General features: G+C 34.2%; 4 protein-coding genes and 1 pseudogene across 53 annotated transcripts; 1 reads left to right on the forward strand and 4 right to left on the reverse strand.

The window, feature by feature from the left end:
- Positions 1 to 8,375: 8,375 nt before the first annotated feature.
- Positions 8,376 to 16,458, forward strand: LOC145048632 (Protein kinase superfamily protein). 3 transcript variants are annotated; one of them, XM_078997179.1, is made up of 7 exons: positions 8,376 to 8,505; positions 9,168 to 9,268; positions 9,370 to 9,483; positions 9,563 to 9,841; positions 9,929 to 10,042; positions 10,426 to 10,498; positions 16,209 to 16,458. In XM_078997179.1, exons 2-7 carry the CDS (start codon positions 9,209 to 9,211, stop codon positions 16,244 to 16,246), a joined length of 678 nt encoding a protein of 225 aa, XP_078853305.1. In that variant the 5' UTR covers positions 8,376 to 8,505; positions 9,168 to 9,208; the 3' UTR covers positions 16,247 to 16,458. The 3 variants fall into 3 exon arrangements, with proteins under 3 accessions (XP_078853305.1, XP_078853303.1, XP_078853304.1); XM_078997177.1 differs by lacking the exon at positions 16,209 to 16,458 and adding an exon at positions 13,238 to 16,088; XM_078997178.1 differs by lacking the exon at positions 16,209 to 16,458 and adding an exon at positions 13,238 to 16,089 and having other exon boundaries at positions 8,391 to 8,505; positions 9,176 to 9,268.
- Positions 16,459 to 24,663: 8,205 nt separating this feature from the next.
- LOC145047074 (secreted RxLR effector protein 161 pseudogene) lies at positions 24,664 to 25,383 on the reverse strand (annotated as a pseudogene).
- A 2,138-nt stretch (positions 25,384 to 27,521) lies between these two features.
- LOC145047075 (uncharacterized) lies at positions 27,522 to 27,899 on the reverse strand. The gene has a single exon (XM_078995321.1). The coding sequence runs from the start codon at positions 27,897 to 27,899 to the stop codon at positions 27,522 to 27,524; it is 378 nt and encodes a 125-aa protein (XP_078851447.1).
- A 6,000-nt stretch (positions 27,900 to 33,899) lies between these two features.
- Positions 33,900 to 64,208, reverse strand: LOC145048633 (uncharacterized). Of its 47 annotated transcripts, none has more exons than XR_013682965.1 (46): positions 63,936 to 64,198; positions 63,580 to 63,690; positions 63,442 to 63,480; positions 63,156 to 63,379; positions 62,962 to 63,090; positions 62,852 to 62,884; positions 62,375 to 62,449; positions 62,165 to 62,232; positions 61,885 to 61,977; positions 61,711 to 61,760; positions 61,241 to 61,317; positions 61,128 to 61,150; positions 60,920 to 61,043; positions 60,604 to 60,830; positions 58,950 to 59,043; positions 57,421 to 57,513; positions 57,224 to 57,273; positions 56,750 to 56,802; positions 56,643 to 56,678; positions 56,474 to 56,523; positions 55,867 to 55,964; positions 55,573 to 55,696; positions 55,273 to 55,481; positions 54,036 to 54,581; positions 53,616 to 53,696; positions 53,152 to 53,340; positions 52,285 to 52,396; positions 51,447 to 52,214; positions 51,075 to 51,347; positions 50,454 to 50,879; positions 49,777 to 49,882; positions 49,545 to 49,672; positions 49,390 to 49,466; positions 48,580 to 48,714; positions 47,708 to 47,797; positions 46,399 to 46,470; positions 46,202 to 46,251; positions 45,823 to 45,903; positions 45,672 to 45,749; positions 45,533 to 45,597; positions 45,198 to 45,423; positions 44,306 to 44,602; positions 38,067 to 38,120; positions 37,888 to 37,989; positions 36,165 to 36,301; positions 33,900 to 34,106 (listed from the first exon to the last, which is right to left on the reverse strand). XR_013682965.1 is itself a non-coding variant. In XM_078997181.1 (33 exons), the coding sequence occupies exons 30-33, from the start codon at positions 49,661 to 49,663 to the stop codon at positions 47,914 to 47,916; spliced, it is 354 nt and encodes a 117-aa protein (XP_078853307.1). In that variant the 5' UTR covers positions 49,664 to 49,672; positions 49,777 to 49,882; positions 50,454 to 50,879; positions 51,075 to 51,347; positions 51,447 to 52,214; positions 52,285 to 52,396; positions 53,152 to 53,340; positions 53,616 to 53,696; positions 54,036 to 54,581; positions 55,273 to 55,481; positions 55,573 to 55,696; positions 55,867 to 55,964; positions 56,474 to 56,523; positions 56,643 to 56,678; positions 56,750 to 56,802; positions 57,224 to 57,273; positions 57,421 to 57,513; positions 58,950 to 59,043; positions 60,604 to 60,830; positions 60,920 to 61,043; positions 61,128 to 61,760; positions 61,885 to 61,977; positions 62,165 to 62,232; positions 62,375 to 62,449; positions 62,852 to 62,884; positions 62,962 to 63,090; positions 63,156 to 63,379; positions 63,442 to 63,480; positions 63,580 to 63,690; positions 63,936 to 64,208; the 3' UTR covers positions 47,815 to 47,913. The 47 variants fall into 47 exon arrangements, 1 of the variants encoding a protein (XP_078853307.1); XR_013682979.1 differs by adding an exon at positions 50,178 to 50,284 and having other exon boundaries at positions 50,454 to 50,521; positions 50,831 to 50,879; positions 61,128 to 61,760; XR_013682952.1 differs by adding an exon at positions 50,178 to 50,284 and having other exon boundaries at positions 50,454 to 50,521; positions 50,771 to 50,879; positions 61,128 to 61,760.
- Positions 64,209 to 81,964: 17,756 nt separating this feature from the next.
- LOC145048635 (uncharacterized) lies at positions 81,965 to 85,584 on the reverse strand. 2 transcript variants are annotated; one of them, XM_078997182.1, is made up of 12 exons: positions 85,473 to 85,584; positions 84,649 to 84,706; positions 84,243 to 84,320; positions 84,042 to 84,161; positions 83,665 to 83,799; positions 83,195 to 83,272; positions 82,978 to 83,058; positions 82,828 to 82,893; positions 82,618 to 82,749; positions 82,395 to 82,529; positions 82,251 to 82,316; positions 81,965 to 82,168 (listed from the first exon to the last, which is right to left on the reverse strand). In XM_078997182.1, exons 4-10 carry the CDS (start codon positions 84,111 to 84,113, stop codon positions 82,494 to 82,496), a joined length of 600 nt encoding a protein of 199 aa, XP_078853308.1. In that variant the 5' UTR covers positions 84,114 to 84,161; positions 84,243 to 84,320; positions 84,649 to 84,706; positions 85,473 to 85,584; the 3' UTR covers positions 81,965 to 82,168; positions 82,251 to 82,316; positions 82,395 to 82,493. The 2 variants fall into 2 exon arrangements, with proteins under 2 accessions (XP_078853308.1, XP_078853309.1); XM_078997183.1 differs by lacking the exon at positions 84,649 to 84,706 and having other exon boundaries at positions 85,473 to 85,580.
- Between the last annotated feature and the right edge of the window lie 58,595 nt (positions 85,585 to 144,179).

Genomic DNA, 144,179 nt, shown 5'->3' on the forward strand with positions numbered 1-144,179 from the left:
AAACAAATTTATATCACCAAGATTTGTTGTGTCACACGTATATCTAATAGGCATACTCATACAATCTAATAGTTGAAATCAACATAAAATTTGTACCCTAATCATCAATAGTTGCATCAAAATGAAATTGATTTAAACATTTTTACATGCACCTTGTACATTACCCTAGAATACAAGTAAAATATTATATCAAGAGGCCAACGAAATAAAAAAAAAAAAAGATTTGTATATAAGTCTAATGCCTTTTGGAATTATGTTGTTTTTCTACACACCAAAGATGTTATGTAAATAGTTTAGATACATTAGATAATGTGAAATAACTTTTAAAATTATATATTTGGCCTTCCTTTACTAAGCGTTCATGGAGGGTAAGTATAAAAAGTTTTTCCAAATTTTGGTTCAAATATTGTTGTTGTTGTTGTTTTTTTTTTTTTTTTTTTTTTTTTTTTCTAATTCATTTTTTTATGCACGAGCTTTGTAGAAAAACCAAATGATAGTGCAAGAAATCCGTTGATTAAGAAAATAAATAGAGAAAAACCCTTAGATGGGGAAAACCTATGTTGATGAGAGGGTAGTTTGAGATTACCACTTAATACTAACTTCTAATTTGTAGCTTAACCCACTAGGGAATTTTCTTTATACTGCGTAAAAGAACACCTTGATATATCTTTCTATGTTAAGTCCTCTATTTAGTAAGTCTACCAAGTCAAAAGGAAACACCATCTTAAACTATAAAATGTATCTTTAGTTTATCTTATACAAGAAGAAGGAGAATTTCATATATATTCTTATTAAACATCAAAATATCATATTTGACCAATTTGATTTCTGACTATCATATTTAACCTTTTATAAAATTTAAAATATTGTATTGTTATTCTTCAACATCAAGATATCATATTTGCCCAACTTAATTTTTGAATATCATATTTACCCTTCATAAAATTTAAAATATCGTATTGTCATTCTTAAACATCAAAATATCATATATGTCCCTTTTAAAAATCAAAATATCATATATGTCGTTCTTTAACATCATAATATCAATGATAATATATAAAATATCCTCCATTTACAACAATTAGTGATCTATTATGTTGGAGTGACCCCTTCTCTCCACAAGGACTCTTTTGGAGAGATAATCTTAGGTTCCACATATATTCATGTTACTTTGTTGTTTTCTAAATTTGTCTATCAATAATAATCTTTTGGCTTTTAAAGTTTGTAAAGGAAACAATGTATCAACTAGGGGTAGGGGTGTTTACGTACATGGGGAATTTATATGGATACAAGGGGCTTATGAACGTATTTGTACAAAAATTCAATAATAAATGTAACAAAAAGAAAAGGATAATGAAGTTTAGGTTTGAGAATGTTCTTCGGTCACATTTATCAAGTCTTCAATTGGGTTTTGATTTTAGCTTTTATAGTTTAGGCTTTCAATTATTCATATTGGGTATTTGCATGAAGCAAGACAAAGACATAGAACAAATTGCAAGACAAGTTGGACAATTTACCTGGTAAGGGTAAGAAAAGCTGGGAGGTAAATAGGCAGTAACAACAACAACAATTCGTCTAGGGATATGTTTGGCAAAACTAAGTGGTAGCAGGTAGCGGGTGACTATTGTTTTTATTTGTTATATAAGTGTTTAACAAAAATAATTGAAAACATTTAAAACATGTAAAATTACATAAAATGGCATCTTGTACAATATAAAATAGAAACATAATAATGAAAAAATGATTGTCTAAATTGTTCTTTTTCAAAACTAGAAAATATTCGATAACTAGGTACTATTACAAAATCTAAAATCATATAACAACATAAAAAATCTAGTAATAAAATCATCAATGTCGAACATTTCATAGTAGCAATATCATTACAAATGTGCTTCATATTATTAGATCATTCGCAAAAGTCGTCATTACTCGTGTCAATAACAACTTACTCGTGTCAATAACAACAAAGACCAAAAATAGCAGTTATAGAATTGGTTTTGATTGTTTCCCATAGATGGTGCAAATATGTGAGGTACTGTTGTAGAAATTGACAAACAAGAATAATGCATCCATGAAGTTATTAGGGGGTAGCAATGGAAGGGAATCTGGAAATATTAGTTTATGTGACAAGGGTAGTATTTATAAGTTTATTTTGAAAAGGGTAGTAATAATGAGATGAGCATATCATCAGCCGTATCCAAAGAAGAATCTGATAATTTACATAACTTGGTCAAGAGAGAAGATAAATTATGCTAAAGTGTCATGATTATTGCTAACATCATTGAATAAGTTTGAGAACTAAATGATGGATACGGTCAATAAAAGATATCTACAATAATCATTTTTCTTAACAACCAAATTACATTAAATAAATATAACCTAATTAAAAGGTTATTACGCATCAATGGAAAGTTTGAATCTATTGTTTCTGTGAAAGTAAAACCTATCTTGGTAGTACTTTGAACTCTCTACAATCCTAACAGAAAAATTTAACTATTCTCATTATAACCTTACAATCGCATGCATGTATTAATACTAGAAAGCTGGAAAAAAAAAAAAAAAAAGGAATAAACTTTTTCATTAAAACCTTATGATCGCAAGCATGAATTCATACAAGAAAGCTGAAAAAAAAAAAGGCAAAAACTTTTTCACGTTGTGATTTTTCTATTCCTTTTTGTTAAACATGATTATAAAATTTCATTCAAAACTTATTTCACTAGGAACCAAAGTGAATAATCACACAGTATCTTCATTAGATCGATAAAAAAATAATGAATTAAAATTATGATGAAGATGAAAAAATCCGAATTCTGTAACAAAATATACACATGAATTGAAAAAAATACCTGTTGGATTCACTGCGTGGGAGAAGAACATGTACGGGAGTTGTGAGGCACTTTTCAATCGGCAGTAAATAAAACCTTCAAATTAATCCGACAGAATCAAATCCTAAAAAATCATGAATCAACCTAATCTCAATAAATCACGATTGCAATCCTTTCCAAATTTGAATGCCTTGATGTTCGCAGGTACATTTTTTTCACTATTGAATGGTGATCCTACGACTCCAAGTCAATATAAACAAGGTATAATCGACTTCAATTTGATGACTAAATGGTTTCTAAGGAATAGGAATTAAATTGGAAAATAGACACATTTTAATCAAATTTCATGTGAACTTATAACTACTATGTTTAATATGTTATAAAGATGATGTAGGTGGTGTTATAACTAGCCCATGTCAGAAATAGCAATTTAGTTTTGTTTATTATGCATGTGATTGCATATTTTTTTATTTAGTTGTTTTTGGTCTCTCGGTCGACGAATTTAATAGCCCAACTATTAATTTTGTCAATTTTTGATTGTGTCCTTTTCATCTTCTTCATCTATTTAAACATTGTGTAAATGCATATTGCAAACAATGGCTTTTGTTAATTATTTTGGCAGGTTACTACAGGTGGCATGTTCAATATGCAATTGTGGGAAACTTTGGGTCGTCTTCTAAGTACAAGAACATGTTTTTATTTGATGTAATTAAGTTTATTTGTATTGATATAACACCATTATTGGCATGTGTATGCTTTACACTTTTTGGTGCATATAGAAACATAAGAGTCGGGGCTTAAACCAATGACTTGTCAATGACATTGCTTAGTATTTGATTATATAGTCGATCTTATAGGGGATAGTCTCAGCTCGTGCTCTTAGATCTTACTGTTTAAATTAAATTCTTGGTTCATGATTTGGGTTTCTTTTGTAATTTTTTCAACGAATGACATGGTTTTGGTGAAAATCAATTAACATTATGTAATATTATTAATCTTCGTTTCCTAATTCATCAACAATTTCACCCGGTTATGAGATTTATTCGTATTCACTTCTCAAAACTTCCTCTTCGCCTTGCTGATTTTTGAGTTATCCGACAAAATGAAGCCATTTGTGCATTTGACGGGGTCAAGCCATGCCTGAAGATTTTAGCAAGTATGTTTAGCTTTTTGTTGATTATAATTTCTCTAATTCTAAGTTATGATTATAATTTCCTTGATTTTATTAACATAACTCTTATGTTTTTTTTTTTATTCTTTTTACTTATATTTAGGAATAGGATACCTTAAAGTTATTTGCTTTTGCATGCGAGCAACAACTACATACAACAAGGGAAAAACTTTGTCATTGTTTAATCCATGAATTGGGTGGTCGTGATTAATTCATCACGCTTATGCGAAATACTCATGTGCTACTGTAGCTAAAGCATATGGCACAGTTTCAATCACACTTCTCTTTTATGTTTCTGTTTTAATCTATATTTATCGTATGGTGATATAATTCAATGCTTGTTAAAAAAAAGTTATGTTTATTATTTCAATATTTTCAGCGGAAACGACCCAACATTTATCTTTTTGGGAAGAGAAGCTTTGGCGAATGCTTCTGCAGTTACACTCTAACTTGAACTTTATTTTAGCCTCTCAAATTGTAAGTTTATGCAGTAACCTTTTGACCACGCCGTGTTCTGCAAACAATTCTACAGGCGGAAAAACTTCAGCCAACACGCCATGTTCGCCAGTTTCCCAACAACTTAAGATATTCAGTTGCTTTTTCGACCCCAAGAGCTCCGAGGCTCAAATATGGACTGGGAATGCGGTTAGGAAGGATAAGTTTCCAACTTTATCATTTGGGACATGAAAAACGTCCAAAGAGCTTGTCTACGGTTCTTATTTGCTACAATGTTATTATCTAAAAGTTTGTCTACACTGTGTGGGAAAATACATGAAAATACTTGTCTGATTGAATTCTTTACACTCAACAACAAATATTAAAATCTCCGGGTATTATATTATTGTCTATTTATTTTAAAATACATATTTTTGTTTGGTATATATATTAGTTAATAATATATACAAATGTATTTTTAAATTTATTCTAATTATTATACCATTTTCGTTACAGCTTTATCACTTAATGAAGATCAAATTAAGAACCTGACTTTGTTTGAGACTAAACAAATTTTACTTTGTAACAATTCAACTCTCAAAGATTACACATGGATGCCTTTTCCTGATGCTGATTCTGTAACTTCTTCAAATCATCGTCTCATCACTGAGGAGCTAGATTATGACATCTTATTTAAAGAACGAGTTTGATTAGCTTTCAGTTGCATTAATGCATGAGCAACGAAACATTTTTGATGACATCATGATTGCAAATCATAAAAATAGAGGTGTTTTCATTGTATAGGGTTATGGTGGAACAGGTATAACCTATCTTTGGAAAACATTATCTACCGCAGTTAGATGTAAATCTCAAATTGTTTTAAATGTTGCTTCGAGTGGGATTGTTTATTTATTATTAACCGGAGGCATGACAATGCACTCCCGGTTTATAATTCCATTGGTTCTTACTGAGGATTTTGTTTGTTCCATATCACAAAACACTAAACTCGCCAGTTTATTACAAAAAATCTCATTGATCATATGGGATGAAGCACCTATGATTCACAAGCACGACTTTGAAGCTTTAGATCGAACTTTGAAAGTTGTATTAAAGTGTCGTAATCCTAGAAACTCAAAATTGCCATTTGGAGGGAAAGTGATTGTGTTCAGAGGAGATTTAAGACAAATTCTGCCTATTATCTTAGGTGGTAGCAGACAATACACTGTTAATACATCATTAAGTTCTTCATATTTATGACAACAATGCAAAGTCCATAAATTAGCCAAAAATATGAGGTTACCTGTTGGAAGCGATACATCTACTATTCAACAAACAATGAATTTTGCAAAATGACTCTTGGATATAGGAGAAGGAAAAGCTGGTGGTCCTAACGATAGAGAAGCGATTATTGATATTCCACAGGATCTTCTCATTAATGATCTGTGTGATCCTATAAGTTCATTAATTGACTTTGTGTATCCATCAATTCTTGAAGATTCCAACAATCCGGGATATTTTCAAGAAAGATTAATATTTGCTCTAAAAAATGAAGTTGTTGGAAAAATAAATGATTGGTTGCTATCATTGTTTCAAGGAGATAAAGTCAAATATTTAAGTTAAGATAAACTATGTCTATCAAAGTTTGTTCATGATCAGTTGGATGCTAATTTATACTCACTTGATGTTTTAAATGATCTTAAAGTCTCAGGTCTACTTAATCATAAGTTAGTTTTGAAAGTCGAGGTTCCAGTTATGTTGTTGAGAAACACTGATCAGGAAAATGGCTTGTGTAATGACACTAGACTATACGTGATATATTTGGGCAAATATGTTATTGAGGCAGTTATCATATCCGGAAGTAATATTGGAAATCGGACCTTTATTCCAATAATGTTGTTAACGCCATCTGAAAAAAAAATCTCATTCAAATTTCAAAGAAGACAATTTCCATTATCCGTTTGTTTTGCAATGACAATTAACAAGCGCCAATGACAATCCTTATCTAAGGGGTTGTTTGGTAGCCTATTAATTGAAAGTTTAAAAGACAACCTCTTAATTATTCAGATTTATAGTGTTTTTTAGTATCTTAATTTATGCCTCTTAATATGTCATGTGCCTTTTAATTTTTCAGATATAATGACAAGTTTGAACTAAAAAGACACGCTCTTATCCAAGTTTCCCCTTGATGTTTCAGCCCCACTTTCCCAGCTCCCTCTTCTCTTTCAACACACACGACACTGCATCCCCCCCTTCATCTCCGATCTGCAACCAGGTGACCGACCCTTCCACCATCAGCCGACCACCCCTCCTCCAGCGACCTTGCCTCCGCCTTCGCCTCCATCGGTGACGTTGTCTCCGCTACTACCGCCATCGCCGAATCGAAGCCCTCCAGGTCCCTCGTCGACAACACATATCTTGGTAATTTTTTTCTTTCCCTAAAACTTGATTATTTTCGTTGGAATATTTGTGATGTTGGTAGAAATCATATTCTTTGCTTGAAATCATATGCTTTGCCCTAATGTTTATAAAATTTCTTACCTAGCTGTTTTATTTCATTGTATATGTTAACGACTTTACTGTTTAATTGAGATGAAGAATCTACTGAAGATGATTATGAGGATGTGAAATCGGACCTTAAAATTGGGTCAATCGTGAATTTTGCTGATAAATTTAACTTCAAAATTTCCTATTTTTTTGTCTTTACTTCAGGTTTTTGATTATGTGCAACTTTTGTAACATTTAAATGTGTTTATTACCTATTGGTATACTCTTGAAGGAATTTGGAAACTATGATCTGATTATGTAACATTTTGTTCCTCATTTAATATTTCAATTTTCTTTCCAAAAGCTCTTAAAATACTCACGTGACTTTTCAAATCCTAATTGCAGATTCAATCACTAAACAACAAGCTGAAGTTAATGGAAAGGCATGTGCAGATGTTGGACAAAATGGAAAGGGGTTCTATCACACTTTCATCCCACGAAATCAACTCAAGTAATCAATTCAAGTGCAACTATTACATTTAGCAGCTTACATTTTGTCACGATTTTTGTTTCAGTTAAACCTGAAATTACTATATTTATGTTTGATTTGGATCTTTGTTTAATTTTGTTTTATATTTGGTTTAGATTTTTCAAAGTGTTTATATTTTACTTGTAATTATTAAAGGAGATGGTTTGGTTATTTTTTAAAATAGAAATATTGAATTTAGCACTAGATAATACAAAAGGGTAAAATTGACATTTTTATTATTCAACATAGCAGTTAAGAGGATTCAACCAAACAACATGTTGAAAATTCAGACCCTCTTAGAAATTCAGACCTCTCAAAAATTCAGATCTTAAAAATTCAGATCATGCCAAACAGCCTCTATAGTTGGTTTGTTTCTCAAAGATTCGATTTTTACACATAGTCAACTGTATGTTACCTTATCTAGAGTTAAAAGTAGATAATGATTAAAATTGTTAATTTTAGATAATGACTATAAAATCATAAATAAAACTTGTATTTTGGTTTTTAAAAACACTTTATTATTAATTTTTATTTGTAATTTGTTACATTTTTCATATATTTTTGTTTCAACAACTTAACTTTCCTATTTTGTATATATCTATTATAAATTCCATTTTTTGTTGCTGTTGTTTTATTTTTTTATAATTAAAATATAATTAATCTAATATTTAATCATACAATATTATTATTGTCATTACTTCACAAATAAAATATAACTTTGAAAATAATGTTACATATTTATTTAAATAGATGATTATAATTTTAAATAAATAAAAAAACATAACTATTCTAATTAAATTTTTATTTAAAATGATTGATCGACAATTATAAAATTTTATTAAAAAAATCACCGGTGATTTCCAAAGGGCAAGACCCTAATTGCAAAATATTAGAGTTAGATATAATTATGTGTCTAACATACATAATGAATATGTTTCCCGTCCACTCTATGCGAATTTACTAAATTATCCCCAACAATCCTATACCAAAAATAACAATAAACCCCTAGAAACCCTCAGCCCCTCCGCCGTCGTGCCTGTTTCCATTCCCGCCATCACAAGGTAATCTGGTTTTCTAGGGTTTTGATTTTGTTGACTGCAAGTTTTGTGCTTTGGGATTAGTAAGACCCGTTACATGGAGCATACATGGGATAACCGATGGGAATTTCGTATTTTGTTGATTCACACACTTCAAATTTGTAGTGTGTACCAATTGTTCGGGGATGTTTCCTGGCTAAAGTCGACTAATTCATCACAATTTCTAGATTTAAAAAGCCTGTTGAAGTGTGAACTCATATTTTTCATACAACTTCTTGTGAAAACCAAATACCACTAGCTTTGATGGTAACGTATTTACCCGATTTCTGTTCGATACTTTTTTTTTTTTTTCCTTAACCGCTTTTCGAGGCTTTTGTTGACTGCAAGTTTTTTGCTTTCGGATTAGTAAAAACGTTTACATGACTATGATGTAGATTTCATATTTTGTTGATTCACATACTTCAAATTTTCAGTGCGTAGCAACTGCTAGATAAAATTTTCAGGCTGAAATCTGTTGAAATTATTAATTCCACCACAATTTCTAAGCTTATGAGGCTACATGTTAGATTATTCATTGGCTTTAAGTAGAGTTAGTGAAACGAATGAAGCAGTTTTATGAAATTTGAGAGTCTATGAAATTTTCTTTGATATGTAATTGTTTGTCTTGTTTATCTTCTTGACTTTAGGACTGCAGAAAGCCAAAGGAAAACACTAGTGCTTTAGAGATATGGATACTGAAACAAATGGAGGTGGCTCTTTGGTTCTGATAAAGCAAGGAGCAGAAGCTGTGAGATAAATGTTTTTTTTACATTGTTTATGTAACTGAAATTCCAAAATGGAATCCATGTATAATAATATGGTTAATTTTTTTTGATTGATGCTTCTTAGAGAGTCTTTGAGTCAACATTTGGAGGAAGGAAGTCAATTGTTAAGGAACGATTCTCAAAGAAGTACAGACATCCAACTTTAGATTCAAAGCTCACACTCAAGCGCTTAAATGCGGTTTGTTGACAAATATTTGATTTTAAGATTTGGCTTTTGTTTCCTATAGTATAATATTAATGATTGATTTATTTTATAGGAGGCTAGGTGTATGACAAAAGCTAGAAGGCTTGGAGTTTCTACTCCTGTGCTTTATGCAGTAGACCCTGTATCACATACCCTAACTTTTGAGTATGTGGAAGGTCCATCCATCAAAGACATATTCCTTGAATTTGGATTAAAAGGAGTTGTTGAAGAAAAGATGGATGACATTGCCTTACAGATTGGGGATACAATTGGGAAATTACATGATGGTGGAGTCATTCATGGGGACTTAACCACATCCAATATGTTATGGCGTAGTGACACAAACCAGCTGGTATTATTTAATACCTTTTTTTTTTTTTTTTTTTTTTATAAATTTTATACGATTATTTGTGTATCAACTTTGTTTATCTTTTGTCAGGTATTAATCGATTTTGGTCTGAGCTTTGTGTCCACACTTCCAGAAGACAAAGGTGTTGATTTATATGTTCTGGAACGTGCTTTGCTTTCTATGCATTCATCATGTGGAAATGTGGTAAGATAATTGGAAATTTTGTATCCAAAATTCAAATTAGACATTTTTTTTTTTCCTTCCCATTATATGGGTAAAGTGGATGAATGGGTAATAAAGTCTGAATACATAGGGTCTGTTTCTTCTAGACTGAATAAATGACCATTTTGCCCTTACATTCACCAAAAAGCAAATTTCACAACATTCATCAATTTTGGGAGGAAAAATAAAATAGGTAAAGGGTTAGTGTGTGTAACTACATTAGGCTATGCTTCTGTGGCTTAGCCCAGTAAGTCATTATGTCTGGATTGAGTAGAAAAGAAACAGTCATGTATGGGTTTACAGATTAAGTGCTTAACTCATTAAGTAAAAAAGAAACATAACCATGGTTTGGCATTCTTGAGCAGATGGATAAGATACTTTCAGCATATAGGAAGTCTACAAAGCAATGGTCATCCACATTTAACAAACTTGGTCAAGGTAATATAATCTTCTCTACTTTCTTTTATGTAAAAAAATGATCAGCTTGAGTAATCCTTTATTGCTAATAGATCAAAAGGGTATTGATAGAGAATTGAGATTGATAGAATACTAGCTTATGTAAGAAAGTTTTGTAAAAAAACTGAAATGAATGGAAAGGGAGATAGTTTCTATTGATAAAACGTAATCAAAACCAATCATACGATTGTCCAGGGAGTGGTCCCTCTCTCACAGAGCATGAATACTCCTGAGCCAATACAAATATCACAAAATAACCAGATGATCAAAACAAAATATTCTCCTCCCTTTTATTCTCTTCTCACGCCCTAACCAATTTAGCCACTTTCCGGATTTGCCCTTTTTCCCCTTCTAGAATATACTCTTAGTGGTCCCAATGTGCTCCCTTTACTGATTGTTAGACGTGTATCTGTATCATTACTCCCCCCATCAATTAAAGTCTTGACCTCAAGACTTGTATTTGGAAACTGTTCTTGGATAGTGAGAGCATCCTCCCATGTAGCTTCTTCCAGCGCTTGTCCTTTCCAATGCACCAACCATTGTTCCACCTTGTCGGGAGGATCCCCGACGACACGAGTAGCCAAAACTGCTGCAGGAGTTAAAATATCCCCAGTATCCACCTCCAAATCCGGAGGAAGAGTTGGATCCACTGGAGCTTGCACCGCTTTTTTGAGCAACGACACATGAAAAACAGGATGAACTTTGGATGTAGGAGGTAACTGAAGCTTGTAAGCCACCGGGCCTACTTTTTCTAGAATCTGAAATGGACCAAAAAATTTTGCAGCCAATTTATGATGTATCCTGCTAGAGACAGACATCTGCCGATATGGTTTGAGTTTGACATACACCCATTCACCCTCCTGAAAGTGAACATCTCTACGTTTTTTGTCAGCTTGAGTCTTCATATTACTCTGTGCTTGAGCTAAATGGATCTTCAATTGTCGAATTGCTTCATCACGGTCTTGCAACTCTTGAGATACAGCCTGCACGCGCACTTCGCCTGGAACATACTGAAAAATGGTAGGTGGTTTGCGCCCATAAACCACCTCAAAAGGAGAGATGCCCGTGGATCCATGGAAGGTGGAATTGTACCAAAACTCAGCCCAGGGGATCCACTGAGCCCACAAACGTGGTTGATCTACTGCAAAACATCGAAGATATGCTTCTAAGCATCTATTAATTACTTCTGTCTGGCCATCAGATTCCGGGTGGTAAGCCGAACTCATATGCAAGTGGGTGCCTTGAGATTTGAAAATTTCCTGCCAAAACTTACTAATAAACAAGGGATCACGATCACTCACAATGGATTTTGGGATGCCATGGTGGCGGACCACCTCACGAACAAAGACTTCAGCCACCATCTTGGCGGTGTACGGGTGTTTCAAAAGTATAAAATGGGCGTATTTAGACAATCGGTCAACAACAACGAAAATCACATCAAACCCTTTGGACTTGGGAAGTCCAAGTATGAAATCCATGGAGAGATCTTCCCAAATTGCCCTTGGAATCTCTAATGGCTGCAACAGGCCCCCAGGAGTCAACGAACTCGCTTTGCACCGCTGACAAACATCACAAGCGCGCACAAAGTGCTTAATACAAGCAATCATACCATGCCAATATAAATTAGCTGCCAGCCGTCGATAGGTACGATAATACCCCGAGTGTCCTCCAGTTGCTGACGTGTGGAACTCATAGAGGAGGTCAGGAATAAACTTAGACTGGCGAGAGATCACCAATCGATCCTTGTAGTACAAAACTCCATTGCGAACTGAATAGCTTGGATGGCGAGTAGGATGTGTTTGGCATGCTTGAATTAATCGTTGAATATCCACATCTTCCTGTGCTTCTTTGATCAATTCTGCCCCTTGAACCCATAGTGGAGTAGATTGTAATTGAGTCAACTCCCCTGCTTCGACTCGACGCGAAAGAGCATCCGCTGCCCTGTTTTCCCGGCCCGGTTTATATTGAATGTCAAAATTGTAGCCTAACAGTTTTGCAACCCAATTTTGTTGATCCGGGGATGTAATACGTTGTTGCAATAAAAACTTAAGGCTTTTTTGGTCTGTGTACACCACAAATCTTGTTCCCAATAAATAAGATCGCCAGTGTTGAACTGCAAGGACCAATGCCATAATCTCGCGTTCGTAAGCTGATTTGGACAGATTCTGATCACTCAGGGCTTTACTGAAATAAGCAAGTGGTTTATTATGTTGCATCAGAACCGCTCCAATGCCTCTCCCAGAAGCATCACATTCAACGACGAATGGTTGTGAGAAATCCGGCAGTGCCAGAACAGGGGCTGTGACTAACGCTGTTTTCAAATTCTCAAAAGCCAATTGAGCCTCCGAATTCCATTTAAAAGCATCTTTTTTTTTGTTAATTCTGTTAGCGGTCGTGCTATGCTCCCATAATTTTTAACGAATTTGCGATAGTATCCTGTTAATCCGAGGAATCCCCGGAGCCCTTTTAACTGTTTGGGAACTGGCCACTGCACCACCGCCTCTACTTTTGTTGGTTCCATTGCAACACCCTGACCATCAATGATGTGGCCCAAATATTCAATAGATTTTTTGCCAAATGAACATTTTTTTTGATTGACCACGAAGTGGTTATGCTCCAAAATGTACATCACGTCCTCCAAATCTCTTAAATGCTCATTCCAAGAAGCACTGTATACCAATATATCATCAAAAAAAATAACCACTTTTTTTCGTAACATAGGCCGAAAAACATCATTCATCACCGCTTGGAATGTGGCCGGAGCATTCATCAATCCAAAAGGCATCACCAAGTATTCATAGTGACCATCATGGGTACGAAAAGCTGTCCTCTCAATGCTGTCTTTATGCATTTTGATCTGATTATAACCCGATTTTAAGTCTAGTTTGGAAAAATAACACGCCCCAAATAATTCATCTAATAATTCTTCCACCACCGGAATCGGAAACTTGTCGGGAATAGTTGCTTTGTTTAATGCTCTATAATCAACACACATTCTCCAAGTGTTATCTTTCTTGCGAACTAAAATCACCGGGCTTGAATAAGCACCTTTACTGGGTCGGATCATCCCCAAATCTAGCAGCTCCTGAACTTGCCTTTCAATTTCGGACTTTTGAGCATGCGGATAACGATAAGGCCTGACACACACCGGATCATGAGGATTGGCCAAGTTGATCATATGATCATGTGATCGAGAAGGGGGCAGGCCCTTGGGAGGTTGAAAAACTGCACCAAATTTGTTAAGCATTGAATGCAACTCAGCTAACTGATCAATTGCTAAAGGCATATTTTCCATAGAGGTAATCAACCCACTGGAAGTACGAGGGATGCATTGGTCGTGTGTGGTGGATGGGTTCTCGTGTAACCATTTGTGTAAGGAAGCTTGAGAATGTTGGCCCGGAGCTAAACCTTGAAGCTGAACAATCTTGCCTTGATAAGAAAACCGCATCCATGACTTATCCCAACTGTGTGTCACTTCACCCAAAGTCTTCAACCATTCCATGCCCAAGATGATATCAGTACTCCCCATGTCAAATACTAACGTATTCACTTCAAAAGAACAACCTCCCATCAAGAAGCGCAGGTGGAGACATTTCTCAGTCACCCGAACCACATGACCATCTCCCAACTTAATGTTGATCCCACGAAATTGGACAGAATGAATGCCTAAAGCCAATACCAATTGACGTGACACAAAATTGTGGGTGGCTCCACTATCAACAAGGACCACAACAGGAATCCCTAAGAGTTCACCATCAAATTTAAGGGTTTTACCTCCACTACACTCGGTTGATGAACCAGTGAACTCTAACGCTCGATTGGAAGAGAAGAAGTATCCTCTGAAATGGGTGACTCAGTCAGGATAAATTGGCTTCCCTCATCTGCTTCATCATCGCCCAGTATCAACACACGTAATTTCCCGTTTGGACATTTGTGAGTTGGGCCAAACTGCTGACCACATCGGAAACATAAGCCTTTTTTCCGACGTTCTTCCCATTCGGTGCGTGTCAAGGATCGAACTCCTCTGTCACGATGAAGGTTAGGAGGATCGAGTGGGGACGTACACGAAGAACGAGAGGCTAAGAAAGAACGATGGCCATCAATACGTTGCATCGGGATACGCTCCGTCTGTTTAGGGTTAGTAAATCCTTTTGGGTCGACCCGACTTCCACTAAAAGATTTAATATCCGACCCAAAATCCAAACCCGATCCAGGAGCTGATTGATAACGAAAACGGGTTTGGGAAATATTACCGGTGGTCGGACGGAGGATTTCTTCGACGTCTTTGGCGGAGTACATCGCATCTAAACGCGAGTGAAGACGTTGCAGTCGAACCCACCGTCGCACTTCATCTTGCAATCCAGCCATAAAATACCCCATAGCTTGCATTTCAGGCATCTTGGGCACGAGGGCCATCAAATACTCAAAATCATCGATGTAATCATTGATGGAGGATAGTTGTTGAATCGAAGCGAGTTGTTCATAGGGATTTTGGATCTCCAAACCACTGAAATGCTGAAGTAATTCCTCTTGGAATTGCTCCCACGTGAGAGATTCATGAACCTGACGCACAATAGAGAACCAATGTTGGGCGACACCCGTCATGCTGAGTTGCGCCAATCGGAGACGAAGAGAAGGATCGGTGCCATTGATCTCGAAGAAGAGATTAGCCTTTTGGATCCATCCTTGAGGATCGAATCCATAGAACTCCGGCAATTTCACTTTCTTGACAGCCCAGGGTAACCCACCAGTCACAGATCCCGTTGCTCCCGAGGATGGAATCGAACCACTCCCAGATCCAGGAATGTGAATCAAAGGAGTCTGGACAAATGGAGAACCGCTTCCCATACCAGAAACGCCACCAGAAGAGCCATCGGCACCTGCTTCCACGGATTTATCTTGCTTCTTAATCCAGTTCATCATATACTTTCTAAATTCCACCATTTCTTCCCGTTCGCTGTCCATCTTAGATTGTATCACCGTCAAATCAGCTTGCAATTGGGAAATCTGCTCGTCATGGTGATCTAGACGAGATGCCTGAGATCGAGTTTCAACTGTAGCCTGAACCATTCCTTACTCAGGGCAGAGCGTAGCAGGTCGGACCAGTGATAGAGAATTGAGATTGATAGAATACTAGCTTATGTAAGAAAGTTTTGTAAAAAAACTGAAATGAATGGAAAGGGAGATAGTTTCTATTGATAAAACGTAATCAAAACCAATCATACGATTGTCCAGGGAGTGGTCCCTCTCTCACAGAGCATGAATACTCCTGAGCCAATACAAATATCACAAAATAACCAGATGATCAAAACAAAATATTCTCCTCCCTTTTATTCTCTTCTCACGCCCTAACCAATTTAGCCACTTTCCGGATTTGCCCTTTTTCCCCTTCTAGAATACACTCTTAGTGGTCCCAGTGTGCTCCCTTTACTGATTGTTAGACGTGTATCTGTATCAGGTATGCTTTATGATAAGTAAATAAAAAGGCTTGGCTAAAAAGGGAATGGTAAAAGTTATCAAAAAATCAAAGCTTTTACAACCTTGTAAACCATTTTATTAGACTAGTAGAATCGTTATATTAATAAAAGTAATAATATCTTATATATATATATATATATATATATATATATATATATATATATATATTAATTGTTTATATGATATAATATTGTTGCATGTTAACTTGTGACAGTGAGGCTAAGAGGCAGAAAGCGAACCATGGTTGGATGAAACTAACTCACCATGGTTTGACATTGACATGTCTGTTCACATAATAGGTTTCATTTGGTATGTGTGTGCTAATTTTTCTTTGAAGTTGTATATTTAGACCTAATTTGAAAGATTTGAAATGATGTTTTTGTTTTCTTTCAAAAACATCATTTTTGGGAATTTGTGTGTTAGTTACTTGTAATCATATTATCAGAATTGTTGAAAAGCTTAAATAGTTTATTTAATTATTGCAATTTCAAAACGGTGGAATTAAAAAAAGCTTTCATGAAGCTTTAAGGATAGTTAAGAAATTGGCTATTGACCTTGTGTATTATCGCTATAAATTTTTAAAACACATATCCAAATATTTTTCATTTCTGAAAATGTTCTGATTTAAATTTACATGGTTGCTATCGTTATTAAAATTGATAGGTTGATTTCATTCTCCGGTCTTCTTTTTATTTCGATTTTTACCTTCTGAGAGATTATGAATGAAGAATCACGCTTTGATTTTGGGGAACTTTAATGAATTTAATTTAGGGTCTAATAAACGAAATACAGTATATGTCATTTTGAAACATCAAAATATGTTTGATGTTTTAATAGTGAAAATCAGATTTTTGTTAAATATTGTTTAAGCGAAACTTCAAAATTATCTTGTGGTCATACATAAACAGGAGATCGATATGCTTGAAATAATAAATGTTATAACTTTAACCTTTGAAATAAATGTGGGTGTTTCTAGCATCTCTTTTGTAAATGAATTACAAAGCATCTTCATAACTTTGGAGGAGAAACCACAATTTCATAGCTTGGAGAATTCACCCTATTTTTTGTGTGGGTTTTATGGGTTACATTTTCATGCAGTTTTTTTTTTTTGACTGATGTGTTAGCTATCACTCGTATGGTGTTTTAACATTATCACTATGTTTTTTTATTGCATGATTTTTATTTGGGCATAGCGCACCCAAATGCTCACGATTACCTTGAAATGACCTCAAGCCGTAGGATTATTTTTAGGATTGTTCAGCCAAAATTGAGGTTCTTTAATTTTAGCTCAATCTCAACTAACTATTACTACTACAACCACTTGTTGGTTCTAGATTGTAAATATTTTTGTCAAGTTTCTTATCTATCTACCTCTATTTATGATAGATTTGAAAAGTTATGACCGATCTATTTCTTAAGAGGACCTATCACCTATGCCACTCTTATGTGGCCTATGAGAGGGCAGCTTCACGATAGGAGATAGTAATTTCTTTTATGATAAAAAAATTGTCGATATATTTATTATATATCATTGAAGATTGTGTTCAACTTGAAGTAACTATAAACATTGTTGATGGATAAACTAAAGCCAGTGATGGGAGAATCTCATGACATTTCTTTATGAGAAAACCAGGCCTAAGAACGTTGGAGGGATGGTTCCAACGACCTATTTTGGTTGACATCACAAAGATCCTTTTTAGATGCTTTTAATACTTTATTTTTATTTTTTATTTTTAATTTGAACTAGTGAACAAGTGCTTAGATAGTAGATTATCGAAACACTTCCACGGGTTCAACTAAAAAAGAAAAAATATTACACTGGTATTAAAAACATCTAAAAAGGAATTTAGTGATGTCAACCAAAATAGGCCTGATTGTAACAGTCTCTCTAACATTCTTAGGTATGGTTTTCTCAAAAATAAAGTTTGTGAGATTCTTTCGTCCCGTTTTGTGGCATGCTCTTAGTTTATCCACCTACATGGTTTATAGTTACTTGAAGTTAAAAATCTTCGATGATAAATATACCTACAATTTAGTTTTATTTACATAAAAGTAATTACTTACTCCTATTTCATGAAGCTGACAAAGGTCGTTCTTGTGGGTAACATGTTGCACAAGAGTGGCATACATGATACATCCTTTTAGGAAGGACATCAGTGATAGCTTTTGGAATCTATCAGGTAAGTAGATAAAAGAATGACAACATTATATACAAATCTAAAACCAACAACCGGTAGTAGTAGTTAGTTGAGAATATGTGTGACATATACCTGTATAGAAATCCCACAATAAAAATCATGGTGATAAAGTTAAAAACACCATAAGAGGGAGCTGCCAATGGATGAGTAAAAAAACATCATGAGTGTACCCTTAAATGCTAGATACATAGAAATTGGAAGAATTCTCAAAGCTTTGACACTGCTCCAAAGTTATAAAGATCTTCTGTAATTGCGGTTGCAAAAGAGAGGCTAGCAATACCCACATTCTCAATGCAAGCTCCCATCTAATAGAAGAATACGTAAACGGTACAAGATGAAGTAAAAAAACTAAGTCGGTGAGGTAAATAAAAACCTGACTTGGTTATATATTAGCACACCGAATAACAGTACAACTAAAGAGAACATATGTATGTCCTGTAGTCTCTATAAAATGAAACATAAAAGATGTGAAAAAAAAAAGTTTAAATAAATTTATTAAACATTTCAATAAAAAGTATAAGTAGAAATAATGGTTTATAACAAGAAACCTAACCATCATATGGTTACCAAACGTAACGCCTTCATTGTCCATAAGCAAAATAGTGCATCTAAAGCTACTCTCTTCGGTTTTTGTCTTTGGATTATTCCACACCCAATAGCTTCATTGTCCAACACTCTTTCCACGTAACTATAAAGATAAAAATGTAAATCATTATAAATAAAACAACCTCGGTTTCTCAAACTTGCTTTGCACAAATGAACTTTATTTATAAAGGGAACCTCACAGATAAACTTGCATAAAAATGTCATATTTCAATAGGATCTTTTTATACCTTAAGTAATATTTGTTACACTTGGCTTATGAAATTCCGGTTACTTTCTAATTAGTTGCCACACCTCTGTAATTCTACACAATGCATAATCTATAATTTTTGTATGGCCATTCTCGATTCTATTCACAATTTGACATATATGCTTTGTATCCTCCCATCTTGAATGGTGTTGTATATTTCATGCAATTACACGAGTATTAAGCATTTAATGATTTGGATTGACAACCAAACCCATAAACTCCTTTTAATAAACTTTAAGTGAAGAAGAGATAAATGTGATTTTTTTGATTAAGCTATTTATCCATTAAGTTGTTCTTATTACATTATTTTATATAGATGTTAAGAATTAGGGATGAACTTTTTAACTGAAAAACTGAATTGCAACCGCAATCGGTTTAAACCTATTAGTGGTATTTGGTTCGTTTCCCGATTCCCCTAATTTATCATTTTCGGTTTTCGGTTCTTTTGATTCCGGTTCGGGGTCGGGTACCGAAGACCTTCTTAGATAGAAACTTCCTAGTAGAACCGAACCGGAACCGGTTAATGGTATTCGATCCGGTTCTCCCTAATCGGTTTTCGACTCTTTGGTTCCGGTCTGATTCGATCCAAAACTAGTATTTAGCTGAAATACATAAATGCTCTTATTCAACGAAACTCATCTCCATAAATTAACTTGGAGAGTGGGCGCCAAGCAACAAACTCTACAAGAGGTCTTTAGGTGAGAATTTGATTAATTCGAAAACTTCAGTTCCATTCGTTATAGGGGGTTAAAAGGGTGTTGAAAATAAGAATTCTAAGGATATAAAAGAAGGTTATGGTGACTCTCACTCATCATTAGGCGATTCCATTAAAATATTGAGGAAGAGACGATGTTTTTCCCTTATTGATGAATTGAATGCTTTTATTGATTTTGGGCAAGCGAGGGTTAAGCAATGGAAGGATTTACTCAAAATATTCAGGATCTTATTAATAATCATGGAGGAGTTGAAGATTTCTCATGAATTTACTCTTTATTAATGTTCAAGGATTGTGGAAGGAGGGGAAGAACGCGTGGGTGAAAACCTTTTGTAGTAAACATCAAATTTCTTTTATAACTTTATAGGAATTTAAGATGAGGCGTGTATATATATATATATATATATATATATATATATATATATATATATATATATATATATATATATATATATATATATATATATATATATATATAGGGTTAGGTTATTTTGTTTTTACTAACTATTGTGTGCCAGAATGCACAGATCTGGACCATCGGATGAAATATAATCAAATGTCATGATTTGAGGGTCTATGATAGTAGAATAGGATAGCATGTACTATATAATCACACAAATTTTAGAATAAGGGCATTTTAGTCAATTAACCTATATTAAAAAAGGAAATTTTCGGATTTTTAGGGATGATTAATTCCTTTATTTTTTAAAAATCTGAATATTTTAAATTAATTCAAATTTAAAAATCCGATTTTATTCTGTCAGAATGATAAAGTGTCAATCATAAACTAGTGAATATATTTTTCGATTTTATTCTGGCAGAATGGCAGAATGACAAACATAAACTAGTAAATACATTCTGAAAGAATACACAAAATCGATTCTTGAACTAATAATATATCAAAAAATTACATTGTATGATTGTGATTCATTGAATAATAACAAACATTCTGAAAGAATAAACAAGTATAATTATTAAAAAATAACAACATTCTTAAAAAATGAGTGTGATCATTCTTTAATTCATTCTTCAACCCTTTCCCATCAGGTCTTCAAGCCATTCTTGAAGCCTTTTCTACCAGAAATTCATTGCCAAGTAATATGTAGTGATACACTTGTAAAACCTGCACATTAAACATACAAATAATTAACTACAATTTTATCAGAATGCAACAAATAATATTCTTACAAAATAAACTATTCTGCAAGAATATTATTTAAGAATTTGTATTATCAAGAATATATCCAACAAACAAAATAAGGAACTAGCATCAACCTATTCTGATAGAATAAGGAACTAACATTCTTCGGGTTCCATGTGTTTCTTCTCGATATGTTCAATATATTAAACTACAAATTCTGACAGAATAAGGAACTAGCATCAACCTATTGTTATGAAAATGGCATCCAACCCAATCTAAATTGAGTTATATAGTTCTGAAATGAATAAGGAACAAAGTGAAGTAAAAACATTAATGATTTTTAACTATTTTTTCGTTGAGACATTTTATCAAACACGTGGTGTGCTTCTTCAGTTTCTTCAAAAAAATTAGTGATAGTCTTACCAATTTTGGCAATCAAAATTGGGTTTTGTAATCTGGAAAACATAATTCACAATCAAAAGTTAAGTACTACCACGATGCATATGGCGTTCACAGTATTTGGAGTCTGGATACGCGTCTTTTGAGCATCTCCATTTCTTTCCATCGGTCCTCCTACATCTCCCTGGCTCTGGATCAAACTTCTTCCCGTAGTATGAACAGTAGCTCAATGCTTCAAAAAGTATAAGATTAGTCAGAAATTACACGACAAGAAACTGAAATCAGATTTTGGATGATTGTATTGCGTATATATTGGAGATTTGGAGTATGGTTGGTGTTGTAGAATCAAATCGAACATATACATAAGAAAGTTATGAGAAGATTTTGAAACTTCAACCTAATTGAAGATCAGGAAAAAGAGAAATGTATTAGAAAACATGTATTAGGAAAAAGAGAAATGTATTATGTCTCACGGTTGGCTTCTTCTACTGCTTCGCTTCTTCAGAAGACGTGTATTAGAAAAGATGATGAGTTAGATTTAAGGCTAGGGTTAAGTAGTTGGTCAAAGAGATTTTTATGGTAAATCTCATTAATTAAGGGATTTTATTTTGATTATCATTCTAAAGTTACATAATTACCCTTATTCAATTTTTTAATTATTTAATTACTCCTCAATTCCTATTGGTGCATTCAGTCACACAATAATTGTCAAAAACATTTGAACCTAACTCTATATATATATATATATATATATATATATATATATATATATATATATATATATATATATATATATATATATATATATAGTTAGGTTCAAATGTTTTTCTCAAGTATTGTGTGCCTAAATGCACCAATGAGAATTCAAGAAATAATAAACAATTAAATAAATCATTTAAGGGTATTTTGGACCTTTTATACTTTTAATTAAGGAAATCATTTAATTAAATCTTGCAATTAAGGAAATAGAATAAGTATATTTGACCTAGCCTCTCTCTTAAATCGTGTCTAATAAAACCTCCAGAATCCTCAAACCTTTTTCACTCCTAGTTCACCAACCGGAAGATGCGATTGAAAAATTCTTCAATGGCGGAAGATGCGAAGGAAGGCACTCAACGGTTCTTCGTTCCTCTCCCGTCGTCGGCAGCAAAGAAGATCAAGGGGAAGATCCCCCTGTGCTCATCTTCGTCGGATTAAGGAGGAGAAGCACGATTGGAATCAGAAATCGGGAAGCACTTCCATTGATTCACCGATTCGAAGGAGGAGGATGAGGAAAATATTGATTCCATGAAATCGTTTATCGCTAATCGAGTCATCTGTCATCAAAATCGATTCTAATCTTATTAATTGATTTTGTGTTTGAACTAAATCAATCTGTTGAACAGAAATCGGGGAAAAGCAACGGCAGCAGATGGCAGTGAAGAGGTTCTCGGTGCCTGTTGTGGAGTCTACAAAAGGAGGTGAAAACAAAGGCAACAATGGATTTTAGGTCGTCAACGACACCACCAAGAAACTAAATTGGTATGCTCTTGTACTAATCATAACATGTTTTTTTAGTTGTATCTCGAGTTCTTGACCACCAAGAAACTGAATTGATAAGACTCTCACTAATTTTTTTTGAAGAAATTGAAGAAGCACATCAAGTGTTCGATAAAATGCATAGTTGAAATCTAGGTTTTTTTACTGGTTCTGATCATGTTATTTGGTGTAAAAATAAACCATTTGTTAATTGTTAGTAAGAATTTCAATTGGAATTCAGATACTTGTGTAAATGAATTTCAATGTCTGCCACATTCTATTAGAATTGTTAATTGTTTATATGCATTATGATAGAATTTTGGTTAATTGTTTATATGTATTTTGATAGAATTTCAATGTCTGCGACATTCTATTATAATGGTTGTATTGTGTACTTCAGAATTTATAGTATGTTTTTTTAGTTACAGCTTAAATCAATCATTCTTGCAGAATGTCTTTTAGAATGATGTTAGTAATAATCATCAATTTGATGCCTATTATTCACAAAAGATTTTTAAAAGAATGTTATTTAAGTGCATTTTGTAATGTTTTCTGTCAGAATTTATTTATATAAATGTATTCTATTAGAATGTTTTTACGAATGTTTGTTAACTAGTATATTTGTTTAACGGGTAATACTAACGAGTAATGTATCTTATTCTTTCAGAATTGCATAGAGAAGGAATTTAATATTGATTATACAAGAAAAATATTTGGAATCGAGTTCAACAACAAGTATATATGCGAAGATCAAGTGGATTATACGGACCACTGAAGAAGATCAAGTGTATTTGTTCAATAATTGTATATTCAAGAATGCTATTTTTTAAGAATTTTATTCATCTTTGATGATATTCTTTTAGAATATGTATAACTATTTTAAATGTATAAGGATATTAGTTTGTAAGAATATGAATGAATTTGTTTTTTATGTCTCAAATCAAATATTTGCATTGGAAATATATTCTGCAAAAATAAAATCGAAAATATATTTACTAGTTTATGGTTTGCATTCTATCATTCTAACAAAATAATATTCCATTAGAATAAAATTCTGAAAGAACATCATTCTAACAAAAAATATTCTGACAAAATAAAATTGGTAAAAAATTGAAATTGAATTAATTAAAAAATTCAGATTTTTTTTTTAAAATTAGGATAATTAATCATCCCTAAAAATCCGAAAATTTACTTTTATAAATGTACCTAATTGTCCAAAATACCCTTTTGCTTAAAAATGTGTGATTATATGCTACATGTTACCCCATTGTAATATCATACACTCTCAAATCATATCCATTGATTAATTTCATTCATTAGTCCAGATCTGTGCATTCTAGCACACAATACTTAGTAAAAACAAAATAACCTAACCCTATATATATATATATATATATATATATATATATATATATATATATTGATGTTGTAGGGGTAATCTTCAATTTGATTATGCTTACTCCTCTTCTAAAGGTCTTTCAGGTGGAATTCTATTGGTGATCAAGGTAATGGAACAGTAAAGCACAAGAAATAACAAGGGATAACAACTTGAATAAGGCAGTTGAATGATATTATTATTATTATTATTAAATGAAGAATAGCAACCTAATGATTACAGTTGTTGTACAGGGAATTTTCGACTGATTACTTGTGAACTCAAAGCTAAGCTATTTAAACTAATAAAAACTAACAGATAAGAGAAAAACTAGGAACAATCCTCTTCCAACGGTTATTACTCCCATGTGCCCTATTTTCTTCCCGGTTACCAGGTCAACCTTTGACCAACATTTCTCCCCCGTCAAGGTTGACGTTTCTTCTTCAGATCTTCTATGCCAATAAGTACCCTCATTTTAGCAACTTTATCCTTAGCATTGCCTTTGTTAGAACATTAGCCTTCTGTTGATCTCTACTCACATGTTCCACCTGAATCTGTTCCCTTTCGACACACATACGAATAAAGTGGAACCTTGTATCTATGTGTTTGCTTCTACCATGGAACACTGGATTCTTTATGAGGGTTATATTTGATTGGTTATCAATCAATAGCTTCACCTTCTGTGCCTTCCTTCCCATCAGCTCACTGAACAAGTTTCTTAACCACGAACTTTGGCACGCAGTTGTGGTTGTAGCCATATACTCAACCTCGCATGAGCTGAGAGCCACAGTTTTCTGCTTCTTTGATGCCCATGTTATGAGGTTTCCTGAGTAGTAATAGGCTACACTTGTGGTTCCTCTCCCATCTTCACGGTCACTGTTGTAGTTACTGTCACTGTAACCCACGATTTTTCCATCACCACCCCTACGATACATTAGCCCAAACTCAGTTGTCCCTTTTACATACATCAGGATATGTTTTATAGCAGCATAATGGCTTTGTTTGGGGTTTTTCATAAACTTGTTCACCACTCCAATACTGTAGTTTAGGTCTGGTCTTGTGTGGACCAGGTATCTTAAAATCCCAACAAGCTTTTTGTACATTGTTGCATTCATGGGTTCACCATTTTCATTTTTGGTTAAGTGGAGTTTTGGCTCCATTGGATACCGTGAGCTATTGCAGTCTTCCATCCCTGATACCTTTAAGATCTTTTCAACATATCCCTTTTGTGTGAGCCTTATGCCATCCTTGCCCTATGATACTTCACTTCCCAGGTAATAGGATAGTAATCCCAGATCACTCATGTCAAACATTTGTTTTATTCTATACATGAATTCTTGGATTCCTTTCTCATTCGAGCCAATAACTATAAGATCATCCACATATACACCAACTATGAGAATCAAGTTAGGTTTGTGCACCTTGTAGACGGCCTGCTCTTGAGTACATCTGGTGAATCCAAGTGAATTGAGTGACTGGTCGAGCTTCACATTCCATGCCCTTGGTGCCTGTCGCAATCCATACAGGGCCTTATGGAGCCGGTACACCCAACTTTCCTTTCCTTTGACCGTGAACCTAGTTGGTTGAGTTACGTAGATTTCTTCCTTAAGATCGCCATGTAAGAATGCTAACTTGACATCCAAGTGATGTATAAGCCAATGTTCTTTAGTTGCTAATGAGAGAATCAACCTTATTGTCTCCAACCTGGCGAATGGTGCAAAAGTTTCGTTAAAGTCGATACCCCTTTCTTGAACGTACCCCTTAACGACCAGTCGGGCCTTGTGTTTGATTACTTCTCTAGCTACATTCCTTTTTAGCTTGAATACCCACTTCAACCCGATCGCCTTGCGATTTGGGGGTAATTTGGTTAAGGACCAGGTGTTGTTTCTTTCAATCAACTTCAACTCCAATTCCATGGCTCGTTTCCAACCTTCTTCAACCGATGCTTCTTCGTAGGTCATGGGTTCGCCATCAACCAGTAGTAATTCTTGATTCCTTTTGTATAGATCTTGTATCTCTTCTTCCCCCATTTTTTTTGTATTTTCATAGATGTCATTGATTGAGTGAAAACCTTTTGCTGGTGTATCATCATATAAAGCTACAAACCCGTTTCCTTCTTGAACTACCAACGTTTGACTTGGAGGTGTTAATCACGAGCTGGTTCCAGGTGTACATGATTGCAATGAGTCTTCAAGTCTTGAGTTATCTGATACATAACCACCGTAGGAGTCGTTTAACGGAGTCAAGGGTTCTTCGTTGATGTCATCTATTTGATCGAGTTCTTGCGCCGGTTGAGATTGGGTTGTTACATTGACCATAAAGTTGATCCAGTAAGGTATGGTAAAGGGCTTCCCCGTAGTTTCTTCCTTCTAGGCCCATCTCCTTGCTTCGTCGAATATAACATCCCTTGCGATTACAATACACTGATTAGTAGGATTGTACACACGACACCCCTTCGTCCCTTCCTCTATTCCTAAATACACCATCGCTTTGCTTCGATCACTTAACTTGCTTAGACCTCACATCTTCTTCACAAAACTCACACATCCGAAAAATCTTCAAGTGTGCAATCGAGGGCTTGGAACCCTTCCACGATTCGTGTGATGTTAACGTCTTTAAGCGCTTTTGTACTAGTTCCATTCAGCAGGCACATCGAATGACTCACCACCCCACCCCAGAATTTATCTGGTACATCCATCGCCTTGAGTAGTGCCCTCGTCATCTCTACAATAGTTCTATTGCGACGTTCCACAACCCCATTTTGCTGTGGGGTGTGTGGTGTTGTCAATTGGCTCTTGACTCCCATCTGCTCACAAAATGCTTGGAACTGGTTCGAATTGAACTCACATCCATGGTCAGTTCCCAATATCTTGACTTTATGGCTGCTTTCCTTCTCAACTTGTAATTTGAACTTCTGGAACATGTCGAACGCTTCATCTTTAATCTTGATCAGGTACACCCACATATATCGTGAGTAGTCATCCATGATTAAGAGGAAATATTGGTTCCCTCTCTTGGTTGCCGGTGTAATGGGTCCGCACAAATATACGTGTAGTAACTGAAGTGGTTCCTTAGCTCTCCATTGGGCCTCTTGTGGGAAACTTCGTCTTGATTGCTTGGATATCATACATCCCTCACATACTTGGGATGGGTGTGCAACTCGAGGCATACCTATCACCATTTCCTTACGTGCCATCTCTTCAAGTGTTCTGAAGTTAGTGTGACCCATACGTGCATGCCACCGCCATGAGTCATCATCTATGCTCATGTTCAAGCATACAAGTCTTCCAGATGTGAGCTTTATCTTATAAAGCCTGTTTTTCGACCTCTATACTTTCATAATCAAGCATCCTTCTTCATCATACATCCGTAAGAATTCTCTTTTCATACCTATGTCATAACCTTCCTCTATCATCTGACCCAAGCTTATTATGTTGTTATGAAGGGCTGGAATGTAATAAACGTCCGGGATGATGAATTGATCACCATTTTTGCAGTCAAACAACAATGTGCCCTTTCCTTTGATTGGGACCTTGGAACCATCTCCAAATCGTACTTGTCCCATTACGTTCTCATTGAGTTCTGCAAATAAAGCTTTGGAGCCAGTCATGTGATTACTAGCCCCATTGTCTAGATACCACATGTTCTCATCTTCACTTTCGTTTAACTGGCTTGGGTACACCTTTTCTTCATTCATGAGGACCATGCTTGATATCTGTAACGACACAATTTTCACACCCAAAAATTTCATTTAAAATAAGTGGTTTGTAAAACATTTGTAGTAAAACATCATCCGATCATATCATTTCATAAAACATATCTCGTGTCTGAAAACCCAAAACATGAAAATAATAATAATGTCAGAGTACAATCCCATAACATCTCATAATGCGGAAAACCAATGTGTGTGTATGGTGTGCTGTTATCGCGCCAGCTCCTTCCCCTTCGCTGAAGAGGTACCTGAAACCAAAACTGGAAACTGTAAGCACGAAGCTTAGTGAGTTCCCTCATCGTACCACATACCATACAATCATATCACATACATACTGCCAGGCATTTCTGGAGTGCCCGACCTACTCGGTACGACCATTTTGGGGTGCCGACCTACCCATGCGGCCATTCTGGGGTGCCGTCCTTCCTGTGTCAAGCCATTCTGGGGAACTGACCTACCCATGTCGAGCCATTATGGGGTGCTGACTACCCTTCGGTCCTAACAACCGAACCTCAGGGACTATTTCACCCCCTACTACTACTATCACATATAACATAACATAAACATATTACCAGACATAGCTGGGGTGCCTGAGCTACCCTTCGATCCTAACACCTGAACTCGGGGACTAGTCCCCTCCTACTACCTCTATCGCATATAACATAACAAGCCAGCATGCAAACATATCACCACATACTGTCAGACGTACCTGGGGTGTCTGACTACCCTTCGGTCCTAACAACCGAACTCTACTACTATCACATACAACATATCATGTTAGCATATAACATATCAGGTAGTAACAAACCTAGATGACATCACAAAGACAATCATATATCATACGTCTCCTGCTAGTGGGCCGGCATTGTGGCCTTAGACCCACAGCTATTGGAAGGTAACTCACCTCGTAGTAGCTGCTGAAATGTGCGGGAATCCTCTGACTGCTGCCGTTGCTGCTCCGAAAATCCTCCGGCTATAATTCCCACAAAACACTTAGTTAGAAACTGACATCTACTCTTAGGGTAAAATGACCACGTCAAAGTCAAAGTCAACTTCTAGTTGACCTGACTCGCCGAGTTGGCTCGCCAACTCGCCGAGTCCCTATCCTTCCATTAGACCTTAAACCCGTCTCTACTCGTCGAGTTAGGCGATGACTCGACGAGTTTTCCTTCTAAATGAACATCGACTGAATCCTCATCCGACTCGCCGAGTTGTATGAACAACTCGTCGAGTTCATCATCATCTAATACTCAGGTCCTGCCCTTAACTCGCCGAGTTGTATGAACAACTCGTCGAGTCCATCTTCATCCTGAAGAAGATTGCCTTGGACTCCCCGAGTCTATTCATGCACTCACCGAGTCCCATGAATTTCCACAACAATGGCTTAGTCTAGGACGTTGGGTCACTTCTTGGGACCCCTTAAAACCTTTCCATACTCAACTGGGTCCTTATGACCCTCAACTGATATGGGACAAAACCTTGGACTCGCCGAGTCCAAGAACGGACTTGCGGAGTTGGTCACAACCACTCACTGAATCTTCTCTTTCTGATGTACAACACTTGATCAAAATGTAGATCTATGCTTCTACAATCGATCTAGCACGCAAAGTTACAACCTTTACGTGCTTGCATGGGACATTAAGCTCAAAAGGTCCTAAAACAAGCTCTCACAATGCATGCGGCCTTCCTTGTGTGCAAAAGCCACTCCTTTCTGCCTTGTAACCCCTCAATGGACCTAGATCCGAAACATCAACCTCAAACCATGCTTGTAATCATGGTTGGTGACCAAAATGGCTTAGAAAAGCCCTAACACTCCACAAAATGGGATCTATCAAAAGAGCAAGCAATGTATAGACTTTATACCTTCTGAAGTCAGCAAATGATGCTCAAAACCGAATCCTTCTAGCATCATCTTGATCCTTCAAGTTTTTCCTTCCTTCCTTGGATCACAAAAGCACCAAAATCACTCCAAAATCCTTAGATTGCTTCAATAACGGCTAGGTTTGCTATGGGGGTCTTCTGGGAGCAAATGGGACTAAGGAGGCCAAGTTAAGGTGTTTAAATAGGGTGCAAACCCTCGGATTAGGGTTTTTGCCCAAACAGGGTCTACTCGCCGAGTCCGGGACTTGATTCGCCGAGTCCACAACTTAAACTTCGCGCCTCATCCCGCTTCTACTCGGCGAGTTGGTCCTTCAACTCGCCGAGTCCAAGACCAAATGCAAAATATTTGAAGATTTAATAAAAAGAACACGTACCAAGAACTAGGTGCTACAAATCTCCCCCACTTATTTTAGACTTTGTCCTCGGATTAGGGTTTTTGCCCACCCACATCCCCCAACACACATACACACAAACAAACAAACAAACAAATATACCCCTATAAGACACACACACACACACCCAACATCACTACCACAATCACCGTCCTACCATCACCACCACCACTACCCCATCACCAACACCACTGCTGCCACCGCAATCAACACCACCACCACCACTGCGTGTCATCACCACCGCCACCACCACTGCATGTCATCACCACCGCCACCACCACCACCACCACTGTCGCCGTCATCGACACCACCCCCGCCCTACCACCGCTACCATTTTCTAAAAATGAAAATTGATAGAAATATACACATCTAAATACGTTTCCTAATTTTGTAAAACTGAGAATGAATAAGTTTTAACTAAACGCGTTTTCTAAATTTTCCAATGAAAACTAAAAACAAAAAACGGAAAATGAAAGTATTTTTCCGTAACTAAACACAACCTTAATTACTTATTAAAGTTGAATGATTCTCAGCTCACTTAATAATATTTCATTATGTTTGGTTCAAAAAAAGAATCCCACTCTAAATACCATATATGAGTTCTAAGGCATGTACCAAATACGACCAATGAAGGAGAATTAGTGTTTTTTTTCCAAAATAAGGTAAAATTTCAAACGATGGATATAAGCTATATCTTGAGCATCATTTGTTAAGATAACGGATAATATTGCAATTTACTATTTCATTTTTCATTAAGGAATGAAAACAAACAACCCTCGGACTAAGCAATGAAAAAAAACTGATCGAATTACATTCTTTCAAGAACTGTCCATTCCATTCCATTAGATAACACAATCATTTTTTTTTCAATTCAATGGAATATGCTATTCCATTCTTTCCCCGATTCCATCATTACCAAAACACCTACTATTAGTAATACCAAAGTTGATAGAATCCAACCTTAAGTCTGATTTTCTATCACTATTTGTGCACCCTTCTTTTTTGTTCCATAAGCAAGTGTTTTCCCCGCACCACCAACATCAATAACCTCAAATAGTGTACCATCGAAAGGTCAAACCCTTGCACCAGTTTAAACTCCTGAACCAGTATACAATTAGTAGAGTTTATATATTTTCATTAAATAATTTAGAATTATAGAGTATCAGGAAACGTCATTAGACCATGCACCAACATAGTTTGTATTACAATGATATAAATTCCCATCACTTTGTCTTCTAGCAATGCATTTCACTGCTCCTATTGGCCGGAAAAAGCATACCTCATTATCAGTCATTTAGAATTTTCATTTATCTCTTATTTATTTAATACTTTCCTAATTATTTAGTAATCTTAGTCTAGTTATTTATTGTTATTTTTGTCTTATAAATAGGACAATAGTTAAACGTTTATTAGAAAAGCGTCAATCTATTACTCGCAGTGTGAGGAATTACAAAGAAGTTACCATTTCTATTGTATAAAGAATGATTTTCAATTGCCAATGAGACTTGTTTTTCTTTCTCATTTTAAGCGGACCAAATAAAGTTTTGTCAAGATAAATGAATTGCTAATAATACCTGAGAAAATAGAAAGAAAAAATACCCATAAACCCTCAAAATTATTTATAACAGGCTTTTGCTTTCTAAAAATCTATTTAGTGCTTCCCACTTTATAATTTTACTTAATCCTTTTAATGTTTCCGGTTTACATTCACAAAAATTTTGCATTGACTGCTTGTTTGTTGTTGCCATCGGCAGTAATAGACCACTAGGTGACTTGAGTCATGCGTGAAGGGTTATACAAATATATTAATTTATATTTTATGTACAATGGAACAGTTCTAATTTTCTCATGTTTATTCAAGAGCTTTTTAAAGCTACTTGTTAAACTAGAAAAACACAGTGGAACTAATTGGATTGAAAGTGAAACTGATTAATATTTTAATGATGGACAAACTAAAGAGAACATCAACGTACTTTAGCATGAAACTTGTGCCTAAAAAGATGAAAATTTTCTATTAAAAATGACGTAAAGATTAAGAAACCATGCTAAATGAAGAAATTCTAGGGGATGGGAAAACAAACCAATGCATACTTGAAGGGACATACATTGGTTGTTTTACCAATGGAGGACCTGAAATTAAAAACCCCAATAAAACTTAAACAAATGATGTTATTGTTCTTTTAATTCAGTCACTATATTAAATTGCAAAGAAAGAGAAATGACAAACACATATCTCCAATAACTAATCCATTCTCCTAAATACTGTTAGTGACACCACTTTCTATCCTCAAGTTTCCATAATTTAAAATATAAATTAATACAACTCCCACCTCAATTCAACACTCCTACAACCATACTTTCCATAATTTTAAATATTAATTAATACAACTCCCACCTCAATCCAACACCCTTACAACCATACTGATAAAAAAAAAAGCTTAGATCAGAACTTAAGTGAAACCTAAAAACAATAGAAAGACAATATATACCTGCATGATTAAACTACTTACAAATTTCTGTGAAATGCTATTCCTAATTAAAGATCAAGATGCCATAAGGTTAAAAAAAAAACCCATTGCTAGAAATCTGAAGAGCACATGCTATCTTCAACAAAGGTAGGGATTAGTGAGATAGGTAAAAACAATACAAATGACACTAACCGTTTTCTTCGATCAATTAATATGGGACAGAAATCAAGTTCCCGCAATTCAGAAAACCAACAAAACAATTAGTTCGAAGGAGGGGGAGAAGAAATAAACACAATAAACAATCATGGCAAGACGGAGATTAATTCTTTTAGAGGAAGCCATGACTCAGCCTAACTATTGCCAAAAAGAAATCCGATAAAACGAACTAATAAGGGCTCATTTCAATCAATAAATTGTGCAAAAAATCAATAAATTCTTTTTGGAAAATAAAAAAATTGATTATGATGATGTACGAAAACAAACAAATCATTATAAATTATTGAGGCTTGTGTTTAACACGATGTACTTAAAACAAATCCGATAAAACGAGTAGGTGTCTTACATATAATTGTGCAAAAAATCAATAAATTCAAGTGGTACAAAAGAAACAAACCAAAAATACAGTGCAAATGTAGGAAATAGATGTGTAAATGGAAGCTCGAGCTCGTTTAATAAACTCGAGTTGAGCTTTTAACGAGTTGATCTCGAGCAACTCACGAGTAGTTTGGCTCGTTTGCACCCTAGTTAACCGACAGCATCTTAAGAATTAAACAAACATATGGAATAAATTTATAATTTACTCACAGAACGTTAATATAAAGGATGCATAATCATAAATTTAAGTTTCTTTATTATAAATAGAAGACATACTACAAAAATGGTCCATTTGGTATGCATTTTTTCCGAGTTTTGGTCCAAACTACGAATTTTGTGTATTGGTAGTCATTTTCAACTAGTTTCATTGTTGAATTGGTCTCTGTTAAACTTGAAAAAGACTAATACACCCTTTTAATTTGTTTTTTCCATTTATTTAACCATTTTTTATTTTATTTAAATATAAATGTTAAATCAAATAAAGAAGGGGACTCACCTCTCTCTCTCTCTCTCTCTCTCTCTCTCTCTCTCTCTCTCTCTCTCTCCAAAACATACACAAACACAACAAACACACATTCTCAAGAATATACACCCATATGCAGGAGCATACACCTCATCTTCGCCCATATCTATTCTACCACTTTCATTTCCGCTAGAAATAGTTCCAAATATCCTCTGCAACCACCATGATTTCACATATTGTAACATCCCTCAAATATAATCACATAATCACTTAATCAGCATAGCAAAACATTGTTCCAAAATATAATCACAGAATCAGAGTAGCAAATATCTCTCAAATCATAAAAATCCATAGGATGATGTGTACGATCAAGCCTTTGCCTTCTCCCAATCATCCAAAGTACCTGAAACATGGAAATTCACAACTATCAGCCAAGACTTAGTAAGTTCCCCCAAAATATTTCACACAACACAATAACAATTACATTATATGCATATAATGTTTGTTGGTTTGTGGCCTCAACACAACTACCCAGGGTGTGTTGACATGTCTCAACCCAACCATCCTGGGTTTGTTGGTCTACCACATGAAGCAATACCACCTCAACTAACCATCCAGGGTTTGTTGGCCTCCCACCTCAACCTAACCACTGACATGCAACAGATTACAATAATTACCAAATACATGTAAACATATCGATCTACCAAACTAACATATGTGTGTATAACACACCTTAATGGGTTGACATTGATGGTGGAAGGAATTTGGTTTCATGTGAGAATTTTTTTGTTGATTACAAATAACTTAACAATCAGATTTAGTTTTGTTGTCTGACACTATCCCTGATGGTATAAAAAAATGTTCAAAAAACTGACTTTTTACAATTAAAAATGGCTTTGTTGATTACAAATAAAAATGGATTTTTTTCCTTATCTTCAGCTTCTCATTCTCCTTCGTCTTAAATCATAAAATCCATAAAAATAAAAAATCTAATCTAATAATCTTTTTAGTTTGATGTTCATGATTATTTTTTCCAATTTGTTACCCAGGATCTTAATTTTGTTTTAGTTGTAGTTCATTTTTTGGGTTTTGGTTTTGATTATAGTTTGAGATGGTTTCAGGAAATTTAGGGTTAGAGGATGAAAGAGAAAAAGCTGAGGGCGAAACAATCATTTTACAGACATTTGTAACACCGTCAGTATCTGGACAAACCTTGCAACAAAACTATACTTTATCGACCACTTGTACAACAAATGAAATATCTAGATGAAAACCATAACTTTGAAATATCACAAGGATAAAACTGTAAATTACTCTGCAAATAATGGTGGCATGTTACTTGGCAATAACCAAGATCAAAGTTATAGAACGACTAAGTCAACAATATATCATGCAAAAAGGCAAGTGGTCAATGCAAGGTTTAGGGGCTTAAGGGTAGTTCAGTCATTATACTTGTAGTTTAGGTGGGAAAGTTAGTTGCATGAGAGTAATAGAGGTTATCTTTACGTGTTAATCAGTTTTAGTCTACTTTTGGAGAGACACATCTCTCGAATATAGGAATTCATTCAATGCATATCCTGCTTTCATTCTATATTTCTTGATTTTCTATCAAACTTGTATCACACTCCTTACTTTATGAACAAAAATAAAATACTTAAACAAAATATTGTGTTTTATTCTTTATCCATAATAGTAGCATACTTATACTTTTCTATCCATAATAGCGATGTACTTATATTTTTTTACCCATAATAACATTGCAGTTATATTTCTACCCATAATAGCAACTTACTTACATGTCTTTACCAATAGAAGCAATGTACTTTGTTCTTTATCCATCCATAATAGCAACAAACTTATACTTTTGCCTGTAATAGCAACATATTTTCATTTCCTTACTAATATGGTCAAAATTTTATTTGTTAAATATTGGCATATTGCTATTATTGGTAAGAGATCTAAGTATTTTGCCATAATGAGTAAGATGTTTGTTTTTTCAAACCGAAAATGTTTGAAGTCTGCAGACCACCTATGCAACCCTCTGTATCATAAGACATGGACCAAACGACTGCAGCATGTAATAAAAAGTATGTTTGTTTTTTAACGTCTGCAGACTGCTGCAATAAGTTAAAGTAAGGTGTGAAGAGGTTTGAAGCAGATGGTCTAGTGTTGCGCCACACAACACACACGCATCAATTTTTAAGTTAGAAGTCTTCAGAAAAACAAACAACTACGAATGGCCAAGTAAATAAATGCAAGTATGTTGCAATTATGGGTTACACATTGCTAATGTGGGTAAAAAAAAGGAAGTATACTGCCCTACTATGGTAAAAAGAATGAAGTATGTTGCTATTTCCTGAAATTTATCCTATAGAAATTAAAAACAAACATATGAGAGCAAAGCCAAATTGTTTTGGTACAAAAGCAGCTTTTCTTAATTTATTTTCTTTATATGAATTACCTCGAGAGGGTTGGTGGGTAAAGGGACTTTTTTGGGCGCTATCATTTTGACCATGACCATCAACAAGGCTGTCACAGAAGAGTTGGGAAGTTGTTTCCTGGGCAAACATTTTCACAAATAATACGTTCACATCTTATCTGAAACAAAAAAAAAAAAAAAAAAAAAAAAACATATTATAAGCAACAATAATTTTAACGCATATATCAGATATCAAACGCAAGGTGAACTTTGTTGGAGTTCTAATTACGCAGCTAGAACATGGAAATTGAAGAGATGAAGACATTGCCAAAATGATCATTTTCATAAATTTAACATATAGGCTGTTAAAGTTGTGACCTAGAGACCAAATGCATTATGAAACCTTGAAATGAGTACCATATTTTCAAACAGATTCTATTTTTAATGATTTAGGGTTTAATTATGCTGCTTCAACATACATGACAAAAGTTTTTAACAAAAGAGATAAACTCCATAGAAATTTCATCATGCTCCTAAAAAATGGAAATAAAACTGATAAGCCCCAACTTTACTGGTTTATAGCATAGGGGAATTTCTGTCTTTTATCTATTTATTTTCCTTTTAGTGAGTCTTCAGCCAATCATGGGTGGAAACAATTGTTAGTGGGGACAACACCTGATTATATTGGTTGTTATTTCCATTTGTCTTGTCTCTAGTGGTAGTATAAATAGACCTTATGTTTTAGGAAGTAGGACAAATAATTAATTTGTAAGAGAACATTGTTCTTCTTTTGGAGAGACTCTCACCTCTAGAGTTGTAAGAAACTATCTTTATAAATATTATCAAGAATTTCTGTTAGTTTGAGCTTTACGATGCCTGGGATATACGATAGATTCAGCAAGAGTCTATCAGAAACAGCTGAAAGTACAATACTGTAATAGAAAGAAAGGAAAGTTGAATGCATAAGACAAAAACGAATGAAAGATATAAGTGGAAAGAAAAGCTTCAACTTTAGTAGACTTAAAAAGAGAAAAAAAAAAAAAAAAAAAGCACAAGTGAATAAGAAATAGAATCCACTTTTATAACATATTGTAGCAACATCATCTGGACGTGTTCAAGTCTGTTTTCATGATAACAAGACACGAAAGTCAATCACTAAATTGTGATTAAACAAAAGGATTTGAAGTTACACTCAATTGTAATAAGTGTTGAAAAGGATACAGCCTTAACCAAGGTTGGTGAAGGAAGAGATGGCATTAGCTCATCAATCAACATTCAGTAAAGAATGTTATCAATGCAATTGATAAAAAGGGATAAAACCATCACACCATACCACTATCAGAAGAAACCTTCAACAAAAAGGAGAAATTAAACAAAAGTGACATTCCTTGCGTTGCTAACCCAGAACCAATAGCTGACCAAGCTGTGGCTACATATTTTAAGCTTTTAAAACATATGCAGATGATAAATTAAATAAAGTAATTGTACCCAATCCCAATCTACCTTAAAAAATAACAATAAACTACTTAACATACTCTCCAATAGCTCCATCAGATACTTGTAATCTCGGAAGGTTTCAGATGCATTCATATAGTGGAAGCAAATTGCCGTGTTATTTTTCCAGTGTTTGCATAATTTATACAATTTCAGTAAATAGAGAGAGTATAATACAGTGAACTTAGGCATGTAGAATTTTTTTTACCAATGATAGAGTTATTGATATTTGATATAAGTACTAATAATAGTAAAATGATAAGCCCCAGACCTTATTGATTCATAGCTGGAGGGCAAAATAGGCAAACTGGTAAGCAAATTGATTACGAAAGACCACATCATGTAGCATTTCCTTTCCCTGATGTCCCAATTCCTTAAATAAAAAGTAGACTTTTTTAATAAATAAATAAAAAATCGACTAAATAACAAATATCTTTTGTAAAGAATTACCAGGCAGGCATACTAAATAAGTGCTCAAGGCGTTTTCCATGCAGTATTCAGCATCTATAAAAAATAAAGCACATCATTTCCTGAAGAAAATAAATAAGCACAAGTTCTTAAATAGAGGGGTATTTGATAGCTCCTTGACTACTCCTGAACCAATTAAGTGAGAAAAACTCCAAAACAAATCAATGGAATAGTGACAAATGAATGAAAACTCTGAATATTCAAATAGATTGCCCCATATTCGAGAGAGGGGAACAAAGGACCACCTATAAATAACCACTAACAGAGGAAACAAACAAAAGATCCTTCATGACAAAAGGATATTGCTCCCCCATTCAAAAAGCTAAACGCACAGAGATAATGGCACGAACAACTAACTAATAAAAGTAAAAGACAGAATTACCCTCCTGCTCCCCACTACAAACAAAAATCATTTCTTTGGGATATTCTTCCGTTTGTTCCTTTGGTAAACTTTCAAGGGTTGGGTGTTATCAGTATTTATGGAAATTCACAAACAGGAATGATTCAAAATTGCTCATTGTAAGTTTTGGTTGATTTTCACACCATATCTTTATCTCTAACCAGTTCAGACACACTTAAAAGCATTAAGAGGTAAAATTCAGCTTTTGTAATAACAATCCTTTATGAGAAATAACATTGACTTAAGAGTGCTATAAGTTGTTAAAACTTGAAACAGCAAAAACCTTCATAGACCATCAAATCCTTATAAATTTATATGTTCCTTGTAATAGATGCCAACAAAAATCAAAGTCAACATTTGGACCAGTTATCAGAATTTTAACAATCTTTCACATTTTAAGACGACAATGTTATAATCCTAAAATGTTGAATATATAATAACTATTAAACTCTTCAACTAGTATTTAAATCTTGCAACTTCACATAAAAAATACACTATAAATTAGTAGTCAGACTACCTGTGCAATCAAACTATTAGGGTACACATGAATTTTATTAATTCATGGTTTTACCAGTTATGAGAACATAAATTGAGATTTTTTGCATCAAGAACACGATGGAACAAAGGATCCAGATCTTTTTATGCAATTACAAGTCTTGCTGCAATAATCATTTTCAGAATAGAGAGTAAAAAACCCTTTAAACAAACATGTAGGAAAACTAAGAGAAAATGTATTAGTAGGTTACATTTATAAAGTACTATGTTATAACTGTTTAGATTTTCAAAGTATAACGTCCAATTATGTTAACTTTTCCAAGTGTAATTAACTAATTCCTTATACACAATTTTTACTATAAAAGAATTTACATTTTTATAGGAAAAAGTTAAAACAATAATATCTTAATAGGTGAAACTATAACAATGTCATTTAAAGAATATGATAGATGATTATATTTTCAAAATATAATGTCTTATTAAGGAAAAAAATTAAAAATATAATGTTATAATTGGCAACGATGGTTAAATGAGTTTAGATTTTAAAAGTAGAACGCATTAAAAGTATAATATATTGGGTTAGATTTTGAAAATATAAATATAATGTTACAGTTTGGAGTATAATCAACTGGTCAGATTTTGCATTGAAAATTAAAAAAAAAAAAAAAAAAAAACATTAATTACAATAATTGCATTTCTTGTACATATCACCAGAAAGAAATGCAGGCTGCTCTTCAGGTGAAATCCATACTTTCTTAACTTAATTGGTTTGACTAAAATAAAAGGTAACACAATAAGATGCGTGTTCAAGCATCACAGCTGAATGAAGACATTCCTGCAAAAATATTAAATTTTTTAACAAAACTTTCATATATGTAAATAATATTTTTATTCACAAGAAGAGAACTGATTACTATTACCTACCAAGTAGCATTTCCTTTCCCTGATGTCCCAATTCGGTTAAATAAAAAGTAGAGTTTTTAAATAAATAAAAGAATCGACTAAATAACAAATATCATTTGTAAAGAAGTACCAGGCATACTAAATAAGTGCTCAAGGTGTATTCCATGCAGCATTTAGCATCTTTTTATAAAAACAAGCACATCATTTCCTGAAGATAATAAATAAACACAAGTTTTAAAACCAGAGGGGTATTTAAGGAAATACACAAATGGTCGGCTGTGGAACAGACGGGCACCGCCGAGGAGTACGTGAAGCGATTCATTGAGCTATCGGCGCTGCTAGATGAGGTAACGGAGCGAGTTGTCTTGGGAAACTTTTGGGATGGGTTGAAACCCCACATCAAGACTGAGTTGCGTATGTGAGCTCCTCGTGATATGGGCCGTGCCATAGATTTAGCCCTGCAAATTGATGAGAAGAATAGGGCCCTGATTCAAAGTGGGTTCAGAACACTGGCAACCCGAATCCCTAATAACCAACCACAAACGACGATACGACAAATTGGGGGAAATTCGAAGGGATACACTAGTGGAACCTGGCTTCGTTCAGACGCATCGCCCCAACCAAATCGAGCCTTCGACAACCGTCGCCTAACGGAAACTCAGATCAACGATAAGCGAGCACAGGGATTATGCTACAGATGTGATGCTAAATGGCATAAAGGGCATGTGTGCAAATCCCAAGTGAATGTGATTCTCGTGGAGGATGGCGAGGAGTCAGGAGAAGACCCGGAACAACGGCGACGCAACAGGTAAGAATCCGACCACCTTAGACTTGGTAAAGGTGGCACCTGTTATCGAAGTCTCGTTAAGCTCGGTAGCAGAACTTTCTTCTCCTAAAACTATGAAGTTGAAGGGGGTGGTCTGGGACCAACCCGTGGTTACTCTAATAGACCCAGGGGCTACTCATAATTTCATATCATCAGCTTTGGCGTCTCAATTGAAGCTTCCAATAAATGAAACGGAACCGTATGGGGTACAGATGGGTACAGGAGACAAAGAAACAGGCAAAGGCATTTGCGAAGGGGTTTTACTGCAACTGGAAGGTATTGATGTTGTGGAGGAATTCCTTCCTCTTCGGCTGGGAAGTTCAGATATTATTCTCGGGGTTAAGTGGTTGGAGACACTGGGAACTACTCAACCGAATTGGAAGACCCAAACAATGGCATTTGAAGTTGGCGGAGAGTCGGTATGTCTTAAGGGGGATCCGTCCTTGGGAAAATCATTGTTCACTCTCAAGGCTATGTCACGGGAACTAAAAAGGGAAAAGTGCGGTGTCTTAATTGAACTTAGCAATTCGGAATTGGAGAAGTACGAGGTGTAACCCCCTGAACTTCTAAGAAAGCTTATAGCCAGCTTTGAAGATGTTTTCCAAGACCCAAAGGGACTACCACCCAAGAGGCTGCAGGAGCATCAGATTGTTTTAAAAGAAGGAACCCCACCGGTGAGTGTACAACCGTACCGGTACCCACATTTTCAAAAAAATGAAATCGAGAGGATGGTCCAAGAGATGTTGGCAGCAAAGATCATTCAACCTAGCAATAGTCCCTATTGTAGCCCTGTCGTCTTGGTTAAAAAGAATAACGGTTCTTGGAGATTTTGCGTGGATTACCGGGCTTTAAACCGAGCAACAGTCCCAGACAAATACCCCATTTCTGTCATCGACGAGTTATTGGACGAATTGCACGGATCAAGGGTGTTCAGCAAATTGGATCTCCGATCCGGATATCACCAAATTCGGGTACGCTCGGAGGATTTTCGCACACATGATGGTCGTTTTGAATTCAGGGTGATGCCCTTCGGCCTCACTAACGCACCAGCCACATTCCAAGGTCTGATGAACTAAGTGTTTCACCCCTTCCTGAGAAAATTCATCTTGGTGTTTTTTGATGATATACTGATTTACAGTAGAGACGAGCTCAACCATTATGACCATGTGAAGACCACTATAGAGAAACTCCGGGAACATCAATTATATGTGAACTACAAGAAGTGCGAATTTAGGAGGGCACGACTATCCTATTTGGGACATGAAGTATCGAAGGAAGGTGTATCGGCGGAGGCAACAAAGATTCAAGCAATAGTGGAGTGGTCCTCTCCCCGCAACATAAAAGAGTTAAGGGGTTTTTTGGGGCTTACCGGATACTACAGGAAATTTGTGAAAGGCTATGCCTGCATCGCCACCCCACTAACGGATCAGTTGAAAAAAGACAGCTTTCGGTGGAATGAAGAGGCTGAAAAGGCTTTTCAGGAGTTGAAGCTAGCTATGACCACTGTTCCAGTCTTAGCAATGCCTGACTTCACCAAGACTTTCATTGTCGAGACCGATGCGGGCTTGGGGCGGTGCTAATTCAAGAAGGAAGACCAATTGCATACTATAGTTGTGCCCTGGGAGCTCAAGCCCGACTAAAATCAATTTATGAAAAAGAACTAATGGCGATAGTCAAGGCAGTCATCAAATGGAGGCCATATCTTATTGGACGGAGATTCATAGTTCGGAATGACCAATTATATTCTGGAACAAAGAGTGGTGGGAAGTGGGTATCGAAGCTCATGGGGTTCAAATTTGAAGTGCAGTATCGTACGGAAGCAAGCAATAAGGTGGCGGATGCCTTGTCTAGAAAGCATTCTGATAGGCCCAAGGACGTCCATGTCTACAAAAGGGGAAGGAACAAACCACATCAGCCCACTCCATCTTAGTCCTTTTCTGCAGCCCAGGCTTGTTTATTATTTCATCTTGTTTTTTGTCTTATAGTTTGTGGCCCCCTTCGTTGTTATGCTCCTTCCACCACGTTTTTGTCTGTGGGGAGCAGGGTCTGTGGTTTATTCTGTTTTGTCTCCGGCTTGTCTTATATATAGTCCTCGAGGATCTTTTGTTTTTCTCTATGTTGAAATCAATGAAACAGTTCTTATGAACTTGGGAGAGCACCCACCTCTAGAATTGTGGGAATCTATCATTTACGTTTGATTTATTTTCTGTTGTGAATTGCAAGTCTAAGCTATCACATTCCTCTATTGAGTGCAATGAAATAGCCGTGGGACAAACTGAAAGCAGAATTGTCAGAAGATGCATTCATCAACAGAATTCTCCCAAGTCACCCCTCATTCCAGAAGTCATCAAAGCCTTCCATGATTCACCGGTAGGAGGTCACTCAGGCACAAAGAAAACTTATCAAAGGGCTGCAGCAGAGCTTTTCTGGCATTGAATATGTAAGCGATGCGCAGTTTGTCAGCAACAGAAGTATAGCACCGTCAGGGCTGATACAACCCATTACTCTACCTGCACAAACATGGGATGAAATCACGATGGATTTCATCGGATGAGCAAATATGCCCATTTCATTCCCCTCCAACACCCGTTTACTGCAGCCACCGTGGCTGATAAATTTATGAAGGAAGTGGTGAGACTTCATGGATTACCCTTATCAATTATTAGCGATCGTGACAGGATTTTCCTCAGCCAATTCTGGATGGAGTTATTTTGTCTACATGGGGTGGAGCTAAAAAGAAGCACCTCCTACCACCCCCAAACGGATGGGCAATCAGAGGTGGTGAACCGCTGTCTCGAAACATACTTAAGATGTTTCTCTTCCGGTAATCCGAAGACATGGGCTAAATGGCTAGCTTGGGCAGAATTTTGGTATAATACCACTTATCACACGTCCTTGAAGAGTACCCCCTTCAAGGCTCTCTATGGTCGGGATCCTCCACCCCTCATCCGCTTTGAAGGCCAAAATACCCCTATGGATGCCTTGGAGCAGCTTCTAGAAGACAGAGATGCAATGTTGGATGAATTTAATCCGAGCCCAACAAAAGATGAGGGATCAGGCCAACAAAAACAGGTCTACCTCAAACTCAAGCCTTATAGGCAGCAAGACGAAGGTATGAAAAGTTAGCTGCTCGATTTTATGGGCCCTATAAGATCCTTCAACGAGTGGGGAAAGTGGCATATAAACCAGACTTGCCACCAACAGCTACTATACACCCACAGTTGAATGCTTAAATGGAATTGGTGGTACAACCCGCATCAATCAAAGGAGTTCGGGAGAAAAAGAGGAATACCCATGACAAGTTAGAGGGCACACAAGTCTTGGTACAGTGGCAAGATTTATCTGAGCATGAAGCAACCTGGGAAGATTTTGAGAAGCTGGACAAGCAATTCCTAGAATTTCACCTTGGGGACAAGGTCAAACTTTGGGCCGCCGCTAATGATAACTCCCCACCCCTGAAGGTTTACCAGAGAAGAGAAACAGGCGCAAGGCCCAAATGAAGAATAGTCCAATTGAGTGATGTTTTCAGAATTATGGGAAGAAGGGTAATTCGGTCTTTTATTTTATATTAATCAGTTATTGTTATCGTGCCACTACCTTTAGGCGTTTATCTTTTGCAGTGGGGGACCATTTTGTTTTGTCCTCTGCTGAGGGTATTTATATGCTGTCTTTAGTCATTTAGGGTATGCAGAAAATCATTGTAAAGTTCTTCTAGAACATGGAGAATTCCCCTCTCTCGAATATGGGGCTATCTATTTGAATATTCAGTGTTTTTCATTCATCCGTCACTGTTCCATTGATTTGTTTTGGAGTTCTTATTTAATTGATGCAACATCTGCTTCTTTTGATTCATCTCCCCTAAATGTAAGTGCCTCACCAACCCATAGCCTCAATCTGAAAGAAATCGCCACTTCAATTATATATATGCAGGCACAATTTATTAGAAGAGAAACTATATATTGATATGTGGACAATATTCACCTCGTTACAAACCTGTTCTGTTTTCTTAGACGAGCTTGCAAAAATAGCCAAAACCTTAATTGTTACTTTTTTGAAAAAAAATGAAAGTAGCATGTTCTTTTTGTTTAAAAAACAAAAGTAGCATGCTTAGTTTGTCATAAACCACCACCACAATACAGCAACAGAACAACATCACTAACCACTCACAAGTCACAACCATCATTTACAACTAATTTGCCACTAATCTGTTTTTTTTTTGTTAATTTAAGACAGCTAAATGATGTTTATAACAATCATTAGAAAAAAAATATATAAAAATGGTTCCCTTGCTTTCTGATTTTAGCCGCAAGGCATAAATCTTTAATCTTTATCAATTTTGGTCCTTATTTTAAAATTTCATATTGATTTTTCGCTCTTATATAAATGTTTTAAGGACCAAAATCAATACGAAACCTTGAAATAAAGAAAGGTTTCAATTTTGGACGCATGGTAAAAATCAGAGAGCAGAGGGACCATTTTTGTAACTTACTTAAAATATTGGTTAACTGAGAGTGTGAAGTGCATCTTCTGCATAGGATAATCGAATTGGACTCTTGTTGCTTCCATGAAGCACATTTCCCTTTTTGCCCCCGGTTGGGGACTTCTTTGATTGGTTCATGGGCCATGCCACCACACTGATACCGGTTGGAAGTATAGGCAACAGACCTGCATACCTAAAACTCACTGTTACCTTGCTGCAACATAAAGCTCCACACCTGTTAAAAGACCAAAATACCCTCAGTATACGCATTGAAAATTAAAAAAAAAAAATAAAAAAAAAATAAAAATAACATTAATTACAATAATTGCATTTCTTGTGCATACCACCAGAAAGAAATGCAGGCTGCCCTTCAGGTGAAATCCATACTTTCTTAACTTAATTGGTTTGGCTAAAATAAAAGGTAAACTTTTTAAATATATAAAAGAATTGACTAAATAACAAATATCATTTGTAAAGAACTACCAGGCAAACTTAATAAGTGCTCAAGGTGTTTTCCATGCAGTATTTAGCATCTTTTTATAAAGATTAGCACATCATTTCCTGAAGATAATGAATAAGCACAAGTTTTTAAACCAGAGGGGTATTTAAGGAAATACACAAACAAGAATCATACAAGATTGGTCATTTGGCCTTCCTTGTCGGATTATCCATTGTAAGTTTTGGTTGATTTTCACACCATATCTTTATCTCTAACCTGTTCAGACACATTTAAAAGCATTAAGAGGTAAATTCAGCTTTCATAATAACAATCTTTGCATAAGTTGTTAAAACAGCAAAGCCTTCATAGACCATCAAATCCCTATAAGTTTATATTTTCTTTTTTATGATGACAATGTTATAATCCTAAAATGTTGCATATAGTGGTTCCATGGTGCATATTTTCTCCAAAAATCCGGGTTGTTATGTACATAATAACAACTAAACTCTTCAACTTGTAAGCAAATGTTGCAATTTCACATCAAAAATACACTACAAACTAGTATTTCGACTACCTGTGCATTATCAGCATTAAATCAGTTTCATCACCTTGCTCCATCTTAAGCTGCATACACAAAAAAAAAAATACACATCTCATGAAGGAATTGTAATTACAAAAGTCTGTACATAATACCATAAGCTTTTTTTTTTTTTTAAAAGAGATAATTAAACAATGAAAAAAGAGTACTTACACATTGTTAATTTTTTTTACCTCATCAAGAGTTTGCTCCTTTTATCATTGTATGCCTTCATAAAATTCTTCAATTGGGTGCAGTGCATATTCCTGAAGAACACCTCATTGACAAGCGGTAATCAAAATCAAACATGAAACATGTAGGAAAAAAAATAAAAGAAAATTTTTTAATAGGTTATATTTTCTAAGTATAATGTCTAAGTATTTTAATTTTCAAAGTGTAATGCCTTAAAAAAAAATAAAAGAAAATATAATCTGTTTGTATAATCATGGAACACGGTAGGTCTTGATTTTGGCATGTCATCCAACAATTTCATGTTGTCCTACACGAATGAAGATACAGTGTAAAGTTTAATCCCCCAGAAGGGAAAAGTGCTCAAAAAGTACTTTTGTAGAATAACAAACGAGGCCTAAGTAATTTAATTTTCAAAGTGTAATGCCTTAAAAGAAAAAGCTAAAAGGCAGAATGTTTTCAAAGTGCATTGTCTAAATAAGGGGAAAAGTTAAAAGTGCAACATTCAGACATTTTGATAGGTTAATATGAAATTTATAATGCTTAAATTAGTGTAATTTCTCAATATGGGTAAAAAATAGAAGTATGGTGCCTTGGTAGGTTAAATTTCAATGCACAATTTTTACTATAAAAGAATTAACATTTTTATAGGAAAAAGTTAAACCAATAAAATAATATCTTAATAGGTGAAACTATAACAATGTATGTCATTTAAAGGTTAATACTATGGATGATTATATTTTCAAAATATAATGTCTTACTTAGAAATTAAATTTGAAAGCATCATGTTATAATTAGTAATTAACCATGGTTAAACAAGTTTAGAAATTGGAAGTATAATGTCTTAATAAATGGTTTTATACCTTAGCATCTATATAGTAATCAAATACATCAACCTAATTTCCTTTCATCTTATTACAACATTCTACTTTCAGAAATCTACCCGGTTTTAGCAAATGTATTACAAAAACAAAGTGACTTCACTGCTTAATTAGGTAAAAAAATTTAGAGTATAATGTCCTAATAAGCAAAACAATTGAAAGTAGAATACTGCAGTAGAAAGAAATGAAACTAGGAAGCCATGAACAAAAGTAATTTGTTATTGGTTTCAGTTAATCCTAAAAATAACTTTACACTTTAGGAAAATCCATGACATCAGGAGACAAGGGTGACAGCCTTGTTAGTCTTTCATTTTATTAAAGACTAATTTGTCCCACATAGCATATAGGAGATGCAAGATATGATATCAGACATATTATATTCTTTAAAGTATGGAAAACTAAAAGTGCTGAAGGAAAGTTTGTACATTGTTACCTTAATTAAGTGATGCTTCACTCTTTGCATTACATACACACCTAACTGAGTATCATCAACACTGAATTAAGTACACACCAGATGACTTCACTGCATTCATACCAACACTGAATTAGGTACACACCTAGCTGAGTATCATCAATAAGCCTTACTGATTAAAAAAAATACATAAATGAAGATAGTAGGTCTTGATTTTGGCATATATGTCATCCAACAATTTCAAGTTGTCCTACACGAATGAAGATACAGTGTAAAGTTTTGTCCCGCATTAAGTTGAAAAGAAACAATAGTTTTGTCATGATGTGATTAAGTACAATAAAGGAAGATAAGAATATAATATATATGACTGAAAAAAAGCATGCACGGTATTAGAACAAAATAATGGTGTGAAACAAAGGGATTTTACTTACACATTCAATGGTAAGAAAATGTAGGAAAAGGAATAAGTTCCAGTTATGGTAACAAAAGATTCAACTTTGGTAGGCTGTAGCAATAACATAATATTGTAGGGTGTAGCAACATCATCTGGTTTTGGTGGACTAAAAGGGTGATGGTTGGGTTGTTACTTCCCAAAAAAGCATCAATTCATATGGCAAAGAAGTCAGTAATCAAATGGATAAAATTATGAAATATCAACTCAAATCAAAGAAATTCATGATATTGGGAGATGTTTAGGTCAGTCATTATTCTTCCCTGAAAATACATACGAATAAAATACTAAAATACACTTAATGGGAGAAATATAACAATACTCAACAAATATTTGAGAATAATCAAGAATCATACCTATGTATCATACTTTCAAGTAGAATGTCAAATGTTTTACTCGGTTCAAAAAAGAAACAGATTTAACATAAAAATGAAAATTTGACCTGTGTCAACGGTCAATGTTGCATTGTTATTTCCCTCAAAAGATGCATCTTTTTCATCTACTTCATTTACCTCTGCCATGATTAATTTAGTTCCAGGTTTCTCTTCTTTTGATGATACCTCATTCTGAATAAAACCTCAATAACAATAATAAAAAAGATTTTACTACTAAAAAGCCATCACCATACACCTGGAAATTAGAATGAACACCAGAAAGAAAAGAAATTTAGCTAACTACAGAGTAATCATTGATGAAATATATGTCTTATGATTATAAAAAACGAAGCATTTAGCTAATTACTTCGAACAATATGTGTAGAAAATGAATGTTATAAATAATTTTTTTTTTTTGTTTCTTCAAAAATCTTTAGTAGCCCTTGAAAATTATTTATCATCTAAAAAAATGGCCATGTGGGTGTTCTTAAGAAAATATGGTTATATTGTTACAGCGGTTTGCAAAATATAGCTATTTTGATAAATATCTAAAACAAATCAAATAGAAATTAAACTCATCGATGAAATCTATGTCTTATAGTGGTTTGACATCTGATGGCAAGTCAACGTTTTCAAAATCAACACCCTTAGCGCCACTCTATCATGTCAAACCAAATTTTGAAAAGGGAAACCAACAAAACTTTGCAACCTCATGAAAACTGAAATTGGTCAAATATAAATTAAACTCAAACCGAGAACCATAATGTTTATTATATTTGGAATCAATATATGCAATAGAATTGTAACTCCAATTTTAAAGATAGAAACATCATATCAAAATAACCTGTGATTTTATGAATGAAATTCAACTTTCTCACCAGTAGAATTATTGATAGAAGAGTTTCTCATCTGAGTCCAATCATTCAGATTAATCTGTTGGTCCTCATCCAGGTGCCTTTCTCCTAACAATTATGGAGTCATCATACATAACATTTATGCCAAAAATAATTGTCATTTGTGATATGAGATATACCTGATGTATCTATGCGGTATTAACCTTGTTAAGCTCCTCATAAAGCTTCTCAAAAAATGAAACCCCGATCTTTGTTGGTGACATGAGAAAATTTGTGTTGTATACTTCTCTAGTATCATGTTGCCTTACTGTTTCAATAGTTATAACATGTTGTGGTTTTATCGTCAAAGTTAAACAGTACAAACATTACAACAATCACTACAAAAAACCTAAAACTTATATCTTTATTCACCTAAAAATTGGCTTCTAATCCCATTTGTTTTCTGTCCTAATACATCTACCTGGTCCACCACATCCACTTCTTGAATCAACCAAGGATCTCCCTATCGATACATCATCTGCAGCAAAAAAAATAGATGAAAAAAAAAAAAAAAAAAAAAAAAAAACTGCAAGGTCAAACATACAATGAAACAACCAAAAAAAATGACATGAAACAGATTAAGAACTGAATAAAGCTCACTGACAATCTCACATAACCAGAATCAAACATTTTAGGTAATCAGTTTACCTATTGGTTTTCTGCAGAAGTTTAATCACTTTAGGTCTTTTTAAAATTGATTCAATTGTGAAAAAAAATATTATATTGTAACTTTTATTCCATTCAAAAAAAAAAGTGGAATATGGTATATATACCCATCAGGCTATCCATTGCCTATGCTTTCCTTCTAATATTAGATGACACAAGAACTGGATCAGAATCTTTCAGAAGTGAGTCATGCTGCTCAATCAATTCTCTACTTCTGAACATTCATTCCACACGTAGAGAGGGTGAATAAGTCAGATTTTTAAAAAAATAATAATAATATATTTTTATATATGTTACAGACATATAGACATTTTACGATTATAACCTTTTGTTTATTACTTATGTTGATGTGTTATTATTAGAATTATAAAAACTTTTCTTACCTTGAAAACCTTAGGAGCATAATATTTAGATCGGTAATATTCTTCTCTTCTCTTGTTTAGATGGCAGCCTCCAGCAATATAAAAAAGTTAATGTTTGAACATGTCAAATATAAGCTGACCATACCATTTGGAAACACGTAAAAAAAATGTTAATTTTTACAATTTTGAGGTATCGTACTGAAAAATCAACAATGTTTTTGGATAAAAATAATAACTTTTTACAATTTTAATGTATATAATGAAAAATGAACCATTTTTTTGCTTTAAAATTTGAACTTTTTATAACTTTGAGGTATTAAAATGTAACTCAAACCAACCAACGCTTTGATGTGTGAGTGGGACGTGTCATCTAATGATTGGCAGAAATAGGCTTTTACTTTGGTCAAGTTGAAAAGGCCAAAAAGCATGCTTCAAGTCTCTCAAAATCTGCATAAAAGATTAATAAATTATGTGAATAATAGATATACCATGGCTGACTTCTCAAATCAACAAAAAGACTGTTGTATTAATACTCTAAAAGACTGTTGTACTAATACTCTAATATGCATAAATTCAATAATATATTTACAGATTTTCTTCTACTTAATGATAAATAAGCTTAGAACAACAAAAAAGACAGACCTTCAGTAACAGTGATTCAGTTGTCATGATATGTTGATGATCAGACTCTGTACTTCTCTGTTTAAGATAGCCTCCACATTCAAAGCATCTTGAAGATCTCAGAATATACCAATGAAAGCATACACATTGAACCCACACGATGAGTCAAAACCTGATCATACAATAATACTTTAGTCTTTCTGTAGATATAAATAGTAAAAAGTTTCATACAAGTCTACGAAGATAAACTGCTAGTTGCTCCAATTGATTCCTTGAGTTGCTCCTACGAAAGCCCTAAATAAAAATCAAAATTTGAAGGAACCATATTGTACTCTAAGTTGAATTTATAAAGAAAAAATATAATTTACTTTCAGCAAGAATTGAGAGATATACCTTGTCAACATACATGTATCTCTCTAGGCACTCGAGGAAAATATCAGGAGATGATATAAATGATGAACTGTAGCGTGAGCAGTAATCCAAAGAAAGATCATCTAATCTGTCAATAAAAGCATCCACAGGAAGTGGTACAGAAGAGTGACAGATGATCATTTTCAGGATTACATGAAGGTGCACCCAATTGATTGTTGGTGTAAAGGAAGATCACCTCGAGTAAGCATGAGGCATTAGAAAGGGAAAAGTCAAAGCAAGAGGTGGAAAGGAAGCAGAAATAAATCATATAATCACTCTAAAATATCAAATTACATCCTGCAAATTACTTAACGAAACCGATTGATTATCAGATGTTAATTTACACCAACAACAATATTCCCTTCGTGGTAGGTCTTTTTTTTTTTTTCTTAAGAAGACTGTGAAGCCATATCAATTTTGAAGTGAAAAACATGTCAAAAGCAACAATTATGATTAGGATATCAGTAATCCCAAAGCGAAGTAAAGATCTTCCATAGGAATAAGCTACGATTATAGCATATTCAATACCACACACACTACAAATACCGGACACCTAATTACCTAAACCGTATGCTTATCATTTGTAATGGCATAAAACATGGAAAGAGGAAAACTTACAGCAGGGAAACGCATATCGAGCTTCTTCTTCGTGGCGTTGATACACCAACAAATACAATTTGAAGAATTAACTTAAGAGGAGAGTAGGGTAGGAAGTGGAGAAGATAAAGCTGACCCAATTTTGAAGGCGGTCTGAATAAAAATAATATAACCTTTTAAAACAAATCCGTCTGTTGTGAAAGCACGCAGATTAACCAAAGACCTGAAATTATAAGTCTTCTTTGACTCCTCGTCCTGGAGTTAAAGGAAAATCATCGTCTTCGCTTTGTTGATCTGTCAATAGATCTTTGTCTGTGAGAAATCACAAGACGTACCTAAAGCAGAAACACAGACGGCGAAGAGCAACATCATAAGCAGGCAAATTGAAACAATTATTAGAAACAGTGAAGATGGCATGTGAGGAGCAACAATCCCAGCTAAACGGCAAGACTGTTTGGAAGACAAAATTCCCGACATGGAATAATTGTGTAAGAGGAACCATACATACCTAATGAAGAAGAAGACACGAACGCAGAATCGTAAGAGAATTCCAAAAAAAACAAAAGAGAAAGAGATTTACAGAAGAAGGGTAGCGAAAAGATGTGAAAAATAGAAGATAAGCATAACATAAGTTTTAAGTCGGCAACCGGCATAAATTAAAAATTAAAGCAAACCTACCAGTGTGGCAAATCTAGAAAAGCAATGAAAGTTTCGTGGCCCAAATGGAATTGGCAAAACATCACTGTTACACCGACCTCTTAATGGAGGGAAAAAGGGGCAACCAACGTTCAGGAGAAGAAGATAAGGACCAAGTAAACGAAAGTATTGAGTAGGTAAAACCCAAATTCCAGTGGCAAAATAAGAAAGGAGAAGACTTCTGTGGCCAAATAAGAAAGAGAGGAAAGATAACTGTAGCTAAGCTTTTAGGAATTGATAGTATATATAATGTTTTAAGGACCAAAATCAATACGAAACCTTGGAATAAGGAAAGGTTTCAATTTTAGACACATGGTAAAAATCAGAGAGCAGAGGGACCGTTTTTGTAACTTACTTAATATAATGGTTAACTAAGAGTGAATATATGTATAACCTTCTGCCAAACTAAGAGTGCGAAGTGCATCTTCCTGAATTCGACTGTTGTTGCTTCCATGAAGCACATTTCCCTTTTTGCCCCCGGTTGGGGACTTCTCTGATTGGTTCACGGGCCATGCCACCACACTGAATACCGGTTGGAAGTATAGGCAACAGACCTGCATACCTAAGACTCACTGTTACCTTGCTGCAACACAAAGCTCCAAACTTGTTAAAAGACCAAAATACCCTCAGTATACGCATTGAAGATTTAAAAAAAAAAAAAAAAAAAAAAAAAAAAAAAAAAAAAAAAAAAAAAAAACATTATTTACAAGAGTGATAGCCAAGTTTGTCTTTCATTATTGTTAAATACTAATTTGTCCCACATAGCATATAGGAGATGCAAGATATGATATCAGAAATATTATATTCTTTAAATTATGGAAAACTAAAAGTACTGAAGAAAATTTTGTACATTGTTACCTTTATTAATTGATTCTTAACTCTTTGCATTAAATGCAGCTGCATTAGACAGTCTTTCTCTTAGACCACCAGATGACTTCACTGCATTCATATCAACACTGAATTAAGTACCCACCTAACTGAGTATCATCAAAAAGCCTTACTGATTAAAAAAAATACATAAATTTATCATATACTCGGTTTGTATAATCATGGAACACAGTAGGTCTTGATTTTGGCATATATGTCATCCAACAATTTCAAGTTGTCAGAAGATACAGTGTAAAGTTTTGTCCCCCCTTAAGTTGAAAGGAAACAATAGTTTTGTCATGATGTGATTAGGTACAATAAAGGAAGATAAGGATATAAGATATATGACTGAAAAAAGCATGCAAAGTATTAGAACAAAATAATGGTGTGAAACAAAGGGATTTTACTTACACATCCGATGGTAAGAAAAGATTCCCCAGCTTTATCACCATGTAGGAAAAGGAATAAGTTCCACTTATGGTAACAAAAGATTCAACTTTGGTAGGCTGTAGCAATAACATAATATTGTAGGGTGTAGCAACATCATCTGGTTTTGGTGGACTAAAAGGGTGATGGTTGGGTTGTTACTTCCCAAAAAAGCATCAATTCATATGGCAAAGAAATCAGTAATCAAATGGCTGAAATTATGAAATGTCAACTCAAATCAAAGAAATTCATGTTATTGGGAGATGTTTAGGTCAGTTATTATTCTTCCCTGAAAATATATTTTTAACATGCATGGTAAATAGATGGAGTATACATACGAACAAAATACTAAAATACACTTAATGGGAGACATATAACAATACTCAACAAATATTTGAGAATAATCAAGAATCATACCTATGTATCATAGGAATACACCAGTGAGAATCAAAATCAACAACTTCCTGCCATTGACATGTGATTCAGGTTTTGAGTTTAGGAAGCAAGGGAAGATAGAATCATTTATTTAACCTGCATGCATCAAATGCATGTAATGATTTTAAGGTCAACGAAATTCCACAAGTTTTTTAAATGAAGAATTATGGTTTGATCAAAATGCAACATCTGCTTCTTTTGATTCATCTCCCATTAGTGTAAGTGCCTCACCAACCCATAATTATATATATGCAGGCACGATTTATTAGAAGAGAAACTATATATTGATATGCAGACAATATTCACCTCTTTACAAACTTGTTCTGTTTTCTTAGCCGAGCTTGCAAAAATAGCAAAAACCATGTTATTTTTATTTTTAAAATGAAAGTAGCATGTTATTTTTGTTTAAAAAACGAAAGTAGCATGCTTAGTTTGTCATAAACCACCACCACAATACAACAACAGAACAACATCAGTAACCACTCACAAGTCATAACCATTGTTTACAACTAATTAGCCACTTAATTTTTTTTTTGTCAATTTAAGACCTCTAAATGATGTTTAAAACAATCATAATAAAAATATTATAAAAATGGTTCCCTTGCTTTCTGAGTCCTTATTTAAAATTTTCATATTGATTTTGGCTCTTATATACCAAAATTAATACGAATTCTTGAAATAAGGAAAGGTTTCAATTTTGGACACATGGTAAAATTCAGAGAGCAAAGGGACCATTTTTGTAACTTACTTAAAATATTGGTTAACTAAGAGTGAATATATGTATAACCTTCTCCCAAACTAAGAGTGCGAAGTGCATCTTCCTGAATTCGACTCTTGTTGCTTCCATGAAGCACATTTCCCTTTTTGCCCCCGGTTGGGGACTTCTTTTATTGGTTCATGGGCCATGCCACCGCATTGATACCAGTTGGAAGTATAGGCAACAGACCTGCATACCTAAGACTCACTGTTATCTTGCTGCAACATAAAGCTCCACACCTGTTAAAAGACCAAAATACCCTCATTATATGCATTGAAGATTAAAAAAAAATTAATTAATTACAATAATTGCATTTCTTGTACAGATCACCAGAAACAAAAGCAGGCTGCCCTTCAGGTGAAATCCATACTTTCTTAACATAATTGGTTTGGCTAAAATAAAAGGTAACACAATAAGATGCCTGTTCAAGCATCACAGCTGAATGAAGACACTCCTGCAAAAAAATGAAATTTCATCTGTAAAGATCTACCAGGCATACTAAATAAGTGCTCAAGGTGTTTTCCATGCAGTATTTGGCATCTTTTTAGAAAAATAAGCACATCATTTCCTGAAGATAATAAATAAGCACAAGTTTTAAAACCAGAGGGGTATTTAAGGATATACACAAACAGGAATCATTCAAGATTGGTCATTTGGCTTTCCTTGTCGGATTCTTCATTGTAAGTTTTGGTTGATTTTCACACCATATCTTTATCGCTAACCTGTTCAGACATTCAAAAGCATTAAGAGGTAAATTCAGCTTTCATAATAACAATCTTTATAAGAAATAACATTGACTTAAGAGTACTATAAGTTGTTGAAACACCATATCTTTATTTCTAACCTGTTCAGACACATTTAAAAGCATTAAGAGGTATATTCAGCTTTCATAATAACAATCTTTATAAGAAATAACATTAACTTAAGAGTGCTATAAGTTGTTAAAACAGCAAAGCCTTCATAGTGGTAATCCCTATAAGTTTATATTTTCTTTTTGACAGATGCCAACCAAAATCAAAGTCAACATTTGGCCCAGTTATCAGAATTGCTCCGATAGCAAAGAAAACTCATTCTCATTTAAACAACGTTTCACATTTTATAATGACAATGTTATAATCCTAAAATGTTGCATATATTGGTTCTAGGTTGCATATTTTCTTCAACTTGTAAGCAAATGTTGCAATTTCCTATCAAAAATACACTATAAACTAGTATTTAGATTTTAGACTACCTGTGCATTATCAGCATTAAATCAGTTTCATCACTTTGCTCCATCTTAAGCTGCATACACAAAAAAAATACACATCTTATGAAGGAAATTTAATTACAAAAGTCTGTACATAATACCATAAGCTTTTTTTATTTTTAAAAGAAATAATTAAACAATGAAAAAAGAGTACTATAAGTTGATGAAACACCATATCTTTATCTCTAACCTGTTCAGACACATTTAAAAGCATTAAGAGGTAAATTCAGCTTTCATAATAACAATCTTTATAAGAAATACCATTGACTTAAGAGTACTATAAGTTGTTGAAACACCAAATCTTTATCTCTAACCTGTTCAGACACATTTAAAAGCATTAAGAGGTATATTCAGCTTTCATAATAACAATCTTTATAAGAAATAACATTGACTTAAGAGTGCTATAAGTTGTTAGAACAGCAAAACCTTCATAGACCATCAAAATCCCTACAAGTTTATATTTTCTTTTTTACAGATGCCAACCAAAATCAAAGTCAACATTTGGCCCAGTTATCAAAATTGCTCAAAGAAAAACTGATTCTCATTTTAACAATGTTTCACATTTTATGATGACAATGTTATAATCCTAAAATGTTGCATATATTGGTTCCAGGTTGCATATTTTCTTCAAAAATCCGGGTTGTTGTGTATATAATAACAACTAAACTCTTCAACTTGTAAGCAAATGTTGCAACTTCACATCAAAAATACACTATAAACTAGTATTTCGACTACCTGTGCATTATCAGCATTAAATCAGTTTCATCACCTTGCTCCATCTTAAGCTGCATACACAAAAAAAAAAAAAAAAAAAAAAAAAAAAAAAATACACATCTTATGAAGGAGATATAATTACAAAAGTCTGTACATGTTACCATAAGCTTTTTTTATTTTTAAAAGAGATAATTAAACAATGAAAAAAGAGTACTTACACATTGCTAAATTCTTTTTAACTCATCAGGAGTTTGCTCCTTTTATCATTGTATGCCTTCATAAAATTCTATAACTGGGTGTTGTGCATAATCCTGAAGAACACCTCATTGACAAGCGGTAATCAGAATCAAACATGTAGGAAAAAAAATAAAAGAAAATTTTTTAATAGGTTATAATCCTGAACAACATTCTACTTTCAGAAATCTACCCAGTTTTAGCAAATGTATTACAAATACAAAGTGACTTCACTGCAATAATGTCCTAATAAGCAAAACAATTGAAAGTAGAATACTGCAATATTCAATAAAGAATCTTATCAGTGCAATTGATCAGAAGAAACCTTCAACAAAAAGGAGAATTTAAATAAAAATGATTCCCAGTATTTTAATCTTTTAAAACAAGTGCAGATAAATTAAATTAAGTAATTGTACCCGGTCCCAATCCACCTTAAAAAATAACAATAAACTACTTAACATACTCTCCAATAGCTCCATCAAATATTTGTAATCTCAGAGGGTTTCAGATGCATACATATAGTGGAAGCAATATGCTGATGTTATTTTCCAGTGTTTGCATAATTTATACAATTTCAGTGAATAGAGAGAGTATAATACAGTGAACTTAGGCATGTAGACACAAAATTACCAATGTTAGAATCATTGATATTTGATATAAGTATTAATAATAGCAAAATGATTAGCCCCAAACCTTATTGATTCATAGCTGGAGGGCAAAATGGGTAAACTGATAAGCGAATTGATTGGTACCTCTTTATATTGACCACTTGTTTTTAAGTTATAACATTTCAACCCACGAAAGACCACATCATGTGGCAGTTCCTTTCCCTGATGTCCCAATTCGTTAAATAAAAAGTAGACTTTTTAAAAAAATAAAAGAATCGACTAAATAACAAATATCTTTTGTAAAGAATTTCCAGGCATGCATACTAAATAAGTGCTCAAGGTGTTTTCCATGCAATATTCAGCATCTTAAAAAAAAAAAAAAAAGCATATCATTTCCTGAAGAAAATAAATAAGCACAAGTTCTAAAACAGAGGGGTATTTTTGGAAATACACAAACAGGAATGATTCAAGATTGCTCATTGTAAGTTTTGGTTGATTTTCACACCATATCTTTATCTCTAACCAGTTCAGACACACTTAAAAGCATTAAGAGGTAAAATTCAGCTTTTGTAATAACAATCCTTTATGAGAAATAACATTGACTTAAGAGTGCTATAAGTTGTTAAAACTTGAAACAGCAAAAACCTTCATAGACCATCAAATCCTTATAAATTTATATGTTCCTTGTACTAGATGCCAACAAAAATCAAAGTCAACATTTGGACCAGTTTCACATTTTAAGACGACAATGTTATAATCCTAAAATCCAGTTTGTTGCATATATAATAACTATTAAACTCTTTAACTTGTATTTACATCTTGCAGCTTCACATCAAAAGTACACTATAAATTAGTAGTTAGACTACCTGTGCATTATTTAATTACACAATGTTATGAAAAGTTACCTCATCAGGAGGTTGCTCCTTTTATCACTGTATGCATTCATAAACTTCTTCAGCTGGGTGTTATGCATAATCCTGAAGAACACCTCATTGACATCTACATAATTTGTACAAAAAACAAGATGCATATTAGAAATGGGACTATTATCAGTAAATAACACCAAAAATAACAACCACCTGCAATCAAACTATTAGGGTACACATGAATTTTATTAATTCATGGTTTCATCAATTATGAGAACATATATTTAGATTTATTGCATCAAGAACATGATGGAACAAAGGACCCAGATCTTTTTATGTAACTACAAGTCTTGCTGCAATAATCATTTTCAGAATAGAGAGTAAAAAACCCTTTAAACAAACATGTAGGAAAACTAAGAGAAAATATATTAGTAGGTTACATTTAAAAAGTACTATGCTATAACTGTTTAGATTTTCAAAGTATAATGTCCAATTATGTTAACTTTTCCAAGTGTAATTAACTAATTATTTATACACAATTTTTACGATAAAAGAATTAACATTTTTATAGGAAAAAGTTAAAACAATAATATCTTAATAGGTGAAACTATAACAATGTCATTTAAAGAATAATATGATTGATGATTACATTTTCAAAATATAATGTCTTATTAGGGAAAAAAATTGAAAATATAATGTTAGAATTGGCAACGATGGTTAAACGAGTTTAGATTTTAAAAGTAGAACGCATTAAAACTACAATGTCTTGGGTTAGATTTTGAAAATATAATGTTACAGTTTGGAGTATAATCAACTGGTTAGATTTTGATTATGAAAGTATAATGTTTTAATAATTGGTTTTAAACCTTAGCATTTAAATAGTAATCAAATACAACATCCTATTTTCCTTTCATCTTATTAAAGCATTCTACTACAGAAAATCCACCCAGTTTTAGCAATAACATACAAATACAAAGTGATTTCACTGCTTAATTAGGTGAATTTTTTAGAGTATAATGTCACAATATGATAAAAAAAAAAATGGAAGTACAATGCTATTAATGGGTAGAATTTTCAAAGCATAAAGCCCTAATAAGAAAAGATGAAAGTACAATGCTATAATTGGGTAGACATCTAAATGTATAAGGTGAAAGTATATGCATTGTTGCCTGTAAGATATATTATCAGACATATTATATTCTTTAAAATATGGAAAACTAAAAGTGCTGAGGAAATTTTTGTACATTGTTACCTTTGATAAGTGATGCTTGACTCTTTGCATTAAATACACACCTAACTGAGTATCATTAACACTTAAAGTAGCATGTTATTTTTGTTTGAAAAATGAAAGTAGCATGCTTCGTTTGTCATAAAAATGAAAGTAACATGCTCTTTTTGTCATAACAATGAGGGTAGTATGAGGGTAAACTAGTCAATTTTAAATTTATACAAAAAAAAACATGCTAATTCGCCACTGAACTTTTTTTTTTGTGAGTTTATGACCTCTAAATGATGTTTATAACAAGGCCTCGTATCGATTTTGGTTCTTATTTTAAATTTTCATATTGATTTTTGGCTCTTATATGAATGTTTTAAAGACCAAAATCAATACGAAGCCTTGAAATAAGGAAAGGTTTCAATTTTGGACACATGGTAAAAATCAGACAGCAGAGGGACCATTTTTGTAACTTACTTAAAATATTGGATAACTAAGAGTGCGAAGTGCATCTTCTGCATAGGATAATCGAACTGGACTCTTGTTGCTTCCATGAAGCACATTTCCCTTTTTGCCCCTGGTTGGGGACTTCTTTGAATGGTTCATGGGCCATGCCACCACACTGAGTACCAGTTGGAAGTATATGCAACAGACCTGCACACCTAAGACTCACTGTTACCTTGCTGCAACATAAAGCTCCACACCTGTTAAAAGACCAAAATACCCTCAGTATATGCATTGAAGATTAAAAAAAAACATTAATTACAATAATTGCATTTCTTGTACAGATCACCAGAAACAAAAGCAGGCTGCCCTTCAGGTGAAATCCATACTTTCTTAACATAATTGGTTTGGCTAAAATAAAAGGTAACACAATAAGATGCCTGTTCAAGCATCACAGCTGAATGAAGACATTCCTGCAAAAAAAAATGAAATTTTTTAACAAAACTCTCAAACAAGTAAATAATATTTTTATTCACAAGAAGAGAATTGATTATTACCTACCAAGTGGCATTTCCTTTCCCTGATGTCCCAATTCGGTTAAATAAAAAGTAGACTTTTTAATTAAATAAAAGAATTAACTAAATAACAAATATCATTTGTAAAGAACTACCAGGCATACTAAATAAGTGCTCAAGGTGTTTTCCATGCAGTATTAGCATCTTTTTATAAAAATAAGCACATCATTTCCTGAAGATAATAAATAAGCACAACTTTTAAAACCAGAGGGGTATTTAAGGAAATACACAAACAAGAATCATTCAAGATTGGTCGTTAGGCCTTCCTTGTCGGATTCAAAAGAAGAGAATTGATTATTACCTACCAAAAATCAAAGTCAACATTTGGCCCAGTTATCAGAATTGATCCGATAGCAAAGAAAACTGATTCTCATTTTAACAATGTTTCACATTTTATGATGACAATGTTATAATCCTAAAATGTTGCATATATTGGTTCCAGGTGGCATATTTTCTCCAAAATTCCAGGTTGCTGTGTATACTAATAACAAGTAAACTCTTCAACTTGTAAGAAAATGTTGCAACTTCACCTCAAAATTACACTATAAACCAGTAATTAGACTACCTGTGCATTATCAGCATTAAATCAGTTTCATCACCTTGCTCCATCTTAAGCTGCATACACAAAAAAAAGTACACATCTCATGAAGGAATTATAATTACAAAAATCTGTACATAATACCATAAGCTTTTTTTATTTTTGAAAGAGATAATTAAGCAATGAAAAAAGAGTACTTACACATTGTTAAATTCTTTTTAACTCATCAGGAGTTTGCTCCTTTTATCATTGTATGCCTTCATAAAATTCTTCAATTGGGTGCAGTGCATAATCCTGAAGAACACCTCATTGACAAGCGGTAATCAAAATCAAACATGAAACATGTAGGAAAATATATATATATATATATATATATATATATATATATATATATATTTTAATAGGTTATATTTTCTAAGTATAATGTCTAAGTATTTTAATTTTCAAAGTGTAATGCCTAAAAAAATAAAAGAAAATATACTCTGTTGTATAATCATGGAACACAGTAGGTCTTGATTTTGGCATGTCATCCAACAATTTCAAGTTGTCCTACATGAATGAAGATACAGTGTAAAGTTTAATCCCCCATTAAGTCAAAATGAAACAATTTCAACTTGTTATTTTTGTCATGATGTGATAAAGTACACTAAAGAAATAATTTATCATGAACTTAATTTGGAAAGAACATAACCTTGAATTTCTTACTCCACGATAAAATTCAACTGAGCCACTATAGCACACCAATATGATCTGGTTATATGTTTACCTAAGGAACATAAGATATATATAACTGAAATAAGCATGGATTGGGCAATATTAGAGCAAAATAATATATGAGGAAACAAATGGCATTATCTGATGGATACAACTTAATTTCAAGATTTCCATCAGTAACATTTGCAATCAGGTTTCCCAAACCTTATCAGAATGTAGGAAAAGGAAAAAGTTCCACTTATGGTAAGCAAAGATTCAACTTTGATAGACTTGAAAAGAAAGAAAAAAGCACAAGGAAACAAGAAATAGAAACCACTTGTATAACATATTGTACAAGTGGTAAAATATCCAGAAACTGACATTTATGCCCCTGTTGGAGTATTCCTTTGCCACAGTTTTGTAAAACTCATATACTAATAAAATACTAAAATACACTTGATAAGAGTGAAACTACCTTTTTCTTTTTCATCATAATCTTGGCAGCAGCCTGAAAACAAATATATAAAGATTTAGTAAAAACACAACAATACTTAACAAATATTTGAGAATAATCAAGAATCATACCTATGTATCATTGTCTACATAGGAATACACCAGTGAGAATCAAAATCAACAACTTCCTTCCATTGAGATGTCTTCATCCTCATCAACAAACTATCCTTTATAATCCTTGGATCATCGGTTGAGATCAAACTAAAAGACAAACATGTGATTCAGGTTTAGAGTTTAGGAAGCGAGGGAAGATAGAAATATGTAACCTGCATTGGTGACCACTACATCAAGCATCATCCCCTATTCCAAGAAAGAAAGCATGATAAGAGTCTCTATAAGTTTGAAATTAGTATAAAAAAAATAATGAAATACACTTAAAGATCCAAAAAACATAAATTTGTGTGTATTTTGTTTTTCGCCTTAGTAGCAAGTGAAACAGAATGAAAATCCATGTTAGGAGTGCAGCCAATGGTGATCTTTGAGCATCTATCTGCATTATTAATGAACCATTAATTCAAAATATTTGGAAATTAAGTGCATCAGTGCAGATACCTGGTGATAAACTGCACTTCAAATCTTGAAAAATAATATCTGTAGTGACCCCTTGGTATTGACACATGAAATCAAACATGAGTTTCTCAAATTTTTTGCTTTGACAAAATGATAAATGATTCAACGATAATAATTAACCTCTCAGTGTGAATGGAGATCGATAACATTGTAGGCTAAAAGAGGCCCTTTTGTAGTACTTGCTGAAAGGGCGAAAACAACAATCCAAGCACAGTGAAACTGCACGAACCCCTGAAAGAAACTCTGATTAAAAAGAATAAATAAGAAAAGTGATACATATTTCTGAAGACAGACAACTTTAACGAGAAGAAACAATATGTACTTTTTTTTAAAGTTACAATACAAGTGGTGCAGTTTTAAAATCAGATCTTACAGGAAAAAAAGTGGAAATTACACCATCTGAATTACAGAAAAAAAAACCCTAGAGAACTAAAATAAAAGGAAGAATGAGAAAAACGAAAAGAATGAAAGCTTACAACGATCTTGTCAATTTATTTGGATTGTAGACAAGGTTGTGAGTGAGTGGCGAAGGACGGCGGTGCTTGGGTCTCCGAGAAGCGGAGTTACAGAGAACGCGGTGAGTATCTCCGGCGGTGTTTGGAGAGCGGGATGAGTGACGAATGAAGAACGGTTCGTTTGTATATTATGCGCCAAATACACCGACCCAAACTTTTTGACTTCCCAATTCCCAAATCCAACGGTTCCTTTTTAAAACCTTTCCAAAATTAACAGCCGATTATACCCGAAACTACTAGGCTCAAAATCATTTATAAAGTCAAAAACACTTTGACTCGGCTAAAAATCATCATTAGGAGTAAAAGCGTTACTATAATACTACTATTAATAAAATTTACATGTACGGTCCTTCATATTATACATTCATTTCAATTTCGACTTTTGTATTTTTGAATATAAATAATTCATATATATACCAATAAATTTTACATATACAGTCATTTACTTTACATATTATTTTATATATTAATATTTTATAATATTTAATAAAAATAATATTACATGTATGATTTTTATTTCACATATTATGTTTAATATAAATACATGAAAAATACTATAATCACATATTTGTATTAAATAAAATATATTAATTCTTAAGATACGAGACCTTGACGTTTTAATTTCTTAGTTATTGTTTTTTTATCTTTTATATTTTTTAATTATTGTTTTTTGTGAAATAGATAAATCGAACTTTTTTATCGAATATATGTTCAAATATTATATCTAGCATCATTTTATTTATATTATTTACATGCTTTTCGATTATATTCAACGAAACATAATTAGTATAATGTAAATCTTTAATAATGATTTATTATTATTATTATTATTATTATTATTATTATTATTATTATTATTATTATTATCCAACCGTCTTTTTATATTGATTACAAAGTAAATCCTTAACTTTTGAATTGTGTATTTTGGGGTGTGCTAATATTTTCTTTTGTAAGAGTCTCATTGTTTTTTATCATTCACATTTTACCGTCTTTATGTGGGTTAATCGTATTTAATATGCATATATTCATATTTATTTATTTTTGTTTTTTCTAACATTTTCGGAGTGTGATATTATGCGGTTAACATTTTGTTTTTTGTATTGTGTTTAGCAATTATACTAATTTATGGCCCATATCAAACGTTTTTTATAATATTAATAATGTTTTTGCTCTTAAAAACAGATGAACCATGAATTATAATAATTTTTATGGCCTATATACACACACACTAACTAATGATATACATATATAATAAAATTTAAAAGACTAGAGAATTAAAAATATTTACATAGAACAAAGTATCTGTATAGTTTGAAACATGTACATAAATCGAAGGAGTTATTGTTTTTTCACCTAAAAAAATATAAATATTAGAAAAAAAAAAACATATAGATAATGTAAAAAATATACATATTAGAAAAAAAAAAAAATAGTGTGACATCCCCAAAATCACGGTCAGAAAAGACCGGTTTCATTTATGCTTTTAAAATAATTTCAGAGTAAATCCTTTTGATTTAAAAGAGTTGGGGAATTTGTTCCCAAAAGCAAAAGATGATAAAAATAATATTTACCAAAGCATTTCATAAAGAAATGTATTTTCATTATATAATCAAAACTCGGGATGTCATGTTCCGATATAGACACAAAAGCATAAACAACAAAAGATAGACCATATAACAGTTACATATAACAACTGGTCTAATAAACAAAATAACTTGATGATTTATCAATCTTATGCACTCGCGCCACTACCTGTAATACAAATAAACTTAGTGGGTCGAGCTTGGAAGTCTGGTGAGCATACAGAGTTTTCAACCCACAATAAATAATTATATTTAATTTCACCAACCACCAATAACCCGATTACCCATTCCCGTTATCCTCACTTTACGTGCCTAAAACAACATCTATTACCAGGGACCTAATCTAGGATTTTCATCGGGACGGACATTACTGCAAAGGGGTTTCCTTGACAATAGATGTCCTAAAGGCAACCATGAGGGGGATAGAGTACACCGGTGAACACATCGTTCACAACACATACAGGTTATGAACCTGCTAGCGTTCCACAAGATTGTCTAGAAAGAGTCTGTGGTCGTCATCCATACTCCGCTAAATGACTAGGTCAACAACAACACGAGGTCTCTCATCTGTTTCTCACACATCAATTATCTACCTATGTTCTACCCAACATATTAGTAGATAAAAATATATATTTTTATATATAGTTTAAAACATGTATAACATTCTCATTTAATACATGTTCCAAACAACAGATGAGACACATACACATAATACGTATTTCATAGAGAACGAATCATATCTATGAGATAGAAGAAAGTGAATATACATTCACACATAATAACAACCAAATATACACATAACACGCATTTTATATTAAATACTTCATAATTATACGTTAGAAGAAAGTAACTACACACTCACTTGATCAGAAGATGATCAGACAGCACTACGGCTTGCAGAAGTAGTATTCTTCGGTAAATCTGGAAGATCTTCACACACCGGGCTTCTCGCAGGCAGAACTTCGGCTCGGAAACTCTTTTCTTCTCGGGATATATCGGGGGGTTAAAATAGGGTTTAGAGAGGGTATCGGGAGTGACAGAGTAAGAGAGGAGCAACCTAAATCTGTAACATCCGGAATTTCAGGTATTATATTTATTCTTTTAAAAATTTAAGTTTTGTGGAAGGACTTGGCGAGTTGATGCGTAGACTCGCCGCATAGAGACGCGAATTATTATCCGGGTGGACGGTTGGACTCGGCGAGTCCACGCTGTTTAATGAAACCCTAATTCCTCGGGTTTGGGGCCTATTTAAAGGGCCTTATGGCCGTCATTTGCGGCTATCAGACCCCAAAGAGAAACCCTAAGTGTGCTAGAGCGTTTGTGAGAAGGAAAGGAGATATTGCTTGATCTTTGTTGGTGTTTTTGCAAATAGAAGAGGACCAAGAAGAGAGGAGGCTGAAGAGGGTGCTAAGCTAGTGATTCTAGAGCTCAGAGACTTCATTTTGAGGTATCCATTCGAACCCTTCTTCACTTTATGATGTGATTCTTAGAGTTAGGGCTTTTTAGCCCCATTAGAGGAAGGTTATATGGAGTAATTAGTCCCTTCTCGTGTTGGTGCTGTAGATCTGGATCCAAAGAGGTCCAGAGACCCTTTCCTCTTGAGCTTTATGAGCATTAATGGAGGTTATGAACTTAGGGTGTCACCTTAGAGACCATATCTTCAAATAAGGCCTTTGAGCCTTTGCATGTGCACCAAGATGTTAGATTTACGTGATTATAATGCCTAGGGAAGCTGGATCTATGGTTTAGAGAAACAGATCTAACCTCAAAAGGTCAGTTCAGCTTGAGTATGGCATGGATTTGCCGAGTCCTTTAACCGACTCGACGAGTAGGACGAGGGTTTTCCCAATAATCACACAGTTGGTGACTCGCTGAGTTAGGGAAGTGACTCGGTGAGTCAGAGGGAGTCTAAAGGACAGAGTGCACGATGGTACTCGCCGAGTCAGGAGTCGGACTTGGCGAGTTGGGTCAGGACATTTCACAGATTGTGAGCAGTGATGATTTACAGATTTGAGGTTGACTCAGTGAGTCGAATAAATACTAGGAGAGTGAAGAGCATGTGTGCACTCACTGAGTCACAGTTGCACTCGGCGAGTTTGGTCAAGGTTGAACGTTGACTTCGTTGACTTTTAGGGTTAGTCAATGTTTGGACCTTAGAGTCATAGGAAGGGTAGGATAGTCTTTTACCCTTCCTGGTGGATGTATTGAGAGGAAGAGATTAGACTAGTCCTGAGAGTTATATTAATTAGGGTATTTATTTCATGTGATTAGGCAGAGGCTAGACCAAAGTTACCGAGTCAGAGATTTACTGAGACATCCGAGGTCAGTCTTCTCACTATACTTTACCTTGAGTAGGTAAATAAAGTTATGTGATACAGTGTTTTATATATATTGTTTGTTGCACTGCATTCTTCTATGTGATTTATGTTGTGCATGCTTGCAGAGTTAGAACCTGAGGGTTCACAGAGTTTGGGTGCACGGACCCACAGAGTTATAGCCTCGAGTGGCTAATATGTGTTATATGTGGTATTTTGGGCAACTCACTAAGTTTTGTGCTTACAGTGTTTTGTGTTATGTGTTTCAGGTACTAGTGAGGATCGCGGGAAGGCGCCGGCTTAATCAGTACACACATGAGATTTTTATGCTATGAGATCTTGGGATTGATATATGTTATAAATTTAGTTTCAAACAATGATGTTTTTATGAATAATAAATGAGTTATGTTTTTATAAAATGCGAATTTTTTTTGGGAAATTTACGTTCTTACAAAATCGGTTAACCGTTGATTTCTATTTATAGGATGAATTTTATGGGTTCACGTCATGAGTTTCTAATGCTCACATCGTGGGGCTTGATCTTCACTGCATGCGTCACTCGTCCACTTGGGTCTGCCAGCTTCGGAAGGTTCAAATCTCTGAATTCACATCGTGAACACAGTGTTCACGTCGTGAACTCTGACATAGTATCGGGTTTCGTGCCCCGAACTTCAAAAATTCATATCTTTCGCATACGAGCTCCGTTTTCGACAAGTCATAACTTCTTCGTTATAACTCAAATTTTAGCATTCTTTATATATTCAGAAACCTCGTCACGACCACTGCCACATCTTTCATAGTTATCAGGATTATCTAACATTTCATTTTGACGCTTATTTTTATCCTTAATTCATTTAAGTCACACAATTAAGCACAAAACACATAATACTCAAATAATACATCTCTATTATTTCAAGACGGGTTACAAAGGTTAACCTAGACTAATATGTCGCTAATAATGACAAGCCCAAAAACACGGACATTACAAATAGATAATGTAAAAATTAATGGTTCTTAGAGTTATTAACCTTTGTGGTTCTTATTTAAACTTATATATATATATATATATATATATATATATATATATATATATATATATATCATTAATATATATGAAAACACTAATTTTCTCGTGTCTTCTAAATTAAATTCACCCGGTTCTTTGGATGCCACGTAACCAACCTTCTGGAACGACGTTGTGGACATTAACGTCGATTCCAATTGCCTTACGATCCACTGTGACGTATCCTCCTCACGTTTAACCTTTGAAGGACGCCTTGGTTCCTTCCGTCAGATGGCCTGCACAGTCCATCAAATCATTTAGTGCCCATTCTTTCAGAACCAAAAACATCCACTGCACACCCTAATTTCTGATGTCGCCTAGAACCAATTCACACTGTTCTAATACCTCCACGTAACCCACCCTAAAAACGATGCAACGTACCATTACGTAGATTCAAATTTATTATCGTTTCTCCTTCAACGCCTCACCTTCTATATAAACCCTTTTCCTCTTCTTCTCCTTTCTTTCGTCGCCCGATGCCTTCCATTAAGAAATCAATTTACGATTTCCCTTCTACGATGAAATTGGCTTTCCCCTATAAAATTTATGGATTATTCTACCGCTTTTACATCAGTAACAAATCAATGAGTATTCAGTTTTAGGGCCCTTAGATCCTTTTATTTTATGAATGTTTCGGTCAAAGTATTTCTTTCTTTCTCCAGGTTGTAGAGAAACCGCTATATTAATGTACGTTGATAATTTAGTTTGTTTTCTGTACAAGGTTTTTTGCGCTTCGATCGTTTTCTCATTATCATTTATAAGGACCTGCCAAGTATATATTCATACATTAAGAAATAACAAGTTCTTTATTTTCTATAAAAGAGCAATTAATCCCTACATGACTTGATTGTATTCAATGTTTTTCATTTATTGCCTGTTTTAGATTTATTTTGCCTGTTTTAGAATTATTTGGTGGCTCTAATTTGTTGATTATATACATTTAACGAGTATATATCCATTGTATTGCACACCAAATGTTTGATAAAAGTCTCAAATCCTTGTCGAGTATCCACATACACATAAATGAAACCAACGAGACATTTTTTTTTACTGTTTTATGTATTTTGTTGTTGAAGTATGTTATCTGTTGCTATTAATAATCATCAAGAAAAAAAAATAACACTAGGTAGTTTCACAATTGTTTGCATAATATCTATTCTGATAACCTATCTTTTTTTATATATGATCAAAACTTTTATGATCGAAAAATACAAACGTACTTAGCAAATATTTTTATATTTTTTCCATAATACGCATGCACTTTTTTTTACTATACTAATAAAGTTAATGGACTAGCATCGTGTTACAGAAGAGAAAAGGTAAATATTTGATAATAAGATATGTTTAAAGAAAAAGGGTAGCTGGATTATAAAAATGGAAAGGTGAATATCTAATAATAAAAGATATGATTTTTATGTTGCTTGTGGAAACCAATATTTTCCTCCATCATAGATTAGCCAAACACCTAGAGCATTTTAAGCACCATTGTAACCATATTGGTTAGGACTTATAATAATAGCTTTGACGTCACAAGTGATGTGGACATAGTTGAAGGTTATAAATAGAGTTAGGAATAAGAGTGACAATGCTACTCTACATTAGTAAATGCTTTTGATGATATTCCAGTTTGATTTATTTGATTCCAACACTAAAAAGCGGTTTCATAGTCCTTGATTGACTGTAATTCTTGATGACACATCTTTGTAAGCAACACTTTGCCAAATTGATTTCATGTTTGATTTCTTATACTTTTTCCCTTTCTATCGATTTTTGCATCGTATTCATGTCTTGCTGTGATGCAAACAAGAACAAGAATATGGTTGTGACAGTTTCAAACTGTATGATTTGTCATCGAATGTTCAGCTTTTAAATTGAGTTTTTTACTCTTGGATTTTTGTATTTACGTGTAAAACGTATCTACCATGTCCCTTTTCGGTTTTTCAGATAATAAAACTTACTGTTCAACCTAAATTGTTTCTATACGGTGGTTTTTTGGGGATTCTCATTTATGAACCAATGCGAGGCAAACTTTCATGTCTACCAAGAACTACTTTAATTGGTAAATCATCTTTTGTCTGAATCTTTGATTTGGATTTGTTTAGATGATGCTTAAGTAGTGGACCATGAACGTGATGGGTTTTGAGCATTCTAACACTCCCTAAGTGTACATGCAACCCTAATAACCTTGGATCTATGTTTGTCTAATTGTCATGCAAAGTTGAATTCCAAGGTTATATTCCTATCTAGCATACATGGGGAACAATTTTAACATAAAGTATAGATAGAATAACTTACCTTGTTATTGTTTGTGTTCCTTGAAACCTTGTGAGCCTAGCACCCCAAGTGTGATGCCTCAAATGCTTCACACAACACCAAATGCTCTTGGAAGAACTTATGAGAGAATACTCACTTCTCAAAATCGGCCAAGCCCTCTTGATTCTTAGTGTGTAGCCGATTTTGGGTGGAGAATATGTTACTTATATAGTGTTGACACATCTAGGGTTAAACCCTAATGTGTCATGACTCTTCATTTCCATGACCCATGGGTTTGTAACTCCCATGGAGCATCCATGAAGCATCCTATGGGTGGAACCCAACTTGATAGTCCATGGAGCCTTTTAGCCCACTATACAAGATATGGATGATTTACATAATCAACCCATATATTTAATTAGTTATCTTTTGATCACTTAATTAATTCTAAATTAATTCTTGATCAAACTAATCAAATAATATTATTAATATATTAGAACTTATAATATATTAATAATCTCCAAGTGTTATTTCTCTCATTTAGTCTATCCAATTGCATGGTGCCATGCAACCCAAATGGACCATGCCGGGTCGGGTCAAGTACATACCAGAAATAGTTATGGACTTAGACACCTTATCCAACAGAACGTTAGTTCTTTTTCATTTTGTTATTTGAAAATCTTTTCTTGGAGAGACTAGCCACTCAAAAGCTAAAAGCACCATTGTTTGAAAAGCAAAATTTCATAGTAAAATCAGGTAGCAATTCAAGCCCGTGGCCATTACTTCCAGGCTCTACAATCTTATTTGGATCCTCTTTTTGTTATAGGATCATTCCAACAACATTGTCTCCATTGGGTAGCCGAAAACATCTTGGGGTGGAAGACTCACATTATGTTTATTTTCACAACCTTATAGTTTCTTCCAAAGGGATGATTCATCTAATTGTATTTTTATTTCAAATCACACGGGAAGGAAATACTTCAAAAATAAGTTATTTCTGGTATGTTGGATGCGATAATAAAGAAATAAATGAAATAGCAATGGACTTTCAATTACTTGTCGATTATAACAATAAACTTTCTTTTACTTTCTACTATTCATGCATTGTACATCAAAATAACACCCTTTTATAGCATTGTACTTCTGATTTTGTTATTTACACAATATATTCTAAATAGCAATAAAAAGAAGTACCAAAATTGCCCTTCATGGACCGTGCTAATCACGGGCCTTAAACATACCTAGTATATATATATATATATATATATATATATATATATATATATATATATATATAGAGAGAGAGAGAGAGAGAGAGATGGAGAAGAGAGAGGAGAGAGAGAGAGGGAGATTTTTGATTTTATATCTTTTTTTTCATCTTTTGATATAAACAACGTATATACTTATGGGTTTTATACAAACAATCCTATGTATGCATGCAACCCTAATTGGATCTATGTTCTCACTATTAGACATACAACTTTATGAGCACAAAAAAAAACCTGGGATGCTCCTATGATTTTCGAAATCCACAAAGGAGAATAGAATACATACCTTTTGTTGTTATGTAGCAATAACAACTAGTTCCTTGAATTTCCTTAGCTCTTGAAAGCAAGTACCACAAGTGTAGTACCTCTAATGGCTCACAAACACACTTTGGGTGAAAGGATGAATATGAGAGAGAGGAAGGGAGGCAAGAGGCTCTAAAATTCGACCCTAGTAGGGTTTCTCCAAGGAGTGGTCGAATTCTAGTGCCTTAGGGTGCTATTTATACTTGAGGCTAGGTAGGGTTTTAAGGTGGAAACCCTAATCCCTTAGCTTAGGGCATAAGCAAGTCCATGGACTCCTTTCCTTAAGCCCTTGCACGAAAACTCCTAAATCCTTCTAGGATTTTTGTTAAAGCCTTAATAAAGGTGATCCAATAGCCCAAAGTCTCAACTATCAAATAATTACAAAACAACCCATGTACTTTTAATTAGGAATTAATCCCGAAATTAATTCCTAATTAATTTCTGATTAAATACTAATTAATAATATGATTCCAAATTAATATATTATTCATATAATATATTAACAAATCATATTTATACCCCCAATTTATTATTCTTAATAATAAACTAGCCTCTCTCCCCAACAATCATCTTATCTAGTCACCAGTGTGAAGGCAACCCAAAAGTACCATGCTCACAATCGAGTCAAGTACATACCAAAATAGTTATGGACTTAGACACTAATCCAACAGTCTCCCACTTGGATAAGTCTAATAACTATTCTGCGTATGACTTCAGAACCTGATCAGCAATCGTAGCTTTCAAAAGCCGCTGTCAACTCTGATCATATCAGAAGCGTGTCCTTTAGATAAAGGATCATATATTCCTCCATTCTTGATATTGCATAGACGTGAGACATGGATTGAAATCAATCTCTCAGTCTATGTGTTGTTTCCCAATTTCCGATTTATGACGACTGACAACAGACTACAATTGAACACATCAAATTAGTCTCGGCTTGGCCAAGCGCTTAGGATGTCATCACTAAATCATCGAGGGGCCCACATATATCGCTTTTATCCCACTTAGGGAAAAAGGAACGGATAAACTTTGACTCAATGCTTGCTTGTACTCACTCATCGAATCACACACAACAATAACTTTTATAACACCATGTTACTGGTGCGTTTACTTATCATCAATGTGCAACCGACCAGGAAATAACAACTCACACGTCTCGGTTTCAAGAATATACAATATTATCGACTCACAATCATTCGTGATAAAATCCATGAAGTGATTTTTGTGAGCGTGGGTTTAATCCAATACTCCAATCTTATTAAAGCACTCATGAACTCTGCAGCAAACTTGTGCTATGTCTAAACTCTTCAGACAATCTACAGACTCTTCATGACAGTCTTCCTTCATACCTACTTCCAACGTATGACCGACCGTGGAGGTTCGAATAACCTAATTATTCTGGAAGTCAAAACATGCAAAGAGAAACGCAATGATAATATTTAATCCTATATGACCCCAAACTTGCGAGTATAAATAAAACACCTTTATTTAATCACCATATTGATTACTCATTATTCATTGTTTAATGTTTCAGATAATCAACATTATAACTCGAATTATAACCACAATTATCCCATGATCCAAGCATGCACACTTTGGTTTCCTATGGTCCATACTTTGTGAAATAGATCAATTGAAAAACTTTTCCAATGAAACTCATTTCACAATCCCCAATCCTTATAACTAGTGTAAGAATACCAAATTCTTGTCACTTTTAGAATATGTCGGATTCTAATATTTTATGCAATGATCTTTTCGTGAAGTCACGGCAAATAAGTCACAAAGACTCGGCCAATGAAATCACAAGGTACTCTATCAGAAATTGTTAAAAAACAATTTTATAGATGTGATGTCTCTCACTCAAAGTACATTCCTTTGAACATCCTTTTTGCATAAAATTTTCTAATCTAGACATAAATTCTTAATTTCCAACTCCCAATTATGGAAACATTTCCATATTTTCCATATGACAACTCATTCTAAATAGAATCTTATCTCTTCATAATAATGTCGATATGGTCCATCCAATAATATACTTCCAACTACTCACAAGCGACCAATCCTCAGCGAACTTCAGATCGTCCTTTGATAGTTGTTTAATTATTTTAGTCAAAACCGGTTCTAGTCCCTTTTCCCTCTTAATGCCCTTGGCATTTGGAAAATTTTAGAACGATCAAATATTATAGCATTTGTAATCGATCCTATACCCGAAGCGTATGGGACACGATGCATAATGTTTTCATAAAGATATGATACTTTATCAATCTTCTGTCATAATATTTTATGTGTCACGTTCTCACTATTCGAACTATGAAGAGGGATACCGTAATCATAATCGAAATTTGAGAATACACTATGTATCCTTTGACTAAATTTATTAAAATTTCGCAATCTAAGCTTTAGATTTTGAAACAAAGTACAATATCATCTCCCTTAATTATAGCAAAACAACTTTTCAACCCCTACAACTTTGCAAAGTGAATCTTTGTTTTCTATAATTAATATTGCTAACTTGCAATACTTACCATAATAATCATACAAGCATAACACTTATGCTCCCACTATTATGATGATTATTATCATATAAGCATAACACTTATACTCCCACTAGCTTTGACATGTATTCAGAAAATAATTGAACTTCCAGAAAACAATGCTTATTGAATTTCTTAAGTTCATATTTCTAATACTTGATGCTTTGATAAGCCTTTATCTAAGCTTCTTAAACTTATACACCTTTGCCTTAGAAAGCTCACATGTGTGTCTAGACAAAATCAGAACTTATGTTACTAAGTCCCAAATGTTCAGACTAATTGTCAAATCTCACAATTCGAACTATGGAAAGGGATGTCGTAACCATAATCGAATTTGAGAATACAATTTCACAATTGCTATATTCTAAAATTTCTCTTAGTGAAAGCATTTCCTCACAACCATTTTCATGAAGGAGGAAAACCTTATGATACTTAGATTTTATAGCGTATGTGTTCCTATCCATGTGAATTTGTTATAACAACAATCATAAGACAATGTTTGTGACAAATCCAACTCATATGGATTGAACTTGTTTAATTTTGATTTCTCGCCTTATGGTCGCACGAATGCCCACCTTTGCTTCCAGGTTGTTAAGCAGCTCACCTTTACCTTATCAATGTACTTTCCATTGATCAGGGTGATTGCCTTTATGTATTCAAATGAGAACTCATAGAACTCACATATATAGTTAACTCAAATGGAATGGCACAGAAAACAGATTATGTCAGTCACGACAGGTTATAAACCTCAATGGACTTAAGTCCAACCTTCTTGCTCGACAAACCCCCACCTCTTTTCAAGACCTTAACGACCTCATTGCTGATCATGACTTCATGATCAGGAAAACCACCCCTATCGTGGCCCCTGTTCAGGCGTTTACTGCCACCACCACCAATCAGTCCACCTCCACCCCAACTACACTACCTATTGATCAGTTGCAAGCTCTTCAACAGCTTCTCAACCAGCTTGGTTTACAACCAACTTTAGCCCCTTCCTCCATCCATCAGGTGTTCTACACCGCCCTCCCTCTTGCTTTAAGTTCTTACAATCAAACAATCTTTTGTTTTGTTTGTTGAAAATCAAATTTTAAAGCTCCAAGTTTCGAAATCATAAGGTAAATGAAACGTCCCAAAAATAAGACCAAAAAATTTTCATTTTTAAATTAATAAAACAGTAAACCATATCATTGTCACAAAACCAAGGTAATCAAATTTTATCAATACATCATCATCATCAGAGTAAATCACAAAATACGGGAACGAATGGTGTGTGCTTTGCAATCATCATGGGTTATTCCCTTTGAAACCAGAAGTGTCTGAAACATAAACAAAATATCGTAATCACAAAGCTTAGTGAGTTCCCCAAAATACTACATATCATACATACATAGCACATAACGGGCCCCACCCAATGAGTATAACGGGCCCCGCTCACATACAATTAATATGAACATAACAAGTAATGGCATATAGAATAACCATCGGGCCCCGCCCAATATGCATATAAGCACATACACATATAAGTGCCACACAAACAACGAGCATTATAACATAACAGATCATGGGTGTGCATTGGTGTCTTCGACCCGCTAAACATAGTGAGGAAACTCACATCAATCCGCTGATAATCAAATAACTGCTTGGACCACCGAACCAGATAACCTCGCACCAACTAACAATAAATACAATTTTAATCAATAATTAACCCGATAACCCAAAATACCCTTAGGTTAAAGTCAAAGTCAAAGTTAACGATCAAGGTCCAAAAGTCAATATTTCTTCCCAGCGGAGTACGCCCTGTATACCAAGAGAGTACACCCAGCGTACTCTAATGTTGACCAATAGCGGGGGGCTGACCACGTACGTGCATCATACCACCAGGTACGCCCAACGTACTCAGCCCAATCCCAAAACTTCATTAAGAGCTTTTACCATTAAGTTCTTACATCCAAAACTCATATTCAAGCCCAAAATGATGTCTTAAGTCATAAAGTTTCCAACTTGATGACTTTTCATGGCTATAAAGTGCTTAATGTCCAAAACCCTGAGTTCTTAACCCAATAAGACATCACAACTCTTGCATGGAAGGGATAGAAGGGCCAATTCCACATTTTTATAGTTCATAATAGCTTTATAATGGATAAAGTTTCCAACTTTATCCATTAAAATAATCCCAACAGACAAGATTTAGTCTTTAAATCTTAAAGGGACCCAAAAGTTCATCTTTTTCAACTTAATCCATAAGTACAAGTCTCCAACTTTCATATCTGGATCAAAATAATGTTTCGATGGATAAAATTTTCAACTTTATCCATAACAAGGTCACAAACTTTCAAGATCTAAACTTTATGCACTAAAATTACCAAACGCTTATAACATCTGAAACTAGTTAGATCTAACAAATGCATTATCAAGATTCAAACTTTATACCTCTAAAAGATAGATCAAAGTGAACAAAGTTCGGATCTACAAGCTCCAATGCAACCAACATTTCTCCAAGAAGTTCTTTCTTCTCCAAGGTGCATCATGCATACTTCAAAGCACTCAAAAACACCTTCTTTTAGCACTCAAGACTAAACTAGGGTTAGAGTTTCATGGAAGGGGTGTTGGAGGGGTGGAGGCTGAGAATGGAGTAAGTTTGGGGGAGTTAAGGAGCTTAAATAAGGCTCAAACCACGAAAATAGGGTTTGGGCACTGATTGCGTACGCCCAACGTACTCAGGGTGCCTCAGTACACCCAATGTACTCCCCTCTCTACGAGAGTACTCAGCATAACCCAAAACCAACCAAACCTCAAACGAGCATAACTTCTTTGTTCTAACTCTAATTTCGACATTCTTTATATCCACGAAAAGGTAACGAGAAGCTCGACACTTCTATCAACTCATCCATGCCTTAAAACTTTCTGGAAAAAAAAAATCCAAAATTTATAAAAGCCCGAACTGACACTTTACCGAAATACTCTTTGGCGCCAAAACATAGATGAACTCCCGAATCATCCAAATTACATTACCCACACCCAAATGAGTCTAAATATATTTTCTTAAAGGCCCTAAGCCTGATGATATTTGGTCTTCGGGTCACCACCTCCACATAGGAAACGATTCAGAATAGGTGTTACAACTCTCTCTCACTTAACTTAGATTTTGTCCTCGAAATCACTTCCTACCACCCTCCTGAGAACCAACGTTCCGAACAAAACCTTCTAGTGCTGAATAAATCACTGAACCCATAATTATCGATCCAAAACGATACTTCTATAATTCTGAAGCCCTATATCTTTGTAGTGACATAACAAATGTTTTTTTTTGTTGATGAACTTGGAGTGAGTAGCTAATGATGAATAATTATGATTAGGCTTTTTAAGATGTTACATCTAAAATAATTTTGCTTACAAAAGACAAGCCCCGGTCAATATGCGTTCTATCGGTGATTGGTGTCATTTCATATATAACTCTGTGGCACTATAACATATGAGGTGTGAAAGTGAAACTTAATTTATGTTAATAAATAACAACCTACTTTTATTTATTTGTTTATTATATATTATATAACATATGATACTTTCGTATCTTCTTATTACAACATTCTACTTTATAAAAACCAACCTAATGTGTTAACAAGAAAAAAATTAAATGTATATAAGTTGTGCATTTTTTAATGTATGACGTCTTAATAAGAAAAAGAGGAAAGTACAATTTGTTAATAAGGACAAAAATGAAAGTAAAATGTTGTAATGGGAAGAATGAAAGGATGATGCTATAAATTATAATAAACAAACAAATGAATGTGTGTTGATATTTGTTGCAGAGAGGGAAGATTTGAAATCCTTTCATTATTTGGATCTTTCACAAGTGGGGAAATTAGAGGGCAAGCAAGTCAAATGAGCATAACTTTATGTAGACTTGATGGTCGTTTGGTTTAAATGATTATCTTTATTCATATGGAGACTTACTGATGACAGGAAAGTACAATTTCTCTAATCATTGTATTAAACCAGGGTACATACCATAACATATATATGTATAATTGTGTTTTTTTTTATGCATTTTATATTGATACAAATATTTGGTGCATTTAGGTTGAACAAAATATACATAACATATAGGAACATCGAAGGAAAAATGAAAGTATTTTCAGACAAGATATTGTTAAACTTCCAATGGTTGTTACAAGTAAATGCAACCAGGGGAAGGTGAGACGAGAAATAGCAATATACTTTGTATTTGAGTTATGATAACTTTTGAGAGAATTACTGTTGACGTGACCATTAACTAATTTATATTTGATTGGCAGGAATACTTCCATGTATTATTTAGCTGCATTATGGAATTACTTTCATCTTTGAATCTAAAGAAGATTGTGCCAGCTGCAAACGAAGCTAAATCTATATGGACCAAATTAGTATTCGAAACAATAGAAACAGAAGAGTTACATTTTATCATTTTAACATATGAAACTCTATTATTTGGATAACTTTATAAAATATAATTACTTTTTTTTGGATTAGCTTGATGACCTAAGGCGAAGATACTCGGCTATGATGACATTTAAAGGCACACAAACTGGGAGAGACAAAGAATAACCTAGAGAAGACAAATGTATTGCATTGTCCTAACCAAATTTAGCAGTGTACTTTTATTCTTTTAGAATAGACAACCATGAAAGATTGTATTCTCTATTTCATGTCACAAGCTTTTGATATAACTTCAAATTATCAGACCGACCATCTAACCCATGCAACACACGGGTCTTTACACTAGTTAAAATTAATAACTAAGCGAGTAAATTCGATTCATTCTCTCCATTATTTATTGGTCAATACTTTCATATTACTGAAAGAAGTTATTCTCATTTTCAAGTTTTTTTCGAGTTGGAATGTATCAACTGTTCGAGTCTATATCGATTGTTCGCTTTCTGATTTGATGTGTTGTAAAATGAGATTGTATTAATGTTTTTATGACGAATAAATTAAAATCAAGTAAATTAACATAAAGTTCACATTTAAATAACAAGACAATGAAAAAGATAATTTGATAGAATTATGACCCATTTGATTAAAAATGGATCAATTTATTATGTTTACATTCGACATGCCAAATTCACTTAAATAAAATGAATAATTTCGTCTATATCATTGTAAACTTTCATAATTAGGATAATATCTTTGTAAAACTTCAAATTACATGTATATCTTTATGAAACATATAAACTCACATATATATATATATCCAAATACTTAATTAAATAATAACTAATATATTTAAAGATTAAAAAACTTATCTTTAAGTTAGATTATAAATAATTACTTAAATACTCATTTGCAATCTAGGGATGTCAAAAAGTCATGTGGAACCCCATTTCCGTGGGGATTCTGTCTCATTTGGGAAAAAAAATTAAAAAATCGAGGGTGGAGGCAAGATTAACCCCCGTTTTAATTTCAGGGGCGGGGTTTGACAATCTTGTCCCAAAACCCTCATGGAGACCCCGTTAATAAATTTCACATATATTAATTATATAAATATAATAAACTATAACATAATTTTAAGTTTCCAAAATTAATCAAAAAAATATGTTTTTAAACTGTTAGTATATATTTTTAAGATGTCATAATTTTTTTATTTTTAATATGTAAAATTCTACAATAAATAATTATTTGTTACCTAAAAAATAGTTTCTTTTAACATAAATAACTTCTTTTAGCAAAAAATAAATAAATAAATAAATAAATAATCAGGGCATATATATTTGATGCTTCAAATTCTGCAAAATCGATTAGCAAAATGTAATGATTACATATTCATAATCGATTGGCAAACAATATATTTCATCTCCTACAATTGATTTTAGAGGCATGTGATTATACTACTCTAAACTATGTAATGGATATGTAGTTGATGGTTATACAATAAGGATTTGCAGCTACAAATAAGTGAATTCAAATGACCAGAATCTTAAAAGTACCTGTCAATGTCATAGTGAATTTTGGTTGATGGCAACTCCATGTCAGATTTTGAATTTGGGACCCGAACTCTCATTTATCCGGTCTATCGAGATTATTGGGCGAATTCACAAAGAATATATCGACCCTAACTATGTTATCGATTGGATACATCCAGATTTCTATCGAATTTTTGGGAGAAGAGTAACATGCAATGTTACAAATTAATTTAGTTTTTAATAATTAGAATCAATTTAAAGATGGTGTTTTTAATTTTAAAATCGATTAATTATGATTTAGTTAAGTATTTTGGTTTATATATGAGTTTATAGATATACATGTAATATACTATCATTGTATGTTGTAGGGGAGAGATCGGTAAATACTGAAAACCAAATTATCCAAATTGTTGGTACCAAATCCCATTAGTACCAAACTAACTTTTAACAAGACCGACCAGCCATGTTTGAAGCTTTGTAACTCAGCCATAACTTATCGGATTATGTTGACTCCAGAGCCTAAATTGTAGCAAAGATAGAGAAGAATAAGCATGATAAAAGTTAAGGGAGTTATATAGTTTGTCCAAAGATGCAGAAAAAAATCTACACTAACTTAAATGCTGAAAGGAAAAGGCAGCATAAGCCCATGTTTAGGGCACTATAACCCGGTCAATAATTAGCCAATCTAGATTTATAGTCCAGTTGCAGCTCAGCTCGTTATAGTTTGTGCAATTTGACCAAAAACACGTCTATCAGTAGATCATGAAATTCAATTCGATAGGCAGAAAGAAGCACAATTTTGGCAGATCAAAGCCACCAGTCAAAGATGACATTTTCAAAAGCAACACCTACAATATTTTGCCCTAATTTTTATACATACCACAAGTACAACCTGCCCTATTGCCTTTTGAACATGTCCTCCTCATGTTCAATATCCTACAAGCATTTGAAATTGAATTATTATACCAAATGAAGTGACGACCATATAAAAAAATAATGAAGATTTCAAAAAGCATACCAGGGGTTGTTTGAGAAGTTCAAGAACATGTGCTAGGATCCTTCTGTTCTCTGATTCTTCAAAACCCTAAAAGATGTAAATAGTTGACAACTTGGAGCCACAACAATAACATAAAATAGGTTACTTTTGCCAGAAAAACTTCACCTCGTATTCGTTTCTCATGAAATCCTCAAGAAGCCTTTTGTATTTTTCATCAACAGAACCTACAGCCCCTGCTGTAGATTCAAAAGCTAGCAATGCGCTTCAAGCAGCCTCCTCATGTGTTTTTTCTATTGCAACCTACAAGCATTTGAAAAGTGAACTATTATTATTATACCACGTTTGTTTAAAAATACTAATTTATTAAAGGTTTCACCAGAAAATCTACCTTATATTCCTTATGCATGATGTCACGAAGAATATGTTTATATTTTCTCCTTATAGAACCCGGCCCACCGGCCCCTACAGCAACACCCCTAAAAGCAGCTACTGCCTTATTACCGGCTTCTGCTAACACAGCCTACTAAAAAGTAAACTATCATACCAAGTGATCACACCATAAAAAAAAAAATAATAATCAAGAATTCAGAAAACATACTACTGGAGGTTTGAAACAAGACTTGTAAACATCTTTAGCATGGTCCAATGCGTTTTCTACTAAAAACTGAAAATAAAAACAGTTTTGTGTTACTAAATGGTTGCACCAAAAACCCTAATCTCAAAACTGCAAACCAAAAAGAAAAGGTACCTGATTATTATTGCCTTTGCGAGCAGAACGACGTACTGAAACGGATCCAATTGGTTCTTTAACAATGCCTATCATCACATGCTGTAAGATGAAAAGTGAAAACCAATTGCTTTTATCAACTTGGAATGGTGGCTTCTTAAGATAAGGGTCAATGTTCTGAAATTGACAAAATATTAATACCATTACACAAAAATAAGGTAGATTTGGGAAAGCATACTGATTGAGTGTTAAGAACAGAATAGAAAACATCAGCAGCATGTTCCATTGCCCTTCTGCACTGTGAATCCTCAAAAGCCTATAAGATGTGAATATAGTTGAGGGCTTTGTGCGATTCTCAAATCCGAATAAAAGAGAAATGACTATTTGATAAAAGCTATAAATACGAATAAAGAATATAAAATATGTTGCACATGATCAAGATTCAAGAAACAAAACATTTACATGTTTTTGCAAACTGCATACATTTCTATTTGCCCCACAACAAAAAGCATAAACATCCGATAGCAAATAATCTTTAGATCTAAATCTAAAAGCTCTTTAAGACAACTATTCTGCAAATATAGTACCCAATGGCAAATCCATTACACGTGTATGGCTATGGTAGCTTAATGGTATAATTCATAAACTAATTAAATGTATCTATGTTAACAGTTAACAGTATAACAAAGGATTCATCAGAAAAGCTACCTCGTATTCATTTGTCATAAACTCCTCAAGACACCTTTTGTATTCTTGTGCACCAGAACCTACAACCCTTGTTGCAAAATCAAATGCCACTGATGCCTTCAGGATAGCCTCCTCATGTGCTTCTTTTAATGCATCCTACAAGAAACACAAAAAAAAAAAAAAAAAAAAAAAAAAAAAAAAAAAAGAAAGTAATCAGAAATTGTATAAAGCAAGTACTTGTTTCCTTTATGGACTAGATGGATCAAGATAGAAAGGAGACACCCAAGTATTTGTGGATAAAAAAAAACTACCTGTAAATAATTCTAAATAAGGTTAAATGAGCATATTGCATTCAACAGTTTATTAAAGATTTTGCCAAAAAAAAAAAAAAAAACTACCTTAAATCTCTCCTGCAAAGCGTCACGAATATTTTGTTTAACTTTTTCCCTTATGGCACCGGCTCTTGGCATATATCTAAAATACTCAAATGCCTTATCACGGGCTTCCCTTACTCTAGCCTACAAGCATTTGAAAAGTGAATTATTATACCAATTGACAACATGATAAAAAAGAAAAAAACAAAAATAATGAAAACATACAAGGGGAAGGTAGAGAGAAGATTTGTAAACACTTCTAGCATAGTCCAATGCATTTTGCAAATCTGTTTCTTGAACACTCTGCAAAAACAGAACCTCATAGTTGTTATCCAACACAACACTTACATAAACAAGGTTTCAATTTCTATTTGATTGCTAGTAAGCAATCAAAGTCTTGTCTTATATGAATAAGAAATGGTAAGTCATAACCATCATTAAAACAAAGGGAGTATCATATATCATATAGCAACCAACTGCTTTCACACTTCTTTGAAACAACTTATATTATTATTACTCCATATTTATTAATGAACCTCAAGTGTCTGAGTGTATAGAGCATTACCAATGCCCAGTAATCAATAAACTACAAAACCAAAGGTGATAGCTCCTATGATAAAAAGACAGTTACCTGATCCAAGATAGAGCTTTTGTCAGCTATTGCTATTTGCTAGTAAATCGATCGTATGCTGCAAAGAGAAACCCACTTATAACATAAACCCTTAACAGTGGATTTTGAAGCTTTTCATGAATTAACAAACATTAATTATGTTTGAAGTCCAATGTATCCTATTTATGCCCACACCCTATTGTCCCCTACACAAATAAGATCTCCAATCAAACGTAATTAATTTTTTTGAAGTAATTACAAATTTGGTCCATTTTATAAATCTTCTCGGAGTTGTCCTTAAGTGATGGATTTGGTCAACATGCTTCACGCAAAATCTCAAGTTTGGTCTAATGTTGTTTCTTTTAATACTTATATTATATTCTGTTTTCAAATGGACTAAAATCTGTAATGATGCAAACGTGAAGAATGACTTTGGGAAGATTTCAAAACTCTACCAAATTTGCGATTTGGAGTAAAGCATGGGGACCAATTTGTAATTTACTCTATTTTTTATAATATTGTTATAATCCGTATACTTGGCTACCTTAAAGGGGACAGATGTGTTTGGCAAAGCTTAAATAAAGACTTTTAATTTTTAACACATAACAAACGCCTGTAACACTAACACATGTTCTATAGAATATTTAATATAGTTTGAAATGCACAAAAAAAGGTGAAGAAAATTTAATCATTACTCTTTAAGAACATGTTCAGACAACATAAATAATTCAAGATAAAACTCATTCCTCAAAACTACGTACACAAACAGCAACGCTACAGGTAAGATATTCACAAAAAATGAACAAATACATCATGTAGATTATCAATAAAAGGAAAGAACATACATTACAGAACTTCGATTGATGAAGAATCTGTGGCCGTATCCGTACTCATAAAAACCCTAAAACGCTCGTAATAAACCCTAAAAGCCGTCAAGCAAGAGTCCTCTCAGTTCTCACTGATTTAAAACACGTTGAGATGATAATTATCAGCTATTATCACTTTAGCCCCTGTACTTAAAGATAAGAACTTCTGTAACCCTGGACCCTAAACTTGATAACGCAATAACAGCAATTTTTGTCCTAGTCTTTTTTTTTTTTCAAATTGTTCACAAATTCTTTGTTATCTTCGTTTTAATATATTTTTAGGTGTTGTTTGTTATCTTCGTTTTAATATATTTTTAGGTGTTATTTGTTTTAGGAGAAGTTAATCATATATAGATCTGGATTATATTTATAAAAGAAGAGGTCGACTAAGATACTATTTGTTTTTTAAAAGCTAAAATATTTGCAGTTTGCAGATTATATATACAAGAATCTACAAAACAAGATGTGTATCAAACATTTGCAACCTACAAAAAAAAATATTCTTTCTTTTTTAACATCTACAAGCTAAAAAAAACTGATTTTTATCTTAAATTTTTTTTAACCTTGTAATTAAAATAATTATAGTTTACAACATTGAAATATAATTCATATATGCACAATAACTTAAAAAAACAAAAAAAAAAAAATGTTATTCTATATTTTTTATTAACTACTCAACAATTTCATCCAACGTAACCCAATGGCAGATCTAGTATATATCCCCCTCAAAAAAAATTCAGTAATGGAATTTTTTGTGGATTTTTTTTTTATTGTGTATTACACGATTTTTTTTTTTGTTAGGGATATCCCTTTACTTTGATTTTGGATCCGCCACTAACTAAACCATATATTTTCTATATGTTGTAATACCATATCTTCAACCTCGTCTTCACTATCATCGATAGGGGTGTTGAACGGGTAAAATTTTCGGGTTTCGGTTAGAACGGGTTGAGTAGAACGGGTATTTCCTTAAAAAAATAATACCCGATACCCGACCTATATTATAATTCGGGTTTGAGGTCGGGTTAGGTAATTATCGGGTATACCCGAAAATTTCTTAAATGACACTTATTGATAATTTTATTTCTTTATTTTTTTATTTTTACATGTTAGTTGGTTTAATAAATAATCGGGTATGAAAATACTCCATACAATTAAGAGGTACATATATAATAACAATACAAATCATTATAATATGTTATGTACTTTTTTAATTCCATTCCGTGCGATAGTAAGAAACTGAGAATTGTGATGACGGTTCAGGATTTCAGCTTCAGCATCGTATTTCCTTTGCAAGTTTGCGTCGACTGTCGAGTTGTCGTTCATAAGAAGCAAGCGAAGGATTTTGTTTGATTTGAAGTGTGCGTACGTGACTGCATTGTATATTTGGTATTATTTAAAAAACGAATTCGGGTATTCGGGTATACCCGAAAATAAATATTTATACCTGAAACCCGACCTATATTATTATCGGGTTAACCTATTACCCGAATGTTCATACCCGTTACCCGGCCCATTTTACCCGAATTCGGAACGAGTCGGGTAGGTAGAACGGGTTTCGGGTTTTTTCAACAGGCCTAATCATCGATACAAACATGACTATTTCGAAACGACACATTAGGTTGATCGTATTGAGTAAAGAATCCATCGCTCAAACCATATTTCCTTCTAAAATTATGAAACGTTAAAGATGCAATGGTAATGTTCTTTGTGTAACCAACAAAAATAATTTTATCTTCTTTAATGTTGAGAATTGTGCTTTCAAGACACCAAAAACACATTCAATGATGTTCCGAAGTTTTTCATGTGCATGATTAATTTTTTCTTTATTAGTCATCTGTAACGAAAATCTCTAAGTCAATACATTACATTATGATACAAAGCCACAAATCATCAAATGTGTGCATACGTGACATCACAAGGATAATATTCCTCTATAAAAAATATAAATGATTTATTAACTTTATAATTAAAGTATAAATATTTAAAAACCCATAAACATATATGGTCGTGGAAACGGAAATGATGTATGTGGATATTTTAATACTTCTGATAATATTTTAACATCATGTGCTCCCTTTTCATAGTCGGCTATAATAAACGTTAAAATCATTTTGAAGTCATAAGTTATCAATACGTTTTAATCATAATCGTCTTTTTCCCTTTCTCTGTATAAATCTTGTTTTTTAACAAGAACAGGAGCATGTATCAAAGTTCCATTAAATACACCAATCGTTTCTTTAAAAACTCATTGTAGCCTCTTATTATGTCTAAAATGTTTGGATTCCGATTAAAAAAAGGTTGCTACTATATTATATTTTGCGAAAAGCATCATTCTATCCAACATTTCATAAAAAAATTATGAATTATTTGTTTAGAGTGTTAAAATCTATTTTTGTTTGTTTTTAAAATTTGTATACTACATAGAAAATTAAGTTTTTAAAAAAATGATTTTTCAATGTATTGTAATCTAAGTCAAATGTATTAATTTCAAGTTGTTTGTGTAAATAATATTTTAAAAATCAACCCCCTAATAAATGTAGTGTGACTACTAAGTTGATCAAATTTCAACTAATTTGATTAAAATAAAATAAAACAACTATTTAATATGATTGAAAACAAAGTCATCTATATATGTAACTATTAGTGAATGAATTCATAATCAAGCATTCTATGTTTAACTTATAACACCAATATATATCAAGTCTATCGGAATGAGAATTTCAGTGTAGTTATGCAAACTTTAAATTAACACATTTGACAATATATTGGTGTAAATTAACACCAATATATATATATATATATATATATATATATATATATATATATATATATATATATATATATATATATATATATATATATATATATATATATATATGAGAAAAGGGAATATACATTACAGCCTCACCTAAGCTTAGGTACTAAACCTCTTGAAAATACATTGTTTTACTATATAAAGATTACGGTTAATGGATTCACGATTAATACTTCAAGATGTAAATTCAAGATCGACACTATAGGGTTTAAGGTTTAGAGTTTAGGGTTTAGGGTTAAGGTTTAGGGTTTAGGGTTTAGGGTTTAGTGTTTAGATTTAGGGTTTAGGGTTTAGCTTTAGTGTTTAGGGTTCAAATTTAGGGTTTAGATTTAGGTTTAGGGTTTAGTAATTTTCACTTGGATGAAGTGATAAATGATAATCGAGGAAAGAAAACGGAGATGATAAAACGATAATAAAAGAAGAAAATGTTATGGAGAATGATATATTTATCAAGTGAAACCCAACCGGGTATATTTAACATATTAAAACGACATATTTTAGAGGTTTAGTACCTAAGCTTAGGTGGGCTTGTAATGTATATTCCATATATATATATATATATATATATATATATATATATATATATTACCCGTGCAAGTCTTATAAGTGATTTCCAAGTCTTTTAAAGAAAGGCATGAAAACCTTTTGACGTCCGAGGTCTTCTAAAAAAGAAATAGTCTTCAAGCAAACATATGCCGCAAACAAAAGAGGTCAAAAAGAGCTTTTGTAAAATTTAAAAAAAAACAATAACAACAACAACATCTTAAGAGTATTCGAATATCTTTTTTTAATTATGTCTACGTATTATAATTAATAAAAAAACATATAAGACCCATCACAATCAATGAAATAAACTCAAGACAAAAAGTTACATACAGGCTCTTTGAGAAAACTTTGGTTTGAGAAAGTTTATCCAATAACTTTTTTCAAATTTCAAGAGAATTTTTGTTTGAAAAAACTCCTATTATCAATGCTCTTAGTTAGTTCCATTTATTAAGCAAGCGAAGAGGACTGTTGAGATATGAAGACTCATCTAAGAGCAAAGCGCTCCAAGAAATTACGTAGGTAAAATTTGACTAGAAAAACAAATGTCCAAGCCAAGGAAAAAGCGTACATCTAGTCAAAAGTTCTAGAGCATTGTCTTTGTTACAAGGTTCATCGAAGCTTCGATACTCTTTGATATTGTCTATACAACCTAGGAGAACAGGTTTTACTTTGATGTCGGTCCATCCAAGGAACATTGGTTGGCACATAAATTTAGGTCAACACATGATGACATGTTATAAACGGGTAGGTCCCCTAAGCATTTACATTGGGTAGGTTGGTGTACGTGATGATATGCACTAGACCATGTATTACCAACATCGTGGGGGTTAAATATATATTGTTAGAATATTGAAAAATATATGTTGATAATGGTTTTGCTTTTGACATTAACTTTGACATAATATTTTTACACTAATATATATATATATATAATATTAATTATTTTGAACAATAATATTCATTAACATCAACCCACCTTCCTTATTAACTGAATTAAATATAATTATCTATTTAGTATTATTTTTAATAATTGTTTTGAGTAATTAATTTAAATTGTTACTTATGTATTTATTTTCTAATTTCATTAATGATGTTCATTTAAAATAGAATTTATTTGTAGCTAACGTTATGTAATTTTTAATTTGATGTTATTATCATTTAAAATTATTGTTCATCCATGATTTTTATAATTTGATTTTATTATTTATAACTATTGTTCGTTAATTTTAAAACCACTTATTATTATTAATAAGTGAAAGAAAACTTTAAAAAAAAAAAAAAAAAAAAAAAAAAAAAAAACTTATTATTATACTTAAAATGTTAAACATATACTAAAATACAAAGTGATAAAATAGATAATTTTGCATTTTAAAAAAGACTTACATGGATAATATGGATAATATAGCATATCCATGATTTTTAATTAATTATTACTTTAAAAGCAACACAAACATAAAAACATATATACAATATTTAATTAAATATTATATATATCACATTCCATAATATATGATCGATAACATGAATTTAACATAGTTAAATTAAAATTTCAACCACAACATAAAATGATTGTCTTAAAAGAACACTTAAACAAAGAGAAAAAAAGAAAAGAAGGGAAAACTGCAATAAAGTCCCTACATATTGATCCCATAATCGATTTAATCCCTATATATTTTTTTTATTCAATTAAGTTTCAAATACCGACAATTGTATTCAATTTAACCCTTTGACCCGGTCAACAGGTCATCCAATTTTCAAAATTACATTTTTGGCCCAAATTTCAAATTTTATTACAAATTTGGTCCAATTTTACACTTTTGGCCCAAATTTTAAATTTTGTTACAAATTTGGTCCAAACTTTACTTTTTTTGCCCAAATTTTAGAATTTTAATATGAATTCATCCTAACTTTAGTTTTTTTTACAACTTTTTTATCAAATAATTATTTCTAATATGTTTTTTCTTTATAAAATCATATTTATAAAAAAAAGCATGTTTTCACTTAAAAATTTAATATTATATATATATATATATATATATATATATATATATATATTATATATATATATATATATATATTATATATATATATATAAACCTTTTTAAAAAAGTTTTTTTATATGAAATATCTAGTTATAAAAAAATAATTATTAAGTATATAAATATATACAAATCCGTTTATATAAAAAGTGTATACAAAAATGTATTTTAGAAAAAAAAAAACGTATACAAACACCTATTTTATCTATATTTTTTTATAAAATATTGTTTGTTTACATTTTTTTTTATAAAAACTTGTTTGAATAATTTTTTATGTAATACGTGTTTGTATACATTTTATAAAATATATACAAACACGATTTATAAAATATATACAAACACATATTATATAAAAAATTATTTAAACACATTTTATAAAATGTATACAAGCATGATTTAATAAAATGTATACAAACACGTATTATATAAAAAATTAGTCAAACACATTTTTATAAAAAAATATATAAACAAACACAATTTTATAAAAAAAAAATAGATACACACTGATTTGTGTGCATATATATATATATATATATATATATATATATATACACACACACACACACACAAATGTGATAGGTGTTTGTATATATATTTTTTTGTAAAATACGTTTTTTATACATTTTTTTATAATAACGGTTTTGTATATATTTATATATTTAATAAATATATTTTTATAACTAGATACTTCATATACAAAAAAAAAAAAAATTAAAATATATATATATATAGAAAATATAAAATTTTTATATGAAAATACGTTTTTTTGTATAAATATGATTTTATAAAGAAAAAACATATTAGAAACAATTTTTTGAGAAAAAATTTGTAAAACGAACAAAAGTTATGATGAATTCATAATAAAATTATAAAATTTGGGCAAAAAGGGTAAAGTTTGGACCAAATTTGTAACAAAATTTAAAATCTGGGCCAAAAGTGTAAAATTTAGACCAAATTTGTAATAAGTTTTGAAATTTGGGGCAAAAATGTAAATTTTGAAAGTCGGATGACCTGTTGACCGGGTCAAAGGGTCAATTGAATACAATTACCGGTATTTAGGACTTAATTGCATAAAAAATAAATATATGGACTAAATCTATTATGAGGCCAATATGTAGGAACTTTATTGCAGTTTTCCCAAAAAAGAATTAGTATATAACAAACTTACAAATTAAAAACTTTAACATAATAACATGGCTCGAAAAATAGTCAAAAGTTTTCAAACCAACACACAAACCTTTAGACTTGTTTTCTTTGTGAATTATGTATGTGATTGGTATTTGTATGTCTACTAAAAGAGATTTGCCTTTTATAGTAGACTATCCATTAATTGCTTATTAAACATGTTATATAAGTTATAAAACATTTGAATGATAAATCATTATTAAGAGACTTTTGAGTTGTATTTATTCAAATAAGAGGTTTCAAATGAATATGGTTTGAGTAAAATGAATCATGGGAGTTTCAATGAATGCGGTAAAAGGAAAAATGTTTCCTTTATAAGTATATAAAGATTTGGGGAAAGGTTATTGGGAAGGAGTCAAATTAATGCTTCATTATTTGAAAGGAACTTCGTATGTCTCCCTATATTTCCAAAGGTAGAAGATCGTCCTCGAAGGCTTCACTGATGCCGAACTAAAGCATTTGTGTAGATTCGGGTAAAATTCTACATGTTTTATGGTAATACTTAGAGGAACAACCATTAGGATGTGAAGACTACATAAGAGTGTTGTTATTTCAACCACCAAAGTTTAGTATATGGCTATTTGGGGTGGCAAATCGGATCATCGTGTCGTGTTTTTGTCTGACATGACACGACACAACAATGTTTTATGTAACACGAACACGACACGATGTCGTGTTTTTTTAACTAACACGAAAACAAATCGATTAAAAAAGACAAACACGACACGACATGACAAAGATAACATAAAAAAAAGGTTTATTTAATTAATTATTTAATCATACATAACACGATAAACACGACAAACACGAAAAACACGACAAATAAATGCTAAATCGTGCAATCTCGTGTTGGATTTTAAACACAAATACGACACGACACGACATTGTGTTTTTTACACTTAACACAAACACAAATTCGAATTTCAGTTTCGTCCCAATTTCGTTTCGTGTCGTGTATTTTTATCGTGTCGTCTTAATAATTGTCACCCCTAATGGCTAGAAGAGAAGCTAGCAAGGATTCTATCAAATTTGGGATTGAATATAGAAGATTACATCCTGGTTAGATGGGCCATCTATGGGGCATAGTGTTAAGATATAACCTTGTATAGCTTTTGATTATAGTGTTGGGTTGTTTTAGCTCAGTTCATGTGCCAATGAGCAGCAGCAGTGACAACGTAGGGTTTCTCACATACAAGTTGAGGTGAGTCTTCTCACTACACTTACATATGTAGTAATCTGTGTGTGACCGAAGGTACTTATTCATGTTATTGATCGAGTGGTCTCATTTACATATTTAACCGGAGGGTCTTATTCGTGTTATTGACCGAAGGGTCTTATTTACATCATTGACCGGAGGGTCTTAATACATTATTGATCGGAGGGTCTTATTTGTTTATACTGTGATATGCGTTATCATGCATACTGTCTTTGTGACTTATGTTGTTATATTATTATATGTATATGTTGATCTTATGTGCTTATACTGAGATATGTGATATCATACATACTGTCTTTGTGACTTATGTTGTTATATTATTCGGTGCATATGTTGATCTTATGTGCTTATATTTAGATATGTGATATCATGTCTTATGTCTTGTGATTTATGCTGTATATTATCATGTGCATTATTGAGATAGGACCAGAGGGTCCAACCCGAGCCGTGAGACCGAAGGGTCTTCACTAAGACACATGACCAGAGGGTCCTTAACGAGATATAGGCAGGAGAGGCTAAATATTTGTGTGTGGTATTTTAGGGAACTCATTAAGCTTTGTGCTTATAGTGTTGTGTGATATGTATCTCAGGTACTTCTATAGATTTTGGGAAGGCGAAGGCTCGATTATAGGGATGGCAAAAAAACCCGAACCCGACGGGAAAACCCGATTACCGAAGATTTCGGGGCGGGTCGGGGCAAGCTTATCGGGTTTCGGGTCGTTATCGGGTGTTTTTTCGGGTTCGGGTTAGGGAGTGGGGATGCCTGCCCCGACCCGCCCCGCCCCGAATATATATATATATATATATATATATATATATATATATATATATATATATATATATATATATATAATTACATTTCAACCCTTCAAACCTCTAACCCTAAAATCACACATCCTTTTCTCTCCATTCCAATTTCCAGCCGACAACAAAAATTGACGTAATCAAATTTTCATCTGTATTCTCTTCTCTCGATCGGAAAAAAGTGGAGTTTCATCTGTATCTCTTCTGTCGATCGGAAAAATGGTGGAGCTGTCGACCCTTGGAAGTCTCATATACCTCGTTCATTTCATTTGTGGCAGGCAGGACCGCAGGAACCAGAAATAGCAAGCAGCGAGCCAGCGGCCTTCAATCTGAATCGAGTTCTGATCGATGCTAGCCATCTACCTCGTTCGTTTTCATCTACTCACCACCTGCGATAACGACCTGCTGATTCTAGTTCTAATCTAGCCGACAACCATCCAGGTAAGGTTACGTTATTTTTTCTTAATCCGATGTAGCACAACTGTTCTGAATCTGTTCTCATGATCGCAGCTAGTCGAATTTCGGCTTATTTGAGTTATGATTTTTGATTAATTTGATTCAATTTGAGTTCTGATCTAGTCGATGTTGTCCCAGTTTTGATGAATTTGATTCAACTCGTCTATTTTCTTTCCTATTATAAGCATAGCATAGCTTCGATGTTGTCCTAGTTTTAGGCATCGGATAACACACCTGTGATCTGTGAAGCTGTTAAGGGTATTATAAACTTAACAGTTGACAAAATGTTATCTACTGTTCTTAAGGTCACTTCAAACAATAGTGTTGGTGGTATGGATTGAAAAGGTTATATTGATTTAGTTGACTTTTATACAGATCCCTTCATCAGATATATAAAATTATACTTTCATGCCTTCAAATAATGCTTTTATGTGAAAGTGGAAAGTGTGTTTTGTTTAAAAAGTAACATTTGATAAGTTGAAATACTTGAACTAGATAATGATACTTTATTATTTGCATTGTTTGTTGCCTTATATTGATATAAATAGGAATTTTTTTGGAAATAGCAATGCACTTTACTCTCGTTAAAGATATGGTTGTATTTGATTCACACCTTTCAAACTGTTGTATTTAATTTCTGTTATGCTGAATTGAATTCTGTTTTTTGATGATTCTGAGTTCTGATTTTCTGAAGAATTTGATTTCGAATTTGAGCTAATTTGAACTTAACAAACTGTTGTATTTGATTTCTGATATTACATTGGTTGTTATTTTTCAGGGGATATGAATTCAAACAGTCAGATTCATGCTCCAACTGAAAGTAGTCAAGAGGTGGGAGGTTCATGTTATAATCAAGTAAATAATGATTTTGTGGATCAACAAGGTGGGATGTAGAAGAGGTTGCTTGATTTTAAGTTTGTTTTAATGTTTAAGTGTAATGTACTGTTGCGATGAATTTAGTTTTTCATATTTGGTTCAATTATGTTAAGAACTTATTTTGTATTTTAAGCATTTGTAAGGTTTTAATTTCTTATTGTTCTATTGTAGTTTTTTCCATTTTCGGGTTTCGGGTTCGGGTTTTCGGGTTTTGGGTTTGGGTTCGGGATCGGGGAAATTTTCTGCCCCAACGGGGCGCCCCGATAAGAAACCCGTCGGGTATCGGGTCGGGTTCGGGGCCAAATTTAACTATCGGGTTCGGGGATGGGATTTGCTGACCCGCCCCGAACCCGTTCCTACTCGATTATACACATCCGTTGGCGTATAGAGATTTGAGGATTTTTGGATACTATGATGTTGTTTTGAAAACAAACTACAATTTATGTAACGATTCAGAATTATGAGTAATATTGAGAATTAAAAGTGAAAAAAAATATATTTGAAAATTTTAGAGTGTTACATATGCATTACATATAAATATAATGTAATGAGATTTTAAGCAGGAATTGTGGTTTTCATGGATGATAAAATAATAAATTGATGGTGGTAAGTGGCAAGTGAGTTTCTATAGTTTATCTCCTATAAATACTCATTAATTCCTATCATTTTTCACGCATCTTCTTCAACTATTCAACTTATGTTGTCTTTTATTCTAACCTACATTTTAGTCCTATTTTTACTGAAAAATTAATATGGATGTGTTTAAAGAGATAAGGAAGATTCATATAATCAACTGTCAGTGAAAGAAATGAGCGTGGGAGGATTTAGGGGATGAAATAGGAAGATTTCATATGACTCACAAACAATGAATCATTGGGCGCTGGAGTGGTGGTATGGAAGGGTATGGTGGGCAGGTGTCGTTGAGAAAATAGTGGAGGGTAGGTGTCGGAAAAGGAAGTGACAATGGAAGAAACGTGGTCGGGAAGAACATGCAATCTCATATTCAAGTGTTGAAGAAATTTAATGGTGAAGAAGACGGTGGATAAGTCAACACTGATGTTTTAAAAACCGGTTTTTTAGTTGAATCGGTCTAATGTTCGGTTTCGGGTTCGACCGCTGGTATACATCTGATAGAGGTGTGCTTCGACTTTCGAATTATATATATTCCGGAAAAACAAGTTTTATCGCACTGGTTCAATCCGGCATTTGAAGATCCTGTCCAGTCCCATCCGGTCTATAACTTAGCATAAAATCGGTCGTTATTGAGCCGCTTTTATCCTCAGTTTCTGTTCAGACCAATTCAATCGGTTGATTCGAATCAGTTTTAAAACACGAGTCATCACGTACCTTTGTAGAATGGATCACTCAAAACGTACCACCCAAAATGGATTCAGTTATAATGATTCACTATTCAGACGTTGCCGTTTAGCAAATTATGTTATTATAGCATTCAACGAAGCATCCTAAATCAACCATGGATTCACCTTGATGGATCCCCTTCTCACCATGGGTTGACAAAACCAAAGGTCTAAAAAATAGAAAAATTGGAGCAACCCAAAAAATATAAAGAAAAAAGAAAAATTATTAAAATGTTAATGATGCATGGATTAACCTTGTATCCCCTAGGTGTCAACCCCATTTTCTTCTCTTCAAAATCTTTTTAGAGAACCATGTCAAGTATCCACATCCACCCGTACGGCCGTACCTGCATATTAAAAGGCTTTATTGATATAGTCAGGATTTTGTCTCATGCTACAACAGACAAAAACGGATGTATGGGCTTTATTTTGTTGTAATGGGCAATTGACCCATATAAACTTTAGCGGGCTTCTCTGGTTTAGCCATCTAATTCATTTTGACCCGTTTCCTAAACCCGACCAGAATTGTTTCCCGCCTAACAGAACTTCTCTCCAAATAGTGTGCATCTTCCATGGAAGCCATGAATCCCTTAGTTAACATCTTCCTCTCACTCACCTCTTCAGTCGCAAAAGAAGCGTGATTGTGCCAGAGGGAATCTCTTCGTGAAGAAACTTTAGGCACCATCACTAGGTGGGGACTCCAAACTGATAGTTTCTCAGATTTACCGTGAAGATGGGAGTTGCATTCCAAGGATCAACCAGGTCAAATCTCTGTCTATTTCTCACGAGGGAGCCTATCAAATATTCAATTATTTTTCAATTCCGAAATCTCACAAAACCCTAACTGAAATTGTACCAATTCAGACATTAAATTTGATCGAATTGGATCCCAAGTTTGTTTTGTTATATAAGCAATGTCATGTCTCCTGGTAGAGTTTATCACTTATATATTCAAACTAATTGTTGATACGCTCAAAAGCTAGAATGTTTCAAATTAAATAGATGCTAGGATGTATGGTTCTGTGGTTGTACTTTCCTCCATTTTATTTCACGATTTGAAATCGGAAGCTTTGATGGTTTAGTTCAAGTTATTACCTAATATATATTGCTCCATATTCCATTTCAGGCCATGAAAATGGAGTTCAATATGACTTCCTCACCTTAACATACCCTTAAGTGGTTACAATATATGTGAAAAGAGAATTTAATGGATTTGAAAACTGAAAGGAACCCCACATGATATTCAAAGGGTATCCTACATTCCAATACAAAAGGTACCTTGTCATTTACTTCATTACTTGCAACTTTGTATAGTTAAAGAGAAATTGTGTATATAACATTCAAAATGCCCTTATCCCTATTATTCTTTTGGCCATTAGTTGAGTACAATACATTAAATTTCTAAGCTTCCTTTTTCTTGTAAGCTGCAAGGGTAAAACACTTTTACTTTTCTCCTTTAGTTGCCATCACTCCATAGCTCCATATTGCAGGACCATAACATGGAATTTATTATTGGTCTCCATCTAAATTGAGTAAAAAACAAAGGGAAGGGTCTGGGTGTCTATATCTGCAACTTTAAGGGAAATCTTTTTGATCCCCCCCCCCCTTTTATTTTTTTCAAATCATTAGTGTGGTTTATTTGTTAATTCAGAAAAGGAAGGTGGCTTCTATTAGAAAACTATTACTACGTAACCAATATATCAACTCCTATATCCCGTCCTCATTACAAGACAATATATGTATGCATTATGCATTATGCATTATGCATTATGCATAATGTGTAATTATATAATCATATCTTGTAATATCCAAAAAGTGATACCAGTACCACAAATGCTACGTCTTGTGGATCATGTAGTTGCCTATGCTCCACTTAGTTTGAGGATTTTAGCTAAGCATAAATACTTCTGATTGAAAAAAAAGTTCTTGTTAACACATTTTTCTTTAAAAAATCTACCCAATCATGTGATTATAGCAGTGAAAGTTGGTTTTTATTCTGTAATTGGGTGGACTTTCAAAGAAAAATGTATTGATAAGAAGTAATGAAAGTAAAGTACGTTGCTACTTCGTTAGAATTGTGATATTTAGTTGATTTTTTTACTCATATACTTTAATAAAAGTATATGCAAGTTTCCTAAATATAATAAGTTATCTTGTGTTTGGGATCAAGTCAAATTATTTTATTGTTGCACGTTGTGCTTATGGGCCAAGTTGCTATTTGAAAACTAGTAGTAGTAGTTATGGTTGAAGAAAGGATCAAACCACAAAAAAAAAAAAAAAAGTTGTTGGAATTGGAATCGTGTCTTCTTTAACTTGTTGGTTGGCAGCGGAATGAAATTGAAAGTTATTGTTACCTAATTTTCTCACCTTGGGTGAACAGCTTCACATCAACCTAGATAAACACGTTTTTTCATATTTTTCTGAACTTTTTCAAGTTGTCAACTATTTGAAGGGGTGGCAAATCGGCCATCGTATTGTGTTTTTGTTCGACTCAACACGATAATTTTTTATATAACACGAACACGACACGATGTCGTGTTTTTTTTAACTAACACGAAATCGAACCAATTAAAAAACGACAAACACGACATGACAAATATAACATAAAATAACAATTAGTTTATTTAATTAGTATTTAATCATACATAACACGACCAACACAAAAAACACCACAAGAAATGCTTATTCGTATCAATTTTGTTTTGAGTGTCGAACACAAACACGATATGGCATCGTGTTCTTTACACTTTACACGAACAAGACACAACTACAAATTTGAATTTCAGTATTGTTCCAATTTCGTTTCATGTCGTGCTATTTTTCGTATCATGTTATCAATTGTCACCCTTAATTATTTGTTCATAGTGTGAAAAGATTGGTTTCTTTTGGTTATATAGTTTTATTATTGTTTTATTTGTTGTGACCTGTCTTTGTTACAAGAGAATATCCTCTTATTTTTCTTTCTATTCATCTTCCTATCCATATGAAATGATAACATGTGTTTTAAAATATTATTAATTTAATCAAAATATTATATTTGCCACTATTCATATGGGTATGAAAATAAATAAGAAGAAAAAAATATAAAATATTTAATTTCTTTTGTTACAATGATATCTTTTATTCGTACCCAAAGACTTTTGGAACTCTAGGCCTTAAGGGTTCGATTATGTTGGTAAACGGAGCGTGTATATATATATATATATATATATATATATATATATATATATATATATATATATATATATATATATATATAGCGTTAGGTTCATGTGAAACCGTCTAATTTTGTGAGACCGTGAGACGCATTTTTTTATTTTTTTATTTTTTTAAAATTTTTTTTAGTTAATTCAAGTTCCGAAAATAATATTTAAAAAAAGAATTTTTTGATTTTTCCATTTATTTTGCATTTTAAAATTATTTTTAGAATATGTACAGTGTAATATTCTATTTAGAATATTTCACGTATTTAAAAAAAAAATAGGATTTTTTTTATATATTTTTAATTTTTTTTTTAGTTAATTCAAGTTCCGAAAATAATATTTAAATTTTTTTTTTTAGATTTTTCCATTTGTTTTGCATTTTAAAATTATTTTTTAGAATATGTCAGTGTAATATTCTATTTAGAATATTTCACGTATTTTTCAAAAAAAAAAAAAAACGGGATTTTATTTTTTAATTTTTTTATTTTTTTTTAATTTTTTAATTTTTATTTTTTTAGTTAATTCAAGTTCCGAAAATAATATTTAAAAAAAGAATTTTTGGATTTTTCCATTGGTTTTGCATTTTAAAATTATTTTTAGATTTGGTCTCACGGTCTCACAAAATTAGAATGGTCTCAAATAAACCTGAACCTATATATATATATATATATATATATATATATATATATATATATATATATATATATATATATATATATATATATATATATATATATATATATATATATATATAATATGGAATTTTTGTTTTTTCTTGTGCAAATCTTTTTAAGTTTGTCTAAATTACATAATAATTTAATTCACCTTGTATCCCCTAGGTAGGGGTGACAATCGTTGATACGATACGACAAAAAGATATGATACGAAACGAAATTGGGACGAAACTGAAATTCGAATTCGTGTTCGTGTCGTGTTCCTGTTAAGTGAAAAAAAACACGATGTCATGTCGGGTTGTGTTCGTGTTTAAAATTCGATACGAAATTGACTCGATTTAGCATTTATTTGTCGAGTTTTTCGTGTTTGTCGTGTTTTCGTGTTATGTATGATTCAATATTAATTAAATAAACTATTTGTTTTTATTATATTATCTTTGTCGTGTTGTGTTTGTCGTTTTTTAATCATTTCATTTTCGTGTTAGTTAAAAAACACGACATCATGTCGTGTCGTGTTCGTGTTAAATAAAACTTTATCGTATCGTATCATGTCGTGTCAGACAAAAACATGACATGATAGCCCGATTTACCACCCTGCCCGTAGGTGTCAACACCCTTTTCTTCTCTTCAAAATCTTGCTAGAAAACCATGACAAAGTATCCATCTCCACGGCTCCACCCTGAACTGACAAACGGATGTATTGGCTTTATTCATTTGTTGTAATGGGCTATTGGTCCATCTAAACTTTAGTGGGCTTGTCTAGTTTAACTATCTAATTCATTTTGACCCGTTTATTGAACCCGACCAGTATTGTTTCCCGCCTAACAGAACATCTCGAGAGAGAATGCGTAACCTCCATGGAAGCCATCTTCCATGAATCCCTTATCTTACATTTTCCGCTCACTCACCTCTGCAGTCGCAAAAGAAGCGTGATTGTGCAGAGGCAATCTCTTCCTGAAGAAACTCTAGGTACCATCACTAGGCGGGGACTCCAAACCGATAGTTTCTCGGATTTACCGTCGAAGATGGAAGATCAACCAGGTCAAATCTCTGTCTCTTTCTCACGAGGGAGCCTACCAAGTATTTAATTATTTTCCAACTCCGGAATTTCACAAAACCCTAACTGAAATCGTACCAATTCAGACTTTAAATTTGATCGAATTGGATCCCAAGTTTGGTTATCGTTTTGCTCTTCTGTGCTATTTTATTCCTATTAGCTATAAAAGCAATGCTACGTGTCTTGGTAGAGTTTAAGCTGATGGCATGTCAACTGTCAAAGTAATAACACTTATATATTCAAACTAATTGTTGATGAGCTCAAAAGCTAGAATGTTTAAAGCCACTCAAATCAAACAGATTCTAGGATGTATGGTTGTTTCATTGTATTTTCCTCCATTTTTTTTTTTCAAGATATGAAATCGGAAGTCGAGCTGATTTATTTCAAGTTATGACCTAAGTTGCTCCAGATTCCATTCCAGGCCATGAAAATGGAGTTCAATATGACTTCCTCACCTTAACATACCCTTAAGTGGTTACAGTATATGTGAAAAGAGAATTTAATGGATTTAAAAACTGAAAGGAACCCCACATGATATTCAAAGGGTATCCTACATTCCAATATAAAAGGTACCTTGTCATTTACTTCATTGCTTGCAACTTTGTATAGTTACAGAGAAACTGTGTAGATAACATTCAAAATGCCCTTATCCCTATTATTCTTTTGGCTATTAGTTGAGTACAATACATTAAATTTGTATGCTTCCTTTTTCTTGTAAGCTGCAAGGGTGAAACACTTTTACTTTTCTCCTCTAGTAGCCATCACTCCATCGTTCTATATTGCAGGACCACAACATGGAGCTTATTATTGATCTCCAATCTTTTTGAACACCCCCCCCCCCCCCCCCCCCCCCCCCCCAATCCCTTCCAAATCTGGAGTGTGGTTTATTTGTTAATTAGGATAAGGAAGGTGGCTTGTATTAGAAAACTCTTGCTACGTAACTAATATATCAACTCCTATATCCTGTCCTCATTACAAGACAATATATGTATGCATTATGCATTATGCATAATTTGTAATTATATAATCATATCTTGTAATATCCAAAAAGTGATACCACGAATGCTCCGTCTGGAGGACCAGGTAGTTGCCTATGCTCCACTTAGTTTGAGGATTGCAGCTAAGCATAATTACTTCTAAATGAAAAAAAAAAACACACACACACATTTTTCTTTAAACAATCTACCCAGTCATGTGAATATAGCAGTGAAAGTTGGTTCTTATTCTGTAATTCGGTAGACTTTCAAAGTAAAATGTAGCAAAGTATGTTGCTACTTTGTTAGAAATGCAATATTTAGTTGATTTTTTTATTCATTTATAAAAGTATATGTAAGTTTTATAAATATAATAAGTTATCTTGTGTTGGTATCAAGTGATATCATTTTATAGATGCACATTCCTCTTATGGGCCAAGTTGCTATTTGAAAATTACTAGTAGTAGTTATGGCTGTAGAAAGGATCATACCAGAAAAGAGACAAGTTGTGGGAATTGGAATCGTGTCTTTGTTTTACTCGTTGGTTGGTTGGTGGGTGGGTGGGTGGGTGGGGGTAGGGGGGAGGAATGGAAAGAGTCAATAACCGGAATGGAATTAAATCACGTTAATGTTACCCAGTTTTCTCACCTTGGGTAAAAAGCTTCACATCAACCTATATAAACAAGTTTTCTTCAATTCTTCTCAACTCTTTCAAGTAGTAAACTATTTGTACATTATGTGAAAAGATTGGTGTCTTTTGGTCATTCAGTTTTATTATTTTATTTGGTGGGACCCATCTTTCTTAACATGGCTTTTACAAACATATCTTTATTATTATTATTTTTTTTTTTGTAACTGAAGACTTTGGGTTTGGGGGAACCCTTCAATTCTTAGAAAAAAGAGGTTTAAGCGTTCAATTAGGCTAGGTGTTAATTAAAAAATAGGTTTGATCTATATCGTTTAGCTATTTTTTTAATTTTATTTTTGTGTACATTTGACTAATTAAAATAGAACATAGTATATCGCTTAGCTAAATCATTTTATTGTATACATTTGGCTTGTTAAAGATAAAGCATAATATAAAGTGATTGATTAATAAATGAATATGGAGTATGATATAACACATTAGGGTTCAATTATGTTTAGGTAATAATTGGTCCCATGAAGTTGTCATGATACATTGAATCCCCGTATTCATATTGTGTAAAGTTTTTTTTTTTTTTTTTTTTTTTTTTTTTTTTTTTTTTTTAACCTTTTTTAGATAAAAAAGTTTGAAGCTCCAATATACATAAATCAAAAAATGTAAATGATTTATATTGTATTTTTAATGGGTCAAGCAGATAAATACAAAAAATATATTTATGTAAAAATTGAGGACCTCTCACATTAATTGAAAGTCGTGAAAGTATATTGATATGAACAAGACATTCAGATGTAATTGATTAAAAATGTACAATGATTCTTGCCATCTACGGGACAATTTATTAATAGAAGTGATAATCTCAAATAAATATATACTTTAGAGTTGTGTAAGAAAGAAAATGACTGATTGTGGGCATGATCAAATTAGGATCGGTGAGTTATTTTCATACTTGTCGTAATATGAAATATATATACCATACCTATCATATAGCAATTGAACTTAACTAAAAATGCAATGCTTGGTTCAACATGTAGTATAGTAAAAATGACCCGTTATAAGTATTCTTGACTTTTTGGTTTTTATTAGTTTCCCTTAACTAGAGAACCACATATTTTTCTATTCTATGTTGGTCAATTGGTCAATGTTTCTCATGTAAAAAAATCTTCATTACAAAATTTCAATAGACATAGTTCTTATCATTAGTGAAGATAATTATCTTTTGGAGCCATAATATTAATAATCAATCAAAACAAATATTATAATACCAACTTCAAATATGAGCACAAACCCAACGACAAAAAAGAACAATAACAACAACGATAAGCAAATTCTAATAAAAATGAAAAGAAAAAAACCCCCAACAAATATGAGTGCAAAACCAGAAAATGCGATGAACAATACCAAATAAGTATAGACCGAAATCATCTTTTCTATCCACAATATTGGTACATATTGCAAAGTTTTCTACATTCATCAAATTAACAGGCATGTATAAAATAGGTCTCTAATACCATGATATATGACAACAATAAAGAGAAAACGACTAGAATGTTATTATTGAAATAGAAAAGTAAGTTACAAAGAAAAATAAAAACAACTATAAATAAAAAGTTATGGTTAACCTAGCCAAATAATTAAATAAAAGCCCAACACAAAAATCATCTCATACCTAATTATACTAACAACTCATTTGAAGAAATGGTTATATCTTCTTGGCTTTAGATATCGGACAATAAATGGATTTATAGAACAATCAAGTCAGCCTTCGATGAGGGATCATATTACTATTTTAATTTTATTTACATATTTTTTCAATAATTAAGTATTTTAATTGCATTCTTAAATCAAATATTGTATACTGTAATTATATTCTATATGTAAAAACAATAATAAAAAAAAAGTTTAATAAAAGTACATGTATAAATGTTTATGGTTAAACAAATTAAAGAGGGGAGGAGTGTTTGACCAAATTTTCCCCTAAACGTCAATTCAATGGCGTAGCCCAATTAAAACCCTTCAACTTTTTCACATTTACTCGACCAAATTAGTAAGTACAAATAATTTTATTCTAGAAAAAATAATTTAAAAATCTACGTTTTAATTTTTTTAAAATTAATAAAAACTTAGTTATACTAACTGATAATTGATTAACAGGTTAGTTATTTGATTGGAAGAAAAATGTATTATAGATCTTACGGTTTACAAAATCCTTTTTAAAAATAAAAATTAACTAAATTGCGTTGTTTTTAAATCCAAACTACCCTTTTTACCCCATCCGTCAAGTTTCCCTTCATAAATATACTCAAGTTTGTTTGTTGGTTTTTTAACGGCAAATCTAAATTACTCTTAAATTAACATCTAACTTCACTTAGGTCCACCAAAAGGCTTCTAGTTTAATGGTATCAAATATTGTTCTTCTTCTTTAAGGTTGAGGGTTCAAGTCTTGTAAGATAAGCAACACCTGATACCGTTGAACTAGAAGCCTTGGTAAATATACTCAAATAATGACTGTCCATAATGTGACTTTCAACATTTTATGGGACCAAAAATGTATACGTGAGTAATTTTTTAAAATATTTTTATAACCATTATGATTAAAATTTTATAAAGTAGCGTAATCTCAATTACAATCCAAATCAAACTAAGATCCAAACCAACTAAATATAGATACACTACTTTAAAAGGGGACTCTAGTCCATAGTAGAATATAATATGGAATGTATTATGCACATGGGTCATTCAATAAGGTTTGAGACTCACGAAATATATCAAACGACATATTTGCTCATATTGATTGTACCGGGTAGGCATTATATTTAGTTTGTAACCGAAAAAGTTAGAAATCAAATCAAACCGAAACTAAATTCTAACAAAATCAAATCTTGAATTTGATCTTCGTTTTTGTTTTAGACCAAATCGAATTATAAATTCGATTTATGGTTTTAGTTATGGTCTGGTGGAATTCGACCCAAATCAAACCGAATTATCAGATTTAATTAATAATTATTTTAATTAAAATGTTTATAATTTTATATTATAAAAATTATAATTGAAAATTTTAAATTGAATGCCCTTCAATCAATACCTACGAATTTCAAACATAGCTTACTTAATAACTAAAATACCCTTACAAGGTCATATCATAATTTTGGTCAAACAACCCCCTTTTTAACATACATTCACCATATAATGACTATCATAGGTGATGGAAGCGAATATGACCTCAAACACAAAAGTTATCAACACGTGACACGAGTGGACAGAAAAACACACAGTCTGTGAGATTTTGTGAGGGATTTTTTCCACGGACCATGGGTCCCGTGCATACACCCAAAATAAGCCAAAATTTCCTATTAAGCCATTGTACTTTGCCTATTTATAATGGACTTTTGTATATCAACTTGTACCAACTTTTATAGACTAATAACATGCCTACGTTAAAATGTGAACCTCGTCATCCTTCTCAATTAACTTGTTAAGTTCACAAGACAGGTTTAAATACTTTATGTTGCCCAAAACTCCATTTAGAGGGGTTATGGACATCAATTGAAATAATGTCTACCAAATCAGATCAATGTTCTTTCATTGATCAATGTGCTTTGCATTTATGCAATCAGTTGAGAACTCGTAGAAGTCACACGCATAGTTAACTCAACTGGAATGACACAAAAACAAGAATATGTAAACACGATAGGTTACAAACGTCAATTCGTATGCTAGTGATAGACAATATGTTTATTCTTGATTAGTTCCTGAAGCTATTCAAGACCATTAAGACTCCCACTGACCTCTTGACATATAAGATTCTCTTGCCAAGAGACATTCCTTGAAAAAAAAATATTCAAGAGTCAGTGCGGATTCCTATCAAGACAAACACTTCCCATAATTTGTCCTAGTTGGTCTTTGTCTTATCTAAGACATCACAACTTACCAATTTCAAATGTGCAAGAGTAAGAAACATTTATACTCTTCATTTGATGAGAGTTATAAACCTCCTTAAGATTCTGTCAGTTAAATCACAGTCTTGGAGTATGACTCTAAGACTCGATTTTGGAACGAAGTATGATTCACCTTTTGATTTAACCATTTCAACAATTCCCGATTCCTCTTCTTAGCCATACTAATGCACTAAGGTGTCCTTAGGGGATCGATTGTGATATGGATTCATAATCACTAAGATAATCATATGTAACGCCCGCGTTTCCAGGCTAGGCATTTTCATTGATGTAATAGTCTAGGTTAACCCTTGTAACTCTTTTTGAAGTATTAATGATGAAATATTTGAGTATTATGTGAATTATGTGAACTATGTGTTTATTTTCTTAATTATTATAATTTAATGAATTAAGAATAAAATAAGCATCAAATTTGAAGTGTGGGATAATCCCAATATTTTTTGCATAAAGTTGTAGTGGTTGAAACAAGGATTCCGAAGATATAAAGAATGCCGAAATCTGAGTTATAACAAAGAAGTTATGACCTGTCGAAGTTTCACGATAGAACCGACAACGCTGAATGACGTAAAAAGTAAAATTTACATTAAAGCGATATTTAGCCTTCGTGATCTAAACGAAATTCGTAGAGTTCGTTAAACCGAGAGCGTGCATAAAAAGAACGCCAAAATCTGACTTCGTATGAGGAAGTTATGATTTATTGAAGTTTCAACTTAGCGGTATGCAACCCGAAATACTCGATTTGAGATCGAGCGGTTTTTAGCCGAAGCAACCTAAACGAGAATCGAAGATCTCGTTGTTGGTATCGAAGCGATGAAAAGTTAGGCGAGAACGGACGCCAAACGAAGAGGTTATGAATTTATAACGAAGTTTTCCTGTCCGGGCCTACTAAAAATAAATAATAAAAATGAAGTCAAAATTAGCCGACGAAGTCTAAACGAAAGTTGTAGAGCGTAGTCTCACCTACGCGTGGATATAAAGAATGTCGAAAACGGAGTTCGTATGAAGAAGATATGAATTTCTGAAGTTTATTAAATAATTAATATTTAAATTTAATCTTTAATTCGGATGTATATCCGAAGGAGTCACCGATCTGATCCGAAGTACGCCCAGTGTATCGCGAAGCATGACGCACCTCGCACTCGAGTTCTTCGGATGACGCATGCAGTGACGATTTCGGAGGCTTACGCCCCGTGTAAGGCTGTACGCCCAGCGTACGGCGAGGCCTCAGCCTCCTATAAATAGGATGCGAGGGTTCCGGGTATTTTTGCTCATTTCTTCTCCTTTTTGTGCCGAAGCTCTGTGCGTAAACCCCCGAAGCCATCCCGACACCCCGTATCTCATATCCAAATATAGAAGGAAGTTTCACGCTCCCGGGATCCCGAGAAGTGCGATTCCCGAGCCGAAGCTCTACCCGCGAGAAGTTCGATTTTTGTAGAGATCTTCCAGATCTGCTGAGGATTACTACTTCTGCAAGCCGTAGTGCTGTCCGATCATCTTCTGATCAAGTGAGTGTGTGGTTACTTTCTTCTAACGCATAATTATGAAGTATTTTATACGAAATACTTTTTATGTGTATATTTTGTGTTATATGTGTGAATGTATATTCACTTTCTTCTATCTCATAGATACGTTTATTATCTATGAAATACGTGTTATATGTATGTGTCTCATCTGTTGTTTTGGAATATGTATTGAATGAGAATGCTATACAGGTTTTAAACTACGTATAAAAATATATATTTTTATCTACTAATATGACGGGTAGAACATGGGTAGATAGTTGACGTGTGATAAACAGATGAGAGGCCTCGATGTTGTTTTTGATTCAGTCATCTAGCGGAGTTTAGATGACGACCACAGACTTTTCTAGACAGTCCTGTGGAACGCTAGCAGGTTCGCCACCTGTAGGTGTTAATGAACTTGGGTGTTCATTCGCTGTACTACATCCCCCTCATGGTTGCCTTATTTGACATATATTGCCGGGAAACCCCCGAATGCATGTGTTGTCGCTCCGATGAAATATTCTAAGACTAGGTCCCTTGTGTTAGTTGTTTTAGGGATGTAAAGTGAGAATAACGGGAATGAGTAATTGGGTTATTGTTGATTGGTGGAATTAAATATAATTATTTATTGTGGGTTGAAAACCCTATATGCTCACCAGGCTCCCAAGCCTGAACCACTCAGTTTTATTTGTATTACAGGAAGTGGCGGAAGGGCATAAGATGGATGAACCATCAAGTTGTTTTGTTTACAAGTCTGTATATGTATATATTTGTTGAATGACTTGTAATGTTATCGTTTATGATTTATGGTCTGTATTGGAACATGACATCCCGAGTTTTGATTATATAATGAAAATACATTTCTTTTATGAAATGCTTTGGTAAATATTATTTTATCACGTTTTGTTTTTGGGAACAAATTCCGCAACTCTTTCAAATCAAAAGGATTTACTCTAAAATTATTTTAAAAGCATAAATGAAAATTGGTCTTTTCTGGCCGAGATTTTGGGGATGTCACAGTTGGTATCAGAGCATTAGTTTTAGCGAACTACGAATTTGTAGGATTTATAGACTTAAACTTAAAATGCTAAGTGAAGTTTTGAGATATGTGTCGGTTATGTTTTAGACACGAGCACTAGTTTATTTTAGGAAAGTTGCCTAAAATGCTTTTATGTGCTAAATGTTATATGTTGACATATATGATATTATTTGTTCGGATCTATGGTCTGTTGCCGACCGGATCTAGAAACCTTATGTGTGTAGGATTCTAAGCGTACGTCTACGAATTTAGAACTAGCATGTAAACGTTTCGGAGTGATAATGATGATTTGAATATCTATCGTGAATGAGGATCTAATTTCACCTTATTCGATGTGTATATCAAAAATGGTGAGAACAAGAAGTGGAGTTGGAAATGCTGATGAATACAGGAATCAACCACCAGTGATTGAACAAATACCTGTCGTAGCAGCAACACCTGAGCCAATAACCATGGCTGGTGTGCAAATGATGATTCAGACAATGTTGGATCGTCAGATGGATGAAACTAGGCGGTTGCTTCAACAGAATCGTGAAGAACTATCAATTCGTGTGGAAGAGCCCGAATTAAATGAAGGGCACTCGGAAGGTGGAAAATTCAGTGGGTCTGTTGGTCAAGCCAACCCACCGATAGTTAGGCAAGACAACCATGATGGAAGGAATGATGGAATGGGATGCAAGTACAAGGACTTTCTAACTTGCAAACCATCGACCTTCAATGGAAAGGAGGATCCGATTGGAGTTATGTACTGGATCTCAGAAATGGAATTGGCCTTCATGACTTGTGGCTGAAGAGGCAAGTTGCAGACTATCTATGCAGCCGTTCGTTGGTGGAACACTCTAGGGAAGACTTTAAGCCCTAATGAGCCACTGCAATTGACATGGGTAGAATTCTTGGTGCAGTTCAAGCGCAAGTTCTGCTCGGCTCAAAATTTGTTGGAACTAGAGAACAAGTTTCTGACATTGACGAAAGGCAGCATGTCAGTTGATGAATACACTAATAACTTTACAGATAAGATGGAGTTTGCTTTGCGCATCGTCCAGATGAGCTGACAAAGGTTGACCGGTATGCAAAGGGACTCTCATGGGAGTACGCAGTGCTAGTTCGTCAGGCACCTACTCTAGAGGCAGCTATTTGGGCTGCCAAGTCTGTTGAAGACATGATCAAGGGAAGGACCGCCGACAAGGTTGAAGTTGGCGAAAAGAGAAAATTTGAAGGAACCTCAGGTTCCAACAAGAAAAGAAAATTTTCGAAGTCTGATTCGAAATAGTTTGGAGGAAAAGGAGGCGAAGCGAAATGGTGTGATAACTGTTGGGTTTTGAGCAATCTAACACTTCTTAAGTGTGCATGCAACCCTAATAAACCTTGGATCTTAGTTTGTCTAAATACATGCAAAATAATAATTTTCCAAGGTTCATAACCTATCTAACATGGCATGGGGTACTTTTAAACATAAAAGAGTTAGAAGAGATTACATACCTTTTTGATGAGTTTGATTCTTAAGGAGTTTGAGGGCCAAACACCAATAGTGTGAATGCCTCAAATGGAATCACAAATCACCACAAACTCTTGGAAAACTTTGAGAGAGTGTATACACACTACAATTTTCGGCCACAAACAAAAACACACACTAGTGGCTATTTCATGCAACATAAGCATGCTTATATAGTGTACATGATTAGGGTGAAACCCTAATAACCCATGACCTTTCCTTTTCCAAGGATCCATGGGTTAAAAGCTCCATGGATCATCCATGGACTTCCATACAAGCCTAGCCCTATTAACAAATGGGTGTTAGCCCACACCATATAAAATCAATAGCCCACAATCTAATTAGTCTTCCTTTTAATCTCTAAATTAATTCATAATTAATTTAAGACTAAGACTAATTAAATAACATGACTTCATATTAATATATTATAACTTATAATATATTAATAACAATATGTGTATAACTCTCATAAAATTATCCATAAATAGTTTGGATGAAATGCAACCCAAATGGACCATGTCGGGTCGGGTCAAGTATATACCAAATAAGTTATGGACTTAGACACCTTATCCAACAATAACTGTAAGAAAAAGCACTTTGGGAAGTGTAGTGAGGATGTAACCTGCTACAAGTGTGGAAAAATTGGGCATTTTTCCAATGAGTGTCCGTCCAACAAAAGGATGTGTTTTGGTTGCAGTGAAGAGGGGCACATTTTGAAAGACTGACCGAAGAAGAAGGAGGCAGCTAAGCCCAACATTCCACCAAAGTCGAAGGCAAGAGCCTTCTAAATGACACTTGAGGCTGTTAAAGATGAAGCTGATGTTGCATCAGGTACCTTTCTCGTAAACGAATTACCTGCTCAAATTTTGTTTGATTATGGAGCCAACTACTCCTTTATTTCGCATGAGTTTGGTAGAAAACTAGCTTTGCCTATTGATAGACTAGATCATGTTTTATTAGTCGAAGTTGCTAGTGGCAAGTTTGTACATGTTAGCCATCGTATGAAAAACATCTTAATCGACCTTAATGGGAATAAGTTTCACGAGGAATTATTGCCTATCGAACTTAATGATTTCGACGTCGTTTTGGGAATGGATTGGCTTAGCGCCAATGACGCCGAGATATTATGCAAGAAGAAGATAGTTAAAGTAAACCCGCTAGGGAAAGAGTCGTTTATGGTGTATGGGGACAAACGCAGAGTAAATTCTGGAATCATTTCTCTAATGAAAGCCAGAAAGTGTTTGACCAAGGGATGTACATCATATTTAGCATTCGTGATAGATGCTAAGAAGGAAAAGAAGGTGATGTAGAGTATTCCAGTGGTGTGTGATTATCCGGAAGTATTTCCCGAAGATCTTCCTGGATTATCACCTGATAGGCAAGTGGAGTTCAGAATAGACTTGTTGCCAGCAACCATGCCAATAGCAAAAGCACCTTATCGATTAGCACCGACGGAGATGAAGGAGTTGATGATGCAAGTTCAGGAGTTATTGGACAAAGGTTTCATTAGACCTAGTTCATCACCCTGGGGAGCTCCGGTGTTATTCGTGAAGAAGAAAGATGGAAGTATGAGGATGTGCATCGATTACAAAGAGCTGAACAAGGCAACAATAAAGAATAGATACCCGTTGCCAAGGATTGATGACGTGTTTGATCAATTGCAAGGTTTGAGCTATTTCTCGAAGATCGATCTTAGGTCAGGATATCATCAGCTAAAAGTAAGAGAGCAAGATATCGAGAAGACTACATTCAGAACTAGATATGGACACTACGAGTTCTTGGTTATGTCGTTTGGACTAACCAATGCTCCAACAGCATTCATGGATCTGATGAATAAGGTTTGTAATCCGTTCCTTGATAAATCTGTGATAGTGCTCATAGATGACATTTTGATTTATTCGAAAAGCCAAGAGAAGCATGGCAGACACTTGTGAGAATTGTTAGAAGTCTTGAAGAAGGAGAAGCTGTATGCAAAGTTCTCCAAATGTGATTTTTGGATTCGAGAAGTCCAATTCTTGGGTCACGTGGTCAACCAAGAAGGGATAATGGTTGATCCAGCAAAGATTGAAGTTGTGATGAAGTGGGAACAACCGAAAAGTCCCACGGAGATCCGAAGCTTTTTAGGATTAGCCGGATATTACCGAAGGTTTATCCAAGGCTTTTCTTCGATTGCTACTCCATTAACAACTTTGACCCAAAAAGGAGCTACTTATGCTTGAAATGATAAGCATAAAGAAGCATTCGAGAAGCTAAAGAAGAAGCTATGCGAGGCACCAATACTTTCTCTACCCGATGGAGTTGAAGACTTCGCTATTTATAGCGATGCGTCTGGGGTTGGATTGGGTTGTGTTTTTACCCAAAGAGATAAGGTGATCGCATATGCATCCCGACAGTTGAAGGAGCATGAAAAGAATTACCCGACCCATGATTTAGAGTTGGCAGCGGTAGTTTTCGCTTTGAAAATATGGAGGCATTACCTCTATGGCACGAAGTGCAAACTTTTCACTGATCATAAGAGTCTCCAATATCTCTTTAATCAGAAAGAATTGAATATGAGGCAACGACGCTGGCTAGAGTTACTCAAGGACTACGACTGTGAGATACGTTACCATCCTGGTAAAGCTAATGTTGTTGCTGATGCTCTCAGTCGTAAAGTCAATGTTGAGAGGAAAAGGCCAAGAGCGTTGAGAATAGAAGTTATCTCGACAATTGTGGAGAGTATAAAGAAAGCTCAAGAGGAAGCTTCTGAGAAGAATGACCGGAAGGAGGAACATTTGGGCAAAACGTTGGTGTTTGGTACAAACGGTCATGGACTGAAGGTATTCCAATATCGTATTTGGGTACCTAAGTCAGGAGGAATAAGAGATCTTCTGATGGAAGAATCTCACAAAACCATGTACTCAATTCATCCTGGCAACACTAAAATGTATAGGGACCTGAAACCCTACTACTGGTGGCCAACGATGAAGCTTGGTGTTGCAAAGTATGTGGCCGAGTGTGTGACTTGTGCGAGAGTCAAGACACAACATCAGAAACCATACGGGAGTTTAGAACCTTTACCTGTGCCTATGGGTAAATGGGAAGTCATTGCGATGGATTTTGTCACTAAACTACCCAGAACAAAGAATGGTCACGACATGATTTGGGTGGTCGTTGATCGATTCACTAAGAGTGCGCATTTCATAGTAGCCAATGAGAAATGGTCTATGGAAAAGCTTGCGAATTCTTACATGAAGGAAATTGTGAGGCTTCACGGTGTTCCTTTAACGATTGTATTGGTTCGTGATAGCCGTTTCACCTCAAGATTTTGGAAAAGTCTACAAAAGGAAATGGGTACAAAGTTATGTTTAAGTACAGCTTACCATCCGTAGCCTGATGGTCAGAGTGAAAGAACAATACAAACACTTGAAGATATGCTGAGAGCATGTACCCTAGAATTCCTAGGTAATTGGGATGAACATTTACCTTTGGTATAATTTTCCTACAATAATAGTTTCCACTCGAGCATAAAGATGACACCTTATCAAGGTTTGTACAGACAAAAGTGTTGTACGTCGTCTTGTTGGCTTGAGGCTGGGGAAAAACAGTTTATGGGTCACGAGATGGTCCATCAAACTGCTGAGAAGTTGAAATTGATCAGGGAAAGAATGTTAGTAGCTCAGGATCGTCAAAAGAGCTATGCTGACAAGAAGCGAAGACCGATGACTTTTGAAGTTGGAGATTCGGTTTTACTTAAAGTCTCGCCGTGGAAGGGACTTATAAGGTTTGGTAAAAGGGGAAAGTTAAGTCTGAGGTTTATTGGACCGTTTAAAGTTCTTCAGAGGATTGGGAACCAAGCTTACAAGCTAGAACTACCAGAAGAACTGAGTGGTATTCATAAAACTTTCCATGTGTGTTATTTGAGGAAGTTCACGGGAGAAGTTCCTGATATAATTCCAATTTCTGAATTGAGGATTGATGAAAACAAGAGGTTAATTGAAAAACCAGAGGCAATTGTTGACCGAAAGACTAAGAAGCTTCGACGCAAGATGGTCGAATTAGTGCTTGTTCGTTGGAAACATTCGAATGGGCCAAATCTCACTTGGGAAACGGAGAGTGACATTTTGAGTCGCTATCCGAATTTGTTTGTTGAGGTGTGATTCCGGGGACAGAATCATCCTAAGTGGGAGAGAATTGTAACGCCCGCATTTCCAGGCTAGGCATTTTCATTGATGTAATAGTCTAGGTTAACCCTTGTAACTCTTTTTGAAGTATTAATAATAAAATATTTGAGTATTATGTGAATTATGTGAACTATGTGTTTATTTTCTTAATTATTATAATTTAATGAATTAAGAATAAAATAAGCGTCAAATTTGAAGTGTGGGATAATCCCAATATCTTTGCATAAAGTCGTAGTGGTTGAAACAAGGATTCCGAAGATATAAAGAATGCCGAAATCCGAGTTATAACGAAGAAGTTATGACCTGTCGAAGTTTCGCGACAGAACCGACAACGCTGAATGACGTAAAAAGTGAAATTTACGTTAGAACAATATTTAGCCTTCGTGATCTAAACGAAAGTCGTAGAGTTCGTTAAACCGAGAGCGTGCATAAAAAGAACGCCAAAATCTGACTTCGTATGAGGAAGTTATGATTTATTGAAGTTTCGACTTAGCGGTATGCAGCCCGAAATACTCGATTTGAGATCGAGCGGTTTTTAGCCGAAGCAACCTAAACGAGAATCGAAGATCTCGTTGTTGGTATCGAAGCGATGAAAAGTTAGGCGAGAACGGACGTCAAACGAAGAGGTTATGAATTTATAACGAAGTTTTCCTGTCCGGGCCTACTAAAAATAAATAATAAAAATAAAGTCAAAATAAGCCGACGAAGTCTAAACGAAAGTTGTAGAGCGTAGTCTCACCTACGCGTGGATATAAAGAACATCGAAAACGAAGTTCGTATGAAGAAGATATGAATTTCTGAAGTTTATTAAATAATTAATATTTAAATTTAATCTTTAATTCGGATGTATATCCGAAGGAGTCATCGATCTGATCCGAAGTACGCCCAGCGTACTGGCGTAGGCCCAGCGTACCGCGAAGCATGACGCACCTCGCACTCGAGTTCTTCGGATGACGCATGCAGTGACGATTTCGAAGGCTTACGCCCCGTGTAAGGTTGTACGCCCAGCGTACGGCGAGGCCTCAGCCTCCTATAAATAGGATGCGAGGGTTCCGGGTATTTTTGCTCATTTCTTCTCCTTTTTGTGCCGAAGCTCTGTGCGTAAACCCCCGAAGCCATCCCGACACCCCGTATCTCATATCCAAATATAGAAGGAAGTTTCACGCTCCCGGGATACCGAGAAGTGCGATTCCCGAGCCGAAGCTCTACCCGCGAGAAGTTCGATTTTTGTAGAGATCTTCCAGATCTGCTGAGGATTACTACTTTTGCAAGCCGTAGTGTTGTCCGATCATCTTCTGATCAAGTGAGCGTGTGGTTACTTTCTTCTAACGCATAATTATGAAGTATTTTATACGAAATACTTGTTATGTGTATATTTTGTGTTATATGTGTGAATGTATATTCACTTTCTTCTATCTCATAGATACGATTTATTCTCTATGAAATACGTGTTATGTGTATGTGTCTCATCTGTTGTTTTGGAATATGTATTGAATGAGAATGCTATACAGGTTTTAAACTACGTATAAAAATATATATTTTTATCTGCTAATATGACGGGTAGAACATGGGTAGATAGTTGACGTGTGATAAACAGATGAGAGGCCTTGATGTTGTTTTTGATTTAGTCATCTAGCGGAGTTTAGATGACGACCACAGACTTTTCTAGACAGTCCTGTGGAACGCTAGCAGGTTCGCCACCTGTAGGTGTTAATGAACTTGGGTGTTCATTCGCTGTACTACATCCCCCTCATGGTTGCCTTATTTGACATATATTGCCGGGAAACCCCCGAATGCATGTGTTGTCGCTCCGATGAAATATTCTAAGACTAGGTCCCTTGTGTTAGTGGTTTTAGGGACGTAAAGTGAGAATAACAGGAATGAGTAATTGGGTTATTGTTGATTGGTGGAATTAAATATAATTATTTATTGTGGGTTGAAAACCCTATATGCTCACCAGGCTCCCAAGCCTGAACCACTCAGTTTTATTTGTATTATAGGAAGTGGCACAAGGGCATAAGATGGATGAACCATCAAGTTGTTTTGTTTACAAGTCTGTATATGTATATATTTGTTGAATGACTTTTAATGTTATCGTTTATGATTTATGGTCTGTATCGGAACATGACATCCCGAGTTTTGATTATATAATTAAAATACATTTCTTTTATGAAATGATTTGGTAAATATTATTTTATCACGTTTTGTTTTTGGGAACAAATTCCGCAACTCTTTCAAATCAAAAGGATTTACTTTGAGATTATTTTAAAAGCATAAATGAAAATCGGTCTTTTTTGGCCGAGATTTTATGGGATGTCACATCATAAAACACGATACTTAAGTACTCTCCTATCTTTTCAGATTGGAGAAACTTTTATCTTTCTGCCTAATTGATTATTTTCATCCGTTCTGCTATACATTGAAACTTTTGCAATTATTCAGAATTACACTTAATCTTGTAAGCATAACCATGTTTACTAAACTTTTAGTAAATCATGGCGAATCGTCTTATCGTTCTTTGTGGTGGACTTGACCAGTGCACAACAATGTGTACTAGATCCCCTAGTCCTTCACTTGACTCACATCTATATGTGAACAAGGAATTAGTCTTAATTTCCCAAAGATGAAGGTTCTCATTCATCATACAATGCAAGTCACATGATTCCAATTTTCCATCCAATTGAAACTTGGGTGATGAGAATCTTTTCTTATTTGGTAAATTTCTGACACTACCACAAATAACATAACTAAGAATCACATCCACTTTCAATATTGCTAACAATACAAACATCATTTTTCACAAATGCCATTGCAAGGAAATATAAAATAAGACAAATCAAAATTTTTCTTTATTTATAAAAGTGCGGAAAAACTAGTCCTTACAATGCAATTAGAAATGAAAACTATGTTACTAAATTTTCCTAAGCAATCTATCATAACTTCTAAGTAGCAGCTCAAGAATCCGATCACCGAACCATGCGATCGAAATCCATCTCTTCGCGATCAGAATTACCTCACTTTTCCTTTAAGGTTCCTTTCTTTTCTTCGATCATACAAAACATCAAAATGCAATCTTATCACATCATGTATTAAGAATCTACAAATAGGAATTTAACAGATAGTAGACTTTTACCTGAAGTAGAACCATACAATTTGATTTTACCATCTCTTAGATCTCTCAGGTAGTCAGGGCAACTTTGCAACCAATGCCCATTCTCTTGGCAATAGAAACAAACAGACTCTTTCAGAATAGCACACGGTACAATCTCAGACTTAGCCTTTCTCTTTACCAGGTGCTCAAACGGTTTGACCTTGGCCGATCCCTTTCCATTGGGATGAGAGGACTTTTCTGGACTTCGAATGTTGCCATCGTCAATGTCCATGGAAGTTTGGGAGATTGATCTACCAGATGAATTTGGTTGACCCGTGCGCCAAATCATTGTTGATTCAACAACAATTAGCAAATAGGCAAGATCGATAAACGTCACGTTGTGGTCTTTCATATAGTACTCTTTAATGAACTCACTATATGACTTAGGAAGTAATTGAAGAACCAAGTCAACAACCAACTTCATCTCCAAGACGTGAGCGCATACAGACTCTCCATCTTCGTGTTTGCTTGCCAATAGGGCTTGAGTGACCTTGAACTTTTCAAGTCTTCAAAAACGTGGGTTAGGGAGAATTATTGGAGGAGGTGGAGGAAGTGAAGTATGATTTCCATTTCCACGATCCAATCGTGGAACATCATCTTCATGGGGAAAGCTTTTTCCAAAAGATTCGGAAGACCATAGTTGTTAGAATTTAACATCTACAAAAGGGAGAAATTCAAGTTAGTTGATTTAAGTTCTTAATATAACACCCAAATGAATATTAAGGTTAGGACCCAACACAATATTCTACAATTCGAAAGAGGGATGCCGTAATCCAATTGTAAAATATTTGAAGGTAGGTAAATGACGATTTACCAGTTTCCACCATGAAAAATGAAAACGAACATTAGGTTTTAAATGAATTGAAATTACTAGATCTTTTGAGATTCATTGAACATTTCAATGACATGTTTATTCTTGATTATGCCCTTCAAGTTTGTGACTGGGATACCGAGGATCACAAACAAGATGTGAATAACCATGCAAACTAGCTGGGTACTCTCGAATATGTTTATCACCTAATCAATGTGTCGGTTAACCACACACGCTCCACTGATCTATGATAATCTACGATCTACCCATTGCCATCCTTCATTAGTCCCATATTAGTGTGCCGGTTAACCACACACGCTCCACTAACGACCAACAAGGTGCAATGTGCAATTTAATGGATTAGCACCAAATTCACATTTTTTCTAAAGTAACTAAGATTGGGGAATTTATAAAAGCATTTAGTTACTTTGTATTTCATTATACTTATAATGGAAGTTTGTTTCCTATCCTACCCGTTCGGATAACGACCCTCCACTAGTCAAGGGTGAGGTGGGTAGGAGTGGATACCCAATGACAGACATTTTATAGGCCGTTTCCTTAAACACCCCTTATAGACCAACTTCGTGAATGAGGCCTACTAACGGTAAGACTGACTTTTTACTTACACACACACACACACACATATATATATATAATATTTTAGACTTTTAATTTTATATAGTATAAAGGTGTATTTTATACATTTAAAATGCTAAGTGGTTTAATCTATTAATAAATTAGACTTTTAATTTGATTAAACTTAAACATATTATTATGGATTTATTAATTTTCTCTTTTAATTAAACACTTAATTAATTTAATAAAATCCATAAGGGCGTAATTTGAACTTTTCAAAGTACTAGGGTTTTAGAATTTAAATATATCAAAATTAAAACTTTTTAATCGAAATTTAAATTCCAAAACTTGAGGGCAAGTTTTGAAACTTTTTCAAAATCTTCTAGATTAAATTTAAAATAATTTAATTAATCAAATAATTTGTCATTATCTAAATTTGACCCAATTTATTTTTTGGCAAGATAATCCACATCAAATAATACAGATAATTATCTTTATCATATAAACTAATAGTTATCTTATAGTTTGAAAATTATCTTCTAATTGGATCAAGATATGTATTACCATAACAGATAAAACGAATTTGTTATTAGAAAAACAATTTATGGTAATCATCCAAATCCAATCTTAGCCAAAATCCCAAAAAATTTCGTCAGATCCCATTCCGTGTCGTGGAAGGCTATTCCACGTTGTGGAATTAGACAGAATCAAAAAACAAAAATTTTCAGCTTTGAAAAATTAAGCATAACATCAAATACAATAGAAAAACAACCTAGACTCTGATACCACTGATGGGTTTTGAGCACTACAACATTCCTATGGTGTAATGCAAACCTAATGCTTTGGATCTAGGTTTTTCCCAAATTGTACATGCAAATAATCATCCAAAGCATAAACCCTAATTATAGCATACCAATTTCAAAATATGTAATATAGGGCTTGGAACGTTACCTCACTTGTTTTGTGGAAATAACAAGAACTCCTTGACCTTTGAAAGCTTAGTGGCCCAAGTGTTGCACCTCTAATGGAGTCACAAACACTCAATGCAAAGGAAGACTTTAGGTGAGAAGGATTTCGGCCATCTTAGGGTTTCGTGAAAGATAGATCCGAAAATCCTTAGTCTTGTGGTCTATTTATACTTGTGGCTGCTAGGGTTTTAGGTGGAAACCCTAATATACCTACTTAAGCCTTAAGCATCCCATGAACAACTTTGTCACACCCCAAAACCTGAACGGCGGAAACGTTCGGGGGTGGAGGACTTCATGTCAAGTATCACGAGATATGTATATGGTAAGCAAGTAATGAACAACCATTTCATTTAGAAAGAAAGTGTTTACAATGTGTGTGTTCACAAAACATAGAAGTCATTAACAAATAACAAAACAAGACTTGAAGCTGTCATGCTCCATCTTCTGAATCCCAGCAGGAGCACCTGTCTAATAGTCTCCTGAGAATACAAGTTATTTGAAAGAGTTGATCAACAATTAAGCTGGTGAGTTCATAAGATTTTAGTGATGTGAGTAAGATGTAAAATGTGGAAAAAAGTGTATGTAAAAGTGATTTAAGCTGTAAGTTCTGTTTTGAAAGGTTCGCCTGTTCCTCTAAAAAATCCTATATTTCCTACTTTAATGGAAGTTAAGTAAAATGACACTACAAGCCTTTCTATGTGTACTGGTGCGTACAAGTTATATATACATAGAGTAAATAAACAATCGATTGTGCGCATCTGTCCTAAACTTACAAACCAACGGGGAACGGTAAGTAAGGCGGATATCACACATTCCATTGGTTGTTAGATCGTTGTCATATATAACCTTAGTGTATGCACTTGTTACTCATGGAGTTATTTGTAATGGTTCTTTTATATCTAATGAAAAGTTCTTGTAAGAAAACCTATTTTTCTTATAATAAGATATTGACTATGGTGATCACTTTTATAATAGCTTTGTTATACTGCTATATATAATTTGATATCGGGTAGTGTGACAACCCGGAATTTCCATTCTGTATAAACAATAACACTTCAATAGAAGTTATATCAGTCACAGTAAACTTTCATACTTTTCAGTATAAGTTTGAGTAATTTAGGGTTTACACTTCAGGAAATATCAGGAGAGTGGATGCACTAGAGTTTTGTGCAACACTGTTATTCCAACACTTTATTATATTAGAGATCATTTTGGGAATAAAATATTTTCTGCCAAAAATCTTAGGACTATAAATAGAATTCTGAACCAAATTCATTCATTATTCGCATTTCCAACTAGAGAAAAGCCATTTTCTCTCTCACGGATCTTCGGGTTTTTATCCCAAAACGCGAGTACCTCTTGCTAGTAGTGTTAGATAGCTTAATATGTGTTTATAACATGATTTAGATGGCTAAATCACTAGATTTAGGAGTTTACTCCCCAAGGTGTTCTTGGGCGGTAAACTCCCGAAACAAAGCCTAGACCTGTCCCCGTGATATGATACTAGTTTGGGCTTGTATAGAAGTGTATTAGGGACAAGAAAACAACCAAGAAACACATATGTATGGGTGTTCACAGCCCAAGATGATCTTGGACCGTGAACTCCAAAATCATGGACAAAAGGGTGCTTTTAAGGCACCTAAAGCCTTAGACATTTACTAGAAATTGTTCCCACTTAAATGAAGGACCAAAACACATCAAAATCACCCCTAAAAGTGAGTTCACGGCCCTATTAAGGTTCTTGGGCCGTGAACATCAAACAAAGGCACCAAAGTGTGCCTAAGGCCTTTAAATACTTGGGATAAAAGTCTAAGACCTATGGCACATGTGTAAGGGACTTGGAAGCAACAAAAACACCATTCCAAGGGAGTTTAGGGCAGTAAACTCCAAAGGAAATGGCATTAGGGCCATAAACTCCTCTAAGGAGTGTTTCTAGGCGTTAAACCCTTCCGAGGATTTAACCACCAAGTTGGAATAATTCTAGGAATCATTTAGAACTTCAAAACACAAAATACCACCAAGTTTGGGAGTTTACGGCTGTAAACTCAAGAGTTTACAACCGTAAACTCCATGTGTGAGGATATATGGAGAGTAAACTCATATATGGGGTCCTTTGGAACCCTAAACCCAAGTACCTTGTCCCACAATAGCTTAGATGCAATCCTTAGGGCTTAAAACACTTATATAAAGTGTTTATTATGTTCTAGGATGTCTTAAGATTATCAATTAGTAATTTAAGACTAATTGAGTGCATATATGTGTGATTATATGTTCATTAGGATCGTAGTGTGTGTACAAGTCCTCACTTGACACCTAACAATCCTACACCGTCCAGTTCATCCAAACCACCATCTACAGGTGAGTTCATACCCCTTAATCAATGTTTAAAATGATTTTCAATGCTTTAATGGGGGGGGGGGGGGGGGAATACAAGTAGAAAACAGTATGTTATTAAATCAATCTTATGTATTTTATAACTGTGTTTTCACTCAGTAGATTTCACATACTTCAAAAGATGACACATGAAATGGTTTTCTATCTTAAAATACCTTGATAACAAAAGTATTAGTTTTGAAATGTTTATTAAAACGACATCAAGTCACTCTTAATTATTTTTCAAAACTCCTAGATATCTTGCAAACCCATTATTTTTACCTTCTTGAGCAAAACTACACTTATACGCATATGTTCTTAAATATGTATTGATGTTATAGTTTCCATCCTTCATTCAGTTTCCCACACCCTGGTGTATCGAGGGTGCGTAAATCTACTTGAACAAACAATTACTTTCCAGTTAATTATCATAGGGATAGTTAGAAGAAACAAAACATTATTCCTATTACAAGGAATCACACAAGAGTCAGTTCATTGATGAGTCTATACCAGTACCTTACATGATACATGAGTACAAATACCTAGGATTACATGATACATGAGTACGTTTACATAGCTACATTTATCTGAATACGCTTACATGAATACCATACATGAGTACTTTTACTTAGATACATTATCCTGTATTCACTTACCTGGATACTTGTACCTAGAGTTATTAGGAAGATTTATTCGTACCTTCTGTGTAAATTTTCCTGCCTATCCCTGTTCGATGGGATGTCTAGACGGGACTAACCATTCCGAAACCCAACTGTTAGCAACACTGGATGATGAACATCTACGGATGTCTAAGGTTATTACTTATAATAAGTAGATTGATACCGGAACTAACCATTCCTCCGTCCTACTGTTGCAACAGAGGATGAGATGAAAATCTTCGGATGATTATTAGGTTAATGCTGATATTAGGAGTCGGCCACGGGACTAACCCTCCCTCCACCCTGGCGCCGCTATAGAGGGTGAGGGGACAATCTTCGGATGTTCATAGGGTATACCTTTCGCTTCGGCGATGTCGTGTTAATCCTGGTCACCCGGGGATAACACCTACATGGTTATATTTTTCCTATTTACTTTATTTTGTGATATATTCACATAAACGATGAGTTAGACTACGTTCTTTTAGTACTAGTCAATAGAAAGGAAAAACTATCATTTTACTTACAAAACATTCGGGTCTTGGTAGAAGACTACATTGTCATAACAAAACATTCGGGTCTTGGTAGAAGACTACATGTCATAGTAGTAGGAAATAAGGGATTTCTTAGGGTTTTTCATATTTATATCAACTGTCTTACTTAAATGTTTTACATGACATTCATAACAGATTTTCAAAGCAAGACAATGACACTTAAATACTTATGAATTCACTAGCTTTAAAGCTGATACTCTCTTTCAAAATAACTTGTATTCTCAAGTCATCAGTAGACAGGTACAAAGGCCAGTTTTGAGAAGACGGAGCAGACAAGTCTCATCTTTTATTTTGATTGTATATTTTTGGTGTCTTATTACAATGAAAGAACACACATGTATTAAAACTTTACTTATAATGCAATGGATGATGTTGTTGCTTGTTTACTATTTTACACTGTTGTGATACTGTACATGACGTCCTCCACCCCTGAACGTTTCCGCCGTTCGTGGTTTTGGGGTGTGACAGGTAGATAGTTAATTGGGGGAATTTTCCCTAAGCCTACATCCAACGGGAACAGGACGTCGGGGGAAGACACACATTTAACATTTTATATGATATTAGTCTTATATATAAACATGGTGTATAAACTAAGGAGTTATAGAGTTAACACACTTAAAGTCTTTAAAACCGTGCTGCTTAATAAAATGGATTAAGCCCTTAACTGGGAAATCGCTAGTTTTGTATATCAAAAGTACTGACTTTGAAAAGTAAGTTTCGTACTAGATTAACTGTGCGTTGACTCTGTGTCCTATGACCTGATCCATACCTGGTACCCTTATGATGACTTAATTTATACTAAGTATAAATATATATTGATTTGGGTAGATAATAGATTGGGTGACCTCGGTGCAAGCCCACATCCAACGGGAATAGGACATACAACGAAGAGCACACATCCTATTAGCTGTCGGGATCTACTTAGCATATATGTATCCTATAGCGTATACATTAAGGAATCATAAAGTTAGCATCATGATCCTAACCTTTAATCGTAGCCTTCTACCAAGGCATCTTCTATTCTATGTTAAACCCGACTGTTCCTTTGTCAAATGTAAAGTATATTCTCCCTAGTTTATAAGTATCTTGACTAGAAAATAGATTAACTTTCAAGTGGTATTGTCACTTTATGAAAGTAATGGGAAAAGTAAGTACACAGATGTCGTTTATAATGACATGCGAATGTACTAATAACCTAAAAACATATTTGTCTTATTACGGTCATAATGTGAAAGCTAGAACCCCTACTAAAAGCTCTCATGAAAGGAGATTAAGGGAACCCAACGCGACCCAAGCAATTCCATGCAAGCCGTGTAATCCACATTAAAGTTATATGATCATGTATACCCAATATAACTATCACTAATGTAGAAGTGATTCATTGGTATAATTAGATCTTGTCTGTGTGTTCTCATGCTATAGCAACTTAATTTGTTATGTTATGTTCTGGTAATGTTTGATTCTCTTCACTGTTCGTTGTGTTCTGATATTATTTCTTTGTGTGCTTCATTGTACTAGAATAGTTTACTAATGCTCTAATTAGACTGTTACCGAAAAGACTCATTTCTCTACTAAGTTATGCTTTTACTTTAAAAACGGAGTTTTGTATAACTATCAAGTAACACAACTTTAAACGAGTTTTGAAATGTTTTGACAAGTTAATTAACATAAGTAACATTTTGAAAGATGTTTAATAACAAACATTTACACAATTATCATTGTGTTCAACCTGTATCCCCCCCTTAAAACAGTTAAAATAGTTAAAAGATTCATTACGGGGTATGAACTCACCTGATGTGGGTGATTCAAATGGGTATGCGTGTAAGGATGAGAAGTTCCACGAATGAATTCCCGAGACACAATTAGTCCTAAATGACATATAAGGACACATATTAACATGAATATAGTGTTTATAACAACTATATGAAAGGAAACACCTTCCGGGACTAGGAAACACCTTGACCAAGTGTTGGAATCACATGTGATTCAACATAGGAAGGTATAAAGGCACCCACATGAGTTTACTACCATGAGTTCATGGCCCAAGGGAGGTTACGGCCCTAAACTCATGGGTTAGTGCAAGTTTGAAAGCTAGGGAATGTTTTAGGGACATTACCTTTAACATAGGATGAGAAAGACCACCTTCTTTGGAGTTTTTGAGGAGTTCACGGCCCAAATGAGTTTACTACCATAAACTCATGGCCATTTATGCTTATGCGCGTCCTAAAGGTCATAAAGAAGCATTCTAAATTCATGCCTAAGCCTTAGGAAGTGTTTGTGGCATCAAAACACTCTTATCTTGAGTTTATGGCCCATGGAACATTTGGTCATAAGCTTGCGGCAGTAAAAACCTATGGGTGTTGGTATTTTGGTTGTTTTGGGTCCTAGACACATCATGGTAAAGTGTTATGCTTGTCTCTTGGCTTATGGAAGGCATTTAGGGCATTTTGGCACGCTAAAATGGAGTTCACGGCCCAAGAACTTCCTTGGCCGTGAACTCACTTCTAGCCTTGTTTCTTAATGTTTTGGGGGTCTAAAACAAGTAATGGTAGTCTCTAGGTTTAGTCCCAAGTCTTGGAGGGACATTGGGCACACTTTGGCCCTTATAAAGGAGTTCACTCTCTAAGATGTTCTTGGGCGGTAAACTCCCAAATCTTGTTGTTTTGATATGATTTTCATGTTATTAAGGCATATATCACACTTATATACACTCTAGGTTGAAGTACTCACAATTGGGGGTGATCGGGTGAAGATCTTAGAGGGAGAAATCGGGTTTTCTCTAGTTGGAAATGTCACAAATGAATTCAAAATGGCTAAGTTTTCCTTATATAGTCTCAGGGGTTTTACATCCAAATACGATTTTTGGACTATAATATTTCAAACTCTTGAAGGTTTGGGCACTTATTGCAACATATTAAACCCTAGTGTATCCTCTCTCCTGATATCCTTTGGAAGCACTAACTTTAAAACACTCAAACTTACTCCAACAAGTTTGAAAGTTAGTAGAAGCAGTTTTGACTTCTATTGAAGTGGATGGTTGTACAGAATGGAAAGTTTTGGGTTGTCACAACCTTCTACAATACTCCTTGGACGAATTATTTATGTGCTTCCCATATAATTCGTCCAACCTTATTCCAAGGTGATCCATCAACCCAATTGCAACTATCAGTGATTTGCAATATCAGTCCCTAATTATTTAATCAGTCTCTTTTGATCACTAAATTAATTCCAAATTAATTTATGACCAATACTAATTAAATAATATGATTTCCAAATAATATATTAATCTTATAATATATTAATAAAACCATTTTTAGTACCAATTTATTATTGATATAATAAATCCTACTCTCTCTCCTTATGCCATCCTATCAAGTTGCATGAGTGAAGGCAACCCAAAAGGACCATGCTTATAATCAAATCAAGTACATACCAAAATAGTTATGGGCTTAGACACCTAATCCAACATGAGATACCATCAGCAAAGGTTCAGTGGAAACATTGGAGAGGCTCCGAGTGGACTTGGGAATCAGAGGCTGAGATGTGGGAGCATTATCCTGAGTTATTTGCGACGGTCGACTTCGGGGATGAAGTCTAGTTCAAGTGGGGGAGAATTGTAACATTCCAATATCAAGGTAATTTCAATTACAACCCTATGTGTGAATAATGTTGTATTATATCCTTTAGGATTGGAAAGATTGCAAATGGCCCATAGTGGGCGTACGTGAAGAAATGGCAAGCCCTAATTTTTAGGGTTTGGTCCACATTTAAACCTCATTATAGCCTTACATCTCATTCTTCTTTAGCCTCCCTTTGTAAGAAACGAGTCTAAGCAAACCCTAAGTGAAAGAGAGCATTTTGGAGCCCTTTGGGAGTGTTTATAACTGTTCTTGAAGAAAAAAAAGGTGATAAGAAGAGCTTGGAGTTTGGGAAGCATCTTGGATCTAAGATCTCCTTCTTTATAACAACCTCCAGAAGGTAAAAAGTTCACATCTTGATCACTCCATCTTGTAGATCTAGACATCCTCCTTTAAGTCACTTTTTGTCCCAAAAGTTGTGATTTTTGAGCATGACATGTTCTGGACCCAATAAGTCGTCCTTTCAAACCTTATGAGGGGTCTTGAGTCATAAAAATTTAGTCGTGAGTGTTAAGTTCCACTCCATGCAAGCTATAGAAGGTCTTAATGTTGGATAAGGTGTCTAAGTCCATAACTTATTTGGTATATACTTGACTCGACCCGGCATGGTCCATTTGGGTTGCACTTCACCCAAACTATTTATGGATAATTTTATCAGAATTGTATACTTAAGATTTATTAATATATTATAAGTTATAATATATTAATATAAAGTCATGTTATTTAATTAGTTTTAATCTTGAATCAATTATGAACTAATTTAGTGATTAAAAGGAAGACTAATTAAGTCCTGGGCTATTTCATTTATATGGTGTGGGCTAATACTCATTTGTTAATGGGCTAAGCTTATATGGAAGTCCATGGATGATCCATGGAGCTTTAACCCATGGATCCTTGGAAGAGGAAAAGACATGGGTTATTAGGGTTACACCTTAACCATGTACACTATATAAACAAGCTTATGTTGCATGAAAAACACCTCTAGTGTGTGTGTAATAGTTGTGGCCGATTTTTAAGTGTTAGTATACTCTCTCATATATTTTCCAAGTTTGTGGTGATTTGTGATTTCCATTTGAGGCATTCATATTATTGGTACTTGGCTCTCAAACTCCAAGGAATCAACAATCAACAAAAGGTATGTAATTCATCTAGTTCTTTTGTGTTTAAAAGTACGCCATGCCATGCTAGATAGGTTATAAACCTTGGAAAATAATATTTTGCATGTACCTTAGACAAACATAGATCCAAGGTTTATTTGGGTGCATGTACACTTAGGAAATGTTAGAATGCTCAAAACCCAACAGTGGTATCAGAGTCTAGGCTTGTTTTTTTGATACTTGATGCAAAATAGTGAAAAAAGTCTATATTCTTGATGTCTGCATGATGAACTCGCCGAGTCCATGGGGGGACTCGCCGAGTTCATGACCAAATTCATCCTACTCGTCGAGTAGGTTCATGTACTCGGTGAGTAGAAGCCTCAGAATGCAGATTTTCGACTTTTGCTAATGAAAATGGACTAGAAACATTACCCTAAACTGTTTTGGTGTTTTAAAACTTATTTTAGTTGGTGTAATGGTTGTTTTAATCCATTTACAATAGCTTCTATCAAAATTTCATGCTTCGTATGTGTTCATATAATTCTTGAAACTTTGACGATCATGTTCATGTTCTTATGAATTTAGAAGATGATAGGAATTATTTGCTGAATTGTTTAGGATTAATTCTTGATCATTTATGTGTTTCAATGGAGTCAATAATTTTTCCTCAAGTTATGGATATCCAAAGGCCACTTCTTTTAAACACACATTTAAAACACATAAGTTACATAAAAATGAAGAGTCTTCATTTTTATGAACCTTTAATTCATAAGTTATGAAATGAAAAGTTGTGAATGGTTACAAAACTCGCCTTCAAGTTTTGGAATTTGTAGAGTTTCACACACTTTAATAAACTTTAATTCCAACCCTTAGAGTTTTAATAGTTAAAATTCAACACTTATAGTATTTATAACATTAATGGTTATATATATATATATATATATATATATATATATATATATATATATATATATATATATGTATACGAATAAGTTGTTTTTCTGTTAGTAGGCCTCATTCACGAAGCCGATCTATAAGGGGGGTATAAGGTTGTTGCCTATAAAATGGCAGCTTAATGGATGTCCACTCTCACCCACCGCTTCCTTTATTGGTGGAGGGTCGTTATCCGAACGGGTAGGACAATGACTTTAAATTCTCATTAAAAGTATAATGATTAATATAAAGTAACTAAAATTTTTTAATTCCCAATCTTAGTTACTTTAGGAAAAATGTGAACATGGTGCTAGTCCATGGAATTCACACTTTGTACCTTACCAAGTCGTTGGTGGAGCGTGTGTGGTTAACCGACACACTAACTAGTAATGATCACGAAGGGTGACTTAATGTTTGTCATAGATGAATGGAGCGTGTGTGGTTAACCGGCACATTGATTAGGTAATAATATTAAGGGTACCAAGTGAATTAGCATGGTTATTCACACCTTGTTTTGTGATCCTTGGCATCCCAGTCACAAAACTTGAAGGGCACAATCAAGATTGAAACATGCCATTGAAAAGTTCTATGAATCTCAAAAGAATCTAGGAATTTCAAATCCAATTAAAACCTAAGAATTTAATTTCGTTTTTCATGGTGGAAATTGGTGAATCGTCATTCACCTACCTTTCAAATATGTTATTACTTAGATTACGACATCCCTCTTCTAAGTATAATATATTGTGATTGGATCCTAGCCTTAATATTACATTTGGGTGTCTTATTAAGGACTCTATATATCTAATCTAAACTTGCTTTCTTCTTTCAAATATCTTCCAACAACAATGCTTCAAGCTCTAACCCAACTGGCTCTTTCTCTCTCATGAATCTTTGTGGGAGAGTCATCTTTGATGGTTCCAACTTCATGGACTAGATTAGGAAGATCATGATGGTTACTCGTTATGAGGACAAAGAATACATCCTCGATAAGGAGTTAAAGGAGCGTGATGAGTCCACTGCTACTCCTAAGGAGGTCGTTGAATTCAGGACGCATGAGAGAGATGCTACCAAGGTAGCATGCATCATGATGGCCATGATGACAGCCGAGCTCCAAAAGTCATATGAGGAATTTTACCCTTTTGAGATGCACCAAGACCTGATGGAAAGGTACCATCAGAGTGCTCGTCAGGAACGATATGAAATAATCTCCTCCATGATAACAACCCGCATGAAGGACGGTGAATCCATCACAGGCCACATGCAAAAGATGCAAAGGTATTTGGATCGTTTGCTCAAGCTAAACGTGAACTTCCCTGAGGAGTTGGCAATTGACATCATTTTTCACTCCTTACCTTCTTGCTATGAACAATTTTGTATGACATATCATATGAACAAGGAGGAAGTTACTCTTAGCAAACTTCAAGGACTCTTGAAGACTGCTGAAACCGGTCTTAAGGGCAAGTTGGTTGTTACCACTACTACTCCTACTCCAACATCTACCCCTGTTTTGGCTATCGGGCAAGTCAAAGGGAAAAAGAGGAAGTCCCCTTCGAAGGGTACCAAGGGAAAGTCCCTTGAAGGCTCCTCATCAAGGAGAGCGGTTCTGTCATTCCTTCTGCCATTCCCAAGGATGTTGATTGCTACTATTGCCAGGACAAGGGGCACTGGAAGCGAAACTGCCCTAAGTACTTGCAGGATCTGAAGGATGGGAAAGTGAAACCCACCCACACAGGTATTTACACAATATTGTCTAATAACTCACCATATTCTAACTCTTGGGTGCTTGATACATGATGTGGTATTCACACATGTTCTGATTTGCAGGGCCTAAGAAGAAGTGAGGATGTGGAGCACGGGAAGATAAACTTGATCATGGGGAATAGGAAGGCTTCACCTGTTTCCAAGATTGGAGTTTATACTTTGTTGCTGAATAATGGGTTAAAATTAGATTTGAATAAATGTGTGTACTCGTCTGAAATGGCGAGAAATATTATTTCCTTTCACGGTTTGTACAAACAAGGTTTTACTGTAACAGCCCGGATCCCCAGGTACCTTCATTTCTTTATATATTTTGGCATTCTGTGAGGGGACTCGGCGAGTTGGTGGTTGAACTCGTCGAGTCGGGTCGCGGTTTTTAGCGGGGGTTCGCGTCCGGACTCGGCGAGTCCAAGGGATGGACTCGACGAGTCCGTGCTGTTTAATGAAACCCTAATTCCCCGGCCCTAAGCTCTATTTAAAGGACCTTATGGCCCTCATATGCGGCCACCTTGAACCCTAAGAGCCTCCATACGTCTGTAAGCCCTTGTGTGTGTGTTTGAAGGCCTCTTGTTCTTCATTTTGTGTGTTAGTGCAAGGAAAGGAGGGAGAGGAGCAAGCTTGAAGTGTTGGGGAGCTTAGATCTGTTGCCATTTCTTCAAGGGGGTCTTCTTGAGGTAACTTTCTGAGCCAATCTTCGTGTTTTGTGTTGATGGGCCAAATCTAGGGTTTCTTCTTGCCTTTCTTGGCTTGAATAAGAAGTATGAGAGGTTCCATGGAGACATGGAACCTAGATCTGGACTTTAGCAGGTCCAGGAGACCCCTTATGACAAGCTTTATGCCCATCCATTTGAGTTAGAAGTTATACTTGCCATATTGAAGGTTGTTTCTTCAAAATAAGCCTTGTATGCATTGCATGGCAACCAAGACTGAGACTTTACGTGACAAATAAGCTTGGGAAGGCCAGATCTATGTATTTATGGAACGGATCTGACCGCAAGAGCCAGTTTTAGCTGGTGCATGGCATGGACTCGCCGAGTCTGAAGAACAGACTCGACGAGTCACTTGAAGATTGTCCTTGAAACCATCTTGTGTGTAGACTGGACCGAGTTGTGGGCGACTCAGTGAGTCGCAGAGAGTTGGAAAGGTTTTGACAGGTGGACCGAGTCAGGATGGGACTCGCCGAGTTGGCCTTAGACTCGGCGAGTTGAGTCGCGGTGACCCGGTGATTCAGGCCCAGGTGGAACTCGTCGAGTCAGGGGAGTACTCGACGAGTCAAAGGGAAAATTCTTGAGAGTTGGTAAAAAACGCGTAGACTCGCCGAGTCACTATTGTGCACTCGCCGAGTCTAGTCCTAATTAACTAAAGACTGCTGACCAGGTCAACCGGTGTTGACTTGGGTTGAATGGTCCACCTTAGTGGTACAAGTAATATTTATAGAATTATATATATATCGTAGGAGGATTTCAGCTCGAGGGTTCGAGCCCGAGTGATCCCAGGATTTGCGGGTAGCAACTTAGCGAGGCATACGAGGTGAGTCTTCTCACTATACTGTACCCGGAAGGGTTTTGACTATGTGACCGGAAGGTTGAATATGATATGGAATATATGCTTTATGTGTATTAAGTTAATTGCTATATGTGATATGTGTGATACGTTTGATATGGGCCGGAAGGCGTGGTCATATGGACTGTAAGAATTGATGTGGGTAGGACCGGAAGGTTTACCCAGTCGGGATGGAAGTCCCCTGAAATACATGGACCGGAAGGTCAAGGCCTGGAAAGGCATATGTGCGTATGTTGTATTTTGGGAACTCACTAAGCTTTATGCTTACAGTTGTTGCTTATGTGTTTCAGGTGCGAGTGAGGACCGTGGGAAGGCGCCAGCGTGATCGTACACACACTCGGGGAAAACTATCTTAATTTTTGTTATGTAATCGTTGGAGACTACGACGTTATTTTGGAAATCTAAATTAATTACTCATGTCTTAATGGTTGTAAAAATGAAAATTTTTGGTTGGAAATTTTATGACGTAACATTTACCTTTTCGTTTGATAATGAATGTGGTGGTATTAATGCTTTCTTTAATAATGTGTTTTATTTTAAAGCATTACCTTTTGATGGTGTGTATGAAACTATGTCGATTGTATACAACTTAGGAAATAATGTATTGTGTATTGATTCTTCTACTAGCCTAGATAAAGCATCATTGTGGCATTGTTGTCTTGGACATGTAAACAAGAAACGCATAGGCCAACTCCAAAAGGATGGAGTCTTGGAATCATTTGACCTTAAATCGGATGATAGTTGTGAATCTTTTCTACTTGGAAAGATGACAAAATCACCCTTCACTGGTACTTGTGAACGGGGTGAGGGTTTGTTGGACCTAATACATACTGATGTGTGTCGACCATTCAAAACCGCCACAAGGGATGCTAATCGGCATTATGTGACTTTTATTGATGATTTTACTAGATACGGTTATGTCTACTCAATCAAACATAAGTCAGAAACCTTTGAAAGGTTTAAATAATTTAAATAGGAAGTAGAAAATCAATTGGGTAGGAACATTAAGATGCTTTGATCCGATCGAGGTGGTGAGTATCTTAGTACCGAGTTCCTTAACTATCTTAAGGAGTGTGGGTTTGTCTCACAATTGACTCCTCCCAGGACACCACAGTTGAATGGTGTAGCTGAGAGGCGTAATCGAACCTTGTTAGACATGGTTCGCTCTATGATGATTCGAGCTTCGCTAAAAATCTCTTTTTGGGGTTATGCCTTAGAGACTGCCGCCCATATCCTTAATCTAGTCCCTAGAAAGAAGGTTATCAAAACACCTCATGAGATGTGGACTGGGAAGGTTCCCAATTTGGAACACATCAAGATTTGGAGTTGCGAGGCTTTCGTGAGGCGTGAAACTCATGATAAGCTCTAACCCCGAAGTGAAACGTATATTTTCATTGGCTACCCATAGAAATCCTTCGGTTACCTCTTCTACAGACCCAGTGAGAATGTGGTCTTTGTAGCAAGAAGAGGGGTCTTTCGTGAGAGAGAGAGTTTATGAGCCAAGGAGACAGTGGGAGGCAAATTGACCTTGAAGAAATTCAAGAATCAATTGGTGAAGGAACCTCAGACACTAGCAATCAACCTGAGGAGCAAACTCCTGTTGAGCCAGCTGACGATTTTGTACCTCCGAGGCGTTCCACACGGGTTAGGAACACACCTGAGTTTTATCATGGTTTTCATATTACTACGGAAGGTGATACATTTATTGCGATAATACACTGGTAAAGTTGGATGAACCTAGCAGTGTTAAGGAAGCCATGGCAGGCCCGGAGTTTGCTAAATTGAAGGAGGGTATGGACAATGAGATACATTCCATGTATGACAATCAAGTTTGGAACTTGGTTGACAATGTACCAGGCCGTAAAACAGTCGGGTGCAAATGGATCTTCAAGAAGAAGACCGACATGGAAGGAAAAGTGCACACTTATAAGGCTCGACTGGTTGCAAAGGGTTTTACTCAGACTCATGGTATTGATTATGATGAAACCTTATCACCGATAGAAAAGATTAAGTCTATTAGGGTTATGCTAGCCATTGCTGCATTTCATGATTATGAAATATGGCAAATGGATGTCAAAACCGCTTTTCTTAATGGAAAGTTGGCTGAGGATGTGTACATGAATCAGCCAGAGGGTTTTGTCAGTGCAGAATACCCTAATAGAGCGTGCAAGCTTGAGAAATCCATTTATGGATTAAAACAAGCGTCTCGTAGTTGGAATCTTTGTTTCGATGAGAAGGTCAAAGAGTTTTGCTTCTCGAGAAGTGAAGATGAGTCTTGCGTGTATGTCAATATTATTGGGAGTATAGTTAGCTTCTTGGTACTGTATGTAGATGACATACTTGTTGGATTAATGTCTAAGTCCATAACTATAATTGGTAAGACTTGACCCGACCCGGCATGGTCCATTTGGGTTGCATGGCATCATGCACTTGGATAGACTATAATGAGAGAAATAAGACACTTACGGTTATTAATATATTATAAGTTCTAGTATATTAATAATAAGAATAATGAGATTATTTAATTAGTATTGATCAAGAATTAATCTAGAATTAATTAAGTGATCAAAAGAAGACTAATTAAATATATGGGTTGATTGTGTAAATCATTCATTCTTATATATGTGGGCTTGTGATCCAAGATTCCTTATGTTGGACTAAGTCCATGGGGTGACCCATGGATACTCCATGGAGGTTAAAATCCATGGAGCATAAGGAATGGGTAAAGTCATGAGTTACATGGTGTAACCCTAATAGCCACCATATAAAAGAAACCCATGGCTCAAGAAATCGTGACTAACACTATGTGTGTGTATGAGGGCTACACGATTTCATGAAGTGTTCTAATTTCTCTCTAAGTTATTCCAAGTGCTTATGGTGTTGTGTGAACCATTTGAGGCGTCACACTTGGGGCACTAAGCACTCAAGCTTCATGAAGACAAGCACTATCAAAGAGGTATGTATTCTATCTTGTTATATCCATTATTTTGTATGCTAGATTAGGATAATACCTTGGATGTTCATATTTGCATGTATAATAGAGAAAACATAGATCCAAGGTATTTAGGGTTGCATGTACACTTAGGAGTGTTAGAATGCTCATAACCCAACAGTGGTATCAGAGCCTAGGCTTGTTTTCTTGTTATACCTGCAATAGAAGCTGAAAAATCGAGTTTTGATGCTGTCAGCCCAGCTGACTCGCCGAGTCCATGAAGGGACTCGACGAGTCCAAGTCAAAATGCATCCAACTCGCCGAGTTGTGTTCATGGACTCGACGAGTTGGACCCCAGACAGCATATCTTCGAGGTTTTTTGCTAGAAATGGACTAGGAACATTACCCTAAGTTGTTTTGAACTTATAAACTTGTTTTTAAATGTGGTAATGTTCATGCTAATCCATTTTCAAGATAATTGTCAATAGATTCATGTTTTGTATTAGTTTAAAGGTTAGACTAATTACATGAAAAAGTTTGATTTGAATTATCTTGTTCTTATGAGTTGCTTAGATTAATAGAAAAGTTGAGTGAAAAAGTTGTTTTCAATCCAAATTAATCTAAGAGTTGAGTATAAAATGTGTTTGTGTAACTTATCCTTAAGTTACATGAAGAGTCACATTAAAGACTCATAAAACTCATAAAGTTGGCAAAGGTTACAAAAAAGATGAAGAGTCTTGTCCTTAAGTTATGGAGGTTCAAGAGTCACTTCATTAATAAATAAATAAATAAAATATGTAACCTTAATTAATTCCATAAGTTATAAAATAAAGAAAAGATTAATTCTTTATTAGTTTAAAGTCTTCCATAATTTGTCCACAAGTTATGGAACTTGAAGAGTTTTTGGATTAAAACTACTTTAAATACATATGTTATGGAATTAATTAGTTTTGAATAGTTTCAAAACTTGCCCTCAAGTTTTGGAATTTGTAAAGTTTTCTCTTATGAATACTTTAATTCCAAGTTAGCCCTTAGAATTTTAAAAGTTAAAATTCAACCCTTATACTTTATAATATTAAAAGTTAATAATATATATATGTATAAGAGTAAAGTCGGTCTTACCGCTAGTACGCCTCATTCACGAAGCCGGTCTATAAGGTGGGTATAAGGTTGTTGCCTATAAAATGGCAACCTAATGGGTGTTCACTCTCACCCACCGCTTGGTTGACTGGTGGAGGGTCGTTAGCCAAACGGGTTTGACATGACTATAATTCTCCCTTCATTAAAAGTATTAATGATAAATACTAAGTAACTAAACTTTTAATAATACCCAATCTTAGTTACTTAGAAAAATGTGAATAAGGTTCTAATCCACGAAATTACACTTTGCACTTTGTTTGAGTCGGTTAGTGGAGCGCGTGTGGTTAACCGGCACACTAACTCGTATTTAACAAGGTAGGCAAAGGGTAACTTAATGTTTATCATAGTATCGATGGAGCGTGTGTGGTTAACCGGCACATCGATTGAGGGATGAACACTTAAGGGTACCCAGTAATTTGCATAATTACTTCACACCTTGTTTTGTGATCCTCGGCATCCCAGTCACAAAACCTGAAGGGCACACTCGAGATTGAAACATGCCATTGAACAGTTCAATGAATCTCAAAAGATCTAGGAGTTTCAAAACCAATTAAAACCTAATAATACATTTCGTTTATCTTGGTGGAAATTGGTGAATCGTCATTCACCTACCTTCAAATTGTTTTATAGCTTGGATTACGGCATACCTCTTCTAAGTTATAAAATAGTTTGTTGGATCCTAGCCTTAATATTTCATATTGGGTGTCATATTAAGGACTTTAGATCAACTATCTTGAATATCTCCCAAAAGATGTCTGGTTTAGACATTTATGATCTTCCCAAATCTCTTGAAACAAGCATTCCTAATGAAGATGATGTCCCATGGATATCATACTTCTTTCTCCTCCTCCAATTATTCTCCCTAACCCACAAGTTCTTGAAAAGTTTAAGATCACTCAAGCCCTAATGGCAAGGCAAGGTCTAGGTGTGATCACATCTTGGAGATGTAGTCACATAATGACAAGCCGAGAGAGTTGGGTGTCAAAGTCTTGAGAAAGTTAGTGGCTCAACTACTTTCTAAGTCACATAGTGAGTTCTTTTGGAACACCTATGAAACAGACTATGACAAGACCCTTAATGATCTTATCTATTTGCTAAGATCAACTTCCTGAAACTTTATGGACATTGACAATAGTGACACAGGAAATCCAGAAAAAACATTCTCTTCCCAATGGAAAGGGATCAGCCATAGTCAACTCGGTTGAACAAATGGTAAAGAGAAAAGCTAAGTCTGTAATAGTCTTGTGTACCATTATCAAAGGGTCCATATGTTTATATTGCCAAAGTAAGGGTCATTAGTTGCGAAGCTGCCTAATTTACCTAAGGATGTTAAAGTCAATAAGATTGACTCTACTTCAGGTAAAAGTCCACTACTCTAACTCTGTTAAGTTTCTATTCTGAGATTCCTTATACATGATGTGACTGGGTCACATGGTGATGTTTTAAGAATCAAAGAAAAGTAAAGGAACTTAAAGAAAGAATATGCTGAATCTGATCGCATAGATGGATTTCTATCGCGTAGTTTGAAAAAAATCGGATTCTTGAGCTACTTCTTAGGAGTTATGAGATATTGCTTAGGAATAGATAACAACAAGTTTTCATATGGATTGTAAGGATAAGTTTTTCCGCATAGTTTTAAAATAAAAGGAAAATTTTGATTTTATTTATTTTAAAAAATATCCTTACAACGGCATTTGAGGAAAAATTGTTGCTTATATGATTCCATTAATAGCAAGAGTGGAAGTATGAAATTGATTCTTTCATTTGTGGTAATGTCTAAATTTATCAAATAAAGGAAAGATTCTCATCACCCAAGTCTCAATTGGACCGGAACTTGGAATCATGCAAGTTGTATAGCATGATGAATGAGAACTTTCAAGTATTGGAAAAATTAAGACTAATTACTTGTTCACATGGATGTGTGAGTCAAGTAATGGACTAAGGGATCGAGTACATAGTCATGTGCACTGATTAAGTCCACCACAAAAGATGTAAGGCTATTCGTCATAGTTTACTAAAGCTCAGTAAATATGATTATACTTACAAGCTTAAGTGTAACTCTGAGACATTGGAAAAGGTTACAATGCATGACAGAGCGGATAAGAAGAATCAAATGAGGCAGAAGGATAAAAGTTTCTCAAATCTGAAAAGATGGGAGAGTACTTTAGTATTAGTTTTGTGATCATCTTAATGATTAAGAAACCATATCAAAATTAGTTCTCTAAGGAAGTCTTAGTGCATTCTTATGACTAAGAAGAAGGGATCTTGAATTGTTGAAATGGTTAAATCAAGAAGATGAGTCATACTTCGTTCCAATACAAGTCTTAGAGTCATACTCCAAGATTGTAACTTGAGTGACATGTCTTTAAGAAGGTTTAAAAACACGTGTCAAATGTAAGAGTAAAAGTTTTCTACTCTTGTACATTTGAAATTGGTAAGTTGTGATGTTTTGGATAAAACAAAGACCAACTAAGGCCAATTGTGTGAAGTGTTTGTCTTGATTAGAAACCGCACTATCTCTTGGATGTTTGACAAGGGAGTCTTATAGGTCAAGAGGACAGTGGGAGTCTTAAAGGTCTTGAAAGTCTCAAGAACTAATCAAGAATGAAACCTGAAGTTCTTCACTAGCACACGACTTGAGGTTTATAACCTATCGTGTTGACATATTCTGTGCCCATTCTAGTTAAAGTTGGCTTTGCATATGAGTTCTTAGAGTTCTCAATGTGTTGCACAACAACTTGGAAGCAATGGTAGGCCCTTGAGCTACCAGGTGGCAAGAAATTAAGATTGAGTTCAGTCCATATGAGTTTGGATTTGTCATTATCCTTGTCTTGTGACTATGGTTTTGACAATTCACATGGATAAGAACACATACACCATTAAATCTAAGTGTCATAAGGTTTCTCTCCGATTCATGAAAATGATGGTGAGGAAACACTTCCACTAAGTAGATTTTAGCTAGATAGCAATTGTGATCTCAAAGTCGTTAGTGGAGCGTGTGTGGTTTACCGGCACACTAACTTGGACTTGTGAGAAATGGCAAAGGTCAAAAAGATCAAGACTATGATTACGACATCCCTTTTCATAGTTCTTAAAATTGTTTTGACACACCCATGAGCTATCTAAGGGAAGGTGTATGTTTTTGATAAAGTCTTATCAAAACAATCTAGTATCAGAAATCTGAACTTTGGTAAGAAAGTCAATAAAGTATTGATTTCTAGAAGTCGAGCTTCCTGAGTATATGTCAAAGCTAGTGGGAGCATAAGTGTTATGCTAATAATCATCATGTTAGTGGGAGCATGATAATTACGATAAGTATTGCAAGCTAGCAATGTTAATTATAGAAAACAAAAGGTTTCAATTGGGAAAAAGTTGTTTCGCTATAATTAAGGGAGAGGAAATTATACTTCATCTCAAATCTATAAGCTTAGATTGTGAGGTTTTAATCATTTAGTCAAGAATATATATGAATTTCATGTTGGAATGGCTCAACATAAGGAAATTCTGTATATGGTTCCATTATTTGCGTTCTAAAATTCGATTATGATTACGACATCCCTTTTCATAATCTGAATTATGAGAACTTGGCAAATAGAAATGGAAATGTTATAGCAAAATACTGGTTTAGTCTTTATGTGAGACATCATGAATCGTGTCCCATATGCTTCGGATATAGGATCGATTACATGTGCTATATTCATCCTTTCTAAAATTTTCCAAATGTCTAGGGCATTAAGAAGGGAAAAGGTTTAGAACTGGATATGACTAAAAAGATTAAACAATTGTCGAGGACAATCTAAGGTTTACCAAAGATTGGTTGCTCAAGGACAGTTGGAAGTGTAGTGATAATTCTGGAAGGACCATATTGACATAATCTGTAAGGAGGCAACTCTTGTTCAGAAGTGATAGTCAAAATGGAATCTGGAAATGTTTCAAAGTTAGAGTTTTCAATCTGTGTAAGATTAAGGAAACTTAATGCAAGAAGGATGGTTCCAAGGACTTGATCTCCTTTGGAATGCTCTGTAATGATTGTTGTTAAGTCTTTCTGACTTTGTGCATAATCATTACAAGAGGATCGATGCATATAAGTTTAGAATCTAACAGATTTCAGTAAATGACATGAATTTGGAATTCTTGCATTTGCAGTAAGGATTTGGGAGTGTGAAAAGAGAATCATTGAAGTTATGTTCAATTGATCTAGTTCACAAAATAAAGATCATAGACAAACATATTATGCATACTTGGTGTATGGCATGACTAGTGTTTAGAAAACATAGTGTACATGCTTGGAGCATGGGATAACTATTGTTTTAAATTCAAGAATAAAAGTTGATAGCTGAAACAGTATACAATGAATAATGTGTAATCATATGGTGATAAATAAAAGGAGTTTTATTTATATTCATAAGTTCTGAGACCATATTGGATTCAATTATTATTGTGTTTCACTTTGCATGTTTTAACTTCCTGAATAAACTAAGTTATTCTTCCGGAATGACTACGTTATTCAAACCATCCACAGTCGGTCATATGTTGGAAGTAGATATGAATTAAGACTGTCATGGGTTGGCTTGTAGAGGTCTAAGTTGTTGGACAAAGGGCTACAACACTCATGAGTGCTCATAAGTTCTGAGTATTGGATTCAACCCGCGCTCATTGGAATCACTTCATGGATTTTATCACGAGTGATCATGAGACGATAATATCTTATATTGTTCAAACCTAGAGATATGAGTTGTTACTATGAGTTGATAGTACATTGATTACACGAAACGCATTGGTAACTCGATGTTATAAAACGTGTCTTTGTGTATGATTCAACAAGTAGTAGAACAAGCCATATGAGTCGAAGTTTATCCATTCCTTTTACCTTCGGGATAAAAGCGATATCTGTGGGCCCCTCGATGATTTGATGATGACAAATGGAAGTGCTCGGCCGGGCCAGGACTGATTTGATTTGTTCAATTAGTCAGTCGTCATAAATCGGAAATCGGGAAACAACTAATGGACAGAGAGAATGATTATAATCCATGTCTCAGTCCATATGATATCTAGAATGGAGGAATATATGATCCCTTATCTAATGGACAAGTCGTTGACAAAGATCAGAGTTCATCTACAAGGTCAGAGTTCGACAGAAGCTTTTGAGAGCTACGATTGCTAGTTGGTTCCTGAAGTCATACGCAATAATAGTTTTAGACTTATCCAAGTGGGAGACTGTTGGATTAATGTCTAAGTCCATAACTATAATTGGTAAGACTTGACCCGACCCGGCATGGTCCATTTGGGTTGCATGGCATCATGCACTTGGATAGACTATAATGAGAGAAATAAGACACTTACGGTTATTAATATATTATAAGTTCTAGTATATTAATAATAAGAATAATGAGATTATTTAATTAGTATTGATCAAGAATTAATCTAGAATTAATTAAGTGATCAAAAGAAGACTAATTAAATATATGGGTTGATTGTGTAAATCATTCATTCTTATATATGTGGGCTTGTGATCCAAGATTCCTTATGTTGGACTAAGTCCATGGGGTGACCCATGGATACTCCATGGAGGTTAAAATCCATGGAGCATAAGGAATGGGTAAAGTCATGAGTTACATGGTGTAACCCTAATAGCCACCATATAAAAGAAACCCATGGCTCAAGAAATCGTGACTAACACTATGTGTGTGTATGAGGGCTACACGATTTCATGAAGTGTTCTAATTTCTCTCTAAGTTATTCCAAGTGCTTATGGTGTTGTGTGAACCATTTGAGGCGTCACACTTGGGGCACTAAGCACTCAAGCTTCATGAAGACAAGCACTATCAAAGAGGTATGTATTCTATCTTGTTATATCCATTATTTTGTATGCTAGATTAGGATAATACCTTGGATGTTCATATTTGCATGTATAATAGAGAAAACATAGATCCAAGGTATTTAGGGTTGCATGTACACTTAGGAGTGTTAGAATGCTCATAACCCAACAGTGGTATCAGAGCCTAGGCTTGTTTTCTTGTTATACCTGCAATAGAAGCTGAAAAATCGAGTTTTGATGCTGTCAGCCCAGCTGACTCGCCGAGTCCATGAAGGGACTCGACGAGTCCAAGTCAAAATGCATCCAACTCGCCGAGTTGTGTTCATGGACTCGACGAGTTGGACCCCAGACAGCATATCTTCGAGGTTTTTTGCTAGAAATGGACTAGGAACATTACCCTAAGTTGTTTTGAACTTATAAACTTGTTTTTAAATGTGGTAATGTTCATGCTAATCCATTTTCAAGATAATTGTCAATAGATTCATGTTTTGTATTAGTTTAAAGGTTAGACTAATTACATGAAAAAGTTTGATTTGAATTATCTTGTTCTTATGAGTTGCTTAGATTAATAGAAAAGTTGAGTGAAAAAGTTGTTTTCAATCCAAATTAATCTAAGAGTTGAGTATAAAATGTGTTTGTGTAACTTATCCTTAAGTTACATGAAGAGTCACATTAAAGACTCATAAAACTCATAAAGTTGGCAAAGGTTACAAAAAA

The sequence above is a fragment of the Lactuca saligna genome, chromosome 5 (assembly GCF_052625555.1).
Source record: "Lactuca saligna cultivar CGN05327 chromosome 5, ASM5262555v1, whole genome shotgun sequence".
Taxonomy (NCBI): Eukaryota; Viridiplantae; Streptophyta; class Magnoliopsida; order Asterales; family Asteraceae; genus Lactuca; species Lactuca saligna.

What these genes read in the sequence shown, in the direction of transcription:
- LOC145048632 (XM_078997177.1), top strand. Translation starts at nt 9,209, where the DNA reads ATGGATACTGAAACAAATGGAGGTGGCTCTTTGGTTCTGATAAAGCAA. An exon ending in GTAGTGACACAAACCAGCTG is followed by an intron (nt 9,842 to 9,928) that starts GTATTATTTAAT and finishes ATCTTTTGTCAG; the next exon opens with GTATTAATCGATTTTGGTCT. An exon ending in ATTTAACAAACTTGGTCAAG is followed by an intron (nt 10,499 to 13,237) that starts GTAATATAATCT and finishes TTCGTAACATAG; the next exon opens with GCCGAAAAACATCATTCATC.
- LOC145047075 (XM_078995321.1), bottom strand. Translation starts at nt 27,899, where the DNA reads ATGGTCCTCATGAATGAAGAAAAGGTGTACCCAAGCCAGTTAAACGAA.
- LOC145048633 (XM_078997181.1), bottom strand. Translation starts at nt 49,663, where the DNA reads ATGATACTAGAGAAGTATACAACACAAATTTTCTCATGTCACCAACAA. An exon ending in ATACCGCATAGATACATCAG is followed by an intron (nt 49,467 to 49,544) that starts GTATATCTCATA and finishes GTTAGGAGAAAG; the next exon opens with GCACCTGGATGAGGACCAAC. An exon ending in AACATTGACCGTTGACACAG is followed by an intron (nt 47,937 to 48,579) that starts GTCAAATTTTCA and finishes TCATTCGTGTAG; the next exon opens with GACAACTTGAAATTGTTGGA.
- LOC145048635 (XM_078997182.1), bottom strand. Translation starts at nt 84,113, where the DNA reads ATGCCAAGAGCCGGTGCCATAAGGGAAAAAGTTAAACAAAATATTCGT. An exon ending in CTTTGCAGGAGAGATTTAAG is followed by an intron (nt 83,800 to 84,041) that starts GTAGTTTTTTTT and finishes TGTTTCTTGTAG; the next exon opens with GATGCATTAAAAGAAGCACA. An exon ending in CTGTTCTTAACACTCAATCA is followed by an intron (nt 83,059 to 83,194) that starts GTATGCTTTCCC and finishes TTCATCTTACAG; the next exon opens with CATGTGATGATAGGCATTGT.